At 36.8% G+C, this 119,876-nt stretch overlaps 2 protein-coding genes and 1 long non-coding RNA gene across 16 annotated transcripts; 2 read left to right on the forward strand and 1 right to left on the reverse strand.

Moving 5' to 3' along the window:
• Window positions 1-15,148: 15,148 nt before the first annotated feature.
• On the reverse strand, window positions 15,149-54,303 carry LOC134156630 (uncharacterized). Of its 2 annotated transcripts, XR_009961983.1 has the most exons (4): window positions 53,944-54,303; window positions 43,277-43,343; window positions 16,687-16,826; window positions 15,149-16,000 (listed from the first exon to the last, which is right to left on the reverse strand). It is a non-coding gene; the product is annotated as an uncharacterized LOC134156630 (long non-coding RNA). The 2 variants fall into 2 exon arrangements; XR_009961982.1 differs by lacking the exons at window positions 43,277-43,343; window positions 53,944-54,303 and adding an exon at window positions 21,441-21,617.
• On the forward strand, window positions 53,039-76,070 carry ZNF507 (zinc finger protein 507). 6 transcript variants are annotated; one of them, XM_062604868.1, is made up of 8 exons: window positions 53,039-53,132; window positions 56,705-58,836; window positions 59,971-60,076; window positions 66,637-66,751; window positions 69,074-69,178; window positions 72,172-72,306; window positions 72,434-72,799; window positions 74,058-76,070. In XM_062604868.1, exons 2-7 carry the CDS (start codon window positions 56,710-56,712, stop codon window positions 72,789-72,791), a joined length of 2,946 nt encoding a protein of 981 aa, XP_062460852.1. In that variant the 5' UTR covers window positions 53,039-53,132; window positions 56,705-56,709; the 3' UTR covers window positions 72,792-72,799; window positions 74,058-76,070. The 6 variants fall into 6 exon arrangements, 4 of the variants coding, with proteins under 4 accessions (XP_062460852.1, XP_062460850.1, XP_062460853.1 ...); XM_062604866.1 differs by having other exon boundaries at window positions 53,060-53,169; XM_062604867.1 differs by lacking the exon at window positions 53,039-53,132 and adding an exon at window positions 53,706-54,043.
• Window positions 76,071-78,727: 2,657 nt separating this feature from the next.
• DPY19L3 (dpy-19 like C-mannosyltransferase 3) lies at window positions 78,728-112,497 on the forward strand. 8 transcript variants are annotated; one of them, XM_062604871.1, is made up of 19 exons: window positions 78,728-78,854; window positions 80,270-80,478; window positions 81,985-82,118; window positions 87,610-87,700; window positions 88,551-88,672; window positions 88,873-89,018; window positions 90,666-90,789; window positions 92,191-92,325; window positions 94,011-94,142; window positions 94,655-94,756; window positions 95,574-95,647; window positions 95,864-96,022; window positions 97,546-97,668; window positions 98,009-98,120; window positions 98,685-98,741; window positions 101,704-101,786; window positions 107,530-107,662; window positions 108,407-108,565; window positions 109,166-112,497. In XM_062604871.1, exons 2-19 carry the CDS (start codon window positions 80,364-80,366, stop codon window positions 109,325-109,327), a joined length of 2,163 nt encoding a protein of 720 aa, XP_062460855.1. In that variant the 5' UTR covers window positions 78,728-78,854; window positions 80,270-80,363; the 3' UTR covers window positions 109,328-112,497. The 8 variants fall into 8 exon arrangements, 7 of the variants coding, with proteins under 7 accessions (XP_062460855.1, XP_062460856.1, XP_062460854.1 ...); XM_062604872.1 differs by lacking the exon at window positions 78,728-78,854 and adding an exon at window positions 79,307-79,415 and having other exon boundaries at window positions 80,336-80,478; XM_062604870.1 differs by lacking the exon at window positions 78,728-78,854 and adding an exon at window positions 79,413-79,537 and having other exon boundaries at window positions 80,336-80,478.
• The last annotated feature ends 7,379 nt before the right edge of the window (window positions 112,498-119,876 follow it).

Genomic DNA, 119,876 nt, shown 5'->3' on the forward strand with positions numbered 1-119,876 from the left:
AAACAAGGAAGAAGGCACCCCACCATTAGACTACACAATCTGTCTGCAGGCAATCAAAAATCCATGGTGTAAGTTTAGGATTCAGATATAGACTCATTTGAGTAGAATATTCTGCATCCTTGGGGCAATATTCTGTTCCAACAGCTACATTCAAAGTATAAACGGCTGTCTGCACAAGAAAACATGTATGGGATACATAAAAACCAAGCAAAATCCCCCACTCTCTACACCACCCTCCCAGTGGTCATTACATTTCTTTTCCATATGATGTAGAAAGTACTGGGGAGTGAAGCAGGATCCCCACTGTGGTTCAGGCATCTGATACATAGAGTATCGAGCAGGAAAACTGCATACTGTGCCCTCCTGCCACCTGCACCATGAGTAAATCACTCATTTACTTCTTGGTGTGCACGAACAGTCTTACAGCACAGTCCATTATCAGTTATTCTGTGATGTTTGCAGAGCTATGCCTATGACCTCCAGCTCAAATCATCCTTCATTAATTTTTGTGCTCTGTCAATGAACTTAGCTTTGCACTCCCGTCCTATTTGACAGGAGAAAACAAATACATCTGTTGCATTGCTCAGATATTTTTAAGTGTCTTTTCTAAAAGTTTTTCAAGCAACATACAATTTTCCAGTTACCACAAGAACAATGTAACTGACTGATTGTACAGTTTGGAGAAGTATTGAAGAGAAATCTCCCCCAAACAATTTTAAATAAAGTATGAGCTATTCTGTTGTGTTTGGGGTTTAAATCCATTTCCAATTCACAAAAAACAAACAAACAAAACAAAGAAAAAAAAGCACCAACACTTTTCAGTCATATTTTTTCAGTCAGCCTTTCTAAACAGCACAATGAGAAAGCCTGATCAATAAACATTGCCTGATGAGAACCTGTAAAAAGTTTTTCCAAATTCATACCTCACTGTCATGAACTCACATCTCTCGAAGTACACAGTACTCCACTGGGAAAAGAAACGCTGAGATGAAAAAATAAATCTCACCACTCCCCAAAAAAAAACACCCCAACTCCCCAATTTTATATTAGAAATCAATCATAGGTACGATTGCAAAAACCAATCAGTATCTGAAATATAGTAACACCAGCTTCCAGGTTAACGCCCTAATTCCATTTTGTCTACTCTGTTTTGATGTGACAAAAAATTCAGACTTAATGTGTCATTTATTCAGCTTCATACTATTTTTAAGTAGCCAATTTCTTTCTGCCGTTGTTTTTTTTTTCTGTTAATCCAGTCAGAGTTAGCATTCCAGGTAGCACCGTCTCTAAAGCTATATAAACCTTTACAAGCACAAAGAAATTGCAAAGCAGGAAAAAGTTTAAATTATTGCAGAAATAAACCTAGAATATAAATGGTTCTATAAAACCCTACTTGTTTCAGCACTTTTTTTCTTTTTGTAATGCATTGTCACTATCATGTGGCAATCACAAGAAACCTGTTCTTCAAAAATGAGCTCTTAGCCATTGCTCAAGAACTAAAAATGCTTTTTTTTTTTCTCCAGATGGCCTAATGATAATGGCTTTTCACAGATCAGCTGCAAAAGTTGGTTGTTTTGTTCTCACTTCAGTGAAGTAACATTCCAGTAAAGCTACATTCAAGTTAATCTCCAAGAAAACAGACACAATGAATACAGAACCAGGGAACTTGTCTAAACTGTGACTTTTGTAAAAATGCTGTATTCAGTTCTGCAACTACTAAACCTCATCCTATGAGGTATTATATAGCTACAACTTCCATCAAAGTCAGGACCTTTTAGGACTAGGGCCAAATCTAGACACACACAGACTCAGTGGTGGGAGCATTATCTTTTGTTAACTATCAGAGGGTCAGTGTCTTTCCTGAGATAGAGCTCTGCCCTGAAAAGGAGAACACTAGGAAGAGGAGCACCATGGGCCTCATTAGAGCTCAGTAATTCTGATACCACTCTCTGACAGTCCCAGCTTGAGCCTGAGCTGTGAGGGTATTTGCCTACAAAACACCAGTCACAGATGGTAGCTCTGGGAGTTTATGCCATTGAAGGACTGAGCTGTGTTGTGCTCTTAAGCTATTTTGCCCTTCCTCAGCAAGGTTTCTGAATGCCCGTGTCTTTAAACCTGAGTGCATTCTAGTAACCATTTCGCAAAAAAAAAAAAAAGGGTAATAGAACTAAAAAGGGCACGGGAGACAAGAAACAAGGATAATCAGAAGTATAAAAGTATAGGTCATAAATTGCCAGCTTCCAGAAACAGGGAGCACAAATTTGGGAAAATACAACCCTACTTTTCTCTGCTACTTCTACTCTTTCCCTCTAAATCCTTCATTGGCCAATGTCACAAAAAGGACAGTGTCCTAGAAGGCTTTTGGTCTGCTGTGGAATAGTTGTTCTTGTGATAGTAAATTTGAAGACAGGAGGAAGCACTAGGGTACTGATTCCCACTTCGGGAAATTTCAGCTGGCCATACACATCCCACATCAGACCATTCAAATTCCCTGAGCAATGAAATCACTTTAGAGAATTTAGATCAAGTATTTCTAGAGTTCCACAGATGTACAGATAATATACAGGACCTTTACTACTTCAAAATCAGCAAATTGAGGCCAGTGGTTTAGAACTGCAGCATCATACCGAGAAAGTAAGCTTTTAAAATAACCTCATAGTATGTTCCACATTGATAGACATTTTTAGACTCACATCTGTGTCTACAACAAAGGAGGAACAAAAAAAAGATTCAGAGAGCCTTTTGACTTCAATGGAAACAGGATCAGTTTGTCATATTAGCACTTTGATGAAAAATCTCATCAGATGAGAGTACAATAATAAATTATATTCAGAGAAAAAACTGATTCAGTTTTTTTTAACAGGAGCAACACCTACAGAAATAGGGAGAACTCCTCAGTATATCAGCATTTCAATGCCTTTAAAACACAAAACTAAAAATCCATTCTGTCAGCAAAAAGTAAAAGGTATTTTTCATATGTTTCAGAAAGCCTAAAACAAAAAAGCCCACCTCATTTTCAGTTCAGTTTTCACTGCTTATAACAAAACAGTATTTTTACTTGATTCTCATTCCATCAAATCACTATAGTTATCATAAAGAAATGTAATTAGATTTTTATCTTACTTAAAACACACTTGTAGCTTAAGTCCAATGTAGTCATTTAAACCAAGTATCAATTGCTTAAAAGTAATAATACTGACAGTAACTGCTTAGAATACCTAAAGAAAAAAAAATTGCTTGCCATTCTTATTAATTCCATCTATTCATACTGTGATACTTTCAGAATACTCTTTAAAAAACAAGCTATTAGATATACCCAATTAGTGAAATAAAAATTTTATTTAATCTTTTTTTGGAAATACTGCCTGTATATCGTTTCATGAGAACCAAGCCCATTCTCACAATATTAAAAAATAAAATAAAATTCCAAAACAGGAAACAACTTGTAGGTATAATGCTTTTCTTTTTTTCCTATCCAACTTGCTTATCTACATGGCTGTTTTCCTAAGTATGAAATCCTGATGAAACTGCATCACTTGTTTCTTATAATTACATCATTAAGTACATTCTAAATGCCTAGTACAAAGCACGGTCACACAGGAAAAAGCAGAAGTAGAAATGCATTTCAGCTGAAAGGTCCCTTCCCCAAAAAACAGTTTCTTCACAAAAAAAAAAAAAAGACCCCCACAAAAAAAAAAAAACACACAAAAAAGTATATAAATAGCTTCTTAATGTACTTGTAATACAACAATATTTCCTAAAACAAAACACTAAGAGAACATATTATACTAGAGCCTGATCATTGACAGATCAAAGCGGTAAAAATTTCCTAGCAAAATGAAGAGTGCATAAAAAGTGCTGAAAAATCTCATACTTTTGCATAAGCAAACATGAGCTTGGAGGTGCTTTGACCAAAGAAGTCTCTCCAGAACAGGAGTGTTGAAACATCTTTGCAGTCAGCCTGTGCAATCTACATGACTGCAGCAGTAGCTCTTCTCCATAGACAAAGCAGAAGCATCATTTTTAAATTCTGTTTCTTCCTTGCAGTGCATCACAACTTGTATGGGTTTGCTCTCTCTCCTCTTAGAAATGTTATTTTAACTTCTCATCATAAAAATATATGATTCTAATGTTTATACTACGAGCTACATTTATCTTTAAGCGCAAGTTGTTGAGTGTAGTTCTAATGATGAAAAGAGCCTTTAAAAAGGAAAACTCATCACAACTCATTATGTACTAAAAAGGCCACAGTTTAAGGATTCTGTAATTCCAATGATGACTATTTTAAAGCAGATTTATAGCAAAAAAATAGTTTGATTCTTGGACTTCAGTTATAATTTTCCATTTTGTAATTCAACACTCCTTTAGTTTATATTTGCACATTAAAAAAATAGCTTCAGAAGTCCATCATTAAATACTTTTAATAAGTGCAATAAATAAATTTTACAGAGTGCATAAATCTAAGAACAAAACACAGCTTAAATTGTTAATCTTACACTTTTTCTCATTAATTGCAATGCATAAACATATGTTTTATACAAAGATATTTGCTACAAAATAAATATAATAAATACAGTTTACCACATGTATTAATCTTAATAGTTACAAGCTGTTAATCTTATATATTAGGTAATAATTTGCAATAAATAATTGTTTATTATCTTGATGTTTGCTTGTCTTGGGTTTTAGCAATATGCAATAAAAAAATGCAATTTTGAATAATTTGATTTTAAGACTGCTGGGAAAATACTGTAAGTTATAATTAGCTGAGGGAGGATTTTGTTCACTAGATGAACTATAGAGATATAGTTCAATAACAAAAACATGCATTATTGCTATCATAAATAATTTAAAAAGTTAACTTCAGTTTCAAGCTATAAGAGATTTTTAAAACTTAAATGCAAATAGTAAAATATTTCATGTTCTTTAGTTCTTTTATCATTCTGTGTTTACTGAAAACAGGAACAAAAACAAAGAAGCATTTCAGCATCTTATAATTCTTTGCGCATGAATGTAACCCACATATACAGGTATACCTGTCTCCCACCATCAGTATTTGCCTGTTCAAAAATGTGTCATACATTTATTTCAGCAGTCTAGCTCTAGTATAATGTGTGTTTTATCATATTTACTAATCCAAATAGAAAATTTTTTGGTATATATAAAGGGTAGTCCTTTTTCACAAATATTCGTTCATTATTTTCTTAGTATTTTCTCACCTTGGAGCATGGCAACATGCAATAAAGAAATACAGTTTTGAACAATTCCACTGTAAGACTGATGTGAAAATGGGGTTAATTCTAATTAGCCAAGAGGATTCCATTCACCTCAGGAAGAGGCTGCTGCTTGCCTTCAGAAACTTTAAAAGTTTGCTTTTAAGATAGTGTTATCCCTCAAATCAAGCAAATAGATACAGTAAAAGCATTTAAAATGTATCACTTTACAGAAACAAAAGGGCAGCTACAAATAATAAATTCAATATAGGTCCTGAAGCCCTAAGGTGATTAGGCTGGGCATTAAAACCAGGATTAGCCTCAGCTAACATCTGGCTATGTAACATTTGACTGGTCAGCATACAGTGTGCATTTCCATGCAACAGCATCATTTTGAACAGGTTTCATTATTCCTTTTATTTTTTTTTTCCTCTTTTGACTCATACATTCCAATACTGGTGAATACAGAAACATGTAAGGAATGTATCAAAAACCAAGGTAAAGCTTTTTGTAACCTCTGCTGTCCACTGGCAAACTCAGGACTGCAACACCCTTTAACCATCATTATACCAAAGCAGAAAACACTTGTACGTTCTGTGCTATAGATGCAGGATACAAGTGGTGGGTATTCATGCCACACACACAGAGCAATGTCTTCTAAAGTGAAAAAAAGTTATTATGAAATCAGAATTTGCAGAACACAACCCTAAAATTATTTCAGAATTTCATTCAACTCTGCTTTCAATGCAGTTTCACTCTATTACCCTATTTGATTTCCCTGCAATCTGGCTCTGCTTCCAAACTGTAAACCATGCGAGTTAAATAAAGAGAAACTACATTACAAATGCCAGCAGTACAGTGGAAAAATAAAATCCATCAGTAAATCACAGTATTTCATAATTTGTTTATTGCCAAAGTTACTGTGCATATACCTATATTATCTCTGAAAATTATCTACGTTAAACATCACTATGTGTATCAGTATTTGTAAAGCAATGCCACTTACTATTAAGAATATTCATGCATTTATGAATTTTACAATATGTAAATTCCAAACACTGTAATACTTTATACCTATTCACCTTGTACTGTTATGCAAACAAATTACTTACATTTTGTATAAGCCTCATCTAAAAAATTATCAGACATCAAAATTTGCTGACATAAGAGATAATAAAACTTCTCCTTTACTGATCAGAACTTGGTGTGTACATATAATTCCTTTAATCTGTGAAGTTGTAAGAAGTAATTTACCTTTCCAGAAATTTTAACTGAATTAAATGATAGGGCATTCAATGTTGTAATGCAGATTAATAAAGCTGCCATTATCACACTGTAAAATAGTGGTGAAGAAAGAATCAATTTGTAGGTAGATTTATACAAGTGTACTGATATATACAGATTTTAAACTAACCCAAATCTAGAAAATGGTGCTAAAAGTCAGAAGGTATTACAAGCTTAATCATTACAGAAGTTGAAACACATCATGAAAAAAACTAAGTCACACTGCAAAAAAATATCACTCAAATTAAAACCTAACGCCCACTTGCCTTACTTACATGAATAATCCCATCGATTTTTAATGGGACTATTTCAATAAGTAAAGCATGGAAGAGAACCGGATGAACACAGTGTTAGACCTAGGATGAGAATGAATTCAGAAACCCTTTGCATAATATTCAGAAACGATTCCCATCTAGAACTCTGGAGCTGGAATAAGACTAGTTCACATACTCAAATAAATTTGTACCCAGCATATAACAGGAGAAATCAGAATCTTCCCGTTCACTAAGGACAAAAGAAAAATACCCTTAAAACAAAAGGGGGGGGGGGGGGTACATCAGATGGAAGGCGTTTGTTAAACAAAGAGCTGAATAAGTCTCCTATTCAAATGAAACACTGTACTACAAAAGCACAGCGAGACAAACATTATTAGAGACTTCACAACGTCTAATGGAGGAAAAAGCTACTTTGGATGTAGCCTAAAGACGTAAAAGCTACTTTGCTGTAGCCTAAAGATGTAAAATGCAATACCAGTCCCTCAGTGCACTGGTACAACCGTGGAAATCATACAGCCAGATGAAGCACATAAATTTCCCATATGAACAATTGTTTTCATTTTCCTCCCATGCCACTAGATATTATAAGTGGAAAGTAAAACACAAGTAAATATGTTCATTCCACTCTTGTGATCAGTGATAAATGAAAGGCTATTGAGCCTGGCAAAGGTCAACCACGGCCCCGCTGCCGCTGGCGGAGGCGCCAGGGAGCCGCAGGTGCGTGTGCCTATACTCCCACCAACGGGCCATTGCTGGGATCGCTCCCGGTGCTTCCACCCGGTACCGGCAGCAGTGGTCGGGTTAGACACAGATGATTTTTCGCGCTGTCGTGTGCAGAAAAAACGAGATACGGTCCATGGACAAAGATGAAAACCAGTGCAGCTCTATCGGCAGAAAGCAGCAACAGAGCGGGATCAAACAGATTTCCAAGGGTCACGCTCAGCTACAAACATACCCAAAAAAAAGTGGCAAGAGATTTTTGGAGTGTTATCTACGATTTCATAATACTTTAAGAAACACATTTTAAGAAAATTCAAAATATTAATGACAAAGTAAAAATAAACGTAAATTCGTATATATGTAATTATCACAAAAGTTCTATCTCTCTCACCTGGGAATTTACTCTGCTAAACATGATCCTGAAGTTCTTCGTGTCTGAGCAATAGCTGCCAGCTACAAACCTGTGGCCAAACACTGTTCTCTACAAACCTACACATACACCAGGGCTCAAAGGTAAAATTCTTAAAAATAATAAATTGATTAATTCTATAATCCTTGTAAAATATTACCATATCTACAGAAAATCCTTGATGAGTGATGTAAGCCAAATTTTAGACATATCCGGACATTTTTATTCCTATAACTAATTCCAGATCACTCAGTATTATTGTTAACTACAGCAGCAAGAGGAAGAGACATTGGAGAAAACTTGTAATAGTACTGGGTCAATGGGATGTTTCAGATGATTAACTTCATATTGTGAATCTAATGCTGTTCATCTTACAGTAACATATTTACTGCCGTGAAACCCCAAACAGTTGGTTTTTTTAAAAAAAAAAAAAAGTTCTCCATTCCTATTACAACTGTAAAAAAAAGGGGGGAAATGCTCTAACAAATTGCAAACTACACTGAGTGGAAAACAGAATATAAGCAGGAATTTTAGAGATCTGAACATGTCTCTTAGAATTATTAGGCTGTTTTAACATTATTCGTCCCTCCATTTAATTATATAATAAAATACCTTAAAATTCTCATTCATAATAAAGGTAGCACTCTCTAGTATTAAAAATAAAATAAAATAAAAACCACATACAAAACCACACAACAAACAAAAGGAAAGGAATTAAGATATTCCAGAAGCAGCTAAAACCTAAAAAAAAAAAAAAAAAAAAAACAACTACAAGTCAGAATAAAATTTTGGAAGTGGCTGAGAATAAGATACATTTGAATCATAAATGTGTTTTTTTTTTTAATCACTTATCATGCAATTTGTAAAATGGCTGCTCCTCTTTATTTACCAATCTCTACATCTGTCTTAAACTGGGATTGCTGTTACTTGGGCAGGAGTTTACATAGTCTTTATTTTCTAGTAAATAGCACAGGAAAAAAGAGTAGAGCAACAAACGATAGGAAATACCGTTATCTACACACTCTCTGGGAAGAGGGAGCAACACTGAAGACATTAAACCAAATTTTACTCACTCATTATAAACCCTGCAGCAGCAATGGAAGAGAATGAGAAGAATGAGTAGAGGCAATTCTGCAGTATAGCTGCATTTCATTGAGATGGCAAAACTGCAAAGCGCTAGCTCCAAAGGATGAGCATTTGGAGCAGACCACTTAAGAGCACTAGACCTCTGCTGCAGAAAACTCAGCAAAAAGTCATCAGACCTAGCAGAAGCATAGCTATGTCCACACAAAATGCACACCTTAGAGGCAGTTAAAAGCACAAACAACAGTGGGGTACCTTCAAGCAATTAACAGATGCATTTTAAAGTTCTCAACCCTGCTTCAGTGCCACTCTTAAACTTCAAGCCCACGGAATATATTGGGTTTTTCTGGCATGGTAACCAACAAAAGGTGCAAGCAATCTCATGCACTCAAAATTAAAACAGGAACACCTAGAAGAGGAAGGAATACATAGATCCTTGAAGAGTGAAAAGGAGCCCTTCAATTAAGGGTGATATTCCATGAAAAATGAATGACAACACTTTAAAGATGATGTACCACAAAAACCTCACTTCCTATTACAGCAGAATGAATGAGTGCCTATGTTCAAATGACTACTCCTCCTGGGTTTGATGAATTTAAACAAAGAAAATATCTGCAGAATTGCTGTCAGAACTCTTCCTTGATCACTTCATCAAGGAAGGACAAAGCAGAGACAGAATCATACTGCAATAGCTCCAAGAGTTGTGCTCTTTAATGCCAATGATCTGTTGGAGGCCAAGTATGAACTCTGTCCTTCCTACCATCTTGCTTCCAGATGTGCTGACTTTAGATCAGCTCCATGGCTGACTGAAGATGAGATAGAGAAGACAATCACTAGCAACCTTTGAAGGACTGTGTAGAAACAGGTCTTTTCTGATCATCCTCACAGCTCAGAAACAATGTACGTGCCAGCAGCCTCACCCTCCCTGCAAGACCTCCCTTTTCCCCAGCCACTCCACACCCAGCAGAGTGAATAGCTTTCACAGATTTTATCTAGGAATTGCAACCCACTACTGTACCTCCTCCCACCAGGTACAGCCTGCTCAGCTGCTGAGCTTCAGTGTACAGACTAGATGGGATTTCTTACAAGATTGGTTTAATTTTGTTTTGCTTACATGCTACCTAACAGCAAAAAATTAACAGGGCATACATATTCCAATGGTTACAGTAGAGACCTGTTCTATACCTAAAAGTTCCAAGAGGTGCATTTCAGGAAAATAACTGTTTTAGCTGAGAAATAATTCATACCAGGTCTCACGTTGTATGTTACATTGAATGAAATAGGTTCTTGGTCCCCAGTTTTCTTTTTGGAATGATCTTCACCTCCTCATGACCAGCCTCCTTCACCTCCTCACCACCTTCCCTTTCCTCCCTCCTATTAACCACATTGCTTCTTACTACTGCCTGATGCTGTCTTCTTGTCTTCTGTCCATTGTTCTTCTGACCCCTGCTGCTACCTCCCTCCTCCCACAGCTGCCCAATTTGGCAGTGTCAGCACAGGGCCCAGCCTCATAAACCCGAAAAAGCCTATTAATTTAGGCTTCATGCCATGCCTCAACACCACTGGTGCATCCTGGTAGCTGGGAACCAAAACATACAGTGAATCTCAAAACTCTAAAGTGAAACTCAAACATTTCAGAATTAAAAACTGAATTGACAATTTCTAAGATAAATTTTTCTTGCCTGCCAAATAACTGAGTACCAATCCATCTGTACTTCTCACAGGAAATTCATAGGAATTTCAATGCTTTATTATCATACTCATGTTCAAGATGTTTCATCTTCACTTTGTGGATTCTGTGTAGCTTAGTTCTCTAACTCCTGCCTATTTAAGGTGTACCTACAGATTTCAATACATGCGAAAAGCATCACAATTTCACTGCACAACAAAACTTTCAGGGAAGCCTTGTGATGCACAAAAAAGATTTTTCTAAAAAGAAAGGGAAAATAATTATATATTTAAATGTTGAATGGACATATTTTTTCTAGACCGTATGATAAAAGTGGAAACCATTAATAACTTGACACCAGATATTAAGCAACATATTAAATATCAGTTTGTACTGGCAAACCTGATACTGTTTATATATTTTATATACCTTATTTTACCAACATCATTTGCTCTTCATTAACACTTTATTAATTCTTAATATAATTTTGATAACATAAAATTCACCACTACTTTCTCTGCCAAACAGTACTACTAAATACAGTAACTAATATGATACAATGGAAAATTGCTAAACAAAAAGATAGATCTCTAAGAAAATTTGATATAGATTTCCTGTAGTTTCCCTGCACTATTTTCAACCCTTCTCACAAGGGATACAGCAAAATGGCAATGAAAAGTGAATTTCCTGCTGTTACAGCTACTTTGGATGCTCATGCTTCTGTTCCTGTGGAGCCAGCTTGGATCAATTTCAAGAAAATAGCCTTTATCTACACTTTTGCACAGAAAATACATTTCTATTTTGAGGAGATGCAGTATTTTTCTGCTGTCGGCATTTTAATCTGCAGCATAACAGTGTTGTAACTTGCACATAGTTAAAGCATAGCATACTAGCAAGAGAAAGATTTACAAAGCAATTGAAGAAAATTATTTTTGCATTTTATAAATACGGTAGAGAAGCATCTAGTTCAGAATTCTTAATATCATTTATGCACTGTACATACACTGTTACATGCACCTAGCGCAGTTTTATCTGTTGAAGCAGAAACATAAAATTAACTGAAAATTAGCATCATCACAATATTGGGTCTGAAGACACTTGCATTGTCATTTGGAGAACATCCATGTCTTCGGAGCTCATCAGGACTGAAAGATTCTGTAGCAGTTAATCCTAATCCAGTTACCAGGAGTGACCATTCATTAGCATTATATTGAAGTTCGTGGCCTGCTCCTATCACTAGGAAGACACTGAAAAAAACTTATTTATTTGCCTTAGGATACAGACACTCAAGCAAATTAATGCACAAACCAGATTTGCTACTACTTTCTCACTGAGAAGTCACTAGTAATTGCAAAAGATGGTAAAGACACATGTATGTATTCATGCCATAGTTAATCCCATCAAGCCTTGTACCTAAATATTTTTAAAAACAAACAAAAACAAACAAAAAAAAAATTACACTTCAAGGGTGCAAGACCACACACTTGGTCAATTTGAAAGAAAACTTGCAGGGTACCATTGACATTTCGATCAGATAGTTTTCATTCTATTTAGAGATAGTCAACGCATGCATTCTCTGGCTTTTACTACTTCAAATTTGTTGTATATACATGGAAACCATTTTATAATCTGTATACTCCAAATAGACAAATCTATTCTAGAATTAAACAAATCATAACATTTCTGCAAGAAGAAACAATGTCAAAGAATAATAAAATCAAAAATTGAGCTCAGAATCTAGAAGACTCAAGAGCTGCTCAACATTACCCCAGCTAGGCCCTTGTTTCAGTGCAAATAAGTGTAAGGTGAGTAGGATGTGATGATGCATGAAAACAAACAGTTAATTCCTAAATTATAAGCCAGCATTTCTTTACCTGTTGTACATAAACACACTCTGCCAAAAGCATTGCTCCCATTTTGAATGCCAGGTCTCTAGAAGAGCAAAAATCACTGAGGTAAGCGTCATTCTTGATTCTAGAGTATGTAGCACTAGTTGTAACACAAAACACAGCAAAACAAGCAAACTTCTTCAGCTCACTTCATACAGTTTCAAACTAATTTCCTGATATTTAAAAGGAAAAATTGTAGAAATTAATTACGTTGATTCTTGCTTAGATGGGTCTCTTAATAAAGAGTTCAAGTAAAAAGTATAGTAGGTATAGTTTCTTCTCTATACACTCCATAAATCTATTTCTTCGACATATAATTGAAAAAGCCCCAAATTGCTATTGCTATCACGATAAACATAGGAAAGTTCTGCTTGACCTTTTATTAACATTTTTCTATACCAATATGGTTCTTTTGCTACAAGCACCCTAAGGAATTATGAAAAATACTTTTTTCTGTAGTTCAGCCCATGTGCACTTAATAGGCTCACAAATATAATACCATTATAAAAAAGAAAAACTGCCAACACTGCTAAAAAAATTGTCATAACACTAAATTATTATATAAATATAAAAGGAGTATATCTGTAAAATATTCACTCAATGAACATCCCAAGGTGATGATTTTGCTATGTTGTTTTTATTCCTGGGAGATCCATAACACATTTGGATATGCCACATGTCACCACATGAATCAGGCAGTTAATGCATGTGCTTTTTAGAAGCAGAGATGTCTTCCCAATAGAATGTGCTATAAAAAAATGTTGAGATTCTGCTGCTTTGTCTGATAGGCATAATTTAATGTCTTGCTTATAATGCTGCATTCTTAAGGAAAAATGTGCACTGTCCTATGCAGTTATTTACAACATATTACTAAATCTATGCAAATATATTTCCCTGAGCTTGGTATTACATAACAAAGGTCAACAATGTTTGAAATATTTTGAAACCACATTCCCAATATATTTTATATACAGCACTAATATCCAATGTACATACATATATCTTAATATATTTTCAGATATTTCTGTTCTTTTGAACTTGCTGTAGATTATTACAATAAATATCTGGTGGTTTTTGCTTTAAGACTATAGAAATTGGCCTATCAAGCTATGGTTTTTCATTAAAAATGCTACTTACAGAGTTGTTAACAATGCATCATTTAAATTACCACATAATATGCTAGCACTATTTAACAAAATAAATTCTAATAGTCAATATTCAATAATACAGATACTTATATGAGAAAAATTAAGAGAAAAAGGTTTTAAAGTTCTTCTTATGTGATTTCATAATTTTTACCACTGCATTTGTTTCCACTAACATTTAAACAGAAGATCCCAAATACTATTTATCTGTCCCATTTAGGGATAAATATTTCTCTTTTGTGAAAACTAGACATTGGATTCATTCACATATCCTTTTGTCATTTTATGTCCACATTATTCTTAACAGCAATTTTTTTTTCCTACAAATGAAATTGTACAAACAATTAGAAAAAACTTGTGTATTCAGAAAGCAGGAGTAGTAGTTTTAAATGAAGCAAATTTTTTTCCATTTTTTCTTTAGATTTTTTTGCTTTTATTTAAATGCATGTTAGGGACAGTATACATTTTCTCTCCAGAAACACGGATGCTTTTTTGAAATCCAGGACATATAAGCTAATATATTAAGATGTTCCTATGTACATCCAAGATCACTGAAATGCTGAACAGTTTGTATGTTGCCCTGCCAAGTAACAGACATTTTTCCAAATTTTACACACATAGGTTTTGAAAATAAAAGTTCTGAAATGTTTATATGTTATTATATGTTTGGGAAGGTTTTGCTTTATATGTTAATGAAATTATTCACCTCTTTCTTAAGTGAAAGCTGTATCATGTCATTTTAACAAAGAACTGAACAAATTTTAGTATGCATTAATAGTGCTACAGATCCACGTCTGAAAAGGATCCATAAATTTTTTGAAGGCTAAAAGGAATCACATGTCCTACCTAGTCTGACTTACTTTTGCCACAACAGTTCACCAAGCAACACCCAGATCAAATCCAGCATGCTGGATTGCTATAAGCAGTGAATAAAAACAGGTTAAAAGTAGCCCATATTACTGCAGAATAGGAAGAGCAATCTTTTTCCCCACATGCTTCCACTGCTAACAAATTTCTGACAGTCATTTTTCTGGGTAACGCAGAACGATATCCTATGAAGCAGATTGTTGAGTGTGAAGTATATCCTGCGTCAGCATTTACTATAGAGTTTAGCATGTACCAGCAGCCTTACATACTCCTAACTTGCAGGACCATCTCTAAAGTACCCTTAAATACTAGACATAGCATGTAATAAGTACCAAGCAACATTTAGCTGACTATTCTTACATTAAACCAAGGGAACCCAGAAGCATTTTAAAGCTGTTTCTGTAGTTGTATACCAAGGCCATAACCCAACTTCACCCCAAAAACAGAGGCCAGATAGTGGTCAGGGTACTGGGGAATGTCATGGCATGCCCTTGCATGTCTGTTTAGGCACTTAACCTTTCCTCATGTGTCTGCAGATAGAAGGAGATGCCACTCACTCCTACTGCCAGTAGGCGCGGAAGTAAGGATTCTCCATCACTCACACACCATTCAGGGTGATGCACACTCAGACTCTAAAGCTCAAGTCACAGCAGCAGATCAACCGGAAATTTAATACAGTACTCTGTCACCAACACTGGGTGTAAGCAGAAGGTATGAAGAAAACAGGGCCAGAATAAGATATTTCCCCCTAATATGTTCACTGCCTTCAGCTATTCTCAGAATGTCCTGTATTTTTCATCTCCATTTCTACCTGAAGCCCTCTCCTGCCACTCTGTATCTTCTCAAAGTATCACTCAGCATCTTACAGAAGATTTTGGACATTTAATGTCATTACTCTGTTGACGTTTTCATTCTCTCTGGGTACTGCTGGTTATTATTAATGTTTTAATTTCTAACATGTTTCAGTCACCTCTGATGGGTTTTTACTCTATTAGAGCACATCAGTTCTTGCCCATTTCATTTATTTTAGTATTAACCACTTCAATATTACCTATTCTTGTTTTTCACATAGTGACAAATTCATTTCAAAGAAGTTAATTACATAGTTGAATTGTAACTCTTAATTCCACCAAACTGTAAGAACTGTCATTCCCGAATTCTATTTGGGGCCATATTTTCCATAGAACAGTCATTTATTTTGTACATGTGATACAGTTTGCGTTTGCAAATCAAACAGTATAGTATGCATGTAATTACTTAATGAAAACTACACACAAAACCACTGTGTCTGCCAGTAAAATGGAACTTAATCCCGTTTTCAGCATACCTACTTCTTACATTTTCTGCAAGTCTTCCCACTTTCCCATGCTCATGAGTACTTTCTACTTCTCTTTCCTTGCTCAGCACTATCTACATTGCCTGTGGATCTGCTACATTTTCATTCATCTGAATTAGAAAATAACAAAATTTGGAAGCAATAATATACACACAAGTCTCTGTTTAGATCTAGGATAATCCTGGTCAAACATTGCTATTAAGTCCCACTGCATTTTTAAATACACCAAAATTGCATAAAATGCTGATAAAGGAAGTTGATTGTTAATACCGTGGTCCTATTAAGCAGTATCAATCAAGCATACTAACAAAAGAAAGCTCTCAAAAGCTAACACAAACTCAAGGGAAAGAAAAAAAAAAGGCAAGATTACAAAGGCAAGAATATATGAATAATGCCTACAACTGGCAGAAATTTATTATTAAATTGTTTCTGGGAAAAATGTTGTTTGCCTAGAAGAATAGATCCTTATTCAAGTTTGGAGTTAGCTCCTTAGCATTATCCTTCTCTCCTGTGTACATCAACATCACTGCAAAGTTTCTCAAGGCTCACTGTCTCCACTTAACAAAGGGCAATACTTCTTTTGATGTCAGGGAGACCTGCTAACAACACTCTGCATCTCTTCACATTGTTCACCCAGTTCTAAGAAATATTGGCAGTTCTTTTCTTACACTTCACACATCTCCCCACATGAATACACAACACAAAGGAAGCAATACAGAAGTGTTCAATGCATTAAGATCACCTTTCATAAACATCTGTACCTGAAAAAGACTACACCCACAGTAAAGCTGCTCACCTTGAGGTTTCTCTTTGATGCTTACTATTTCAGAAGAGGTGCAAAGGCCACCCATCTTTGAAGTTTGGGACAACTGCTTCCTTTCTCCTTCAATAGCAAATCTACTCTACCTCTTTTGACATTTCCACACTGATTTATATCTTAAAAAAATGGAAAAGGAGTTATAAAATTAGCAGAGATTCCAAGTCCTTCCAAATAAAGATATCCAGCAAACCTAAATAGTAGATGTTTTTCTAGAGAGCTTTAACCAACATCATTGGAAGCAACAGACTGCCTTAAGATAGGAAACTATAACATCCAGATTCTCTAAGATTAAATCTGCCAAACATGAACTTTTCATATGTTCATATTGTTCATATGTTCAACATATTAGCAAACAGTTAACCTTGTTCATTTGCTGGTAAAGGTATAGTCACCATACTCTAGCAGTATATTTAAATAGTGAGTCACTTTCATATTATACTTCAATAGAAAACTAATTTAGCCAACTAATCTTGTTTATTTCCTAAATATTGTTAGTTTCTATCAATCAGATGATTTTTCCAGACACTTACATAACAAGCATTAAAAAGATACATTTAGCAGCTACAATTGTTAACATAACAAAGGCTAGAGAATCCAGAGGTTATTGCATTCCCCCAAAAGTACTTAAATAATAGCCTAAAATCTGAAGAATTACTTTAATACTTCAATAAAAATAACCCAATTCAAAACATTTTCAAGGAAACAGAGCTCCTTGCTCTAGGCTACCAAATAATGGCTGAAAGAAAGTATATAGCTTGTCACTTCTGATTAGAGAACTGTGCCTCTGTGCTTTGAATGAGAGGCATGTCTGGTAATAGGAAGTGCAGATATTAAATTTAATAAAATAACATGGAATACGATATATATGAAACTTGACCAAGTATAGCACAAAATGCAACATACATTACCCTGTTCAGTCAACTACTGTGGCCTAGCATCTAATGACAGACTTAATTTCTATTTTCCAAGGAGAATACCACAAAAATACAATTTTCAGATTATACAAATATTTTATCAGACCATACAAAAAATGTAACCAAAATTGCCTTACATATCTACATGAATACATAACAATATTAGAAACTAGCTAGACTACAAAATGCTCAGCCTTAAATTCCACAGGAAGACATTAGGCCTTGTAAATAATTAGCTGCAAAGACCCTGATGCTAATACATCACGGCATCATATGACCCACAGCATATTTCTTTCTTTCCAGGTTTAAGGATTCCTCCATTTGGGGAGGGGGGGGGGGTTGGGTTTGTTGTTTTTTTTTTTAAGCACAATCAGAACTCAGCATTTACATACTGTTTATGAAGAAGGAAGAGCCTTATCTCTGTTTATGCCTTACTTCTAGCATTCCAATGCAAATCATAACAGCTTTGTCCTTCAATACATTAACCCTCAGCATATATTTTCACAATTAAATAACAATCTCCGTATAGTACTTTCCATTCCCTCTCTAACACAGAACTATGCTACCTGTGATATGGCACATAAGGGATTTTAAAACAATTCCAAGAGCTAATCCCAGTAAACCCAGAATTAAAGTTCTTGTTTTCATATTTCACTTTCAAAATATTTAGAACTTTGACAGATATGACATTATGTTTTCATTAAAACAGCTGATTTCAAAATGCTGCACTGTGCAAAAACACCATAAACTGTTTATGATGAACTGCCACAGTCTTAATTAAAACAATAAATCCAGTGCACAATATTTGTGCAGCCTCTGGTTTGACCTTTGCCTCTTGCTATCCACTACCAAAGCTGCTGCCTCATTCTGTGCACCAGATGTAGAAGGTTTTAAACCACGATCTGAAAGGCAGTAAAGATAAAATAAGAGAAAATGTGCCATTACTCTTTGCAGTTATGATTAATTCAGTTCATATTTTACAATCTGGTTATGGAGTAAAACTGCAGACTTTACATCAAGTATTTGCCATTCAATATACCAAATGTATAAAAACGCCTGATACTTTAGAAAATGGAACAAAGCTAATTCACAACCACCACATGAAGGACAGAAATAGGAATAATAACAAAAGGACAGTAATTAGCTATCCATCTAAAATAATGAAGCTATCTCAGCCACTTGATGGTCAGTCTTCGCAACAAATTCATCTGTTAGAACAAAACAAGCTAATGCTTTCCCTTATCTCTCTACCAATTGATCTTAGATTAAAATATCCTTTAAAATTATCACGTCTCCTCCAGAAACAGAAACTAAAGGTTATTAATTACTATGGCATGCTGTAATGATCTCAGGTTTGTTGTGTTTTTCTGGAAACAAAGTCAAACACAGAAACAACTCAAAGACCTAAGTACAGTAAGTAAGCTAGGATCCTGAAGTACAAGCTGCTGTAGGCAGAAATAGTACAGAAAAGATGACGAATTGAGAACTCCTCATTCTGAAAATGTTTATACATTTATCAAATCACTTCTATAATCCACTAGCTTCATATACAGTAATGCCTACAAGAGCAAACATCATGGTCTGCTTTGTAGAGTCATATGTTCATTGTATACATAATATTTTCCATTTCTGTCAAAAGAAATCAGTTGAACAAATGAAGCTAATGTAGTTCATGAACACTTTTCAGGGAAATTGGCATAAAAAAAATATTTACTTCCTTAAAATGTAAAGGAAATACTTCCCTTTGGAAGGTATGTAGCCGAAAAAAAACAAATTTTGGATTCAAATGCAAGTCCACTCATGCTCTAAGAAGTTCAAGCTTCCTTTCACAGAGCTCTAGAGAATGAGAACCTTATTTTCCTAGTTCTTAGTTTTGCCCAGAGTCAGAAACAAAAACCGCTCCTCAAAGTTATTTGACACACATCATTCTTCAGTTGACAGGACACTAAGCGTTTGAGAAGGTAGGGGGTAACAGTAATTTGGCTTTGGGTGTTTTTTGTTGTTCTTCCCCATTTCAGTTACATATTAAGAAATGAAAAAAAAAGAAGGAACATAAACATGAAATTTTCTCCATGTTTGGTTCCTTACACAGTATTCATTAAGCACTAAAAAAATGTATTTAAAATGCATTCAAAATTCATTATGCATTCCTGTACAAAGCAGTGTATCACTTTTGATAATGTATCACTAATCTATACAGTGATACTAATCCATATAATGATATTATTAATCCATATATGATACTAATGTATCACTACATCATTCACAGACAACACGAAAGTTCAAAACCACAAAAGTTTAAATACAATTAATGCATTCTGCAGGGACACTGCAGGGTGTCAACAGGGAAAACCACACATGTATCTAGCTTCCTGCCTACTAGGAAATTGGAAAACACATTAAAGAAGGCAAGGCATAAAAAAAAAAAAAAAAAGCACATCATTAAGAACTCTATTCTCTTTGTTAATATTAGTACCTATTTCCCTGGGAAAAAAAAAAAAAAGAAAACCCCACGTAAAAAAATTTCAACGCCTCAAAAATATCTTCCAAACATTTCTTTAGAAGAAAACCAGGGAAAACGCAATTACTGAAGACTTCAATATTTCTGTCCTTCTGTGACTCTCCCCACTTACACTTAGGGAGAATACTATAAAAAAAAGTTCACAGAGAATAAGGGTTTTTTAAATTAGAAATGGATTATACTTAATGAAGGTGTATTTTACTACTAGAGCTTTACTTGCTTTGTTTGCATTATCACAGGTCCCACAGAAGTAAGTCTAAAAAAACCTGTGCAAAATGAATTACATGAATTATGAAAAGACCCAAGAATCTTTGAATTTTAGACCCCACTCAGGCAGATACTTCTTCCAGCAGCTTTTCCAGAGTCTAGGATTTTCCTGCTTTCCATATTTCTATCTAAAGATGCTGGGGAAAGCTACCATGCTTGTGCAACTTTTGAAATTGTTAACTAATTTCTGCAAAGCATGAAATATTCTTACAGATTAAGTATGCAACAGGAAAAGCTTACGCACTTTCATCTGTGATATACGCAGTACCACTGTTTTCAAAAACAGTAACCAAGGAGGGAAGTATTTGCACCTTTTACATTTACCTGAATCCTACTGTATAAATATGAAGTCTCTTTTAAGTGCTGCAAATTCCTCTTCATTTTCTTGTTGCTTCATATGAATGTATACCATGTTTTAATCAGGTGTCGCTATCCAAAAAATTAAGAATCTTGCTAGCTCATTCCTTTACAAATACACATACTCTGCATATTGCAGATGGTAGGAAGAAGCTTAACTGCTAAAATGTGTCCACCATGACATGCCACAATTTAAGTATAATAGATGATGAAATCCAGTCAGAAAACATTACACTTTTTTATGCTGCCAATCATAAAAGTTATATTTCCTTGAACGTTCAGCTCTTTACAAGAAATTATTACAGAAGGTCAAAGAAGGGGAGGGGGAAATTCCTAAGCTTCTTGACTATAAAAGAAATCTAAACACTGTAAGGAACCACAAAAAAAAAAACCCTGAATTCACAAAGGAAACAAAGAACAATTATTTTCTGCATTATAAAATCTCAAATGTTATGCCAGTCTCATGACAATAGTACACCCAATTTGTGACGTAAAATTGTTCAGTCTACCTACTGATCACTCTTCCATAGCTTTCGTATTCAAAGATGAGCAAAAGCCTAACCCATCACCAAATAGCCACTATTGTATCAAACAATCCTTTCTAAATCTTTCACACAAAAAAGCATGATTTGTATACCAGACATATATATTTATAAACTCTATGCACATACCTCTCCTGTCATAAAGGACTGAATGTTTTTCAAATGCAGGCAGGAAAACAAGAACACAGAAAATTCACTGGAATTGCTACAACTGCTGAACTGAGAAACACCCTTATAAATGATTTCCCCTAGGTGGTTTGTGATTGCAGCACCAGTTGCATTTACTTAGTTTAACAAGGTTCTGTAGCAAGTGTTAGGGAAGAGAGAAATGTTGGGGTAGAGGCAGTTGATGCAACTGAAGATTAAGACTTAAAAAAAAAAAAAAACACTAACAACAAAATCATCATGACATCTTTTTACTCCTTTAAGTAAGAAAGAAAGAAAGATTCTGTGAGTCAGGTTTGGAACTGGGTTACTGTTATTTCACCTGTAATTTTTCAAATGTCCTTTCTGTTACAGCAGGATCCCATCAATGATCTTGGTAACACATGTGAAACCCAAATCAGAGTGCCAAAACTCCTGCAATGATTTAGCCAATAATGAATATGCAAGAGAATACTACACAGGTGGTGGAACAACTTCCAGATCCCTAACTAATCCTTAATGCTTTCACAATACTGACATTATTCCTATCAGTGTGTCATAGAATCATAGAATAGTTAGGGTTGGAAAGGACCTTAAGATGATCAAGTTCCAACCCCCCTGCCATGGGCAGGGACACCTCACACTAAACCATATCACCCAAGGCCTCATCCAACCTGGTCTTGAACACTGCCAGGGATGGAGCATTCACAGCTTCCCTGGGCAACCTATTCCAGTGCCTCACCACCCTAACAGGAAAGAATTTCCTCCTTGGTCAACCATGGATGATTCATGAACAAACATTAAAATTGCAGGATAACACTTTCAAGATGTAATTTCATTCCAGCATAACTTTTTCCAAAACAGAAATCTTGACCTTGGCTGCAGCAAACATACTGACAAGTTAAACTTTCTACTAAACACACAGAAGTATGTCCAAGCGCTGACTTTTTTTTTCATATGACCACCAAAATGCCCAACTGGAACAAATGTGTCCTCCTGCCCCACATATATTGCAAAGAAAGTGAACATTGAAACTTCCAAAACACAGATGGAAGACTATTTCAATCTAGTTGTCAGAAACACTTAAAACATTTTAGCTGAAACACAAGAATTTCAGGAACATGCAAGTTTTAGCACATAAAAATGGGTAACAGTTTCAAGACACTGAAAACCTTTTTTTTTTTTTTGACTTGAAAAGGTTGAACAAACTTAAATTAAGGGTGATACATAAGTTGCTACAACAATATTTGCATGCCTACAGTGGAAGAGCTCATCCTTTTAGAAGAAAACATTATTCTACAGGGTACATCACACAGGACATAACATTTAAATCAACTTTAAATAAGAATTTTGCCTAAAGATCCATTCTATCTATATACAACATACAGATTAACATTGGAAAGTAAAAAAGCAGGCAGCAAAACCCTCCCCATTCCCCTTTTTAACCATGAAATATTAGCATAGTTATCTCCTACTGGATCACATTAACAGTGCATACATGTGCAAAGAAAAGTTATGCCCAGAAAGATAAAAAAGCCAAGACCAGCCATCAGCAGCCTGGCTGTATGACAAATCCAGAAGCAAACATGATCACTCTAAACTTAAAGCCACCACCACCTGAAGAGCTGAAGGAAGTCAGACAAAGGGATTAAAGTAACATCAGTAACTACAGAGAATTTCCATTAGGTCAACAGACAGTCAACCAGCTGAAAATGATAATTATAGATTCAGCATTATGGAGAACCACAAAACCACATTATTTTAAAACTTTTAATAATCCTTTAAAAGGAAGAATAAAATACATGGAGAAAAAAATACATTCCCATTCAAAATGCTTCTCTTACTTTTCTCCTTAGTATTATCTTTCCCATACTCCAACACTTCAATTAAGGGAAATTAAATTTCGTTTTACAGAGAAAGCTACCAAAAAAAAAAACCAAAAAATCCTCCACCACCACCCCCCAAAAAAAAAAAAAAAACAAAAACAAAGGAGCCAGTGAACTACACAAAAATTTTTAACTAAACATTGGATTTTCAGAGCTGCCCATCTCTTCAGGATTTCAACTCACTTCTATGGAACCTGCAGATGCTTAGTACCTTAAAACAAACAAGCCCTTTTCTCCATGTCATATTAGAATTACAGATGTAGTTTGGACTTTATAGTACCTGACTTTGCCTCTAAATCAAGAGGCCTTAAAAGCAATCTCTCATTGATTAGTAAATTTAAAATACTTGTAATTCCAAGTGATTGAAGTAAAAAGTTCACAAATGATATTTCAGTCCATAAGTTGGAAGGGACCTTAAAGATCTCCCAGTTTCAAACCCCTGCCATGGGTAGGAACACCTTCCTGCCCTGTTCAAACAGGCCTTGAAGACTGCCAGGGATGGGGCAGCTACAGCTCTGGACAACCTGTGCCAGGGAATCACCACCCGCATAGTGAAGAATTTCTTCCTAATAGCTAACCTAAACACATACAACATACTTTTAACACTGCCAGAGACAAATCTATAACAAGCGGTCTGTGTTTTCAGAGTTCTCCTGGAACTAAAAAGATTAAACTTTTTTCTTTAAAATAATAACTAATCTCTTAAAAAAAAAAAAAAGAACACATTAGCACTACACAAAAGCTGAGGACGGATATTAAATGTGCCCAATAGCATAAAATTTCTGAATTATATATTTTCAAAGTTATTTTGTGAGCTGAACCTTCATAGTTTCTTCTTTATCCTGACTTGAATAGCAAAGATTTAATGAATTGGAGAGGAGTGGATGAAGTAAAATAAAATATATGCCTTAGTCACAATATTCTTTAACCTTCTATCAGAGACCCTGCAAGAAAACTGAGCACGTGAAGATCAGCATGTGAAAGATAGCATCCATTAAGGTTTATGCTGCAACGGCTTTAGGTTTCATGAATAACAAAAAATGAGCTCAGTCAAGAAAATTGGTTGAATAAAATTGAGAAAAAATACAGTATCCACACAAGGCCTAAGTCCACCTCCCTATGAAGTCAGTTAACGCTGTTCTCCTATTATAAAAGTATGAAATGACTATTTGTTTATCTTTAAAGCAGATAAGAGAAGAAAAAATACTAAAAAGGCAGCTTGAGGAAAATCTATGTTTTCAAAATTATCATAGTCAGATAATGAGGCTTTTCTTACTGGGAAATGTATTTGAGACATAAAATGGAGGAAACAGAAATTAACTACTATCTTCAATGCATTCTAGCACAGTAACACACAAACAGCTGTAGAGGTAAGAAATTTGTAATGCAGCAAAAGAATAGGAAGGCAGAAAACCGAATTTTTTTACAGTCTATATAACCAATAATTTCTTTTACATTCAGTAGACGAACACCAATATCTAATATAAACAGCATAAATGTCCCCCTAAAAGCTGACAAGTGTTTCCAGTGATAAAAAGTTTATCTACTTTAACATCAGTAATCCAAAAGAGTAAGGCTCATATATGCACAATAGATAATATAACCCTCCTTGTCTCCCTGCTCTATTGTCAACTTTAAGAACACTCTTGGATCAACTAAAACATATGCTGGGTACATCTGCATACCCATGAAGTGTCTTCAATGGTCCCAAACATCAAATCTGTACTTGAACTCATAGAAGGTGGTAGGGGATTAATTGGAAGATGTAGGTGACCGATTTAAATAAATAAAAAAAAAAAAAAAAACAGCTCTGATGAGAGAATGAGAATTAACCTTGAATTACATAGAGTAACAATCACAAGTCTACAAAAGAAGAAGATACATCTGATTACATTATCCACTGATTGTCTACAACTGTAAATAATCTTCCTTTTTAAGACTAAGGAAAAGGACTCCTGTTTTCTAAAATGACTAAACAAATATTGTATTTATTATTTTTCCAGTGTTTTCATAACTTTTGTTTGAAAATATCCATTATAGACTGAAGCTACAGCAGTTATAAATAAGAAGACGATAATCTTGCAGTAAGGTTGTGACTAAAATTCTCACTTAATATTTTTATGATGCCAACCTAGGAAATTCCAAATATGCTTGGAACTACAGAAGACTATTAATAAATATATTAACTTTGTAGGTTAAAGGAAACAATTTCTCTATCTCATGTGAAAGAGATTAATCCTACTCAATATTTATATGTGAAACAAGTAAGTCATTACAGAGAAAGTAAACAACAAAGTAAATAAATTTCACACTGAATCCTGTTTTCTTCTTCTTTAACAACTCAATTTTTTTAATCTGATCTGAAATTCTTTTGCACCAATGTGGGAACTGGAAATGCCCAACTGTTACCCAAAAGAACCATACAGACACTTTAAAATAAACACAACTGCCTGAAGAAAGGAAACTTGAAGCACTCGATCATTTCAGTTGTGAGCCTTACTTTGTACTGCTGCACACATAAGCAGTGCAGAATGTGAACAATTCAACACAAGTCACACTCAACTTCTGAAAATTTAGAATTCTTGGTTTGAATCATGTGGGCATATTCAAGGAAAAAAAATAATAATAATCAAAATTTCATGAGGAATTCTTGAGTTATACCTGAAAAAACCTGTCTTTTTCTAGAATTAACAGAAGCTTTAAGACATCACTCCTAGACTTAAATATGATGAAAAATCAGTGCCACTACACTTGGAAAAAACATTACTTTAAAAAATCCCACAAATTGTATTTCATCTTTGTAAGTGTGCCCCTGGGACAGTGGAAAAAAGAATAGGGACACATCTCCATCTAATTTTTTTTATGTCTTTTTCAGTGCCATCATAGGACTAACATATTCTCCCTCTCAACCTTTTCTTTTTTTTTTTTTAATTGTGGTAGCACCACTGGGAGCAGGTGCCTTGAAGTGGGGGCACATACTGAGCCTGACCTCCCTATGAAGAGCTTTGAATACCCTGATCTTGTTATGAATATTTTTTCTTTAAATGCAAAGCTGCAAAATGCATGAAAACTAAAGTAATTCAATTAAGTATCTATTCTGAGCTGAAAAGACCATTTTGTTAGAACCAGTGGAGCACTAATTTAACCCCAGTGCTCAGAATTCCCAAGCAAGTCACCACATTAAGCCAGCTCTTCAACTTAAGAACAATTACTGTCATTTATCAGCCTGAATAGCAATAATGCACAAATCGACAGCTTTCAAGAGGCAAAGAGCAAGCTAGGTGTAATGATATGCAAAGCCACAGCACTCTACATTTTGAACTGTCTTCAGCCCATCAATACATCTCCAAGTACCTACAATTTATCAATATAAATGTGGTACCCAATGAAGGCAGGACCAAAAAGATAAATATGAACAGGGTGGAATAAAAGGTTCAAGAATGTTTGAATTTTATAATGATGAAGTACAGATCACATTCTTACAGCATTTTACATGGAGTGACCTGATCACATCACATTTGATTCAGCAATAGGAAACCAGGATAAGAGATAATCTTTCTTTCAGGTAGTTGTAAGCAGCCGCTGTGCTCTTTTTGTTGTTGTTTCTCCTTTCTTTTCTATCCTTATTTTTTCCCACCCTTCAATTTCAATCATGCATCTATGCAGTATTCACACAAATATGGCTACTTTTATTGAAATATAATTAATATATCATTATTTTCATCTCAGGAAAGCACAATATATCCAGAAGACAGCATCTGAGTCTCACTATCTTATAACCCCATTTTAATAGCAATTGAAGGATTAAAGGACTCCTTGAAATTAGCTAATAGCATACATACCAAAAGGCATTCTGCTGATGAAAGGCCCAGGAATACAGAACTTATTTCCTCTGCACCTGATCTAATTGTGTGGGGATTTTTCTTCTGGATTTTTTGTCTTTTTTAACATAAACAGCTTCTTTGTGAATGAAATGTTTCAGCAGCTGGAGCTATTGCAATAGTCAGGCATTCATATTCATTTTTTCATATAGGGAAATATGCAGGACAGCATGGGCGTTTGGATTGGCAGTTAACATATACAGAGAATAAAGACACTTCTGTGATTTACCATGAGAAAAAATCAAACAAACAAACAAGCCAAAAAAAAAAAGAACAAACCAAGGATTTTAATTATTTCACCTAGAAGTCTGGCAGTTCTGCCTGAAACAGTTAGTTTTATAATACCTTTTAATTTTCTGTTCTTTACTTTCCAATTATTACAGCATGTAAACCATCCTCTCAATTCAAGATTTCAAGATGTTTACTTGAGCTGAACATCTACTTTGAAATATATTTTGCACAGGTGCAAATGTATTTTGAAGTATATTTTTCCTAAACCACTTCCACCTTTAAAAACTTAACTATGTTACAGAGAGCACTACCATGTCCAGCCAGATGAAATGAGGTACGAGCACAGCTGAAAGAAGGCTTTGCCAAAGAGAAAATACAGCCTTGTACTTAAAGAACCAAGATCAAGAGCTCTGGTGTTTATTCCTAGCTCTGCTACAAACTTCTCATACTATCTTGAACACATCGCTAAAACCCGTGCTGCCTCAGTTTCCCCAGGGAGAGCTCTTTTTCTAAACACAGAAAATGGCTTCTTCAGGAGACAGATAACAGTTATTGATCAATGGAAAACAGAACATCATGATCCATGAACATCTGTTCGGTATTCCTCAGCAAAGGACCAGAAAATATTGTCCTCAGCCTTCAGCAGACAGAATTTGTACAGAGATACAATTCATCATATGATATAGCTGAGAATGGAGAGGATTTAACAGGAGCTTTCACATTACTTAAAAACAATTTTAAAAGAATAAAATTTCCTCCTGTTTTACTGTCTTTCTAGAATTTATTCACCTCCCTATAACTACTGGGGGCTGTGTGTATATTCCAATGGTCTGAGTGCATTTTTCACATCCTTTTTCATTCCCACTCACAAATTTTGCCAACTTTTAGCATCTTACTGAGTGGGCTCATTACACGTACCTAAACACAAGTATCTCTTTCAGACCCACTAGGTTGCCAGCTGCTGAAAAGGGCGCAGAGGTCAAGAGGATATCAACTCACTGAGAATGCCTTAGACCACCAAACTGTCTCAAATGGCAGAGTATGTCAAACTGTGGGACGAATTGGCTAAACACATTCTCTTGCTGTAGGCCTTTCTTCTACTGATGGTTACTTTTATTGACCAGTAGACTTATTCATAATAGATATTCAAATTTAGTCAGAACTCACTATTGAGAAGCCTAGTAAAGAGGCTACTAAAGAAATAATATGTAGAGTCATCTCTCATGTAGTCTCATCTCAAGAGAAAAGCAGAAGAGAAGCCCGCCACTGATTAAGACAGCGTAGGTTTGAGAACTTAAAAAACACTGTTTTGCAACAAATGACTTCTGTATTTGGCTAAGTGTTCCAATTTCAGCTCTGTTAGCAATGTGTATGGAAGAATCCACCATAATGGATAATTTTCCAGGAAGGTGAACAGGAAACTATTTAAACAGAACACAGTGGATGCTTACTTTGTTTTACATCTCTCTCTTTCTTGTTACTGTGTTGGCAATACTCATGATTTTTCATAAGTATCTTGTTATTTGGTATTCCTTCTCATAGAAACAGCCCACAATTGTTGTACTATATACATATATTAAAAAAAAAAACAACCTTTTTTATTGTTTCTAACATTCAGTAACAAGAAAACACTGCAAGCTCAAGCCCAAAAGTTTCATAATACTAAAGGAAACAGAGAGACTTGAAGCAAATTGTTTTTAAATCTGTTTTACACCAATGTCACTCTTTTATCTGAAATGCAGTGGTCATCAGTCCTGAGGGTTTCTGTAAGGCATGGCTTTACAGTGATAGCTGAAAACTTTCATCTCTGTAGCTTCTCCTTCTAACACATTTGTGTCAATCTCGCTACTATTATTGAGTTCTATTGCTCCTGTCTAATAGCAGCATCAGAAATGCAAATGTACTATGAAAATCCAAGGCATAAAACACTACATTGATAAAAGTTAAATATGTTATACAGAAGAAGTGGAGAAAACTCTCAAATAAACTTGAACAATCTAAATGACATGTTACTGTATCAAATCCTTTTATTCATTTCTTATGTCTAAGACTCACAAATTAACTAAGTTTTAACTTGCTTCCTCTGAATTCAAAATGAAACTTCCATCTTTTTCTTTGAAAAAGTAAAGAAAGATCTTCTAGAGTGAGACAGTATCTTCTGTTAAAAAAAAAAAAAATATTTATCTATTCTTTGGCTGAAGTAATAAGCAGAAATAAAATAGTATGAAACATTTCTAATAGTTTCAGTTTCAGACGTTAATTAACTTAAAGAAAAACTACTCTTTTCTACTACAGGTGTACTGTCTGGGTTCTACTTGGCCTTACAATAAAAGAGTTGAGTATCATATTTTAGCTCATTATCTAAACAAACTACAGATGACTCTCAGTTGCCAGAACTCAGGATGATTTTTGAAGGGACCTGGCAGTCTGGGAACTTTCAAGGCTCCTAATACCACTGTAGAAATAAGGAAAGGGGACAAGGATTTAACCATATCTACTGCCTTCCTCTTTTCACTGACACCTCTGGCAAAATTACCACTTGCACTCAGAGAGACAAACACAGGCTCCTTAACGAAGATTTTCATAGACATGGAGATGCAATTCCCAGTCCCATAGCTGTGAGGCACGCGTTATAATGTTACCAAATACAATGTGCCTCACACACTTGCAAGAAAATCTACACCCGTTTTACAGCAAAGTAATGACAGATCAGCAGCCACTTTGAAGCCTAAAATGATGAAAAGGATGTAGGTTAGCATCCAATTTGTAATAAAAAAAAAGGAATGAGCTCTGAGTACTATTTGAAGATTAGTGAGAAATACAGAAGTCTGTACTTCTAGAAGATGCCTATCCGCACCTTTATACGTAAACACATTATTACCAGTCTGGTTCCAGCTGTGATTTAGTAAACAGTGACTTAATTAAAATGTGGATTACAGTGAACAGTATCTACCAATTTTTTTGGAACATTAAATGGAACACTAATATTAGGTACTTTATACATGACAAAGATAGTAGTAAAGCTCTGGACATGACCAGGCCTGTGCTCTTCCTATTCGCACCACAGGTTTGAGAGTACTTAGGGTGACACAGAAGTGTTGTAGGAAGTCCTGAAAAGCACCTGGTTCTTTTCCCAGAGTTGGGGTTTCTTCTTTGCTTCAAGGTTTTTAAACATCAATAAATCTACAGAATGCTCAAGGAAACGGAGGAGGAACACCTCTAAGTACTGGTTCCAGCTCAACCACATTTTAGTTGCCTAGTGGAAAGCATGGAGTGAATCTGAACAGTATCATGGCTTCAGTTCTTAAAGATGGTTTAACTTGACAGCTAATTCTATCAGTAGCTAAATCCATCAGAGGGCGCATATATCATATGCCAGGATTATGGCAGAAATGAGAAATTTTGGTAGGAGCAATCCAGCCAATCTGCTCCTGAATAATAGCCACAAAGGGCACAGTCCGACACAGTTGGATCATCTTTGGAGTTACCATAATTTAAGCTAAAACAAAATTTATGACAGCCTATTGCAGAACTTATCAAAAGTAGATTGCTGCATCTACTGTTTCGAAGTGTCTTAAAGACTGATTTTATTTAATAAAAAAGAGTTCAGTTTACCATTGTCATTTCTAATGGACCTTCTAGCACAGAGCTCTTCATCAGAAATGGGGTATTCTTTTAAAAAGCAGTATCCTAAATACGGATATCTAATATAAAATCTCATACTGAAATCTGGAATTAAACTGGCACAAAAAATGTTACAGCCATTTTATCCTTGTTTCTATTAACTGTATAACAAGCATGAAATATGTACAGAAGATGACAGGGAAAAAAAAACAAACAATAAAACAGGAGTCAAACACTCTCAAACTGAAGAGAACGTCTTGACTCTTGTTACTGTTGTCTTTGAAGTATCCACGCAGTAATTTAGAAAAGAGTGCAGACTCACAAACTGAAAAGAATAGAGGGCAAATCAGGGCTATTTCAGGAATTCAGATCGAATGTTGATATATTTAAACACGCTATAACCCAAACAGGAGGGTTTTCTTCAATGTCATCTTATTACACTGCAAGGGAGGAAAACAGACAGTTCAATCACAAAATCATAATGCTTAAGCAGCATGAAATCATAAAGCTAGCAACAAAACAGGTGAAGCATGCTACATTTATGATTCATATGCTTCCTTTCACCCTGGCACAGTACTGGTTTACTGATAGCCCTAAATGGCCAGTCCCAGCTGGTCTCTCCAGCACAAGAGGAGTGAGCAGTATTATCCTTTTGGGGGTACTTACTGTACTGAACTCCATCATATAAAAATAATGCACATGAATAGTTAAACTGTTTATCCAACTGTACACATAGGTTACAAGCTACCATAAATAGGTTGTTGTTTAGGCATGTACATAAAGCTCAATATATACAAATAATCTTTACTGTCAGTTTCTACATCCTTTGAAATTGGTATACTGCTACAATATAATTTGGTAATTTTGCTTTGCTACATACATCCCAATTCTCTTAAAAATTGATGTGAACTAAAATAACAAATTATTTGTAGGATCATATCTATAAAAGAAAGTCTAAATGCAGATTTTCTTTAACCATTTATTTTTCTCTTTTTTTTTTTTTTTTCAAATCTTATATGATTCTGAGATTGCCAGTGTTGATAATATCAAGCACCTGGGGGGCAAGCACATCTTGAAAGAGGTGTCTCTTTAAGATTTAAATGAGTATACATCCAGAGTAAAAGCAATTTAGAGAAAACTCTCAACTTTATCTTTTATCTCCACAAGGTGAAATAGGCATTTCCAGCTACTAAACTGAAATTAGATCACAAAATAAACTGCGATGTTCCCTCTCTGCACTAAAGCTGGTCTCAACATGGAGATGAGTAGGGAATGGAAAGGCCAGCTTTGCTTCCCTCCTACAGGCTGAGGGTTTCACCAGTCTCTGCAGCAAATCATTTGGCTGAGTAAGGAATCGACTTGTAGAATTCAGCCTATCTTTTATTATCACAGATCTTCCTGATACAAGCCAATTCCTAACAAAAGGATAATAATTTCTGGAGTGACTAGCTATTCTTAAAAGAAATTAACTAGGCTCCTAAATGCCTTTTTACAAATGTTAACGATATATCTCATATACCGACATGCATTCATTATCAGGTAAATACACCTGCTTTACTGCATTCTCATGTCAAACAGTAATCCATAGTATTGACAAAATTCCTACATCATTTGCAAGATAATATCATTGTTCTCAAAAAATTATTTGAACCAACTTTTCCTATACAAAATGGATGTAACAAATTTTTTTGAGATGTACTTACAATATATTAATCCTAGCATATGAAAGTTGTTGCAGGAAAAATAATAATAATAAGGGAGGAACTAACATCATATCTATTTGCTACTGGTACTTGCATTTCATTTTCTGAATGCTAATTCTGAGAACACCTTTTAGTATTTTCCACCTTTATCCTCACTCAATTGAAATGCTTAAGTTTCTCTTTGCAGCCAGAAGATGGAGTCACTGATTCCTTGGAAAGATCTTCATTACTCTTACTGCTGTCCTGTCTTGTTCCTATAGCTGTGTGTCCTGGGTTCAGCAGTAGCAGCCATTTTTCTCCTTCTTAGTAGCTGATGCAGTGCTGTGGTTTTGACTTTCAGCTTGGGAACAGCGCTGATAACACCGATGGTTTTAGTTGCTGATCAGAATCTTTACTCTGACCAAGGACCTTCTGAGTCTCATGCTCTGCCAGGGAGGAGGGGAAGTCGGGAGAAAGCAGAGACAGGACACCTGACCCAAACTAGCCAAAGGGGTATTCCATACCACAGCACATCATGCCCAGTAAATAAACTGGGGGCAGCTACCGGGAAGGGCTAGATCGCTGCTTGGGTTGGGCTGGGTAATTGTCGGCAGGTGGTGATTGGTTGTATTCTCTTCCCTTGTTATTTCCCTTACCATTATTATTACTGGTGGCGGTAGTGGTTTGTGTTATACCTTAGTTACTGGACTGTTCTTATCTCAGTCCGTAGGAGTTACATTCTTTCGATTCTCTTCCCCATCCCTCCAGGAGTGGGGGAAGTGAGCAAGCAGCTGCGTGGTTCTGGGTTGCCTGCTGGGCTTAAACCACGACACTATGTTAGCTTCCACCAAGGTAAATATTAATAATCGTATTAAAAGCTATAAATTATTCAGTTTTGAGACAATTTATCCTGCACAGTACAATCCTGTTTACTCACTTGCAAGTCAACTTTATCAGCTTGTGGAAAATCTTTCTAGACTCTACAAGGGTTGTTGGGGAGGTGTGGTTTATGAATTACTTCTATTATTCTAGTTAACATATTTCCAGTCACAATCTTCACCTGAAGGTTTCTGACTGAATGTCCTGCCCTGGCTCAGTGAGATTGCTGCAGAAACCAAGACATTCTTCACATACCGTTTAAGGATCACTAATTGCACCATAGTTCATCAGAGAGCTGGCAATTTTGGAATAGGAACTCTCTTACTCATGTTATATCTACTGCAAATTAATATCAAAGAGCACATCACACGAAAAGCAGTGTTAAACCAAGCAGATAACCAGCCACAGAGAATTTATGGTTACATACACATACAGGTGTACCAAGGAAATGAGTGTACTAATACCAAGCAACTTCAAAATAAGATTACGAAATCGACACAAGAGCTCTGGTTATAAATAAGCTATCAATTAACAACATCATACTAGTACATCCTGAAATGACTGATCAGTAGTAAAAAGCTTGTTCATGAGCTACAGATACCACAAAAAGACAAACTGAAGACACAAATGCAATAAAGATTACAAGTAGGTGGCACTACAGGAGTTCAGCACATACCACAGTGATGGAAAACTTCTGTTTTAAAAGGATTAACATGAAAAGCAATTTATCAACCATACCACTAAGTTTGATTTTCACAGCATTGTAGGCAGATTACAGTATTCTAAAATTAATCACAGTTTTAATTCATAATCTCAAGAATTTCATCAGTCATATGTCATCTGACTGTATCTTTAGTGGATATAGCAGTATTCCCTAGCTAACTACTACTGAATTTGAGCCCTGACATCTTTAAAATAGAGAAACCTAAAAATAAAAATATATATCAGTTTTACCTTTGCCTTCTGGATTAGCTGCAAAGGTGGAATACATTTTTCTGCTTTAAAGCATAGAAAGCAAACCACCACTCAGAATTCAAACAAATGTGTCAGTGAGCACTAAGGGATGTATTACCAAAAATACCCAACCTGTCAATGTAAGAAAAATGTTTTATGATTCCTTCGTCAAGTTAGTCTAATCACTTGTAAGTTCCAAAAAGTAAATGTAAGGGGAAAACTATTGTTTTTCATTTCGTAATAGTCTTAATTTATACACCTCTGTAGAACATTTATCCATAATAATACACAAATTCCTATAATCGAGTACATTCAGTTCTCTCCATTTTTTCTTAAAAGTACAATACACTAAAGTCTTACATACATGACAAAATGTATTCATTTAGTTATCAGATATTTGTTTATAAAGCTTTCACAGTTATCTAACAGGTTCAACTTTAATTCACAAAAGATTAATAATTCAGCTTCTGAAACTTTGTGTTACTTCCCATAAAAGACATTCACCCACACCTACAGTTCAAAAGGTTTAATCTTTTACTGCAGCATTACCAAGGGTCATGGTGGCAACTCCATCCAAGTTAGCAAAATGGCGCTGCTATGAATTATTATTTACAGTATATAGTAGTAAATTAATGGGGCAATAAAAGGTATTCCTATGATTTATCAGAGTATTAAAAACTCATTCACTGGATTTCTTTTTCCTACCGAACTACTGCATTTAGTATTATAAAGCAAGCTTTTTACCTTTTTATTTTAATTAGGTGAGCTGGGTTTGGAGAATGTAAAATGGAATTCTTGTGATTGCTGGTGAGAAAGGAATAGATGTTACCATTAGAAAAACAAAAATTGAGGGAAAATATTCTAAGAGGATTTCCTTCACCTTACACCTATGCAACTGTAGCAAATCCACAAAAAACGTTGTTCAGGAAGTTCCAATATCTGGGAAACTTGAAGACAACCTGGATGAAAGACAGGAAATATGAAGTCTAGCTCTAACAAAAGGAAAACAAGAGGTAAGTCGTTAGGTTTTCCTAATCATTATTATTGATAATTTACAAAAAAAAGTATTAACTGACAATGACATTGAATTTAAGTGTCAAAAATCAAGTCTATTTCTGCTTCATCACCACTGTTCTAGAGAATTTTTGAAACATAAACCACTTCTACTAAAATGGAGAAATGTAACTAATATCGGGCAAACCTTTCAATAGTAACATGCTTATTATCATTATTGTACACAAAATGAATAAACTATTTTTCATTTCTTATTATTAATACTACATTTGGAACTATTACCTTTGTGCTAAAACTGCTAAAGCCGTTAAAATCCTACAGAGATGTAAAGATCTGAGTTACTGAGCTTAACACTTTTGCCTGAATGTACGATGCTCACAAATACATTATGTGTAAGAAAAAGAATGTATCATTGCATAGCATTCTCAATTGCATCTCTCCCTGCAGGACTGTGTCAAAACATGCCATGTTGTATCTTCATAAAATAGTATTTTGTATAAAAAATTTAGAAAATCAGAGAGCTAGTAAACAGCCATTGCACTGATAGTTAAAATGCGTTACATATTGAATAATCTAAATTTTTCAGTTGGCAGTGAAGATTTTTAGTAAAGCTAAATGGACATTCACTCCACGTGATTATATGTAGCAGTCCTTACCCACTTTTATAAAGAAGGTAAGCTATTAGTCCAAAAGATAGATACTGTTTCCGTGTTCACAAGTACTGTCTAAATATCCCTTCTGTTAAAGACATAGGTAGAGTTCACTTCTTTCAGATTGAAAGCTGAAGAAGAGGGAGGTTTTATGAACTCAACTTCCAGGGGAAGCGGGTGAGCTTGTTCTCTGAAAGCACATTATAAGCATGCTTTCTGGAGGAGAGGAACACCAGAACATGGTATTGTGAAGGCCATCTTCCCATACAACTTCCCAAGACTGCTGTGCGGACATCATCTCTCACTCACCAAAGGCCTATGCTATTTTGAACATGCATAGAAAGAGAAGAAAAAAAAATAATAATCTGACTTCAGCAGATAAAATGGATTTGGGGGATTTGTGTGCAAAACCACAGAGACAAACTTTTCTATAACATGGTATGTACCAGAAAAACTGCGATGGTTTCCTTTAATTTCCATGATAGCAACTAGGAACAAGCTCTTGTCCACCGCTTACAAGAGGATTACCTCGCAGTTTTCCTGTCACCACTTCTTTTGTTATCCTTGAAACAGGCATAGACAATACAGACAGCACATCTGCGGTGGTCAAAATGGGGTATTGCAAATCTGTGACTGCTGGGAAGCAGTTCCTTCAAATGTCACAGTCAGACACCTTTCAGGTTGGCTTGCCTTTGAAAATACTAGCTTGGGCAGAAGGCAAAGCAAAGGAGGTGGTGAAGAACAGAGTAGAACAGAGATGCTGGTTAGATGTGCATTGATCTTCCCAAGGTTTCTGCTGACATTCTGTGGAAGCCTTCTCACCATACTGTCTACTTACTCATCTGATGTAATAAGATCTACTTACAGTAGATCAGACAGATAGAGGTTGTAAAAGTATCTGATGTTACCTTAGCCAATGCAGAAAAAAGGCCTCACACTCACAGTGCTGATCTAGAAGGAAGTATGTCAGCCTTGTTAGGAATTCTATGGAATCTTAAAAAGCAGTCGTTGCATCTTCCTAGACCAAAAAAAACCAAACTCATTAATCAGTGGTAGTCTTGTATGAGTAAAGAAATTAAGCGACGATTAGTACAAAGCTAATTAGTAGACTCTGGGTGTCGCTATAGAGGTTTTACTGCGGGCGGCTGAACGCGGTCCCTGTTGAGGTGGTGTCAGGGCTGCCACCTGGTGGACAGGCTGCTTCTGCATCCACCCAGAGCAAGGAACAGCTGAGCCGTCAGAAAGGGTGAATCGCGCCTGGTGGTGAAGGGAAGAGGGAGGAGAAATGTGAGGAAAAGCCTTGCAAGGATCGAGGGCAGAGGGATGATGGCTGGAGGAGGTGCTCCAGGGTCTAGAGCAGGTATTCCAGACACAGGGCTTCCCTGCAGCCCATGGAGAAACCATGGCCAAACTGTAGTCTGTGGAGGGCCCCATGCCACAGAAGCAGGTATTTCCTAAAGGAACTACTGCCCTGGAAAAGACTCCCACTGAAGCAAGAGAAAAGTGTGAGGAGGAAAGCGCAGCAGAGAGGAACTGTTATAGACTGACCACAAGCAGCCATCCCCAAACCCCTGCACTGATTGGGGCAGGGGTGGGTAGCAGAATCGTGAAGGAAGGAGTAAAATTGAGCCTGGGAAAAAGAGGAGGGAAGCACAGGAAGCTGTTGTTTTGATTGTCATCTTTGTCTCTCACCATCTAAATCTATTTTATATGTCAATAAATTAAATTATTTTTCCCCCCAGTCTGTCTGGTCAAAGTCAAGTCTGATTTGCCCATGCTGGTAACTGATCTCAAGTTTTTATCTTGACCCATGAGCTTTTTCATCATGGAGAAGGGAGATAAGAGAGCAGCTGGATGTGCGGCTGGTGGCAGGACAAGGTCAACCCACCATACTCCCAGGCTGAAAAACACTACTGACTGCCAGCTGAGGGGTGAAGAAAATGTGGGAAAGCTGAAAGTGATAAACATAAGAAAGGAATAGTAGATTTACTTGAAATCTTATCCTTACCTGGATTCTTACTGACTTTAAGTTCTTTAGTCAGTCTCTGATATACCTGGATATTTTGATCACACATCCATACTGCCAATATTTAGTTCACATCTGGGCCTCTGTGCTTATTTAGTTCTATTCTCTGTACACAACTGGAATCCTAAATATAGTCCTTGTCTGTCTGTGGGTGTCATGCTCTGTAGCTACAAAAATCATGCTTTACCATAGTAACCCTTTCTTCTACTCCTGAATTGTGTAAGCACTTGGAAGGATCTACATATAAAAATGCCCAAATTTCATGTACTGTGTCAAAACATGTATATCTATTTGTAGAGAAAGATCTGAATGAAACTGTATGGGTATTTGGGAGGGGTACATAAAGAAACATGCTGCCTAATAACTAAATATTTAGATTATATGCATCCAACAAGTTATATACCAAACAAAATAATAAAGGAAAATAATACAATACTTTTAAATAAACACAGTATTTCCAAGATATATATGCTGAATACACATTATGACACCTCCAGCATGCCATACTTCTACATGTATCTTTGCCTGAGATGCATTTAGTATACCTGAAAGTTATTATTAATTAGCCTCCATTAGCACTAAATTTCTTCCAGTATCACACAGTAAATTCCTGTTACAAACTCCACTGATGTTACCTTTAATGACAGACCCACCATCTTCTCCAACATATTGAAAAGTTGCCTTTTTTTTTTCCAGTTTCTCCCCTCTCCCACCAATTTCACACTTCCATGTCTCCTTTCCTTAAATAACCATAAAATTTTCCTAAGAATGTTGACTAAACTTCTTGACACTCCTGACTGGCTACTGAAGAGCAGTAGTCTTGTTCCTACACACTCCACTTGTGTAGCAGTTGTGATATTGATCTAACAGTCCACCAAAACACAGCTTTCAACGCTTACAATAATTGAGCAAAACACATCCATTCTGAAATTATTAATACTATCACAGAGAGATTAATTTCCTTTTGATGTTCTTCTATCAGGAACTCTACTTTGATTCATTGATGTCACAGAACAAATTAGTGCCATACATAGTCAAGCAGTATGATATTAAAATCGGACATTATTCTGCTGCTGATATCAGACAATAAAGTAGCAGATGGTTTTTTGTTTTTTTTTTTTTTTTTTTTAGGAATGACTTTCATGTCAAAGTAAAAGGCTGCACAAACCAAAATTATCTTATTTTCTGGAAGTTGCTCTTGTTTGGTTGCATATCTGGTTCTAAATCTTCACTGCATGAAAAGACTACATTCTACAATAAAAGGTCAAACATTCAATGGAATACAGAAAACAGGAGACTTCATAACCTTTACATTTTGGCTCTTCGGCTTCCAACTGGCAACAAAACAAAATGGCAAAAAACAAATGACCAACACGTATCTAATTCTGGAGAAAACATTTGGCAAACATTCAATTTTAATAACATTGTATTTTTATTTACAAAATTTACTTATAACACATACAGAACTTGTTCTGAGAGGAATTACCCCTCCATAATTAAATAAAAGTAATGATTCTGGTGCTATCATCAAAATCGGGTGTCCTGGGTTCAGCAGTAGCAGTCATTTTTTCTCCTTCTTAGTAGCTGGGGCAGTGCTGTGTTTTTGACTTTCAGCCTGGGAACAGCGCTGATAACACCGATGGTTTTAGTTACTGGTCAGAATGTTTACTCTGACCAAGGACTTTCTGAGTCTCATGCTCTGCCAGTGAGGAGGGGAAGCCGGGAGGAAGCAGAGACAGGACACCTGACCCAAACTGACCAAAGAGGTATTCCATACCACAGCACGTCATGTCCAGGATGTAAACTGAGAATTACTCAGAAGGGCTAGTGCCCTGCTGGGTAGGGCTAGGTATCGGTCAGCGGGTGGTATTGTATTCTCTTCCTTTGTTATTTCCTTTATCATTATTATTATTGGTGGCAGCAGTAGTGGTTTTGTGTTATACCTCAGTTACTGGACTGTTCTTATCTCAACCCATGGGAGTTACATTCTTTCAATTCTCCTCCCCATCCCTCCAGGAGCAGGGGGAAGAAAGAGCAGGGGAGGGAGAAGACTGCATGGTTCTTATTTATTGGGCTTAAACCACGACATTGGGTTTGTAAGATCATAGAATGGTCAGGGTTTTGGAAAGAACCCTAAAGATCATCTAGCTCGAACCCTTGAAAATTAGTGTTCCAATGTTTTTGTTTTCTACACTAAAACCTGAATTTTATGATTTTGTCATGTGTTTCAATGGGAGGTAAATGCAACCCAGTGCCTTCCTTCAAATGTGTCTTCTTGTGATCCTACAAACATTGTGAGGACACAGGCTACATCTGTTCAGCACAGCTGCTCTTCAGATTAAGTCACAGTATAGAACACCCAGGTTTAGGGACAAGTATCTTTATTGAGGACAGGAGAACTCACAGCTGATGCATTTCCTCCTACCAACTGCTGGTAAGCATATATACTGTCAGAAGGAGTAAAAGATCGTTTAACATGACAGTGTTGTTTATGACTACTTTTAAATTAAAGAATTAAAACACAAAGCACAAAGGTTTGTTTCGTGAAAATGGGTAACCAAATGCAAGTTTGTGCAGCTATTCTTGCCCACCAGCAGACAGGCCAAATATTAGACACAGCAGAATCTTTGAATTTCAACTGCAGAGACGAGAACAGTATATGTAACATTTTCTATACATCAAGAAGATCAATTCTGTAGCTATGGCTTCATCTAATGCAGTTTCCAGGGGCTTAGGAAAACTAAAAAAAATAGGGCCACTTACTTTGATCTCAGCCAGTGGGAATGGGAAAGAAAGAAAGACAGACATTCTTACATATTTAGTAAAAACAAAAGAGTCAAAATGCTGAAACTAAAGAAGTCCATAGAATCTCTAGAAAGGAATATTTCATTACTTCCTAAAACAACATCTCAACAGAGAAACATGAGATACTGCTAAGTGGATTAGCTGCAATACCAATCCTATTGAACAGAACAGGCCCTCTAACAACTTGCAATTTGCATTTCTCCATGGAGGACTGGTGATTAGTTTTGCATTAATTGCAGCAACCTGTGAACACTAGCAACCAGAATCACTTTTAGCATTACAATTCTTATTAGTTGTGTATATTTAAGGTGAACATATCAGTCAGACTAAGTTTTCCTACTATATTCATTCATACAGGATCTTCTGAAAGCTTGGACTAGTTTATGAAAGAGATCTGGAGATTAGCTGTAGTTTGTATTATCTGTCTTTAAAAAAGTGTCTGTACTCAGGGTTTGTGAGTCTCATAAACTGTGCTATGATCTGACCTTTTAATGTTCCCACTAGTCAAAAAGGAGACACTTAAATTCATTTAGAAGAGTAAAAATATTAAGAGTAAAATATTACCAGTAAGTTAATCACACAAACCCCAGGTATTTTAGAAAGTTCTATATACCTAAGGATTTTCTTATTTGAGCAAAGAGATTAACACATTCATAAGTAACCTTAAAATTTTACCAAGACTGTTGACTAAACTTCTTGTCTCTTTTCATATATTCATCTCCAGTTTTAGCAATATCTTTTGTACAAATAAACATCCAGACATGCACAAACACAGGATAAATTTCCAAGTTATTTTTCTGAATTGGTGTCCCTTTCTCTTCCACCCCAAAAAAACACCCCAAAAATTGTATTCACCATCTTTGTTAACGTAAATTATGTTTAGAATATGTCACATTTAACATAAAGAAAGTTTTTAATAAAGCTAAACTAACAAAGATCTTCAGTTTTCAGAGTTGAAAGATCAGTTTATTTTCTATCAAATTAAATGAATGACCAGTAAGATTGTAGGTGCACAAAATGCATTCTGTATTCTCTGCAGTAGGGAAAAGCCTGGCTTTGCCAGCAAGAGACCAAGTACTCTATTTTATGTAGGAAAAGATGGGATTTGCTTAGTTAATTTGGAAATAAAGTCAGTCAAAGAGTGGAAGCTTTCAAAATACAGAGAAGTACAACTTAGTGCTGCTTTCTCATAAAGCTGCAGAATGCAGGTCCCTTTCAGCTGTTAAAAGATTGAAGAATGACTTGGAGTAGACCAATAATGTCAGAAGAACAGGGAAGTGCACACTAGACAGCCATAAGAACTTCATTTGACTTGTATTGGCAATTGATTTAAATGGAATTGCAACTACCCATCAAGGTCAAGAATGCTTGCTTGGCATTAGGGACCTCCGTGTCAACTGTAAATGTACAACAGTCATCTATTTTTTACAAACATGTTCAAATCATTATAAATCATGTTTTAGAATGATTGTTTTAATGTCCAAGGTAATGTGATTTAACCGAACAGTAGTATTGCTAACTGAACAGTCTGCAATATAATCCTTGCTATACAAATTACTGCACAAAATAATAAAATACCTTTTATCATATACTGCACAGCTTAACCAAAAGAGACAGATCACATCAGGTACCTTCCATTTCAGCATAGCAAGGTTACTTTTAAGACAGCATTTTGATTTCAGGACAACAAGGTCTTGAAGTCTTGCTAACATTAATGCCTGAGCATTTGACAAATGCTAAACTAACACTTGAATAAATTCTAAAAGACTGACTCCAGGTCAAAGGCTCTGGAATATTCTGCAACATCTATAGTAGATTCTTCTCCCACTGAAGTCGAGGGCAACCTGTTTATTTGAATTTTGTATCCTTACAAAGAGCCCCCACTGTGACAATTGCAATTTTTCTATTTCTCCAACAAAATGTGTGCTTATGGTTCTCTAAAGAGAAACAAAAGCAAATCTCAGCTTTTGAGATCCTGACAATCAAGGGTCTTGATCTACAGAAATTAAGGGTATCCTCTAAACCTCATTTCTATACATATGTCTTAAAAAAAAATTACTCGCTACTTTCCAAGTTAACTATGTTCAGCTCATATACAGTGTTGCTTTACTTTTATTTCTGAGATAAATACATTTTGATGATAAAGAGCCATAAGGTTAAAATCAGAAAGAAAGAAGAAAGAGACTCACAGTGAATTACATTCCTCACAGGAATACTGTTTCTTCGGTTATTCTGCCTCATCCATAACTTTGGACACTGTAAAATCATAGAAGTCAGCTTAAAAACCATCAGAGTGTGACAAAGAAAAAAATAAAGTACTAATCAGAAGAAGTAAAAGACCAACTCTATGTCTTAGTGAAGTAATACTATTTGTATTGGCTGTGATAACCACTGGCACAGCCCAAATGGTATTCATGTGTTGCAATCTCTGTTTGGCTTCTGGTTTGTAATTCTCCATCTGCTTTTTAAATCTACTAACACATCATTCTGGAACTATAATTCAACATATATTTATATTTTTGTTTCGACGTTGCTATACTAGTTTATATTTAATATTTGTATTTCATGAGGTATTGAAAAAGTTGTCAAGGAACAACTGGTCAACAAATAAAACAAGTGAAATGTGAATATAAGGGTAAACTGGTCTAAATGTTCTGTCTTAGAATAAACATAAACCCCTAAATATTGAATAAATGACAAGCTTAAATTATCAACACATAACCTTATTTTTTGTTAAATTATCACTGCATTATTTCAACTATTACATAAGCTACCTTTAGTCAGTAATTGGGACTCCTTTAGCAGCAGTCAAAGGGTTTCCTTCAAATCCATTTTTAACTGTTACATAAACACATCGGTAACATTATTTTACTGCATTAGTTATGATAACTAGTTTTGAATGTTGTTTTTCCAACATCACTAAATTGAGTAACAGATACCTCGTTTGACTTCCAGACCAAACTTGCGCTAGTCTTGCAGAACAGCGGCAACAAAACCCACGCCCCAGGATCATTGTGTATTACTACACACCAACCAGCTTCCCAGCCAGAAGCTGATTCAAAGTTTGTAAAAAACAAATGCTTTTAACCTTTTCTTCTAGTGTCTCCTATTTTGACTAATTAGCTAATAATAATTTTGTAACCTAATAGTAATTGACAACATAGAAATGCCCAACAACCATAACCTGAAAACTGACATGAGCAGTATTATATCACCCAATATACTGGCTTTCATACAACTATTTCATTACCTGTGAGCTTCTTGGTAATGAATATGCTATTAAAAGGTTTTTTTTAATTTTCGTGTTTCTCATGTTGTAATTCTCCAATAAATTTCTCTGACTTCCAACATAAATAAGTTTCATTATTCCTCATTATTAAAAGAAACAAACACATTCTCCTTCACTGAAAGGGTGTCATATAATTAGATGACCTTCCTACATAAAATCATTAATGAAAAAGGACCTGACAACTTGCAGGAAAATATTTAATCAGACATCAGTTAGTCAAGACCCAAGATGTTACTGGACGAACAAATGCTTTCAGAAACAGTCTTTTACAATACCAGAGATCAAAACAGACTTTAGTTTTACTACATCATTAGACAAGTCCCAGCTTTCCAACAATTTATCACTGATTTCTTCATTTGGTTGCTTTAAACATGCTTTTAAAACATACTTGATAACTAGTAAAAATTGTATACAATGCAAATGACATTTCAGATAAGTTTTATTGACTTAATGCTCTGGTAATAAAATTATAACAATCAGTATTATTTTGATTTATTGCAAATTTTACTTTCCCCTTTAATGGACTTTGTGTCTGGCAGAATTGAATGTAATGCTGCTGCCACCTCAAGGTCACTACAGAAAAGTGTGATGGTTCATTTTGGTCTAATATATAAACAGTAACAAGATTCAATAACTAAAAATGAAGAGACTCCTTTGTTTTCATGCAGTTCAATGCTCACTGTATGCAGATTCCACATGTATATCTGCAGTGAAAACACAATTTTACTTCCCTATGTTCATGGAAGTGAACACAGGCACCTGGAGACCTGCATGCACACACTGCGCTAAGGGTTACAGAAAATAATCTTTCAGTGTCAAGGAATATTCATAAAGTGAGCCAAACTATGAGCTCCTAATTTTACACAAACTCATGAACAAGAATTTGACTCAGAAAATTTGAAAAGGGAATTTAAAATTTACAGGGTTTTGTTTGTTTGCTTGCTGCTTTTTTAGACTTTCAGGCGAAAATCACAGTAGGATGGAGAACTCCAGTTCCTGTTATGATTTTAATACATATTTTGAGGGAACAAGTGCACAAGTTCTGTAGCACAGACAGGAAAGTTGCATAGATTTTCTTATTTAAGGTTTTGGAGGCCAAATAAATATTTTAATGATGAAAAGTGGAAAATATATTTATTGGGTACTATGAAATAGCCGCAGTGTTGTCTGCTTGTAATGTAAGGATGCTCAGAAATTGTATGTTTGTACTCCTAAAGGTTTTATGGGGGCATAACAGAAGTGTTACACCATCATACACATCACAAATAGGTCAAAGGCTATATAAATTTTGCAAACTTTATCAAGGTTAGGTTCAGGTGCCTTCTATGCTAAAGTTCTCTGAAAAATGTCACACCCTAAAACTTCAATCTACTGCTTAAAAGCCACCTCAAGCACATATGTGCTTGATTTAAAAAACCCTACATAATCCCATTTGGCAAAAAACAGATTGAACTTTAAGTAAGAAAATGTCTGCAGGAAGAGATCAATCTATGGAACATAAGGGAAGTTGCCAGGACTAGCCAGAACATTTGCTGAAGAACACAATCAGGTTTAATGATATGAGAAGTACTCAAAAGCACTTGTTATTTTTTGATTAAAGTTACTCACGCTGAGCAGGAAACCTTAATAACTTTATTCTGGCCTATATTAGTAATGGCTACTGAAATTAAGTTATATGTATATACCACAGTGTCACACATGGCTGGATTTACAAATTTTTGGTATTATTTTATCCTTTGGGAGCTAGCATGTAGTACATAAGCCAGAAATTCTCTTGCACCAGAAATGAGTGCATTTTAGTCTACAATAACAGATTTAACAAGGAGGAAAAAGTAATTCCTTTTAACTACAAGTATTAAAAAAAAAAAAAAAATGCAATTAAATCAATTACAGGAATATTGACTGTATTAGAACCCCAGAGAGTCAAATTCTTTTTAATAGATCTGCTTTTATTTGTGAAATACTGATTTATGTGATGTAGGGTCTGATTCCAATTCTACTGCAACTTGCCATTCACAAATGAATTCTCTTGTATACGTAAAACACACACCAAGGACAGTCACTGGGGGAAAATGTAACTGTGATCAGAATGGATCTGCTATAACGCAACATTTCCCGTACAGTTAATTTCTCTTAAGAATGCAAAGGACATGTATTTTCACCAACTGTAACAAGAAAAAGAGCGGTAGTTTGCTGTCATCATTGTAGGAGTCTTTGTGCATAAGATTCCCCTTGCTACAACTGCCAGTAACAAATCACATTCTACACTCCTTTAACTGAATTACATATCTAAGAAAGCACTGCTTGGAGTAAGAACTTGCAAAAATAGCACTATCTATGCAAAGTAATAAAAAGGGAAAATAATAATAGACATTAAAATATAGTACATCATGTGGCAAGTCTCTAGGAACTGCCTTGATGTTTTCTGTAGAGTTAAATCTGTCTTTATTCAAAGTGGAGTTTCCCCGTGGCAAATTCAGCAGTAAAAAACAACCCAAACTCTCATGATTCTCACTAATTTAAAACACATGAGTCCTTAGTACACAGACCACACCATCTTTACATTAATAAAGACACAGAAAAGTGCATATTACAAGGGCTAGGAGAAGCCCTGAGTCTTTGGAAGACAATGGTGAAACACCTTTTAAGAATGAAAGCTACTGATTTATCATTCACAAAAAAAGAAGAAAAAGATGGCAGTAAGGTCCAGTTGTCACCTAACAGAGGGCATATCATTCCTACAACCGTAGAGAACAGTAAACTGGTAAAGGGACAGGCTAGCCAGAAAGCTAGATCCCATTGACTCTCAGAGGCTTTCACTACCCTAGATCACTGCAGAATCCAGTCCAAAGAATCGACAAATTCTAGCTCATCCCCTAACAATTTTCCCTGAAGTGCCCTGGTTTCAGAGGATCCAGTGCTCTTGATTCCATATTTTGCCTCAATATATGAATGAGTATGTCATGGTTCAGCTATTTTTTAAATGTGTTTTTTCGAAGGCAGAAGAAAACTGGTGTTTGAAACATTTGAAGTCATAACGCATCCTACTACCTTCAGTCACTGCTGCAAACCCACTCCTTTGCAAAACAGAATCATAAAATGTCAGTGTTATACTGATATAGGCTAAAATAGACATTAAGAATCATTACTTATTTCTGAGAATGTTGTAAATTTTTCTTTCCTGTTTCTTCCTTCCTCCACTCCCATTCACATTCAGCTACCACTCAGATTTATCCTCAGCTGCTTTACACTCACTGCAGACCTTCCATTGAGAGGCAGATATGCCCACTGTGATACTTGGACCAAGTCCATAAAAATAATCTACTAACATACTAATAGGAGTTAGGGATGTAATCTTTTTACATTTTTGTGTAAGACTTAACACAGAATGTCATTATAACTATGTTTTGCCAGTATCACAGCCAGAAATAAGCTTTCACTTACTTCACAGATGAAACCAGCAAATACAGCAATTGTAAAAAGAATTGCTGTGCCAGTAGAATGTCTGCACGTTATCTATGTTCCCGTTGGCATAGTTGTATCAGCACACCTTTAGTTATTGTAGAGAACATTTCAGTACCTTAATTTGAGCCAAGGTGAAGCTTTCCTTAATGTCTCACTATTTTCAGCTCACCTGGTTGTAGTTTCTTTCTCTTACATACCTACCAGAAAAGGTATGAAGGAAGTTGGTTTACCCTCAATTCTACTCTTAGTGTATCATCAGCAATCTCATGTCAGGTGATTTCTCACATTCTCTTAAACTGAGTGCCTCCTAACAGCTGACTGACAGGTCCTATGAAAATACACCTCTAAGTTTTACATTTTACAAAACTTAACTTTAAGGTTTAATCTTACTGACTTGAGCAACACTCTCCCAAAACAACAAATATGACTCAAAAATTTTAAGGAACTATTAAGGAAAAAGATGAGCCTTTCCCTATTTCTTACAGTCAAGGGTTCCTTTTCAAGTCTCTTCTTCTCAATACCAATGAAATGTCAGCATGTTAAAAACAGCACCACATATTCCACAGAATGGCATGAGGGGAATTTTGCGGAAAAATTATATTCTCTTATTCCTGAGAAAAAGTTGTAACCATCAGTGAAGAAGCTGATGGGAAAGAAATATAGAAATTTTTTTTCTGTAAAAAGCAATTCCAAATAAGTGACTTACAGCCAAATAACTAAGATTCAAGGGAAAGAAAGTAATTTTACAAATAATAGGACAGACGCTGTTAAATCATCTCTAAATTGCAATTAGGCATTTTACGTATACACTTACATGCATGCATAAAATTGGATTTACGTATAGCTTAGAGGTGGCCCTGAATCACGGGGTTTAAATCTGGAGTGAAGCCTTTATCTACACACCCATAAAGCTGGCGGAAACAGGGGACTGAATATAGGGATTTTGTCTTATTTTTGTCTTATTTCCTGTACAAAACAAAGTAGATGTGATTTTAGGAGATGCAATAAGCCATATAAGAGAAGAGAGTCAAAGATATTTCCCTTTAATTCGTAGAATATGCGTCAAGCAGAGAGCGAAAAAAATCTCACAATTTGATAACGTATCATGGAAAAATACAAGCTCTAAAGCAGTAAGAGATTCACTATTTGCAGTGTTAGTGGTACTAAAATAACTAAAAGACAGATCAAGATAAAACAAAGCACAAAAAATAAGAATTTTTAAATAACATGGCTATTTTCTGAATATACACACTTCAGATTTCCAGCGTTTCAGCAAACAGTAATAATTTAGTAAACTTGCTAGTAACTACCTTAAAAAAAAAATGGAGATACATATCTAAGTTAAATTAATATAAATCAGCCCCTAGATGTCATTGTTGCAGCTGAAATATCACTTAATACAGAACTTTCCTAATTCTCTAGTAGAAGAGGCTGTGTAAAGCAAAATAAACTACCTTAAGTAATACAAATTTCGCTCAGTTTTAACACCTCAATACCAAACCACAAAGACCTCTCAGGCTATAACAAAAAAAGATAACTAACCAACTATACAACAGGGCTGTATACAAGATTCAGGTTCGGACAATCACTTCAAAGGCCACTGAAATCCAAACCTCATCACAGAAAAGACCATATACCACTTGCACAAGGGAAGGCTCTTTGTAACTCCTATCAGCGTTTGCCTCAATACTAGAACCACTGACATTTCATACAGCTAACATATCTCTAATTCTATCTGGAACAGCTCTACATGTTATATACATATATATACACAAGAATTACATTATTGTTTTTGAAAATCTCACAAAAATTTGTTTTCTACAAGATATTGTAGCAATGAGTTCCAGAGGTTAAATACAAACATATAAGAAAAAAAACTAAAATTTCTTGTAAATGCTTTGAAAGTGCGACCATTCAACTTCACTGAATATCTGATTAGTCTAACTGTAGGGGAAGCATATTCAAACACAATTCATTTTCTTTATACTATTTATTATCTTTCTGTATCTATCATGTTCTATCGTACTGGTTCTGTAAATGAAGCAATGCTGTGTTCATTCTTCCCTGCATAATTTTTCAGTACTTCTAATAATTCTTAAGTCATCTGCAATATTTTCTCGCAAAATATAACTTAGTCCTATTTAATAAACAAGTAACACAGTAGCATTTTTTCCTATATAGTGTTCTTCCCAGTCTTCTCTTACTTTCTGTATTTTCATAGACTACACACCATATTTACAAACTTCTATATTTAGAGGGTCAAAATGTCCCTGTGTAAAGCTCGTCTTCACAGTAAGGGCTCCCAAGATGCCAGCCTGACAAATAGAAGTAGCCAATACATATGCACCTATGTAAATATATGCAAATTCTTCCACCATTTTCTAACTGAGAAACCCAAAACTTTAATAACCATGTGATAATCAACTGTATTTTACACACTCTGCACATTTTTTTCCCCAGATACAGAACACCTATGAGCAGATAAACCCAGTATGCAAATAGACAATATGAAACAGATTCTGTCATCCAAAAAGAACGATAAAAAGAAGCCCAGGCTCATGTTTTGCAGTTAGTCTATAAAGACAGCAGAAAAATTCCTAGTTGCCAACATTGTTGCAACACTATTGCAAATTTCACTCTTTTTTAAGGTAGTTCTACCTCATGATAGATAAAGGCCACCTCCAGGCTGCCAAGACCTAAATCTTAAGCAAGATATGAAAGAAAAACCTACTTTTTTATGTGCCACTCAAAGTGCTCACACACTACTCTTGGTCACTGTTCACCTAGCCAAGGCCTCCATTCTAACCAGTGCTCCAGGCAAGATTCACTTCTGTTGTACATAGAGATACAAAGCAGTTCATTTAATCTCTGCTCAGGAGATTCAGGGACACCACTTATATAATGCATGGTAACAATTACAAAAATTATAAAGCTTTTGGGATGGTTTTGGAACAGCCAGGCACAAAAGTGTAGAAAACTCATGGGAGTTTGAGGGACTCCTCATTAGGGACTGTAGTGATAGGACAAGGGGTAATGGGTTAAAACTTAAACAGAGGAAGTTCAGATTGGATATAAGGAGCAAGTCCTTTACTGCAAGGGTGCTGAGGCACTGGAATGGGTGGCCCAAGGAAGTTGTGAATGCTCCATGCCTGGTGGTGTTCAAGGCCAGGTTGGACAGAGCCTTGGGTGATATAGTTTAGTGTGAGGTGTCCCTGCCCGTGGTAGGGGGGTTGGAACTTGATCATCTTAAGGTCCTTTCCAACCCTAACTATTCTATGATTCTGTGACAAATTGAATTTTTCATTAACAACTATAGAACTCATTGCTGGTACAAGTCATTAATGAAGATAATCCTAATCATTAATCTCAAAGACGAAACAGAGTTTGAAACTGAGGCCACAAAAATGAACAGACACCTTACAGACAAGTTGCTACATGTATTTTCCTCTTATTTTAAAAGTGTACACAAAAAAAAAAAGTGTGTATGCTTTGCAGGTATTTACTTCAAGATAGCATCTTTGCTGATGTGTTCCAAATTTACTTGGCATTTCTAGACTACGTACTTCTCACTTAAATTAGGCCTATAATGCTTACCAGAAAACTCATGCCACTGACATTTTGTACATATTTACAGTAATCACAAAGCAATCTTGTAAAACTTTTACAAAACAATCAACATTCTGAACATACTATGCTCAAAGCAAGAGTCTCATCTCTACCACTCAAGGATAGATGCCTTACCCAAATGTCATTCAGTTTCATGACTCCTTCAGCTTGAAAGCAATGAAAATGAAACATACGAACTTTGTAAATTAAGAAGCCTTCCAAATTAATGTAAAATTATAAAATCTAAATCTGTTTTTGTTGTACAATCATACTTAAACAGAGAATGAAATCTTTAAATTAGTCCATGTTTAAATACAACAAAGAACAGTAACAAAGCGTATATGGACCATTACTCACTATCAACCCAGTATTTTTAATCCAAACATCTCAGACCCTAGCATACTTTGACTGGGCAAAGGAGGGGGAGAGTTCTGTCTCTTGAGTGATTCAATTCAGATAACTGGTTAATTAAATGATGACAAATAGAGAAGTGGAAGCTAAGCTTTTAAAGGAATAAGGTCCATTTCTATGAAGAGGCTCTATTTAATACAGTAGCGCTATTATTATTACTACTACTACATTTGAAATTGTAAATGCTATGCAGTAGGTGTTCAGAAGAAGGGTTGCACCCTTGCATCTTCCCCAAAGCAATTTCTTTTTTAAAAAAATTATTACCAAATTTATCTTACGAAGTCACAGATAAAGTTTGAAAGGTCTTAGGACTAAACACAGTTAAACAGAGCTTCATAATTCAAGCAATCAAATTAACCAAGTAAATAACTCCTATCAAAAGGATGGCTAAATCCATCTCTTGAATAATACCTGATGTGCAAATATTTCAAACATATTCCCTATCAATATGAAACAATACACAATTGCAACCTGCTCTAGGTGGGGTTCGACTAGATGGTCTCCAGACATCACTGCCAACCCTAATGATTCTCTGATTCTGTAATCAGCAGAGTTCCCTTCTGTGGGAGGAAACGAACTTGCAAATATTTGCTACAACTTTACCAAGTCACCAACACACCCAACTGTATACACCTCAATACACCTCAAGCCTCTTTCTGGAAATGAACATTGGATGTTATTTGCTATGACCTGGCCATGAGCAACTTCCAAAGCCCATTATCGTTCCAATTTTTCGGTTTAAATGAAGCATCTCATAAATTCACTGCATTTCTGGTGTGCAGCTTCTCCAGGTGCCCCTAACATGCAGTGCACACTTTCACCCCCATATTTACAAAATCACAGACTGGTTTTGGTTGAAGAGACCTTAAAGCTCATCCAATTCCAACCCCCTGCCACTGGCAGGGACACCTTCCACTAGACCAGGCTGCTTATTCCTGATAAACTGCTAAACCTTCTTGGCAGCTCTCTGCACTTCACACTCTGAAACATTTGCATTGACTTGCCATTTTTAGACCCAAAATACGGGGTCTGTGTTGTTATGGGTTCTTTAACTGCAACTGTTTATCCTTCTAAAGTTGGGCTGGAAGGAAGCAGCTTTATGGGGACTCTACCATTTCTGAAGCACACGTTGACTATAGCGGCGCCCGCGCTCGTCTCCGTGGCAACGGCGCGGAGGCAGTGGCGCGGCGGCAGGCACCCGGAGGTCACCTGATCCGTGACCGCCGGTCACGTGATACGGGCTCCATCGTCGCCATCTTGAAGCTGTGGCCGGGGTAAGGGACAAGACCGCTTTTTACCGTCGTTACCCAGGTAAAAGCCCGGGCGGGCCCGCAGGACACCGGGGTGGGCAGCGGCTTGGCAGCCGGGCGGCAGGGAGGGTGCGAGGCTCGGCGGCGGGCAGGCCAGCCGGCCGGCCCCAGGGCGGTGCGCCGCGCCGCAGCCCATGTGCAGAGCCGCGGGCGGCTGCGGCTCCTGGCAGAGCCTTCCCCGGGCCAGGCGGCGCCGGCCGCGGCCGCCTGCCTTCCCTCCTCACCGCACTGCCTCCCCGGTGGGACAGATCCCCGCGATCGCTTCCCTTCGCTTCGCTCCTCACCGCACAGCATCGCCTCCTCTGCGGGCCCGCTCCCCGCGAGCGCTGCGCCTATCTCTCCCTGTGGCGCCGGGCCCGCTGCTTGAGGCGAGGTACAAAGCGGCGGCCGCGTGGGGGGTGGCGGCAGAGGCGGAGGCGTCACGCGGGAGCGTATCGCCGGTCCGCGATGAGTCCCGTCCCCGAGCCTCAGTCTTGGGGTAAGGGTTCTGCGGTCGGGGGCAGGCAGCTGGCCGCTCGGAGCTCCTGCTGATGAAGTTCCCGTGGCCTCGGGAGCCGCAACGTGACCAGACCCGCCTTTCCCAGTAAAGCGGTTGTGTAAAGTGGTGGTTGGCTTTTCCTAGACCTAGGGGCATCTCGCCCTGTTCCTGCCGTGCTACTTGAGTGGGTGGGTGGCAGGGGTGGAACGGACCCCTCCAGCACACAGGCGTTCTCCCCTAGTCTGGGCCTTCCCCTTTGGGCCCCTTCATTATCCCCAGACCCCGTATTTTAGTTACTGTGTAGTTCTGTAAAGGCTATGTGCTGGCAGATCCACTTCCCAGGCTGAAGTTTTCTGTCATGGGAGGCTGAATCATCTTTGTTCCTGGTGAAAGCAAGGTAGTTGCTAAAATCCAGATAACCTTTGTACAATTCTTGTCGTCCCTGTAAAAATGAAAGCCTGCAGCAATAAGTGTGAAGCTTACTGTAAACAAAGGATGACATAACACATATATACAATGTAGTTACCCATTTGATAACTACGTCTGCTACAGGCATTCCAGGTCAATACATCTGAGCGTACTCTGCTTTTGCAGTGTGCACAGGCACAAAAATCCGTTTTTGTCTATGCCCATGGCAGGGGGGTTTGAAACAGATGGTCTTTAAAGTCCCTTCCAAACCATTCTGTGATTCTACTCCGTCTGCATTTTTGACAGAGCAGTAGTGTATGTGGCAGCATATTTCTTTTATGATCTGTCTAGGATTTTTCCTCATAGTTTCTGTGCTGCTTTCAGATGAAAAAGGTAGAGGAAATATGTGCCTATTCAGCATTAGTTACAGAACTTTAAAACTACCAAGTACAATTGTAAGTAGCACCATGTGCTTAGAATTTTCCTTAAGTCATTCTCAAATTGAAAATATTTCAAGTAGACATTATTCCTTTGAGTGCTGCATGTAATGTTAAATCTGCTTTCAGGGGAAAAAAAACAGTTGTTTACTCTTCAGAATAGCTTTTAAACGTATTACAGCCAGTATGAAACAAACAGCAAAGTATTTTTGTGTAACTAAATAGGACAGTTTTCAAATAATGGCCTTAAACTTATTTTTAGTTAAAATATAGTTGGAGATACTGCAGGAAGGGATATAATTTTTCTTACCCACAAAGACGAGAGTTAGTCATTCAACATTCTGTGCCAAGCACATAATGGAAATAGGAGCAGACATGCACATTGAGATATCTGCTGGTTTATATTTTAAGAGTTAGATACTTGGATGTTTCAGTTTAACAGTAACTCTGTGGATACAGACATTGATTCCTATTAATAAAACAGTACTGAACTTGAATTAAATAAGCAGGCTATTTGGTATATTCTTGCATAAAATTATACTTTTTGGGTTTAAATTTTTTTTTTATTTTCTACCTCCTGCAATTGATCTGCTATCACAGTGCAGTATTGATCATTTTTAGTCTGCTTACACAGGTCCAGCTAAAGGTATAAGAGGTATAAGGTATAAGTAGCTTAGTTTTCTAGTTATCCAGCTGCCCTATGGTGCTATTTCTATTTTATTAATTTTTCATTTTTAATGCTGATCTTAGCCATTACCAAGTAAATAACTGTCAAACTAACACTGTAAAATAATAACTTCTTTAAAGATTCAGAATTGACAAATATCGCTGCATTTTAAACTTGAAATATTTTACATGAGTGTATGAGGTGTGAATGCTACTAACATTGGTTATAGTGGTACTTCTGATGATAACCTGAATTGTAAGTTGAATGGCAAAGGAAGGTAACATGAGTAGTTCTGCCAAGAATTTTTATGTAATGGGAAAAGGGCACCATAGAACCCACTCTCACGTGTCTGTTCATTACACTGCTACATCCAGAAGTCGGAAAAAGTGGATTTTATGGGTCTCTAGGATCAGTTCTGGAAGTTCTGGTTTGGCTTCTGTATCTCTCTTGGGGGAAAAAAAAAAAAAATCTGTATGAAAGAGCTTGAGATACATTTTCAAGGATGACTGATAAATATTTGTCATTCCTTTATGTTCTATATTTTATATACAGAATGTAAAAACATATGTTGTGTATAAGCTATGTGTGTATATATAGTGAAACTTGTCTAGGTTATTTTTAGACATTTTTTCAGAAGTAAATTTCACTGTAAGACTTTTTGTCCAGCTCCTGCACCCCTCACCCCACAGCTTTGCCCACATCACAAAGTATGTTTCATGGAAGTTTATCCATGTTGGTTTCTAATTTAACCTCCAGCAGTACCACATACTGCCTGTGGTTTATAGTTAGGTATTTTTAAAGGAAGTGTAAGTGGAAATAGCTATTTCCTGTAGCTTTCCCTCAAAACAGAAAAAAAAATTAGTCTTTGTAACATTCATGGCAATTGATTTTCCCTACAATTAAGGAATTGTAGAAAAAGCTAAAATTAGTAGCTTTTCTAGAAAATGACATTTATAATAAGAAGTATGATTTAACATTTGAATGATCTTTAATATAGTGAAATGACTAATACAAGCAATTACCAGAATTCCTTTCTTTTTCTAACATTTCAAGGAAAAATTGCTTATTTTTGTAAATTATGTTGTTGCAAATTGTCATTTGCTATAGGACACGTCAGTGCAAGTATGTTGGGAATACATTTTCATATCATCATGGCTTTTAAACATAAATATGCCAGTTACTATTGGTTGGTATATTTAAGCGTCTAGCATTCAAATGTGTAGTCTTTGTAAAGAAAAAGGCAATAGCTGTGACAGTACTAATCAGCCTAAACATGAAAAATATATATCTTGCCCCTGTACAACTTGGAGCCAGGCAGTTATAGGCTATCTTGGAATTACTCTGTCCAGCTGTATTGAACAGCATCCATGCTGTCCACTAAATGTTCTCAAAATCTTCGTCTGTATAGCCATTCTGAAAGTTTTTATAAAGGTAGTGGCATTAGGCTTCCATATTTAGTAGAGGATGAAATCTAAATAGTACTGGGTTGTATTTTTATTATTGTGCATGTATACATTTTAATTTTTTATAAACCACTTTCTTTTAGGTATTATGGAAGAAGGAAGCAGTGTTGCAGTATTGATGCCAAATATTGGGGAACAGGAAGCTGTGCTGATTTCTGAAGCAGTCATTGGCCCAACACTGCAGAACAGTGAAAATCAAAGAAAATGTAACACTGACCCACTAATCCATGTTATCCAGAAACTAAGCAAAATAGTTGAAAGTGAGAAGACACAAAGATGCCTTTTAATAGGGAAAAAACGTTCCCATACTAACGCTTCTGCGCAGTCCTTGGACGCAGATGATCTTTGTGAAATCCCAGCTAAAGCAATTGAGCTCTCTGTTTTCACAGCTAAAAAGACTGAAGAGCTACAAGCAGATTACTTTGTGACTGAATGTCTTCCACAAAGCAAAAAAAATGTGATGTGCTACCAATGTAGCCTGTGTAAGTTTCTATCACCCTCTCTCTTAACACTACAAGAACATATAAAACAACACGGGCAGAAAAATGAAGTGATATTCATGTGCTCAGAATGTCATTTTGCTTCCAAAAGCAAAGAAGATCTTGAATCCCACTTCCAAAGTTGCCATGAGAATGGTGGTAAAAATAACACCCAGACAAAAGTGCAGCAGTGTGTAAATGTCACAAGTTCATTTTTGAAAGGGACAGTGGAAGGAAGTGTCAAATCAGGGGCTGATCAAACAGGAAATCTGAAAGGTAAAGATACAACTCCATCTACTCAGAGGCCTGAAATGGGTAGGAGAAAATGGTATACTTACGAGCAGTATGGCATGTACCGGTGTTTAATTTGTCGGTATACATGTGGTCAGCAAAGAATGTTGAAAACACATGCTTGGAAACATGCGGGTGAGGTTGATTGCTCCTATCCTATCTTTGAGGAAGAAAATGAAACTACCAACTTGTCAGAGGTAGTTGTAACTCCCACACCTCACAGCATGGATGCAGTTGTTCTCTCCTTGGAAAATAATGAACTTGATATCCAGAGTGAACCTTCTCTTCAGCTTCAGATTTGCAATTCTGAGCAACTGTCATGTAAATCGCCAGTAGGAGCAAATGTAAAAGAGGAAGAGATGTTAAATCAGTCTGTAGTACATTCTCCTACTACAGAGGTTTTAGAGGAGACTGTGTCAGATACAGAACCAGATAGTATGATAACTGATAGTCTGCTTTCATCAGCACAGAAAATCATCAATTGTAGTCCAAATAAAAAGGGTCATGTTAATGTAATAGTGGAGCGTTTGCCAAGTGCTGAAGAAAGTATCTTACAGAAACCTTTCTTGATGAACACTGACATTGAAATAGAAAAAAAAATGATCTCAGAGGAGTCCCACATTGCCTGTGAAGAACCTGATGAAGTTTATCATTCAGATCCAATTCAAGAAGTAGTAATAGGATGGAATAATACCGAAAAGAAAGATAATGAATTAAGCTCTAATAAAACCATACCAGCTGATGAAAATGTGCCGCCTGCACGAAGAAGGACAAATTCAGAGTCTTTACGACTACACTCATTAGCTGCAGAAGCTCTTGTTACAATGCCTATCAGAGCTGCAGAACTAACAAGTTCTAGCTTCAGGACTCTGACTGGAGAAGATGCTGTGGATGCAGGTGCAGGACAGGGAGAAGCAGATGGCCCAGGCATGACTCATTCTAAAGTGGCATCCTCACTTCAAGATGATTCAGTGGAGTTTAGTGACTTTAGCCAAGGTGAATGTGCAATAGTTGAGATACAGAAAGAAAGGCCAGAGTTATCAGAAGCACCAACTAAAATGGGCATCAGTATGTCACTACTCACTGTCATTGAAAAATTGAAGGAGAGGACAGATCAGAATGCTTCTGATGATGACATTTTGAAAGAATTACAAGACAATGCACAATGCCAAAATGCAAATGAGGCAAATATTCCTGGCAGTAACCTCGTAGAATATATACCTAATGCAGATCGACCCTACCGCTGTCGCCTCTGTCATTATAGCAGTGGTAATAAAGGCTACATAAAACAACACTTGAGAGTCCATCGTCAGAGGCAGCCATATCAGTGTCCTATCTGTGAACATATTGCTGACAACAGTAAGGATTTAGAGAGCCACATGATCAACCACTGCAAAACAAGAATGTATCAGTGCAAGCAATGTGAAGAATCCTTTCATTATAAGGTAAAGTTCTTTCCTGTGACTGTCTGTAATAGCTAAATAACGTATTTTGCTACCTTTTTAATAACTTGTCATTCCTCTTTCTAACTTAATTCAGCCTGACTTGATTGTCATTGCAGTTGGGGATTATTGCCAGCAGCACTTTCCAAACGTACAGTTCAGCTATAATTATTCTGCCTTACCCACTGAAATAAACTTGCTTCCTCACATAAGTTACTTTCCTGAAAACCATCTTATGGACATATTAATATCGTTGTTTTTCTGCCCACACGTACCAACTGCTGGAGGAAATGTATCAGATAACTACAAGTTGAAACTTTAAAAGAATGCTCAAACACATCCACTAGTTTTGAGTGTGTGCAAAAGTAATCATGGCACTTGGGAGTAACATGAGACACTTTGAAGCAGAAATTCTTTTATTTTTTTCCTCTTTATTGGTCTGAATGTTCTGTAGAACTGGAAGGTTACACACCAGAGCAGAATAGTGTACTTCTGCCATTTTTATAATTGCTATTTTAAGCTTGGTGAGCGTGTTCCTATATACTCAGTTCAGTAGTCAGGAATAGAGAGAATAAATATCTAGATGTACAACTGAAACTCTTGTAGGCAATGGTAGCGCAAATTCTCCCATATTTATTGTTGTTTAATCCTATTTTTAAAAAAATTTACAAGTAGGGTGGCAAAAGGCTCTATTTCCTCTCTCCTCCCCAGGCAAGTAGAAATGGGAATAACATATTCCTAAATCGCTAGGCAATATGAGGGTTGAGTCAGTTTTCACACAAGCCGTCGTCTAACCTCTAATCTAGTACTGCTTCTGGAGTATAATAATTTTGGAGGAAGAACTGTTTGCTACTTTTCTATGTGAATGAGGGGAGAAGGAAATTTATTTTCTAACAAAACACAAATCATATAATCCTCTCGGTCACTGGCATCATTCCTTTATGTTATTAGTTAATATTATTTACTTTGTTTTGTTTCTAGTAAAATTATGGGAGGGATAATCTATATATATGTTAACATCTAATTTATAAGAGTTTTCCTGAAAATTTAAGTAACAATTCACAATTGTTTGCAATATTTGAAGTGACCAGTGTGTGTTTGTAGTTTATATTTAAATGTAGGATATTGCTTTTTCAGAGCCAGCTACGAAATCATGAAAGAGAACAACACAGTCTTCCAGATATCTTTTCAGCAGCCACATCTAACAAACTAATAGTTTCCAACGAAGTAGATGAAAGAGAAGGTACTGTTTATATTTACACTTGGAATTAAAAAAGTCACTCATAACGTGACTTCTGTTTGTTATATATGTATAAAACTGGCTTTAAGATCTCATTTATGCTGAAATGTTTTCATGCTTTCCATAACTTTAAATGTATATTCTTTGTAGTGTGCAAAGCTTAGCTATAGTCTGTTTTAAGGTATCTTCTTACTGACATTTATTGGTAGGCAAGACATTTTCAGGCCCTGTAACTGGACATTGTATTTCTTGTGAAAAACAACTGGTATGAAGTATTACTCTGAATTTTTAATTAAAAAAAAAAATTTGTTTCCTTCATTCCAAATCACCTACAGCAAACAAAGGCTTTTTTGAAACTCACTGTGATAATGTAGTTTATTGTCAGTGTATATATACAGTACCACCATTCTGTGTTTAGAAATTTTCATTTAAGTGTAGTAATGTCCAAAATGCATCGTTTTAGACCTGCAGAGGCAAACATAAGGCATTCTAAAAATTCAACCTATATCTGTAATAGTTGCCAGAGTAACAGTAGGTATGCATTTTCTAATTGTTTAACTGTGTATTTGCTTATCACTTAAAATTGTGTGTGATTTAAAAACAACACGAGAAAACCCAAAACCATACCCTTGATGTCTTAAGGTAGTGAAATAGGCGGAAAACCAGCCAGATTTGGAAGTTTAGGAGAACATGTTTAAAATCCTTTTGAATATCCTGAAGGCCCAATATTTGTTATTTCAACTTGAATGCGTCCTCTTCTCTGGTGAGCTGAAGTTATTGAAAATATATACAGCACTTTTATTCTAAAGGTGACACTGTAATTACTAGTATTGTGCAATTTTAGAACACTGTGGAAAAATACTAGTAATTATATCACCTCTGAACAACTGTGGGCTGAAGTATTTCCATTTTGTGCCCTTAGCTCTTTTCTGTCCTAACTGTGGTCCCTTGTTCGTTTAGATACCAATATGTGCACTATAACAGTACTTAGACCACAACTGAAATTTCTGAATTCTACTCTCACCGCTACAGCTGATCAGTGACTGCGAAAGCATTCACTGATACTGATGGAACTACTTATGAAAAAGGGACTAATCAGCATGAGCCAGGGTGGACAGTTCAAACCACTAATGATTTGTATGAAGCAACGCTGTATATGTTGGACTAGAATGAGATCCTTACACTTGGCTTCTGTTGTCTTAGCTCACACTGCCTCTCTTTCGTTACCTTATCAGCCTCAGGTAAAACGAACCTTCCCAACTCCTTTTCAGTCTCATCAATACAGAAAGGATTTAAATTCAGATCTGTAGTGCTTGTTACATCCCTGAGACCAAAGCCTGAGAGAGCTATCTGAAGTCAGGAGAAGACAGGAAGAAGGCAAGAGAGGGTCTGCTGGTAGTGGGAATGTTTCCCATGAAGTAGTAGGATTTTTGCCTTCTGAAGAAATAGAATAAATGTTTTAATGGAAGTGATAGGAAATAAAACATTGTTAGTTTAGCCGAGTACAAATATCTGTGAGCACAACTTGGACTATTACTTTTGACCATGTTTTGTTTGTTTTAAACCAGTATTTTTATAAATGTCATGATACAGGAATATTACCTTGAAGTGCCTGAAACATGTTATATTCGGGGGAATACTGTAACTTTTGAGCTAAAGTCCTGTTAAGGTGACTGAAAGTCACGGTGCCCTTTCACTTTTGAAAATAGCATGTTTTAATGAGGTTGTTTTAGAGTTTATATCCTGATCTTGCAATTTAGCTTTCATGAAAGAGGAGCCTTGCTTGAGAAAACTGCCTGCTTTCAATTTAATTACTGTTGAGATTTTTCTTTAGTATTTTTTGCTTATTATTATCTTACAAAAGTGTTGCAGCCATGCACTTTAATTGATTGTTTACCCCACATGAAATTCAGTAATGTGGCTTGAATGAAAACAGTTCTCCTTTGAAACTTTTATTAACTCATACTTTGGAATGCTTAAATTATTTCAGAACCAATTTATAATCAAATTGCAACACTACTGCAGTACAGCGATCTCTTGTCAAACAGATGTCATCCCTATAAAGCAACACAAAACAAAGAAGTTTATGGCATAGCATCTGGTTATGTGAAAAATGCCTGAGCTGAACAGTTTCATTTCTTGTTAATGAAATAGTTTGTCCTAAAAGTCTCTTTATTCACCATGGTGGTACAATAAATTAAAAGGGAGTATTATGACACTGGATATGATCGGATTGTAAATGTCTAATAATGAAGGAATAGGGCAATAAGCAGCATTACAGGAGCACCTGTTACTACTGCTAGAACAAAGATCTGTCATTTCCATGCTCCCTTTTAAGAGGCCTGATATCCTCCATCCAGAAAGCAAAAAAGGCCCGGAACCCACAAGAAATAAACCTGTGGAAGGAGTAGGAGGTGGGACACACGACTGCTATTTTTCAACAGTGAGAGGTTATATGATGTATTATAATTTATGTACATTTTGTTGAAGGAATAAATCTAAAGTAGTGATTGGTATAAATAATTGCTCCTAAGTGTGTGCTACTGGGTGGTTAGCCACGTACACTATGCAATAGATAATATGTTTGCATACTGCTTTAAAAATCTCATTAGACACTGTTTTTTTTAAGCTGCCTGCCCAATAAAATACCAAATTTGTAACAGAAAATACATTTGGAAGCAGTTTATTCTAAAGCTGCAGAATTTAAGATGGAAAACCCATTCAAGTTTAGCATGCAGTAGCTTGACCTTCAGACAACCCCTGCTCTCCCATAGATCTGCAGCCGCATAAGTATCTTTGTATTCATTTGTGGTCTTCTGCATACATATGCATTCACAAAAGAATAATTGTGGAAGCCTAAATTCCATAGTCTTCAACTATATATTAAGATAGTTTTGATAATTTACATTAAATAGAAAAAAATAACCCAATAAATTTTACTATATGAGCATATTGTAGGAAAAAAACTGATATATTTTGCTTTAAGGTTGACTTGCAAAGACTGTATGTTATCTATTACTTCCATATTACTTTTAAGAATGCTAGAAGAGTGAGCACTATGTCATGTTTTAAAGTAAAAAATATAAAATATTCTTTCTGTTATCTTGGTACACACAGAATTATTCAGATTTTATTTCAGACTGTCTTTGTATTCAGATTGCTGTTTTATATGACATACTATATATTCTTCAGAATAACCTTCTGGGATTATCAGTCCTCCCCTAAAGTGCTGAATTTTGGAGGAAAAGTTTAATTATTGATAATTTTCCCTTACTAAATTAGCTTAAACAGAATTATTATCCCTCAGAATAATATAACTAGAACTTTTTTGGACATAATTCAGTGCCCACCTATTGGTGGAGGCAAAAATCAAAGTGAAAAGTTGAGCTTCCATTTTGGATGACACTCTTTCCACTGTTTTTTTTCTGCAATGTCTCCTTAGAAGAGTTCTACCGTAAAGATTGCTAAGTGTTGCTTTGATAATAAAAAGATTAAAGATTCCAGGTGGAGTCCAGCATCATTAAAAGGGAACTTCAGAACAAAATTATCTTTACAAAAACTGTTTAGTATTTTGGACTCAGGAGATGAAACTTCTGTTTTCAAGATAAACTCTATAGTTCCTCCTAAGCTCAGTCTGCTTGTCTTATTCCTCCCTTCAGGAGGTGATAAAGGAGGGGGTGTCAGTAAGTTTTTCTTACTCCAAACTGAAAGGAAGCTCATGGTATTTGGACCTAAGATGAGATGTGTCTGAAAAGTCTACTTTCTGTGGTTTTCAACAGTCACTTATTTCATATTTCAAGCTTGTGTGTCTTTACAAGTTGGAACAGTGGCAGACAAACCCTCCCCTCAGTGTGACATGGACCTCTTGGCCTTGACAAGATCCCTTCAGGATTCAGAATGGAGGGATCTTACCTGGGAAATCAGAACTTGCTTTTCTAGGGAAGGGAAGTTATCCTTGGTTGGGGGAGGAACTGGGAGGCCTGGGAATTAGATCACCTGCTGGTATCACCAGAGTTCTTAAGGCAGTATCTACTAAAAAACATTCAGCTAATACAGCCTTTTCTGTTCGTCTAGGATCTTCTGATTTATCCTATTACTAGTAAACCTCTTCATAACACAAATTAATTTGTGCTGGATATGTACTTCACAGGAGCTTGAAGTTTCTGAAGTGTGTTTTTTGCAATATTTCAGCTTTACTTACTCCCACACATTATTTATTGAATTGTTTGTTTATTTTGGTTTGGGGCTGTACTTTAGTAATGATCTTTACCCACTGGAGATACTCTCTAAGGATTGATACCAGAGTTTCTTCAAAGCCCATGAAAGTAACTGAGAGTAATGGCTTGGCTGTTCAGGCAGATAGTTAAGAAATGGTGTAAAGATAAAATGAACTTAAGCACCTTACTTGTAGTTACTTCACTTTAGCTAGTGAAGAGGTTAGATGCAGGAAGAAAGCCCTGTGATTTTAGTTTGATGTTTCTTTTGGTGGTAGTCCTGACTTAAACAGCTCCAACCTTTGTGTTCCTCCATGTATCTGCTGTTCCTTCATTTGGGGAGTGTGTGAAGGCTGCATAATAGGTTGGAATGGAAAAGAAGCATAGAAAATACCATCCCTCTTCTCATATGTTTATATTTTAACCCATATCAGTTCCATTGTTCAGTAAGTGAGCAGGAATAAGGCTGTTTAAGTCTATACACTTACATCTCAAAAATATTCAGACTGTGCACTTGTGAGCATACATTTTCCTATGTTAGATTAGTCATTAGTCTTTGTCTCTGCAGCCATTAATTTTTCAAGAGTCTTTTTCATTCTGGAAAGAAAAAATGATTTTTGTTACAATTGCTTTTTAGTAATTTGGAGAAGTTCTGAATTATTTCTTCTCACATCTGATCAGAATCTTTTTTTTTCTTTCTTTTTTGATGTGCATATATGTGGGAGGGATAGAGAGGATTTAGATGCTTTGGGAAGACTTCTGCTTTTTTGCCAGTTTGAAAATTACAGAATCACAGAATCATAGAATAGTTAGGGTTGGAAAGGACCTTAAGATCATCAAGTTCCAGCCCCCCTGCCATGGGCAGGGACACCCCACACTAAACCATATCACCCAAGGCTTCGTCCAACCTGGCCTTGAACACTGCCAGGGATGGAGCATTCACAACTTCCCTGGGCAACCTATTCCAGTGCCTCACCACCCTTACAGTAAAGAACTTCTTCCTTATATCCAATTTAAACTTGTTCTTTCTTAATGCTCTTCTTTTCCTTTCCATTCTGGAAAGCAGTGAAACTCCTGGGGTCAGCAGTTCTCACATTTTAACACCTTTTGCTGGTTTTTAACCCAAAAAGAAGTGTCTGCATAGTGAGAAAGAATGTGTTTCCTAAAATTTTAGTAGTTCTAGTAAATGGTAGGGTAAATGCAGAACAGCATGCTAAATAAATGATGCCTTTATTATTTCTATGTCCATTGCCAGTTTGCTCCAGATACTTTAAAAGTATTTAATATTTGCAGATATTTAAAAGTATTGCTTTTAAATGTTAATTCATGTGAATGAGGTGGGCTGATGCTAACCTTATGAAGTTTAACCATGCCAAGTGCAAGGTCCTACACGTGGGTCGGAGCAATGCCAGGCACAGCTACAGGTTGGGCAGAGAAGAGATTCAGAGCAGCCCTGCGGAGAAGGACTTGGGGGTGTTGGTCAATGAGAAACTTAACATGAGCCGGGTTCAGTGTGCACTCACAGCCCAGAAAGCCAACTGTATCCTGGGCTGCATCAAAAGGAGCGTGACCAGCAGGTCAAAGGAGGTGATCCTGCCCTTCTACTCTCCTCTTGTGAGACCTCACCTGGAGTATTGTGTGCAGTTCTGGTGTCCTCAACATAAAAAGGACATGGAACTGTTGGAACAAGTCCAGAGGAGACCACGAGGATGATCAGGGGACTGGAGCACCTCTCTTACGAAGACAGGATGGGAAAGTTGGGGCTGTTCAGCCTGGAGAGGAGAAGGCTGCATGGAGACCTCATAGCAGCCTTCCAGTATCTGAAGGGGGCCTGTAGGGGTGCTGGGGAGCAACTTCATTAGGGACTGTAGTGATAGGACAAGGGGTAACGGGTTAAAACTTAAACAGGGGAAGTTTAGATTGGATATAAGGAGGAAATTCTTTCCTGTTAGGGTGGTGAAGCACTGGAATAGGTTGCCCAGGGAGGTTGTGAATGCTCCATCCTTGGCAGTGTTCAAGACCAGGTTGGACGAGGCCTTGGGTGATACGGTTTAGTGTGAGGTGTCCCTGCCCATGGCAGGGGGGTTGGAACTTGATCATCTTAAGGTCCTTTCCAAACCTAACTATTCTATGATTCTAGGCCAGGTTGGACAGAGCCTTAGGCAGCATAGTCTAGGGTGAGGCATCCCTGCCCATGGCAGGGGGTTGGAACTGCATGGTCTTAAGGTCCTTTGCAACCCAAATCATTCTATAATTCTGTGATGATTCAGTTGTGCTGAAATTATCATCTGACAACACCTTACAACACTGAATGTAACTCACTAAAATAATGGATTTTGTTTCACATAGGAAACAAGTCTTCAGTTCAGAAACTGTATAGATGTGATGTATGTGACTACACAAGCACAACTTACGTTGGTGTACGCAACCACAGACGAATTCATAACTCTGATAAGCCATACAGGTAACTGTCTTAATTATTGCTAATGCCACATGTCTGGTTTACTTGTTTTAATTAAAAAGGTTACTTAATTGCTCATGCAGTTTTGAAGATATTATTAAAAAATTCCGATTAACTTAATTTTACTGCATTTTGATGAATCTGCACTTGCTGGTTGACTCACACTTATGTTATTAAGGTTTGCTGAGTTTTCCAGGACACATCTGTGACCATAGCAGTCTACCTCTGGCTTTCAGTTTGAAGCACTCAGATGTGAAAAGGGAAGTTAATTACATTGTAATATTGAACTTTGGCCAATAGTAATAATATATTTGTCAAATTCCTTGCACACTTCAGTTCATTTTGTATTTGCTTTATTGCAAAGTGTTCCTTATTGTTATCTGGTTACTTTTTACATTGGCTACTACAGACTGTAGCAAAATTCTGCCCTTTGTCGTGTCACCAATCCTCTCTTCTTTTTCACAGGTTTCAAGCAATAGTAATACACTCATTTAGGCTCATATTTTATAACTTTTCTACAAGGATGTTATATGGATTTATATACAACTTTGATATCTAAAGTCACGTGCAATACTGTAGGTCATGTCCCCAGCAGAAAAATAAATCACGCATTTTTCTATTGGTTGCTGCATAAATTCCTGCAAATTCAATTTGTGCTACTTTAGTGTGGATCTCTGTCCCTCTCTAGTGGCTAGAAAATAGATCTGAATTAATAGAATTTTTGAGCTAATATACTTCTGTCTTTTTAAATACAAATGCTGGAAACTGAACACCTTGAAATGCTGAGCTCAGCCAGGGTCTTTCTCTTTTGGATAAACAAACCCAGAAGACACGTTGTATTTTGATTTGTACATTATAATGATATCCCATAATACTAACAAAAATTTGCAAGATATTTGCTCAGAGAGCAAACGTGGAATACAAATAAATTTCTTTTTTTTCTCCTCAGAAACATCCCTATTGCTGTTACTTGTTACTTAGAAGGGTTGGAACAGCAGATACTGTAGAGTGTCTTGTAAATGGTAGTTTTCTGAATTGGTGTTAGCCAGCTTGTTTGATTTAGGAACACTTGAAAATTTTCCACTGGTGGTATGAACTGCTGCATACTAAATTTAAATTTACTGATCTGGCTTGCTTTTCTTGTGATTTTTTCATAAACCCCATAGGCAAATCTACAGGCCTGGTAGGATACTTAAGCCACAGCCTAATAAACATAGAAATCCAGTATTATGGTATTTCTCCTTTTGAAACGTGTTCCTCAAGTCTTTCATAGTATGAAGTAGCAACCTATAACGCTGCTGCCATTTTTATACCTGCAAACATATTTTCTTATTATTCTGAGAAAAAATGTTGGAAATTAAACTGCAAAGCTTCCAATGATGCATTTTTGTAGATTTGAACCTTCTGGATTTTAATACTGCAAATTAAGACCTTTAAAAAATAAAGCGAGTAATCTCAAGTGAAGTATCCTGAAGTCTCAGGCAAGACTTAAAATTGGACAGATTACCATTTCAAAAGAAGAAACAACTGAAGAGCTAACAACTATGCAGAGTCTGAGCTGAGCATGATGGCTTCTGTATATTACACACAAGAAGCTTGTGTGGTAGTATACTGTTATTTATTAATATATACAGTATACTGTTTATTTATGAATAGCATGGTATTTTGTGTGATACTTTGGGATCTAAATCTACATCGACTGGTTTATGTATTGTTTTACACAAAGAAACTGTGACAGAAGTAAAATATTTAAGACAGCATGATGTGACACATTTCTCTTAGAGCATTTGAATCTAAATATGTTGGTCTTGTCCGTTTTAGGACAAGAAATGCTCTGAAACTTAGTCATTTCATTACTAAATAGTTTGGCTTTTAAAATGTCATGAGCAACATGGCTGTTGCATTAAGCATAACCTGTGTTCTTGAGGAACAAGACTGACTTTTGAATACACTATGTCCCCTATAGCTCCTATGGCCATATTCTGCCTTGGTATAACACAGCCAAGCAACTTGCATCAGGGCTGCACTGACTCCAGTGCATCCTGATACTTCATTACGCTTACCAGCTTCAGTAGAGGTGCACACGATAATATCAGGAAGGAACACAGACCATATGTCTCCTCAAAGGAGAAGGCTTTTTTGGCCTGTAAATGATTCTCATTGTCCAAAACCTGAAAGTTAATGCCATCACTTGAATTTCTGTGAATATTGTTATGTCTTTAACTATAGTCTTTCCAGATATCTTTGCTTTCTTACAGATTTTTATTTCTGGAATAGTGTTAGCAGTTAACTGTCAGATTAGTTTACTTCTTCTTGTCTCTTTAGATGTCGAGTGTGTGACTTCGCCACCACAAACATGAATAGCTTGAAATGCCATATGAGGCGCCACCCCCAGGAGCATCAGGCAGTGCAGCTAATGGAACAGTACAAGTATGTAACAGTTCTCTTTTGGCAAACAGCCGTGACAGTGATTTTGTTATGTTAAGATACAAAGCAGAGTTCAGATTCTGTTCTTTTCCCTCCTAGATTCATTATTTGTTCCAGTAACTTTTTTTCTTTTTTTGAGAGAGAGAGGGAGAGGGATTTGATGTGGCATTCCAAGGTGATCTTTATGCTTACTAATTAAACATATCCATGACCTCCCTCTGGACCAGCAGTCAGCTTTTTCTTCCAGAATAGGGTGGTTGCATATAAACTGCTTATTGCAAACGGTTTCTGGACTGTGTTAATTACCAAAGCATGCCTGGATTTGTTTGGGAGAATGTATGTGCCAAAATCATGCCAGAGCACTTCTAACGTTTAATGTTATACATTGTTAAATGCCAGTACCCAGGAATGTTCTCTGGCTTTGTTTAATATTCTAGTCTAGGCACAGCCTTTGCATGTACATATTAGTTAGAATCCAGATTGGCATCACACTGCCCTAGTTAAGAACTAGTATGAACAGTCATTATGTTTAAATGATGAGTGTCCTTTATATTCTGTCCATAGGTATGGATATATATAGATACAGATATATGAGAAAGTTGGCACAAATATGTATATTAATTTGCAAAAAAAAAAAAATAAAAACTAGGAAAGGAAAGTAAATCAGGAATATATTGAATATTCTGACAATTCTGAACATTTCTTAATGGAATATTTTAAAGACAATAGGAAGAATCCAAATAAGGCACATTCATCTAAGGGTTTCTTCTCAAGAAAATCCGCTCTTACAACTTCAGATTCCTTCCACTGCCTTTTTCCCCGAAACTATTACTAGTAGCACTAAATTCTATTTGCTCTGTTGCCATACTTCCTACTGTATTGCTGAATGCTGTTAGTATTACCAAAGATTACTGCAAACCTCCACACTTTGGTCCCTGCATCCCCAAGGAAATAGTCTATCCAAAGCTGCAAGGTAATTGTTTCCTCAGTAGATCAGTTTAGGATACTTGAACAGTTAAGTTCAATAATTCAACAGCAGGTCAACCTGTTGAGCAAGTCATAGTATAGAATTGAAAGGGTTCTACTATCAGACTCTTTGGTAAATAGTTTTGTTTCTCTGGGAATGTCTTGCATAGAGTGTAACTGTGTATTAAGTATGTGATCATAAAGTGTAATGCATCATGCTAAAAGCTGATGAGTTTCTGTGTTCTCAGCAAAGTAAATCTGATTAGTACATCACCTGAGCAAATTAATGTATTTTAAAAAATGAGACTAATAAAAGGGGATAAAAACAAACACTGAACTGTTGCTTAATTTCCTGTGTTACCAACCCACTGACCAGTGACTGGTGCAGAAAAATCATATATATAATAAGATTAGTAGAATACACATGCACATAGAGTGGAATTAAGATATTGATCTTTGTTTTGAAAAAAAAATATAATTTTATCTATAAATTAACTATAAGGTCTGCCTTTTATCTTACTTTTACGATGCCACTATTTTATAACAGCCTTATTAGAAATATTAAGACTCTCAACCTGAGAAGGAACATATAAGGCTTCAAATTATAAGGAAAAGAGGAAAATAGGATTGTACATTCCAAATCAGATAAAAGAGAAAAGTGAGCCAGAATGATATGCTTATTGTTCCCCAGCAGGACAGAATTATCTTGCTACATAAGCAAGGTAATGTACCATGCCTTCACCTAACTTGTGAGATTTGTGCTGTTCTCCACAATCTTCTGCTAAGCAGAAATAGTTTCCTGTATATGATTATTTGCAAGGCATTTAAGGACTATATCCTACCATCATTAAGAGAAGTCATAAAACCTCACTGAATTGTAGTGTATAACACAGTTTTACATAGGCCTTCTCATGTTTCCAGGTTATATTTCTGGAAAGGTCTTAAAAATATACAAAAACTGACTAGAATAGTAGTCATTTTAACAGACTGATCATAATGTAACATACTGGGATCACATTGCTTGAGCAGAAGACATCCTCTCATTGAGGAATGAGACAGACTGAGATGCATTCCTAGGTATAATTTATTAGAAGAAAGTCACCTTCAGATCTTTTCCATGTGATTTGAGAAACAGAAAACTTCCAAAGTAGCAGGTAGCTAAACGAAGTAGCTTCTTTATCCAAAAGACAAGGAGCTCCATCCTCTTTACCATGAATACTGTTCTGCTCTGGACTGTTCTGCTCTGGCGTGATGTCATGGAGTATCACTCATTCCTTTCATGCTGACATAACTATCATGAAACACTTGTGAAAAAAACGTGGATGTATGTTCATGTATGAAAAGGGTACCATGGGATTTGATCAGTCTTGGATTATTTGTATCCATAAATACACCACATCTGTATATAAATGAGACTTGTTCTTCAAGGTTTTGTCCTTTACTGCATAAGGCAGTGTTTTATAGTCTTGTGGTACCCAAGCTGATGGAAAACTCTATAGACAAAATTGACACCTGTCTGAATCTCGACCTGTGAATATATTCAAAATCTGACTGGATGCTGTCTTCAGGATCTCAAAAGGTCCCCATGCAACTTCAGCAAGTCTGTGATCCTTAAATAAACTAATATATGCTACTTAATTAGTTCAGTTTAAATTACCAGTTCTAATTACACAGCTGCTTGGTTCAGAGCAATAGCAAAGAGAGCTCATGACCTGCCTGACAGTGTACTCTCTGTTTCTGCAGTCACCAGAACTGTTGCATTTTTGCAGTATTTAAACAGGCCAAACAGATAAGATTTTCATTCAGCTGCTTAAGAAGTCAGAAAGAGCAAACTTAAAAATTCTCAGACTCTAAAAATAGTCTTAAATTTCAGGATGAAACTGCAAACTACCTCAACCTAATAATGAAACTGAAAGCGTGACCAAGATTTTTTTCTCATCCTTTTGGAAGAACTAATCCATTGCTAAGCTAATAAAATTTAACTTCTAAATGTTTCTCTTTCTCCTTCTCTACTTGATTTTTTTCCTCAGATGTTCTCTCTGTGGATATGTATGTAGCCATCCTCCATCCCTGAAGTCCCACATGTGGAAACATGCAAGTGACCAAAATTATAACTATGAACAAGTGAACAAGGCTATTAATGATGCAATTTCGCAAAGCAGCAGGTACGTCTGATTTACTTTCAAGCCCTATCATCTAGAGTTTTCACATGACCCAGCTCTGATCCAAAATAAAGTTCCTGTCAAAAGCAACAACTGTATGTTTGATATTTGTTTGGTTTTGTTATTTCAGGTTTCAAGGACAGCTTCCTGACAAAACATTATTAGAAGGCACAGATGAGAGTACAATATCTATACTAGGAAGTTCAGACAACTTGGTGTCTTTTACAGAGTCTGTTAACCAGACTACAAACGAAATTTCAGGTTCTGATGAAAAGCCTAACTTGATGAATACCTCATGCAGTTTAGAAAAGAGCTCCACTCTACCCCCCCTTGGCACAGAATACTGTGTTCTTCTCTTCTGCTGCTGCATTTGCGGTTTTGAGTCTACCAACAAAGAAAATCTGCTGGATCATATGAAAGAACATGAGGGTGAAATCATAAATATCATTCTAAATAAGGACCACAGCACATCCCAGAGCACAAACTAGGAGAAGCAGTAAGTTAAAAAGAGGGTTTCCTAGATTGAATATTTTCTTTGTTTGCTTAAGAAACTTGCTAAAGAGAATTGCAAGCAAAACTCGATTTCCCATCCTGAGTCCTTGTTTCAGTAGGAGTACAATATTTTAACGAGGGATTGATGAGTCAGTTAAGAGATAAATTTAGGGAGTGGGGAATAGAATGATTCATTTTAACCTGCTGTTTCTGTATATGGTGCCAAGAACATAAGATTCTTGAGGTTTTTTTCTCTTATTGTCAGGTACTAGTCAGTAATAAGGCATTAGCACAGTACGTTCAAACCCAAAGGTATGAAAGCTTTGTATTAACTGGAAAGCTTTTTCCTTCCTCCTTTGTTGTTTTCCAAGTATTTCAGCAAGCAACTTTTTTACCTCTTTTTTTTGTTTTTTTTTGTTGTTGTTGTTGTTTTTTTTAAACTACCAACAGACCAGATAAAAATTTTACCGTATGATCTCACAAACCCCCACTGCCTTGATTCTTGGCGGCAGGGAGAGTTTCGTTTCTTCCCATCTATTTTTAAGGCCTTACAAACTCCAAGGCATCCTTCAAAAAAGACTGCTATCCTTTCTATTGATTTAGAGCAGCAGGAGCTGAAGAGCCTGGAAGCATTTTGCTAATAACTATTTGATTGGATCCTAACTAAACAAAAATCCTATCTTTTGAATTGATAGTAGGTGAAAGATTCTTTATAATAATGACCTGCTGTTTCTTAATGGTTTTCTTGACACATTCAGCAAATTCTATGACAAAAAAAAAGCTCATCATATGTCATTTTTAATTTGTGGTGATTACTTTGCAGTCTGTATGAGCAATGTGCTTTAATGAGAACAAGATAGTAACAGTAATTGCCACAAGGGGATGTAGATTAAACCTATGTAGGTTACTAAAGATGTAGGTGAGCACAAAGTGCATTTTTAAGCAAAGCTTACATGCTTTTGGAGTTCTTTGAAATTCCACTGGCTGTCTAAATTGCCCATTTGTCTGGCAGAGCTGTAACTGTAGAAATAATTTGCTCAAAGATAGAGTAATCTTTCTGTAGAAAATAATATTTAAAAAAGCAAACAATATTTTAAGAAAAAACTGTATCCAGTCACTTGTAGAATAAATTTTACTAGTGCATATAATAAGGATTCATGAAGGGAAGTAGGGATTGTTTTCTAAGAAAAAAAAAAGAAAGCTTCTAAAATGACAGTGCCTTTCTTTTTTTCTTTTTTTCTTTTTTTTTTTTTTTTTTACAGTACAGCAGTTTGCAGTAGAAGACGTTCATCTCTCTATCAGTGGGGAATATTGTTATACTGGCTAATTACCTGGCAACTTTGTTGAGGTTATTTAAAAAGTTGGCTAGTTAAATTGTTGGAAATACATGCTTTGATAAAGTGAAGTAGTAGCATTTCCAAAGAGGCCCTTTAGGAGCCAGATTTAAACTTTCTAGTTCAGGCATGTATTTCTGCTTTTAATGACGGGCAGATGCACAGCAGCATGCCTAGTTCTTGACATGGGGATGTAGTTACCTGATTTTTAGTAGCTCGTTACTTAGAAAATTACTTACTCTTAGAAGAACAGTATTTCATGGTTACTTTATCTATAACTTTCTGCTAGCAGAAATAAGCTACAACTTTGAGGTGGCATATGTAGTGTACAGTCTATTGTGCTATTGCTGACTAGAAGTGGCATCCAAGAAGAAAACAATTCTTGTCACAACTTTATGAAGCAGCACAAAGGCACTAAGAGTCCAAGTACATTTGGTGATTTTTCTTTTGAAGTCATTTCCTCAATTTGACTTGTTCTTTTGGGTTAAATATCTATTATTTCATTAATAAATTGGATAGCAGAAAGTACACATTTTGCTTTAAAAATTGGTCAGGATATAATGTCAGAGCATTTTTTTGTCAGATATTTGAGATATTTTAAGTACATAAGTGATGTTGCTCAGCTAGTGAAAGATAAAAAGGTGAAAAACTTTTTAAACCAAGAAGGAGCTGGCAATGAAACAAGAGAGTACAAACAGTTCAAAACAGCACCCTTGAATCAAAATTATTTTCTGGTGTATATCAACCCACGCTTGCAGCAGTAAGTATAATGTGCCAGGAGTCTTTGTAGGGGGATTACAGAGCAGGATGCATGTATTCACAGTTGTTCTTTGCCATCCTGTTTCTTTTTTCTTTTTGACTATGTGTTCCTATAATGGTAGAAAGTTAGTTGATGCTAAAAACCATTATAAAACCCGTAACAAATGCCAACAAACAATTCCGTTCCACATGTACAGAGATTTATTTTTTTAAAAACTGTCTTCATGCTGCTTGCCATTAGCTACCCACTCACAATTCCCGTGGACTTTACCCGAAGTTCTGCATGTGAAGTAATTATAGACTTAGTTTTTCTGAAAGCAAACTTTTTTTGCTGTATTATTCCTCAGGTTATCTGCTTTGGAAAGCATATGGTTGGCTTGGTTGCATGTTCTGTAATGGGTTTTAGGCACATTTCAGTCACCAACACTGCAGTCTTCGCCTTTCTTTAAGCTTGTAAAATATTTTTGGACCTTCTGTCACAGTACTTTCAGATGATCAGCTATTCACTTGTCATTTGTTTCAATTAGATTTTATTCTGTGTTATAAACTGTAACTTGCAGCTTTAAATGCCTCTACTTCTACTAAAGAGAAAACTTACTTCATTCTACTCTGTACTGGTAAATAGGTGCTTATTTCATCTTTCTGATTGATACCTGGCCTGGAAAAATACAGTGGGGTTCAGTCAGTTACGGTATTTTCCTCTTCCAGAAGCACTTATTTAATCATTTTAAAAAAAATGTACAGTTGGTGCTCAAAGTAACATTTCTTAAGATATATTTAATAGAAATTTACATTTGCATTTGATATTCACGGACATGGGTACATGTATTTTTTTAAGAAAAGGTATTGTAACACTATGGCACTGCTTTTATAGCCAAAGTATAAAAAAATTAGAAAACTGACATGTAAAGACTGCAGTTCATTCTGATACTGTATGTTATTAAACAGGATGACTTTTCATTTTATGAGATTATCCAGCACATTAAGCTGCATGCCTTAAGCTCTCTCTAGGATTGTGTTCCTGATAGACGACTGTTTGGAACTATGAAGCAAAGTCTGTAGTACTACTTTAACTACCTTCTGAAATACTGTACAATGTTAGAATAATTTATTTTGCTTTACAGGAGTTTGTCACGTATTGACTTTAATATTGTATTTTGGTAATAAACTTCTTTTGTTAAACACTTTAGTCACTTTTATTTCACCTGTGTGAAATACAAATATGGAAAATTCAAACACTGAACCATGTTTAGAGACATGGGAACCTGTTTAAATCAAGACATATTTTAAATACTTGACTGCCATTTGTTGCTCATTGTTGTTATACTTTCAACACTGTTAACACAAGTTTTATAAAAGTAACTGTAGTGATGAAATATGATGCTATTAAGTCAAAAAGCCTGCACACAGTTATGATGGGACAAGGCTGAAGGACACATTTGCAAAGTTTCTTCATTATGAAGCTAGTGGGAATTTCTTCCCCAGTTTCAATGGAATGAAAGCTTTAGGCAGCTCTTTTCAGCGGTGAGTGAAGGTGTGGGTATTTCCAAACTGAGGCTGTAGTTGATGAGTTATTCTAATATGACTTAAGATTTACTCTTGGATACATTAACCACTATGTAAGGCAGTCTAATGCTTTTCTACTGCACAAACTTTGCTATGTTTAAGTAACACTATTTTACAGCGTGGCTTGCATTAGTAGTTCAGGAATGACAGAAGAATTTGTATTGCTGGTCCCCTGCAATCATTTCCACAAAATGGAAAACTTCAGTGACCCTAGCATTTTATCACATACAAATATATTACAAATATGCAGTGTTAAAAACTACAGTGTCAAAAAACACAGTAGAATTTAAATTACTAACTCCCCCTCTTCTCAGTACTACTACCTGTTGGCAACTGCACAACACAGCCTGTGACTTAGTTCAGAGTAACATCTATCCAAGTTTTGGTTCTGTAGAGAAAAAGCTTTTGGTGGTCCCAACTTTACTGACCATGTACAATTACTGGATTTCTAAAGCTCTTGAATGATTATGTTCTGTGTAGATTCTACTGTGCATTGGCCTCTTTACAGGTAGTGGATAAGCAAAATTTCTATTCTAGGAAACATCTTCCACAGCATTCCCCATCTCAGAAATTTAAGTCCATTATCAGATATGATATGAAGGAGGATATAAAGGCGGTCAGATATGACCTCCTTTACACAAAAAAGTACACATACTCAAGATAAGTCTTCTTCTTTATTTAGTGTAAAATCACTTGTATGATTTGCATACAATGTGTTCCTTTAATGAACCTTCATGATGTGGTATTGATGCCATTAGTGATAAAAACAAGATACAATTAATGCCCATTGTAAACCTGTTATTCTTCACTTTTCATATTAAGTATTCCCCAAAAATGTACCACCTGCTTTATTGCTCAAAAAAAATACTAGAAGTAAATTGATTTACAGTAGAAATTTTTCACTATTTGGAGAGTTTAGCAGAGGAAGTAAGAGAAAATTATTTGTTCTAAAATACACTTCTGTAACATCCAACATGTACCAAGACAGATACTGAAAAATTTCCTGGTTTCAAAGCTGAATTACTAGAGTGATAACTAGTTACTTGGCATCTCTGAGCATGTTTTCTATGGATTATATACCTCTGTGTTCAAAATAACTCTGCCAGTGAACCGTGGTTGTGGAAGTATTGCTGGACTGTAATGGTGATGGAAAATAAACTAATACTGTCCTGAAGAAATGAAATTGATCCCCACCTGTTCTACAGAATTTGTCTGGAAATCTGCTTTCTGGGATAGGATCAGGAAGTTGGTGTGCGGGTAAAGGCTTTATGGGGAACTTTTCTGTCTATGACTATCTTTAAAGACACTGCAAATAAAACTCACTGTAAGGGTAGGCTGTACCAGAAAAAAAAATGGTGCTGCTGTTTTCTGCTACAGAGGTAGGTAATAGTCACTTCCCCCTTGCATGTTTATGCTGCAACTGATAAAGAAATACACTGGAGCTTAGAATGAACTGAATACAAAATCATCATCATCATCATCATAGACTCATAAATCGTTTGGGTTGGAAGGGACCTTAAAGCTTATCCAGTTGGAACCCCCTGCTATGGCAGGGACACCTTCCACTGGACCAGGTTTCTCAAGGCCCGTCCAACCTGGCCTTGAACACTGCCAGGGATGGGGCAGCCACAGCTTCTCTGGGTAACCTGTGCCAGCACTTCAGCACCCTCACAGGGGAGAATTCGTTTATTTAAATTCGAATTATTAAATTTAAATTCAAATATCACTTCACACATATCTGGCACTACACATATTTGGTAAAAACATAAATAATAATAAAGTAAAAACTTCTATGTCAGTATTACAGAGAAGAGCCGTTCCAGCCCGCCGAAGGCCAGCGGACAGCCAGACCCGAAGCGGGGCCGCCTCGGGAACACGGCGCAGGAGGACCAGCCCCGCTCCTCGGCCCGCAGCCTTTCAGAATTCGGACTACCTAGAACCCTCTCGAGGTGAGCAGGGATGAGTCTGGGACCGGGCTGACCTCACCCGTTTCTACTCCGCAAATAGCCTTCTCCTCTACTTCCGAAAACCCCACGAGAAGCTGCGCGACCCAGGCCGCCGCAGGTCGCAGACAGGTTCCTCCACCGCGGCCCGTCCCCGGCTCTCAGCCCGCCCACTGCCCACCGCCGGCGGCTCCTCCCCGCTCGCGCTTCCTCGGTCCGGCGGCTGCCGCCTGCCCACCAGCGCGCCGCGGCCTTGCGAGCCGCCGAGCTCCAAATCACCGCTGCTGCGTCCGCTCCCCACTGTCTGACAGCGGCAAACAAAAGGCGCCGCGTCCGCCCCCACTCCCGCCCCTTTCCCTCCATCGCGGTGGGACCCGGGCGGTCCCGCGCAGGCAGCGCCGGCAGGAGAAGCCACCCCCCCGCTGGAGCCAACCCGCGGCCCTCGGATCGTCGGTAGGTATCGGCCCCGCCAGGGGAGATGCGGAGGGGTAGGGGAGGATGCGGGCGGGCAGAGGAGCTACCGCCAAATAGGCCGCGCCGCACAGCTCCGGGCCGCGCAGGCCGCAGCAAGTCGCGCCAGCGGCTGGGAAGAGGCGGCGCCCTCGGAAGCTTACCGCGCCCCGGCGGGGGTGCTTCGATCCCAGGCCCGGCCCTTTCGCCTCTCCCCTCCCGCCCTTGCCCAGCGTCAGGGGCCGCTTCGCTCTCCGGCGGCTCACCCGCCCTCTCGCCTGTCTGCCGAGCTGCCCGACAGCACCGACGGGATCGCCCCGTGCTCCCCACCGTGCCCCTGCTCCGGCATGCAGCCGTAGAGCCTGCCTCGGTGTCAGGGCTTCGTCTCACCTCTGGCGGCTGCTGAGACGAGGCGGGATGTTCTCCTCCCGGCGCCCTGCGAAGGGCAGACCCGTTCCCTTCGGTAGAAGGTGTCTAGGCAAGCTGCCTGAGACTGGCCCTGGAAAGAGAGGGCCTGGTTATGGTAAACATCTTGCTTGCGTTAGTTGTCAGGTTTTCTACGGACCAGGTACTTAAAATCAACTTGCCTACATGCTCACATAGTTCCTGCTATGTGTTTTCCGAGGCATGCAGAAGGGGATGAAGCTAACGGCTTGTAAAAGCTTTAAACAACGAATTTGTGCAGCTGAGGTGCATCTCTCGGAACGTTACTGTTACCAGTCAGTTACACCAGTGGTAACACAGTTACATTTGTTTATGCTCTGGGAATGGCATTCGGGATGGGGCATCATTGATTCTCAAATATGGAATGGCAGGTTGCAGCAGTTTTATGTATGGACCATGCTCACAGAGCAGAGAGCGCCTGGGAGTTGGTGGGAATGACTAGCTGCTCTGCTCTTTGTTCTTTTTGTAATGTTTTCAAATTTCATGGTGCTTTAATAGAACAGAATATCAAGGGGTTTGATTTTTTTTTTTAATGCCATCTCTTTAGTTTTTTATGACACGCTTCTCTGGTATCATTTTTGCATTTTATGGCCCCCTTCCTTGGTATTTCCTGAAAGCCAGGATTTAAATAATTGATTTTCTCTTTTAGGTGCCCAACCAAAATACCCTGAAAGGACTAATTTTAATTTGAAGGGCTTACACTTTTTCAAAGAAATGGTGCCTGGCATGTATTTTGAGTCAAGGGCTAAAAGGGAGGGCAGTCAAAATAAGGAACCATTCTGAAAACCTGCTCAAGACTATGTAAAATGGTAAACTTAAGTCTTTACATATTTAAGATCATGTTTTCTGTACTTTCATTTGCACTCTGAGTTGTACAGATTTTAAAAAATCTTGCATTTTTGTAAGATCCACTTCAACTGCAGTATAGTTTTGTAAGGCAAAGTCTCAGATGGCAGTAAAATATGCTTCTGTTTTCAGATCTTTCATACAGTATTAAGTGAGTGTTTGGGTAAGAAGATGCATTGCTTGTATATGTCCATTTAGGGGTCAGACTGAAGAATAATGAATTAAAATGGCTGGTATGATGACAACTGTAAGACAGAGAAGGGTTGGAAAATGCACAGAAGAAGCTGAAGAACAGCCTTCAGAGGAGAAGAGTATAAAGCCTGATGGAAAAATTCTGTCTGGTGCGTAATGAAAAGGATTGTAACATTCTGGCTTTTTAGTAGTGTTTAAGTTTTGGTACTTATCATAAGAACAAGATAGAACTAGGTATGCACCAAACACATTTGCATACTTGAATATCAACAAAATTAATTGCCTGAGACAGAGGGCATGCAAATTACTGCATGTCAATCTCATCTCTGTTTTAAAATCCTAATTTAAATTGATGAGAATATTTTTTGTCAATTTAGTATCAGTGAGACACTCAGATTTCATACAGCCATCATAGATTCTTAAACAAATCCAAGTTTATATCATTGGTAACATAAAAGGATTTGAAGACCTGAATGTGCTGCTTAAATATAAGCAGGTTGCGCATGAAATCAGAATTTAGCTGCAAACACTTGATTTTTGACTATAGGACAGACTAGCTAGGTAAATTTAAATGAAGTGTTAAATGTCTTAAGGATCTGTTTAAGTAATGAAATACTGAGCATTTTTCTATGGAATTGGAGCTTTAGAGTTGGCAGAGTTTCTTCAGTTTGTTTTTTTTAATTATTTTAAGGGAGACGTTTTTATATAAATTGCAAATGTTTCTGTATATCCAGTTTGGGTAGATATGGGGAAACAACAATGTCGCTCTCCTTTCAAGTACACTTAGGCTATGTACAAAACAGGAAAGTGATCATAGTTCTTATTCAGGCCACCCCTCAGTTCCCTTGAACTGCATATTTGGTACCCATTATGTAGATGTCACACACAATACAAAATAGCAATTTCACAGATACGATTCCAGATCACCAGCATCTGTATTAAGTCCTATATCAACATTAAAAAAAAAAAAAGAAAAAAAGGAAAAAAAAAGCCTATAAAAAACTCCAGGAATATAAGTGTACAATAAATTGATTGAGCTACTTAGAAACACAACCTTTCTTTCCCATCATTCTATCTATAATCTTATTCTGATGTCAACAGGAGATCATCTGCAATTCAAAGCATGACACCATTATCAAAGGCTGCTTTGGCTGCTGTTCAGTCTCTTAGTGAGACTTTTGAACCTTCAGTGTTGGGTTGTTTAGTTTGGTTTGGGTTTTCACAAAAAACAAGCAATCCCTCAAAACCAGGCAGCCACTTAAAGATGTCTAAAGAAGATTTTAATTTCTTACTTTGTGATCTAACAGTCATCCTGTATTTATTTAATTAAAAAGTTTCTCTGGAGGATACTTTCAACTTAGATGTAAAAATTAGATGTGGTATTGATCTAGATTTTTATAGGATCATGGTGCTCTTAAACTACAACTACATTTTACCAGTTAAGGCACACTTCATTTCACTTTGCATGCAAATAAAATACTCTTGAGTTTGCTATTAAAAAATGCCTCTCCGTAAAGACCTCTTAAAACTAAGTGTCCTGTTACCTATAGAATGCAAACTGTACTAGCACAGATAATCTATAAATGAGTTTCCAGAATTCCTTTAAATTGAGTTATGTGTTTCACAATTAGAGTATGAAATTTTTTTCTTCTAAGCTCATACAGGTGGAAAGCTGTGGAACATACTCTCCATAACTGTCGGTGGAATTGTTGCCATCTCTCTTGGATTTCTTACTTCTGTTTACATTGCTACACTGCATGAAAATGACCTGTGGTTTTCCAATATTAAGGTAACAGTCATTTTCATATTTTCATCAGTGCTTTCATGGACATTAATGAGTGTTAGTTGAAATTTCATTTATTTATGTATTTTTCTTGGAACTTGCTCAAAACCATAGAATATTTCATTAAAAAAAAAAAAGCTGTGCTTCCCACCACTTTTTAAATACTTGATCATTTCTACAAATATCTTTCCCTAATTTTTCTCTAGAAGTATTGCTACACAGCTCATGTCTGAGTTGTAGCTACAGTTCTTCCAACCACTGATCATTATCTAGAACAGAATTTCAACAATCTACTATATATTGCTGAATAATTGTCTTTCTTTTATGCAGATCAATCCAATGTCAAACAGAACTCAAACAATATGCAAAATCCTAGTACAGAGCTCTCTAATTGTATTTATACTGTGATACTGCACAGTTTCTTACTGTTCAGTACTAATGTTATATGATGTTATCCTAAATGTGCAAACCTCAAAGCATATTTCAGACATTCACCAATGTATACCCAGCTATTCCCAAGATCCAGGACTGACTAGTTTTTTTCTAGAATCATTGCATGGGAAAATAATGCAGCTGTACACATATCCAAATTTAACCAGAGAAAAGAAGCAGGTAAGTCATTTTCCTTTTAGATTCTAAAAATCACTCTGTTAGGTCTACATATAATGTAATTCAAAGAGTACATGTATTTAATTGGAATACTTGCATTGCAGTGTGTCTTTCCTACTATGCACCTTTTCTGTCCCAGGAAACATTTATATTCCTGTAATAAAAACAGTTGGCATTTACTGTAACAAGCGCTGTTGTGTATTATACATATAATACTCTTTTGTACCCACTCTCATCTTTCTTTGAATATATAGATAGATGGTATATATGTTGAAGGTACATCTTAGGTTTGCCTTTTCCTACTAAAACCCAATATTGGTTAATATCACAGGTGTTATATAACTTGAAGTACAAACAGGCATGGACTTGTGGCTATGTATGAACATAATAAATACCATTTATGTACAAAAGGTGGAGGTTTCACTCTGAAGACCCCACTGATACATGAACATCATGATTGCATAGTTACGAAATTGTGCAGTTTGCCAATTAAATTCAACCCTAAAAATGGAAAGTAAAGAGAGTTCATTATGCAAAGTCATGATTCTTAACTTTTGAGTAATTTAAGTCACAACTCTTATGCCCTAAAGTAGTGGTTGCCTTTCTGTAATTTCAGTTGCAGTTCACAGAAAGCCAGCTCAGTTTTGGACGTCTTCCAGTAATGGCTTACCCAACTAGAAAACCTGTTCTGTGGTTGTTCTACTGTTTTATTTCATTTTTTGAATATGGCTTTCAACAGGGTATTCGTTTCAGCTGCTGCAGTATGTGTGAATCTTGTTCTTACTTGTTAATAAATATACCTGCTATTATAAATTTGCCATGGTCATTGAAGAAAGATACAAAATTATTTTCTTATCAGAAAAACTGAAAATGCAGACCTTGAGGAGTGTTTTATGCTGTGAAAGAGCTGCATGATTGGTACTCCCTTTTTTATTCCAAAACTTCCTAAAAGAACAATTTAAAAAAAAAAAAAAAAAGAAAAATACCAGAATACCATGTTACATAGTCAGAAGCTGTGTTTGTGTACATTTCTAGCAGAGATCACAGGAGGTTATAATCACTTACCTTGACCAAACGATTTGAAAGGAAAAGTTTGACTGTCCTCTCAAGTACATTAAAACAACAAAGATTTCTGTTTATGATGGTGAAAGCCAAAACAGATTTCTTATCCAAAAATATTTTCTCAGTTTTCTGAAAACTTTCTGGCACAACACATAAAATGGCTAGTCTTTTTTCTGTTATTTTTCAATAGCAGTTTAGTGCCTGCTGCTCAAATATAGTATCTTCCAGGAACAGGATCTGCAGGGGGAGAATGGCATCACCTCTCCTCTCAGCTGTTGCATTGCTTGTTCAGATGCAAACTCTAAAGAAACTTCAAATGAGCCAAGGCCACGCAGCAAAGGAATACTATAACATGAATAGATAAACTTCTAGTTTTCATTGAATCTTCATCCCTTCTGAGTAACCCTTTAAACTATTACTATTGAATTTTACTTTAATAAAACTACTGCTTGCAAGAAGTCAGGAATAAAACTATCAAGTTTTAAATCTTTCCAAGATGCAGGATAAGAATCTTGGGATTCTTTCTCTGAAGTGCTATTTTCTCTTTATACATTTTGAATATAAAAGAAAGATGAAAAAAGGTGGGGAAGTGGGTAGCCTGCTAATTAGTACTCTAGAAAACGAATGCATAAGCCACAAAGAGAAGCAGTGTAGTCCAGTACTTTTTCAAAGAAGTTGTGTAGTTATGGGTACTTTTACCCTGGGTCAAAAGTCTGATTTGAGTAGGAACCATGCCATTCTAACAGATGGGCATGAGGTTAACCAGCCAAGAGACAACGTACAAGCATTAAATCTGTTTTCTGAAGGCATGATTCTCAACTGGGAACACTGTTAGCAGCTGTACATGCGTGTATAATATACATTTCTGCTTGTGTGGTTGAGACTACTTCCAAATCTTTCTGACCTTAAACTGTACAACTAAAAATATTTTCAATTACACAAATTGTGTTTCAGCCTTGTCAGAAAAGTACTTGGAGCTTCACTTACGCTCTTTATAGAAAACTTCAACTCAGACCTTCGCTACTTGCTCAGTATTCTGAATGACTTGGTTAAAGAGTTTGAGGAAACCTAAGGGTTTTTTAGAGTTTTGCATTTGAGAGGAAGTCCATTGTATTTTGATTTTAATTCTTAATGTTAAGATACAGTTACGTAAATTGAAATTGTATGCAACTCTATATGTATCCTGGAGGATAGTTTTGGGGTTCTTTTAACTTGGAACACTGGTAACTTCTTTGTTAAAGACTCACTAATTGAATATACAGAAAGATAAGCATGTGCTCTTACAATGCTTACCCATAAGTCCTTATGTTTGTATTGACGTGGAATACTAGGAAAAGTATAAATTGCAGTAGAACTGGAAAAGTATTGTTAGTAAAACAGATGTTATCTTAGCATGGAACAGATGTAAAACTCACCAGTGTTTGTCTCATAAACTATAGCATTTGGTTGAATACAGCTGGTGCCAGGATTACAAATTAATCATGTTTGAATGTGGTTTTGCTAATTAGATCCCCCTCTGTGACTACTCTCTCCCCCTTAATAAATTCCAAATGTTAACATTCCTTCTTTTTTTGTTCCTTCTTCTTTTTTTTCTTTTCTTTTTTTTTCTTTTTTTTTTCTTTTTTTTTTTTTTTTTGTAACGAGCACTTGGAATCTTGGAATCAGCTACATTTTGGTAGTAGAAAACTTTTCAGTAGTGATGAATGTGAAACTAGATCTCTTTTGAGCTCCAGCATTCTCACTTTGCTAAGTGTATGGCTTTTAGTATTTAGTGCCAGTGTCAGTTTCTTCTGCTGGTATTACAGTGATTTGTATGTCACAGAGCAGCTGGAGAGTTTAACTGTGAGCTTGCATTGAATCAGATGCATTTTTATCTGTTGATTTTTCTCAGACCAGAACTAATATTGATTTAGTTTGTCAACAGTTTACTTCAATAAAGCAGATGATTTGAGATAAAATTCTGTAGTGAGCAGCAGAGGGGGAAGGAGTATGCTCTTTTATCTACCTTTATGTTAGCTTTGAAATAGTATTGATCCTGTTCAGCAAAAGAGACAGGGCGGTATAAGAAAGGTGAAAGTGGAGATTCTATGTAAGGTTGCATTAACCAGAATGGCATTCATAAAAATCACAGAAAACTGTAACATTCTGTTATTTCAGTAATGTACTTCTGTAAAGAAAGCTGAATTAGTAAGTTTATTTTTAGACATCTCAGTTAAGTTTAATGACTTGCATACATGCATGGTTTAAACCCGGCCAGCAGCTAAGTACCATGCAGCTGCTTGCTCACACCCCTTCTACCCTGGATGGGATAGGAGGAGAACTGGGAAAAAGTAAAACCTGTGGGTTGAGATAACAGTTTCATAATTTAAGTATAGTAAAAAATAATAGCTATGATTATGATAATAATGATGTAAAGGAAAATGAGAGAGAGGAGTGAAACCCAAAACAGACAAGTGGTGCATAATACAATTGCTTACCACCTGCTGACAAGCACCCAGCCCATCTGCGAGCAGCTTTCTCCCTTTCCAATTCGCCAGGCACAATTCTATACTGAACATGACATTCTGTGGTACAGAATATCTCTTTGGCTAGTTCAGATCAGCTGTCCTGGCTGTGCTCCCTTCTGGCTTCTTTTGCCCCTCTTCACTGGCAGAGCATGAGAGACTGAAAAGTCCTTGATTTAACTTAGGCACTACTTAGCAACTCCTAAAACATCATCATCATTCTCAGATTAAAGCCAAAACACGGAACTGCAGCAGCACTGGGAAGAAAATTAACTCTTATCCCAGCCAAAACCAGGACATACACAACGTACAGGAATCTCATTTGATTTTCAAGTCTCACTGTAAATCTTTTCTAACTCACTGCTTATGAGAGATACTTGCTGAGATGTTTCTGTATCAACTACTAAAAAGATCACTAACAATAAAACAATTTTGTATATGATGCCTATTAATTCTCTTCATGTTGGTTGTTCATGCAGTTGTATTTTGTTTAAATGTGGTTGCTCAAGACTCTGAATTTGTTAAATTACATTAGATCTTCATAACTAATGAGTCCTTAACAAAAGGAAGTGAATTTGAAAGCAAATATCCTGCTCTGAGACCACTTTTCTCTGGGACAGCTTTCATATCTCACTGGGGTCCATCTACTGCAATATTAGCCAAGAAAGAGACACAGCTTGAAGTGTACCTAGTTTAAATAATTTGAATTTTTTAAGATTAAAAAATAACAGCTTTACTTACACCTGAAAACAAGTAATGAATTGTTTTTCCTTTGATCTGTAATTTAAGTATGAGAGTGATGAATAGCTGTCTAACTGCCAGAAACAGCACTTACCAAGTGGGAAACAGCATACCCTGCCAGCTGAAATACCAGAGTAGCATTATGGTGCAGTTCCATGTAAAGCATACTGAATTAGTCGAGCCTTAAGGTGGCACAGCCATGGAACATTATGGAACATCTGTATCTGAAAGAAAAGGTTAAATGCATGGAGCAAACATCTGCAGCTCAAAAGTCCAGCTGTTGGCCAGTGTGCCTATCTAAATATTGAATATTACAGAAGAATAGTAAAATATCCAAAATGTTTCTGAACAGCATTCTGAGCAGAATCACAAAATGGATATTCATTTTCCCAGGTACCAGAGGCATTGACACCTCAGCCCATTGTCTCACACCCTTTATTTGAGCTGATTCGCATAGAGTGCACTGACAAGCCACTGTATAGCTCAGTTTCCCTGGTGCAGCAAGAATTTGAGTTGAAAGCAGCTTCATATGATTGTGAAAAGCAAACAGAAAGTGAAATAATATAAACTTTTACTTTCAGGAAGTGGAAAGAGAGATTTCATTCAGGACAGAATGTGGACTTTATTACTCCTACTACAAACAGATGATTCAGGCTGCTTCCATCCAGCAAGGTATTGTAAACTGTAAAGTAAGTTTTACTTCATGTTGCCAGCTGACTATTTTTAATTTTTTTCAAAAAATTTAGTTGAGAACAAGGAATACTATAACTGTGAAAGAACAGTGTAACAGTTGTACTTTAGACAGATTTATTCTGTTCCTGTGCCAGGCAGCCACTAAGTTATGGACATAATAAATTTCACAATGATATAGGGGTTTCTGTGTAACTCCTTCACATTCTGAGGAAGGCAATCACTTTGAGGGATAACTTCCATATCTGTTAAGTTTCAGCCTTGCTGGTTTATTCAGTATATTACTTTCATTTTTATTCTTCTCTTGTTTAATTTGAATTAGCAGCTACTTGTGGGAAAGGGCCATTTTTTTGCTGTATGCCTGGACAGTAAGTGACACAATAAGCAGCTTCCAAGGAAATCCTATACAATGATGGGACTTTCTGTGACATTCTCATGTTTCCTAGATGCTTAATTATTGCTCCCTAGCAATTTTTGCTTATACTATACATTTTGTCAGTATTAACATCACCTGTATTTAATGTAACGACAAGAATGGTTCTCAATATCCAGTATGTACCACAGATTCTATGCTAGGAATGCAAGTGTAAAAAGAAATGTTACATGTTATTAAATATATAGTGCTTGTATTAACACTCTGAGTCAGATTCGAAGCAGGGAAAGTGAAGACCTCACAAGGTCATGTTTATTCAGAGGTAATGTGATCTGAATCCTTGATTCAAAGTTTGCCATTTTTGATGACAGATCCTAGAATACCTTTGAAAAAGTTATTCACTGTTCAGATGAAGATGGAGGAGGAAAATGATAATCTCAATTTCTCTTTATCGTTAAGGTTTACATGGTTTAGTATATGACAATAAAACTGAATCTGTGAGGACAATTAACATACTTGAAAGAATGAATGTTTACCAGGAGGTGTTTCTCAGCATTCTGTATAGGATTCTTCCAATTCAGGTAGGCATTTATTTATGGCTTTAGATTGTAAGTGCATTATGAAGATTGTGCAGTGAATCATAGCTCCCCTTTTTATAGTTATTTTCTAATTAGAAATATTCTTGATACCTTTTAAATTTGTAAAAGCAAAACCTAATTCATACTAACTATAAGCCCCCATCAGTGGTTTATGTCAACATCAGTATTCTTGTGTTTTACAGCAATACCTAGAACCTGTTTATTTTTATATCTACACTTTGTTTGGACTTCAGGCAGTTTATGTCATTGCTCTGTATGTAACAAGCTGGCTTCTTAGTGGAACGTGGCTTTCAGGGTTGTTGGCAGCTTGCTGGTATATTACAAACAGGTAAGTGAGATTAAACCCTCTATCTTTCTAAAATTGTACCTCATTTCAAAGGTAAAGCGGTAAGGCATTAAACCTTCAAGTGCTGATTAACTGGCCAAAAATTGAAACTGTAAAGCCTCTTCCAGATTAGGCAGAAAATAAAAATAAATAAATAAATAAATAAATACTACAGAATAATCAAAAACCAATCAGACTGAGACTAGGATTTTAAAGTTTCAAGAAGTTTGAGTAGAAAATTTTGTCTTAAATTGGCCTCTGAAACTGGATTACATCTTTCAGATGTGTCTGGATGTCCAGATGATGTAAGATGATGTTCTGTGATCTCCAGCCTAGGATCTTCTAGGTGTTAAAGACACCTGTATATATGCCCTTCAGATCTCTCCTGACTGACCCACACCCAATCTCCAGGGTGAGACAACCAAAAACTGTCAGAATTTCAGCTTCTCAGTTTCCCTCTTGCACTAAAATTCAGAGAAAAAAGGCAGCAGTTCATCTGTTCTGGTGCTTTATCATTTTGAGAATTCTCAGTTTGGGGAGAAAAACTGAAGAACTGGCTTTATGCTAGTAGTGAGCAGCTGGCATGAAGCTAAGACTGGTGACATATAGGCTGTTATCTGTGAATTAACGTGGAAAATGAAAAGTACAGTGTCAGTTCTATCAAAACTGTTTGATATGTTAATCAGCAGCTCTAAAGGTGTTTATCTGCAAGCATGTCCATTACAGAATAAATAAGTATATAGAGGTAAAATGTTTCTTTCTCCAAAGATGAAAGTAATTAAAAAGTACATGCAGTGTGCAGTAGTTCACATTTATTTCATGAACTCATCTTTTCCATTTACAGAGTATTTGGAGCAGATCTGTTTCGTCCATCTTTCTCATAATGGAAGCTTTATACATTATCCTTTATACAAATAGAATGGCATTGATTTGGATAAAGACTTTCTGTCCAGATGAAGCTACCAAGTTACTACATTTTAGACATCTTTTTCATCCCTATTAGCATGTCTCAGATGTGTTACTTACTTGAGTTTTTAGCAAACATTTTCTCTACACAAGAAAAAAGGCAATTATTTTTTTGTTTTAACCCTCCGGTTTTGTAAATGAATGCCCTTTTGGGACCATTTACTCACTACCATTCCATACTTTTTGTGCTAGAGTATTCAAAAAATGCCTGGAAGTTCCTAACCAGTTTAGTGGTATTCACATCTATGGCACTGGGGTCACTGTGAAGAAATTGATACCTGTTTATTCTTATACATGCTTTTTACAAACTAAAAAATGAAGTAGAATTACCTGTGACATGAAAACTCAACATTTTGAGAATGGTTTTGTTTTGGCTTTTGTTTGTTCATTTTTAAACTACCCAAGCTATGCTTTGTAAGTAAGATTTACCATAGTGTAAGTTTTTTAACAGTAAGTGAAGCTGAAGTACAACATTTTAGATACAGATAAAATGGATGACTTGCAGAAATTTTATAATGATTTGTTTCAGAGCCAGGCATGTTGAAGGAGCTAGAGTGTCGAGACACTATTTGTATCCATAAGAAGTTAAAGTACCACAAAGATGCCTGTCATTACAACCTCTCTGTCACCAAGTTGGTATTTTAATTTTTTTTAAATTTATGAAACTCTGTTTGTTTTGTACAGAATAGATACTACAAGAGTAGAATTCACCATTCCTTTAAGAGAGAACTGGGCACTACCATTCTTTGCTGTTCAGATAGCAGCCATCACATACCTACTCAGAACTAATTTACAGCCTGCTCGACAAGTGAGTATTTCTAACATGTATGACACAGTATAATTAGTATCAGAAAACTGTCTAGAAAACCTATGACAAAGTGCTTAATAAGCATTTACAGCAGAGAATACACACACACAAATCACTTATAATATTAAAAACATTAATCAGATACTCCTTCTGTTAATTTAAATGTAATTGAAATACAAAGAACTTGAATATGAGCTGGCTTCAGTGTATGCTCACTGCCCAGAAGGCCAGCCATATCCTGGGCTGCATCAATAGGAGCACAATCAGCAGGTTGAAGAAGGTCATCCTGCCCCTCTATTCTGCTCTCGTGAAACCCCACTTGGAGTACTGTGTGTAGTTCTGGTCCCCTTAACATAAGAGAGACATGGAGCTGTTGGAACAAGTCCAGAGGAGGCCATAAGGATGATCAGGGGACTGGAGCACCTCCCCTATAAAGACAGGCTGAGAAAGTTGGGGCTGTTCAGCCTGAAGAAGAAAAGTTGTTTGGAGACCTCATGGCAGCCTTCCGGTGTCTGAATTGGGCCTATAAGGGTGCTGGGGAGGGACTCTTCATCAGGGACTGTAGCAATAGGACAAGGGGAAATGGATTTAAATTTAAACAGGGGAAGTTCAGGTCAGGTGTAAGAAAGGTCTTTATTGTGAGGGTGGTGAGGCACTGAATAGGTTGCCCAAAGAAATGGTGAATGCTCCATCCCTGGCAGTGTTCAGGGCCAGGTTAGACAGAGCCTTGGGCAACATGGTCTAGTGTGAGGTGTCCCCATGGCAGAGGGGTTGTAACTAGATTGTTTTAAGGTTCTGTCCAGCTGTAACCATTCCATGATTATATGATTCTACGCTCAGCAGTGAAAAAATACAAAGGTAAGCTCTGAAGAGTACAAGAGTCCTGTGTTTTTATGAACTCATTAGAGTAACACAAAGCAGGCAGGAAATAAGCTTGTAAAGCACAAGGATTAAAGAATTTCTTTGATTTAATTTGTTTCCAAATTTAAGATGTGGTCCTGATCTGTAAGAATAAAAGCCAATAGGTGATACAGTTTCTTTGACAAACAGTTCTGAAGTTATAACTCCTCAATTTGATAAAATAATTGCTATTTATAGTATAGGAAAACACATATTGCATATTAATCTATGGGCTGAAACTGAGATCTCACCGCTGTTTTGCAAGTGTTACTACAGTGATAAAATACAGGCATAAATACAAGAATCTGTAACTGTCAAAAATATCCGTTATCCTCCAAGCACTTATTGCAGCTAGAAAACTCATGTAAATGGTTTTTAAAATGGACAAATTAAGGTGGGGTTTTTGGTTGGTTTTGTTGGGGGGTTGTTTAGGGGTTTTGGTGTTTTTTTTTTAATGAAGGAAACTATAAAGTTAAATAAAACCTTGTTCCCTCCTTCCAGAAATTGACATTTATGGCTGTATTTATAGCAACATTTCTCTTTAGCCTGACTTGGCAATTTAATCAGTTTATGATGCTGATACAAGCATTGGCATTATTTGTACTAGACTGCTTTGACTTGCTTCCCACAGCAAAGGTAAGATTATGTTTGGAAATATCCATTTTTTTTTTATATTTTTTTTCCTATGATAAAGCTAACAGTTTTGGAGGTATTTTACTAACCAGTGGCTCAGATGCCAAAAGTAATACAGATAAGACACTGTGCTGCTTTGTGCTTTTAACTAATCACAGCGTATATACTGCAAGTGTAAAAATGAATCATCAAAGCAACATCATCTCTGGGTTTTTTTCAGCTGATTTTATTTCACTTTACTTAATTCACTTCTGCTGTTTTAATTTTTGGCTGCTTAGACACAGCTGTGGTTTTGCACTATTTGACACCTTTAAACACCATCCTAGCAGCTGATCCAGTACCACAGCCTGAGCATGTCCTCTGAAAGTGTCCATGGGGAAAAAAAATCTATGCCTAAACTGAAGTAATAACAGTGTATGAATTTGGCCTCAAGTATTGTGCATCCCTGTTTGAAAGTTAGGTTTAGGCACTGTGCCACAAACAGAAGGAAGAAGATAGATCAGATTGCTCAAGAGAAGCAGTTAGCTTTCATACACTGAAATTCACCATAGGATAACATCCTCACTGCTGTGTTGCTGAATTGCATGAAACAAAAAGCAAAACAAGTGTAATTAGATTAAGGGATCATTTGCAGTCAATCTTAGGAAATAAAATACACTGAGGAAGATGAAAACAGTGTCTTTGAATTTAATGTCCCTGTGAAATTGTACCAAGATTATTTTAGCACTTGTAGAAGCTTACATTAGGTTCTAACCTTGCTAAGGTTCTAACTTTACTTTAAGGAAGGTTACAGTGGGAGGAAGCATTGCTCATGTTTGTTTCATTTTAAATTCGAAACAGACTTGAGTATTAGTGTTTGTAGTAATTTAACTGAAAATTATTATGGTGGCTGTATATCAAGATATCTATGGTTTATTTAACAGTTTCTAAACTCTTCATTATATTTGCAAATGTAAGCTGGAGTTAGCAATTAGTGTGACTAATCAGCAACCTTGAAAGTTTGCAAATTACCAGCCTCATCCTGAATTATACCAAAACGGACTTACTGCACAACTCCTATTGCATATTAATTTTCCAAAAAGTGCTACTTAAACCTCTTGGAGCTTGTTGGGACTTTAGATACTGACTTAAACTACTGCTGTAATATAAGACTGAACTCAGGATCTTTGCATCAGATAAAATTGACATTTTGTCACCACTGTATCAGAAAATCATCTGGGTTTTAGTGTCTGCATTCAGCTGAATTAGCATAGCTCGAACAGAGCTATTCTAAACTGTTAGAAAAAAAGTCAGAGAAATCATCTGTTGTTTTTGCTGAACTCCACTGAACTGTAACTCTTTAGTCATAAAGTCATTAGAGACTGCTACAGAAACACTTATTTGACTAAAGAAAATACAAAACGTCTTCCAAATACTAAGTTATTAGTATTTCCGTCATTCTGCAATTGTTTAACTTACCTGCTTTATTATAGAATCAGACTTTCGTAGGTATAAAATATTAACCTAACTCGTTCAGGACATAAAAACAGAAAGGATATAGTAATGGCTTTAAGTGTAATGATTCAGTACAAGATGATACTTTTTTTTTGTAAAAATAATTAATGTTGAAATAAATTATAAAAACATTCAAAGAAAATCAGGTATGACTGTAAAGTTTTTTAGGCATAAAAATCTTACTATTGTTACAGGTTACATGGCTTTATATCATTCAGATTTCTGGATTGCTGCTAGTCTGTGTCTTACAGTTCTTTAATTCTATGATTCTTGGATCATTACTTATAAGTTTTAATGCTTCTGTCTTGATAGCAAGAACAATCCAGGTAGGTACTGAAATATTTTTGTAGTACTAAAGAGTGACGTAAATGAGTAGTTTATCTACATTATAATTGTAAATTACTAATTAGAGGAATTACTATAGCGTAAAGCCACAGAAATGTTGCATGATCAAATAATGAATTCAATTACACTAACTGCAGTAAAACCAAGCACATCAGACACCGTAATTCTGTGATTGCTATTAACTTTTATGATAGTGTAAGCTGCAGTTTGGATCCTACAAAAAAAAAAAAATTGCATAAACAGACTTTACTCCTGTCTCAGCAGGACTTGTCTTGGATTTACGGATCTGCCTCCCACAAAATATTCTGGATACTTGGCTCTGTGTACATTTGTGCTTACGTGAACCTAATATAATCTGGCCTAGCATACAATCTATTTCAAGTAGTCTGTGTTGCTTTTGTTCCAAATACATATAAATTTACTGAAATACTAATATTTTGTTCCACATACATACCAACATAGTACTGAAATACTGATATTTTCTTCTTTCTAGAAAAACCTAAAAAAGGGTCCCTTGCTTAATAGGCTTGGGAAACTTATCCTCCATGTACTATTAGTCTTGTGCTTGACTCTCGTAATAAATAAATTCATCAAGGTAAGCAAATATTCCTTAATATAGAAACTTTAAAAATTTATTATGGTAAAAGCTATTTGTTAACTATCTACAGTAATATTATTAAATAAAAATCGCAGTGACATTTCACTGCATTTCAGAGACTGTGTTTTGGAAATGAAAGATTGTTTTGCTAATCTTTTTTGATTTATAGGTTTTTAAACATACTCTTAAAACTTCACGAATTAACACCAAATAACGGAATACATATTTGTAACTTGAAGCTCACCAGTAATTTTGTAGTAGTTGTAGGTTATACTGCATGTTGATACTGCTAAGCATTTGCAAAGTTTTTCACTGAATTTACTTTTCAAAGAATGCACTTAAAAATGAATACTTGTTATAAATATTTTGTAGACCTTGCCATACTTTTGAGTTACTTCTTGTGCACAGAGCTGTCTGCAGACATTTGTGATTGTAACACTTCTTCTACCTTAGAGTTTTAGTCTTTTCAAGAGATCTCTTTCAACAGATTAAAAGTTACTACATGTGGAAATTAAAAGTTAAGATAAATCATAGAAATAAAAAGCACAGCAAAAAACAACCTGTGCTGGAAATTCTTTATCTGTAAATAAGAAGCTAACCCTAGCAGATACTCTAAAAAGTAAGTAACTTGCCCTTTGGACCACAGGACCATAATTACAAACTCAATGCTTGTTTGACTGCAAAACACCGTCTCTCAGTAAGCCTATATTGCCACACAGTTTCATTTAAATGATGAAAAAGAAGTTTATTGTGTAAAGTTTCATTTTTTTGATACTTAAAATACAATTTCCTTTCTTTTTCCCATCCTTTGTAGAAAATTCTTAATCTTGAGTCAGATGAGCATATATTCAAATTTCTGAAAGCAAAATTTGGATTTGGGGCAACAAGGTATGAATCAGCTTCAATTCTGCTTTCTTGTATGGCTCACTAAGTGATCTTGGTGATAAAGCATGCATTTTTACTGCATGATTATATCGTGTATTTTCCTTTGTAATAATCTGAATAACTCTGGCTTTCTAATTTCTTGGAAAAAAGGAAACTTTGGTCCTTTTTGACGTCAAGTTATGAAATATATGATGACAAGGATTATTCTTTTTTCTTTAGAGATTTTGATGCTAACCTGTATCTTTGTGAAGAAGCTTTTGGTTTACTGCCATTAAATACTTTTTCAAGACTCTCGGATACATTACTTTTTTACATCTACATATTTGTTCTCTTATTTATGACAGTAGCAGCTGTAATTGTTGCCTTTCGGAACCTCAGGTAAAATATATTCTTAAAATAATTCACAGTTTCTGTCAGTTTTCAACAGGCTAAGGAAGTCACAGTTTTATACAGCAGAATAGAGTGTTACTTTCCACAGGTACTAGGGAACAGTAGAGCATGTAATAGATCATGCAAAATAAGTATTAAAGCTAAAAATGTAAAGGATGTAATGAGGCTGAACAAGGAAACATTCTTCCTTAGATTCCTTTTATTTGCTGTTCAAGTTTTGCAGTATGTGTAGAATTGGCTGGATTTTGGTGGTGAGAGGGGAAACAGGGATAGGGTGTCTTTATAGAAAACAGCGTTAGCTTATTTTGTTCATCCCATTTTCCCTGAGCAAAACACTCCCAATGAAGGATTTCCCTGGTGGTACCCTCAGAGTGCCCAGAAATAAACTAGGATGGTCTGTACTGAATTTGCATCATCTGTGTGAAGAAGCAGGAGTGGTAAACTGCAACCATGCATCGCTGCTGCCAGTTCCCCTGGCTGATCTGTAGGTCTTAGAGGTATTTACAGAACACCAGAAGAAAATTAGTACTGAACTGCGATTTTAAAAAAAAAAAAAAAAAAAAAAAAGTGGTTCATTACAGACCTTTCAGTTTTGCATTTACAACCTGGGCAAAAGCTAGGATGGATGATAGGCAACTTGATTAATTCAAGGAGTTTCAAGGAGTATCATGTAACTAATGCCACTCATCATAGATTTTATGGAGAACAGGATAAAAGGGGAAGAGAGACAGGGGAGGGGAGTGGGAGAAGATCCAAGACATGCTGAAACTATGTTATGTTAGTTATGAAGTCACAGTTATCTGTAAGGCATTTTGATACTATTCAATGAGCCCTTTAAAAAAAACTTAGCGCATCAATCAGTTTTAAAACCAAAATGCTCTGCAGCTCTTATTTTCTGTAATTCTAGATATAATCCAAAACATTACCCTGATTTTTAATATTGCCCAGTTATTTCAGTTGTTTCCCACGTGATAAAAGCAAAAAACACACACTTTTGAGCAGTTTTTGGTTTTTAATCAGCCCTTTACATACATTCACAAGACTGGCCACCTCAAGCCAGTCCTTTCAGCAATTTTGTTTTTCTGTAAATTTACTTCCAATTTATGGCTGTAATAGCAGCCAGATATACCAGCACAACCCCACAAAACAGTTAAGTTCTTCCCTCTCATCAAAAGCCCTGTGAAGCCCATGGGCGTAACTGCTTCAAGCAGTAAACCAACTGTACCTTTCTGTAAACAATTTTATCTCATTCTAAACCAGCTCATTTACATCCACTGCATTTCCAGAAAACTAGGCATGAAAATAAATACCTGATGCTCCATCAAATTGATGCTATCGGGCTTAATTGCATAACTGATACAATAGAACATTTTATCTTCCATATGTAAACTGGTATCAGTACTATTGCTTATTAGCATCAGAAGGATTAAATGCATTTTAAAATTCAGGCAACTCTATGAAATAGACTACAGAACTTAATATAACATTTCTTATATCTTCTGTTTAATTAGTTGTTCAAATCAAGTCCAGTTGATGGAAAAAATGGGCGAATGCACGATAATATTGAAGCCTGATGCTGCTTACAACTTGATTCACACAGTTCTTTTTGGATGTCTGGCATTAAGCACAATGAGGTATAGTTTTGGGGATTTTTTAATTCTACTGAAGGCCTTTTAGATGATTGAGTATATTTTTAGAAAAGTCTAAAGTATGCTGACCACAAACTGATCATGATTCTTTCTTTCCCTGGTGTGTTTCTACTTGTAGACTGAGGCATTTCCCAAAATTTGTTTTGAAGTTTGGGAGCAGAGATGTTCACAAAAGCACATAACAAAGTGCAAAAGTCTTTCACTCAGTTATTTCAGAGTCCTGAAAGTCCAAGACAACTGTGTTCAGAATTTCTCTTAACTGTTCTCATCAGCATAGCTTAGCAGAGCTCCAGATGATCAGCAAAACTTGTCTGTCTCCTTCCAGAATGAAGTACCTCTGGACATCCCACATGTGTGTATTTGCATCTTTTGGCTTGTGCAGTACGGAAGTATGGAAACTTGTCCTGAAATGTGTTCATCTCTACACATCACAGAGGGTTAGCGCTATACTTACAGCATTTCATGAAATGTGGGTTTGCTCCATATCTAAACCAGATCACGACTCAGAATTCTAAGACATCTGAAATGAGTTTTGTTTGTAGTCCTCCTAAACTGGATATCTCTGAAGTACATTTCTATAAATTTAGTAAGTGAAATGTATTTTCTGGTGGTTTATATATTAAACAATTTATGTATTAAACAATTCCATTTGAATACACTAGATGGCAATGTAGATGTGGCAATGAAAAATAACCACAATTTTACTACAAAAGTCTTAGTCACCATATTAAGAAATCATCAGCAGTTTGGTAAGACATTTACAGCCCGTTGTACTGAATGATACAGTGTTTTCCACTTTGTAGAAGATAGTATATAGATATAAATCCATCATTTGTGATGGGTCTGTGATAAGGGTTTTACTTGAAAACAAAATCAGAACATGGTCTTAAAACTGTAAATTCCACCACGTGATAAATATGTCAGGTATCAATACATTAAAAATCAAGTCTATCCAAATAAATGTATCATCAAAATAACCAATTTTTTTTTCAATTTCTTAGATGCAAGTGATGAAATATTCCATACCAATAATTACATTACTATACATTTCATATAAGGTAAGACCATTTTTTGCCTGCCTGTTCTGGCTTTTTTTACTTATGTGGAATTTTCCTTTTCTCACAAAGGGATGTTGTTTTATAAATAATTACATACAAGATTTTTGGCTGAATTTTAACAATTGGTATAATCTACCTGAAGTGGAAGTACCTTTATGTATATGAAATTGTATGTAAAGGATCAGTTGGGCTCATTTGATCTAAAGTAGTTGTTCATAGATACAAATGTTTGTCCAATTGTGTGTGTAAGTTACCAGGTGTTATTTAAATACACAGTTTTATGGAAATGTAAATTGTCTGTTTGGGTTTTCACCCTGCAGATAAGATGCAGATTGTTAAATTGTGTGATGATTCATTGTAGGAGCAGAAATAATCATAACATACTATATGTTATGGGCTGTGCCTCATCCCATGTATTTTAAAGTACACAATTGTTAAACTTGTCAAGTACTTTTGTTGTCTTCATGTCTCAGAAACAACTTATAAGGTCAAGTGTTTAAATGTACATACATAAAATATATTTAAAATAATAACATATACAAGATTATTAGTCTTTCAGTCTGTCATAGCAGTGAGATTTAGAACATTAACTTAGTGGGCATACTATTCTTTTAATCTGTATTTACAAAGGTTGAAAATTCAGATTCCACTTCACTGGAGAACTTATTTCTGCAATACCTACTGTGAGATGAGAATACTTCTGTTAAATAATTGTCTTCAGGGAAAACCCAAGGTGAATTTCATTATCAAAATTAAAAAGACAGTAATAAAGCAGTTAAGAAAGCTGATAGTAGAGTTTATTCTGAATGTCTGTTTCCCCCTATAAGACAGTGAAATGAAAATTCAAGAAAGACTGGAAGAGTTTGTTCAGTGAAGTTACAGTGAGGTGGTCCACTTAAATTTTCTTGTTACTCTGTTTTTAGAGGAGTTTTTAGTTTGTTTGGGGTGGTTTTTTTCCATTAGTATGCTGGTTAGGGAAGTCATTTATGTTTTTTATCATCTCTGAAAATAATAGAAATAATGCCATTTCTTTTGACATGGCTAATGCCAAGAGCATGACATTCTAATAGATAGTCTCATGTGAGAGATCAACTAGGAAGAATTTTCATCCCACTCTTCATGAGCAGATAGGAAGTTCCTAAATCAGATTTAATTTTGAAGTCAACTGAAGTCACTGATTTTCAAAGGCTTTAGATCAGGCATTAGTTGTGCTTAGTCTGCCTCAAAAGCGTCATTTTTGTGTTTTTTCTAAATATAAGAAATCATTTTTATTGGCATTAAAAGTATCATTTTTCAAAGTGCTCAGTGGGAATAAAGAAATATTTCCCCATTCAGCATTTTTTATTGTCTTAAGTCATTTTTTGCAGTTCATCTGCCAAGGCAGTGAATATCTTTGTGTACCTTTGTCTCTTCTCAAAAGCTGCAGAGTCAGTGAGCCTTTTGATTCATTCTGAGACTTTACAGTCTCGTTTCACAACTGCTTAATTTATTTACTTATCTCTCAAGTGTTCTGAGAAGCAGAAATGTCTATTATAGTACTACTGCCTCAAACTGTAAGGTTGTGACATTGCCATGACTATATTTTAGGTGTTTCTCAGTCTATCAACTAGTATTACTTTAACGAATGTATCAAGTAAACAGAAAAACTAATAAGTTTTGGCCCAATTATATCCCTCAGCTCCCCCGACCTACTACCTGATACAGTTTTAGGGAAAGAATGCATGTTTTTGCTAAGCAGCTCAGCAGCATCACATTCAAATTCCTTCTGATCTCTTGGATGAATATTATCTAAATTGGATGAGTTTAGATTATCAGGTGTGTTTTCTCACACTTTTCTGTGACATTTCACTTTGCAAGCCAGCAATCTTATCTAAAGAAAGTAGGTTTGGAATAGGTTCACCATAACATCCTCTGTAATAAATACTGATACAAAGCAATTGGCCATTAATATTGTCATTATTTCTCTTAATTACTCCTTCTTTGCCCTTGACTATTCACTAGTTTAAACAATAAGAAACCCTTAAATAAATCTTTGTTCTGTTAGCTGGGGGGGGGGGGGGGGGGGGGGGTTAGGACTAAGCTTTTCAGAAATCAGTTTCAATCATCCAGATATGATTTATGTATTCTTGGTCTTCAGTAAATTTTGAAATGCTTTCCGTCCACCCCCCTTTTTTCCCCCAATAGCCTGTTGGATGTTGACATTCAGTTGCACTTTTATTTTTATCTTTAGTGGTTCTTTTAATTCAAAGTTCTTAAATGCCATTCATAGCACCCACAGCACATTTGATGATTTTAACTTCTGATACGGATTTCCTAGTGGTTTAGGGTTTGGTTTGGATTTTTTTTTTTTTTTTTGTTTATTACTACATAGTTGTATGTTGCCTCTCCAAACTTAATTCCTGTGGTGTTTCCTTTTCCTGTAATTACAGGCATTACTTAATGGCTTGGCTCATACATATTGAACTGCTACATGATGCCTCTTTATCTTGTTCCTTAAAGCTTGGTCTGTCAAGAAAAGACTTAAAACATTTGCATTCACCCTGTAGTCCAGGAGACTGAAATGGTTCACTTGTATAGTAGATATAATGCACAGCAGTCATATTCGGTGGCAACTTTTAGTTTCCCATTGATTTTTAAGGAACACATTGATCTTTATTAATAGAGTTCTGGAAACCTCCCGTGAGAAGTGCATCTGAGAAAAGCTGTTCTTCTCGGGTTCCCCACAGCAGGTACCTCTGTACAGGAGCTGCCAGATGACCAGATCTCAAATGCTAAACTTGTGTATTCATACTGCAGTGACAGCCACTAAACCTTCATAAGAAGGGTAGATACACTTATCTTTTGCAGCTTATCCATGAGCTGGACAAGATTAGCTACCAGCTAAGAGAAAATAATGTTTCATCATCCAGGACTTGGTTTTGATCATTCGGTCTTCAGTTGCTTTGTTTTGTTTTCATTATAGTTCTGGCCAGGAATAATGGATGAACTGTCAGAGCTGAGAGAATTCTATGACCCAGACACTGTGGAGCTGATGAACTGGATTAAGTAAGAGGATTTTTTCTCTATTTAAGTTAAAGTCTATTTGTGTAGATCTAATGTTCTTAGTTACAGTGTTCTCCTTATTTGTCACAGCTCATCAGTGAACTCTGGTGACCCATGCAGATAGTTAAGAACAGATGGGCTATCAAGAGGTTAGCTATTAATGGCTGTGGAGAACAGCTACATGCAAAGGCCCCCAGTCTGCTCTGTTCTAATTCAGTATCATGCTGCTGTATTGCATGTGTATCAGGGAATCAGTTGACTGCGTTTTCTCCCGTAAGTACACATAGGTTTTCCACCTGAAAGAGGACAATTTCGAGGTGTCAAGCTTCTTATATTATAGCTACCTCTTTGTATTAATAGACCTTGGCAGTGAAATAATTTAATTTTTACCCCCCACCCCCATGTGTGGTTGTAGGGCTGGAAAATCTGTACTCTATAGTCTGTTCCTTGAAGTTTAAAAAATCTCTATTATTTATATTTACCAGAATTAATCCCAACATATGTTCTAAACTGTAAACAAAATATTTGTAATTGAACTTGAACTTGCCATGTCTAAGCATAGGTGCAAAGTCCCTTTCAGGAGTATGAGTTAATCATTCCAAGCCTACCTCATCGCTTCTGCTTTCTCACAGAACATAGAAAGGTATTTTTAGGTGGAAACAGTTTGGAATACTGCATTTAGAGGATATCCTGAGAAAAAGGGACAGGTAGGTTTTTCTCTGAAGGATTTTGAATTTAAGGGACATGTTCTCTATTAAGATACAGTAACCACTAAAACCTTTCAGATTAAGTTCTGAATAGAGATATCCCTGGAATGTGTATTTATTTGGAAGCCTGACAAAGTTTCATGTTCTGGAAGAAAACATTCTGAAAGTAAATCTGGATTTACTACATTTAACGTTCAACTAGTCGGAGTATTTCCTTGGAGCCCTATATTCTGCTTTCATATGTAATGAGCTACAGGGAGTCCAGTCACCCAGCCTATTCTACCTATAACAATATATTTACAGTCCATAATGTTGTATTTCTTTAATCCATAAACTAGAAAGAGTAGTTTAGAAGTAAAATATATTACAAATTTTCAATGACTTATTTTGACAGCAAGCCATGTTTTTTCCCATAATTTAAAATTTTTGCAGCCATATTGACACCTTTTTTGTGACTAATGTTTACCAGCCATTTCCATTTATCACTACTGTTTTATTAAAAGATGGTAAATGCCTGATAGTTCATGTCTCCTGTGTACAATATGTAGAGTTATATATAGATTTATACATAAAATATCCATGTGGAATTATTCCCAGCCATGAACTGAGTTTGACTTGATCCAATGAGAATATTTTTTCATATGTTCTTAGTGCTGAGAATGCTAAACTGGTGCTTAATGCTAAACTGGTGCTTGTCCTCTTTTCATTTTAAGTCATGACAGGTCATTACAGAAGGAAATTTTCTGCTTAGAATTTATTGTGTTTAGAAATATTATTTGTATAAAGAAGAGTTAATTATCTGTGCTTTAAATCAAGTCAACAAAATTTGTGGTAAGTTTCTCGAAGTGGGACAGATTTTCTTAAGTTTTGACATGCAAGAGAAATATTTTACTATTCTAACACTTGATATTTACACTGCAGTTAATGATCTGTCAAGGTTGGTGTCAGGAACTAATAATTCGTTATTAAAACTCAGTATGAGAAGCTCTAATTTGTCATGTATAGCAGTGAATTAGGAATAACTCATCTGTCTTGCAATCTCTCCTCAAGAAGAAAACCTTTCTATCTGCTTAGATCTAAATGCATATTAACTTGTCCAAATATACAATCTGAATAAAAGCCAACTATTAGTCTGTCCACTGGGAAGTAGCTGCAGATGTATTTTTCACTCTTCCCCCTTACTAGAATCACCAGAGCATTTTCAGGAAGATATACTGGTTTAGATCTCTACAATAAAGTTACTGCATAGTACAGGACTGCAGCTATTGCAGAGTGCATTTTTTTACCTAATGGTCCTGTATGTCCCAGTCTCTTGCTTTTTCCTACCCAACACCTCATTTTCTTAGCTTTTTTTTTTTTTAAGGAAAAAAAAAAGTCAAGAAGGTCCTGCAGTGACCCAGGGATAGTTCATAGCTGTGTTCCCAGATGGGAGGTACATTAAAATTCTTAGTTTTGGTCTTTCTCCCTAAGACAACAGGAACAACATGCTCATTTGTGAGATGGGGAAGAATATCAGTAGAGTGAGCAAATCAATAGCGTGAACTTCCCTACTCTCTTTACTTCTGGTAAGTGTTTAAGAAGCAATGTCTTCTGCCTTTAAAGGGGAAACCTGTCTAGAATTGTGGAATATTTCATTAGCAGTTACCAAAAATCGTAGAACTTCTTGGAAATCTCAGACAAAAGCCAAAACAGTGGGAAAGTTAACTGAGACTGAGATTTGTCAGAGCAATTGTCTGTGGGGTAAAGAAGGCAAATTTTTATATTAGTGGAAACCCCACAAATTTCCAAAAAGCTCTTAAAGTTACCAAAATGGAATACCCATGTTTCAATGGCAGTTCTTTCATTTAGTAATTTATATTAATGGCTGTGTTTTAATTTCAAGACAGCTATAAATTTTAACTCTTCACTCTTACTTATATGCCTGATTTTCAAGGATAATCACCCTGAAATCAACCCATTCCAGACTTTAAAGGCAATACTACATTTTTGTAATTCTTGTTCTTAAATTTTTTGGCTTATCCTTTGTCATTGACTGATCTGTCAGTAAGATTCAGGCATGAACTCGATAGTGCCCGAGACCTAGGCTTATACCAACTGTGTAGGTGCACTCCGTTATGTGAACAAAATATGCATGCATAGAATTGAGGCTGGGACTAACAAAAATGCATCTTGTTGCTCTTTCTTTGTGGCTGTTGTTTTCCATTTTTGCAATTTTCAGTCATTCCAAACCAGAGGGAAAAAAAAGAACCATGACAGTTTGACTGAATATGCTTTACTGCCTGTCATTTGCAGCTAAACCTATAATACTTTAATACAGTATTCTGCAAATAAAAAGACTTTCTTTTAACGAAGAAAGAAAGTCTAACATGGCATATTTGAGAACTCCTTTTCAGTATCTCCTTTTCCCAAACCCCTTTGCTTTGTAAAATCCCTATCACAAACAGGCACTAGTGAAGGAATAATCTGAGATCTGTCAGAATTTATGGCCCTGAAAGCAACTACAGAGTTCAAATTTGCAGGACTTTGAAAAGGAATAGCCATTTTATTTCTAACAACATAACCTGTAATAGCAACATCGTAAGGCTTACTTAAAACCAACTCAAAATAATTCTTTACCAACTTAAGAGAAAGACTTACTACCACTTTTAGAGTCTGTGCAAGTAGTTCCTGTAAAACCCTTTTAATTTTAATGAGTTATTCTTTAGTATTCATATAATTCTCTAGATTTTTAAGTGTAGGTGAAGAAAAGCTTCATACAACATATTATAGTGCTTAGTTTACCCATTAGTTCAAATGTAATTAACTTGTTGAAAGCTTAGAGCTCCAAAAATAAATGAGATTATTTGTTCAAAATGCCATCAGGTCTGCTTGGAATGGCATTTAAATTATATAATGTAAATCAGTTTGACCTGTAAGTCCTTGTCATTATTTAGTGACATTTCATACAGAATAAATTGCTTGCAGGTTGGGCAGTGTGGTATGGAGCTTGGCAGAAAGCTATAAAAACAAATTATCCTTTCATTTTATACATCATTTGTTCAGACATTTGTAAAAATTGCTTTGTTTTTCTATAATAGAGAGGTGTCATTCAGTGGTTTTGAAGCACATTAACTGCCTTGGATACAGACCACAGCAGCTAGGGGCTGATTTGGTTAGGATGACTGGAGAAAGATGCTTGTATGAGCTGTAGAGATCATCACATACCAGAAAAATATTACTTAAATTGTCACACCTTCTGGTGGCTGTTGCAGAAGGTAAAGGCTCAGTAACAGCCACCAGTTGAAGATCTTTAGGATGTAACTAAGGAGGGCAGACTTTGCATGAAGCTCAGTGTCACTACCCAGCTTCCAAGCAGTGAAATCCAGCGCCAGGTTTGTGTCTTTGGCTGCTGGTGGTAGCGCACATTGGTCTGGGAACCATCGGAGCTGGGCTCTGCATTTCTGAGAAGCACTTTTACAGCAAGTTATGGAAAAACGGCGCTGTCACCATTTCCTCTAGCGTTCCTTTGTAAGAAAAGAAGCTTCGGGCTGTTTTCTTGGGAATGTTTTGTCTTTGTTTTCTTGTGGTTTTCACTTTGGTACTTACAGTTTTGTTTTTTTTAAGAAAATTTGATTCTGCACAGTGGCATTTCATTGGGTTCTTCAGGAGCCAGAGGTGCAGGACGGCCTTGGTAAGGCCAGGTCAGGAGATAAGTACTGCGGAGCATGGCAGAATTTAAGCTAATCTTGACCAAACACAGAAACAGACTTTTCACACTATGACTTCTATAAATTGCTGAAAAACTAGTCTATCGGTCAAGTTAAACTGGCCTATTAAAAATATTCTCCCTGTCTTTCCTAGATGAGATTAATGTACCAGTGCAAGGAAGGGTTTGTAATTATTAATTCATTTGCTAAGCATAATCTCTTGCAAGGCAATAGTAAAATGTAATATTTGTCTCTGAACATTTTCAAGCCAATCATGGAGCATAAAGAAGACTGAATATGCAGCTACAGTTTCAAAAGGCTTCCTAAAGCATACCCCAGGGTGTCTCAGTTCTTTGACCACTGAGATAGGGGCCATATGGGCACATCTGTGGATGTCAGCTATTCACAGTCCTTTCTAATTTCATTTTACTTGATTTAATGTATGCTTTCTATTCTTTTAGTCTTCATAGAACACTTCATGATGATATGCCTATTAAGTGCTGGAAAACACTCAAGCATACTATGAGCATTTTAATTAACCTAATTATAGTAGTCTCTGATGCCTATCATTTTTACTTTATCTTTTTGCTATGCCCTCCTATCGTGTCTTTACATATATTTTAGATTGGAAAATTGCTGGGGAGAAGGTGAGCAAAAAAATTATTTTTTCCTTGTGGGTATTTAAACAATCCTGAGATACCAAAACACTTACTTAGATAATAATTCTAGACACTGGCTTTGCAACTCAGATGAGATCACAGGACAATTAATTGACAGCAGTTCTACCTAGCACCTCATTCACTTCCTACCCTGCTTTTTGCAGCTGGCATGACTTTTGTTTCATAATTTCCCTCCCCCAGTTGTCACAATAAGAGGATTAATGTCTCACATAGCAAAGTTTTTATTCCAAGTGAATGGTGAATGCCAGAACAGTCACATGAAGTTTTAGCATTCAGATTAAATAATCCATTTTATACAGAATGCCTAATATATCTGACAGAAATCAAAGTCACAGTAAGTTTCTTGAAACGTGACAAGAACTAGGATATAGACATTCACAAAGACTCAGAGGCTATATAAACCCTAGAAGTATATAAAATATGGAAGTAGTTTGAAATTCTGAGGATGATGTTTCCTGATGGTGCACAGTAAATTTTTTATTTGCAGTTAGAGTACTACCATGATTTATCCACTTCATATTTGAAGAAAACACAGTTGCTTGAACAGTTTGCTCCCTGAATAGAGGAGAAGCAGAAAACTATTTTTTCAGTCTTTTTTTTCCTTCTGATCTGTAACAAGCAATGCAAAAATGCCCCTGCAGAGACTTCCTCAGCCTTATCACCATTTGTTTAGGTCAAACACTCCAAACACAGCAGTGTTTGCTGGGAGCATGCAGCTATTAGCAGGAGTCAAACTGTGCACTGGACGGACCCTAACTAATCACCCCCATTATGAGGATAAGAATCTGAGAGAGAGAACAAAACAGGTAAGAGTATTCTGATTGTTTAAGCTAATTCTTACCCAGAGCAGTGGCTCCATTCTAGAAAACACATGCAATCTCTAAGGGCAGGTTGCAAATGAGATGACACCATGTGCGTTACTCACTGAACTTATTTTCAGATACAGTTCCAGAATTTAACTTCTATGAAACTTGTACTTCGCACATCTGCTAACTTGCTTCAGGCAGCTGGTGTATGTCAGAATAACTGTAACAAGGTACTCAGGCTAAGTAGGCTGTTTCAGGTGCTGTTGGCGTTAATAGATCCTGCTGCCCAGATTTCTCCTGCTGCCCAGAAGGAACACAGCATTTCCTCATTTCCCTGATACTCCCTTCAGTTCCCACACCAGGACATAACATTTTATATAGAAACCACCTTGAGAAACTCCACACCAAGAAGAGGAGATGGTTCTGAACTATCCTTTCCTCTAATTTAGACATTCTGAATGTTTTACTGGCATCTACCAGTGCCTTCTGCAGACAGCACCACTATTCAGTGCTTTTGTAGTCAGCAGGACTACTGTTGTGCATCACAGTAGCAATAAAATAGAAACTCCTGGTGGCTGCTGAATGAAGCATTTAGTTGTTACTATTTTAAAATATTTAATTCAAATCACGTGGATTGGCAATCTCAGTTCGTCCTCTAGTTCAAGATAAAGGAATCATGAAAGAGCAGGCAAAGAAATAGTGGTGATATTATGTATTTTACAGCTTAGTTTTCTTCTTCTATAGATTTACCAGATCTATGCCAAGAGATCCCCTGAAGATGTTTACAGAATACTGCACTCCTTTGGCACAGACTACGTCATCCTAGAGGACAGCATTTGCTATGAAAGACGACACAGTAGAGGCTGTCGGTTACGTGACTTACTTGACATAGCTAATGGCCATGTAAGTATAATGTACAAAAGTAATAAAAAAAGTACATTTCATTTCTGTCTGAAATACACTTACAATTTGAAGTAGCTTACGTGATTTCCACTTCATGAGTGTAGGAAGTAAAATCTAATGCAGCCTTTAGACATTCTCAAAAACGGCCAAATTGAACACTGCTTGCTTTGGTGATAATTGATAACAAAAGAAGGAATTCAGGCTAGGCAAAGTAAATCATCACTTCCTCATGTGCTCCCGGTCAGCAGTACACAAATAGTGTTCCCTTTCAGAATGTGAATCACTTCAGAGCTTCAACTCCCTCAGGACACTTGTCTGGGGATTTTTCAAGCATGTCTGGGACTAATATGGACCCACAAAAGACAACATAACCCAAAGCAGATAGGCACATCTGACAATTATTATCTGTAATAGAAAAGACACTGTATATATCTTAATATATAATGTTATTTTCTTCCTCCCACTTGTTTTATACAGTTGCTGGTAACAACTCTGGCCACCCTGACCAAAGTATTGTTGAGGTTGTTTTTAGCTTCCTGTTATTGCCTGTAATTATAAATTGACTAAAGGCATTTCACCAACACTTCAATTTCATTACAGATCATGGATGGTTTGGGGGAGAATGAACCTGATTTGAAACCTTCGACGTATCCTCGCTTCTGTGAGGAAATTAAAAAAAACCTGCCTTCTTACACCACACACTTCATTAGAGTGTTTCAAAACAAAACATTCCATGTTTACAAGCTTGCTAAGCATAAATAACATTCCCAACCCTTTAAGCTCAGTATTTTAATGCTAGGACCCACATTAGAAGATGCAGAAGTTTACAAACACATTACATTTGTAAGACATTTTACACTGATGGTTTCTTGCTTAATTACTGTGATTCTTTTTTTTTTTTTTTTTGGACAGTTTAGTTTTGATAACATTCTCAAATGCCAAAAGTTTCATAGATTCATAAATAAATGCTAGTAAGGACCATTTTAATAATAGAAAGTTTTCCAGTTTTAACTGACCAATTAAACACACTGAGCAGCCTGCTGTGTAGCTGACCAACAAGTTCTACTCAGCAGTTTGGATTTTTATTCTCAATTCAATAGGAGCAGGCCATGCTACTCTGATCGTGAGGATGCATTATCTTTGTGAATCCTAAAAATAGTCACAGAAATTAAGTTTTTTTCCTTACAATCTGATCCTTTTTTGACAGATCGTTGTCCTCTTTCAGTGCCTCTTTTTTGAATTTTTGGGGAATGTTTGTGGATATGAGTTTCTGAGTGCAAGTGTAGTAATGTTAAGCATTTCATGGTGGAATGTTATGTATTTCTAATGAGAATGAAGGTTGGAGCATGCTTGATACATGTTGCATGTTTGTATCCTCATAAAATGCTCAGAGCAAACAAAACTCCAGATTTCTCAGCGTGGATTCTCACAATGCTATTTTCTGTATCTGCTTTATGAACTACAGGGGATCCTTTTTCTGTGTCTGAATTCCAGTAGGCTACCAAAACTGAACACTGCCAACCTCAGAAAAGAAAAACTCATCTCTAAAATCAGCAGGGAACTAGGCTTTGCTTTATGTTATTTCAGACACAAAGCTATATATTTTAGCACAAAATCACTGTGTCCTTGCTCTTTAGCCTAGAAGAGGCTACACTTATTTTAAATTGACTTAGAAGATTCAGTGAAGACAGGCTCAATCCTGACAACTTTGTGATTTGTTTGTACCCTTTGTCTTTTTACCAGCTGGAACTTTGTGAATTGTATTGACTTTCTAAACGCTCTGTAGATTACACATGACTTTTGCTGTGGTTTAGCACTGCTTTGGTTTTATACTGAAATTAGACATTAAATCTGATTGAAAGCCTAACAGTACTTTCCAACTTTAATTACACATCCACTAGGACCATTTGTTTCTTAAGAAAAACAGAATTGTAATAATCAAGTGCCTCTAGGCCAATGTTGAATTAACATTTGAACACCTATAAGAGTGTTTGTGGCCTGTGCAAATAACTCAGTTATAATCATTACCACTGCAATTAATTTCTAATGATGGGAAACTTAAAGTGCTACTGATAGCAAACCCCACATTTAATTTAATCAGGATGTGTAATGAGATTAGCTTTCACAACTGAGCTGTGTTCCAGTTCCAAATGATTTAAGTGTTTTCCCTTTTCAGCTGTGCTGAGGTAAATTACTGAAGCAATGGAGATGGTTATGTCACATGCTCAAACAATTTTATATTCAGTAAATACCCATTAAACAATGTTCAACATCTTTCTGCACTTCATGGTAACAGAGGAGGGAAGTGTGCTTTAATCACACTGTATTTAAATCAAACAGTGAAAGTAGTGAGGTTGTTAAACTGAGCAGCTGAAACTCCTGAGTAATTTCTAGCTTGTGTCCCTTATTGAGGTTGGAGACCACTGCAGTTTAACATAATGCAATAATAAAACATTTTAATCAGTATTAAAACTTTAATTAGGCCTGTAATGATGCATGCCTGCTCTTGCTGAAAGCATGGGTCAGTGAATTCCTCGATGAGTGCCTTACAGTAATTGAAAACAAGCACACGTAAGGTAAAGTATCTCCAGCCTGTATTGTCTCACTTTAAAATGTGGTTGCATCTTTCTTTAAAGGTGCAGTAGCTCTCTTCTGAGTGAAATGACAGATTCCAAGATCCAGTGGTACCCCTATTGCTGTCAGTTTACTTGTGGGTAACACCTGAGAGACTAAGTCTTGACTGTAACAGTAATTATTTTTAAGTAGATTTTTTTTCCCAAAATACAGTCTCTAATGTTGCCAAAGGAGAAATGTAACCCTTTTGTTGAAACTACCAAGTGCAAATTGTTTTGGTTTAAAACAAAACAGTCCCCGAGCTCCCACTGCCCTTGGGTAAGCATAAAAACCATTGGCCATTACAATCCAGAACCACCACAGTAACGTCATTTCTTCTTGCAACACAAACATCCCCCCAGGTAGCACACCAGAATTTTGAAGGATAATACATAAAGTATTAAGGAGATAGCCTAACTCTTGCAGTTCACAGTCCTTAAAGCCTCGTGTCATAGCTGGTGGCACTTCTAAACAACCTCAGCAGTTCCTGAACCAGAAAGATGCAAAACTGAAGGGAAGGGTGTATTTCAGTGACTGCATAGTGCAGCGCTCAGACCAGGCTCCTTACAACAGTAGAATAGAAAATAAGAAGGAGGAGAACCATTCACCAGCTCAGAGGAGAACAACCCAGGCATCAAGACAGCACTGGAGGAGAGGGAGCAGCTGTTTCTCTGGCCTTCATTTAGGGGCTCTCCAGGTAGAGGAGCTAACTTACTTCTGATGGATCTGTGGTGCCTGCTATAGATGTGGCTGTGAGAGTCTCAGGCTTCTTAGGAAGTAGGTGGTAGTTGTCTAGTAACTATTTCCTCTATTTCTCATGTCTTGCTGGGATCTCTGTTCACTGCATTAAAAATGTGCCAGGTTTTGAAGAGTAACTTCAGCTATTCTTGAACTTCCCCCTGAGCACCTTATTTCCAAGCAGTTACTGCAGTGTTCCTGTTCCTTTGTATTACCTACCATCCACACTGAGGAACATCCCTCGTGGCAGCGTGTTTGCCAAAGTCTTACACGTGACTAGCAATGGGAATGGCACCACTGTGACTCCTGGTGTGTTTCCCTGTTGTCTGTGAGAACTTTGAAGCTGTGCACTGTTGGTGGAAGTGTAGTATTAATTACTCTTTGTAGGTCACAGAGACAAATGTTATCAAGTAGCCGGAATATTTTTAGGGAAAAAATGCCTTTGAGATCCATGAGTGTATTTTCATTTCTTGTTTCAGTGTTCTGCTGTTGAGATCTAACATAGTTATTTTATAATATGTTATTGTAAAGAGATGTAATGACTATTGTATACTAAATAAATTGTGCAATTTGAAAAATCACTTTTTTGGTTGGTTTTATGTTGGGATGGACTGGGAAAGGTGCTCTGAGGGCATCACCTTCACTTCTGTCTGCGTGGAGGAAAGTAAGGTATTTTTCAGGAGGAAGTTTTGACTTTTCTCAGGCATGTTACATTGCATATTCACTGACTTTTTGAATCCCCTTTGTGTTTAAAGGGCTTGCTGGGATTCCTTTCCCTGTTACAAGTTAAAGGTGTATCAGGTATGATTTTTATCAGTCACCATGTGTCCTGGGTTCAGCAGTAGCAGTCATTTTTCTCCTCCTTGGTAGCTGGTGCAGTGCAGTGTTTTGACTTTCAGCTCAGGAACAGAGCTGATAACAAGGATGTTTTGGTTTGGCCAAGGACTTTGTGAGCCTCATGCTCTGCCAGGGAGGAAGGGAAGCCAGGAGGAAGCAGAGACAGGACACCTGACCCAAACTGACCAAAGAGGTATTCCATACCACAGCACGTCATGCCCAGGATGTAACTGGGAGTGAGCCGGAAGGGCTGGGAGACTGCGGGGTTGGAGGAGGTATCGGTCGGTGCTTGGTCGGGCCTGGGGGGAGAGTTATCGGTTGGCTGGTGCTGAGGTGCTGTATTCTCTTCCCTTGTTATTTCCTTTATCATTGTTATTATTGGTGGTAGCAGTGGTGATTTGTGTTATACCTTAGTTACTAAACTGTTTTTATCTCAACCCGTGGGAGTTGCGTTCTTTTCGATTCTCCTCTCTGTCCCTCCGGGAGTAAGGGGAGGGAAAGAAGTGGGGGGAAGTGAGTGAATGAGTTTCCTGACTGGGTTTAAACCACGACACCATGTTAACTTCAGTAAGGTCAGTGGGCTGAGGTAGTTATGCCCTTTAAGTAAATATAATTTGCTTTGACCAATAGTCTGTGCTTATTTCCACATTGTAGCTCAAGCTTTAGCATTCTTCTCAGTAAACGAAATGCATTCTTTGGGAGAAACAAATTGAGCATACTAAGGGCATAATTTGAAGCAGGATGTGCTGATCCATGTAAGCTTTTACAAGTCCAGGTGTTCCTGCCACAGGGAGGAGCCGGGTTTGTAGAGCAGCAGGTACCTGACTGAAGTCACAGCATTGCAGGTTAGAACCACTCTCAAAGGCAGTTATGGAGGAGCTTGCTTACTGAAATTAATTAGATGCAGATAGGGCTCCTGCAAGATTCATTAAAGAAATGGAATGTAATCGGTACATGTGCTTGCAGAGGGGGTTCTGGGTTCTAGAGAACCAGTTTTCTAAAAACCTCGTTGCCATTAGCATGGTACAAGGGAGTGGGTCAGAGCTAAGGGCAATCGGCTTTTGTACAGCTTAGCTACATCTTACATACTTACAATGTTATTTTAAAGGGGGAAAACTACAAAGATTAATGTAGTTGACAGGCAGACAGATTAAATACTAATAGATATCCATAGGGTTTAAATTTCAGACCTTTGCAAATATTTTATACTCAATAAAATGTTCTTCCTACATGGCTAAAGTCTGTAAAGAATGTAGATTAATGAAAGCACCAGATTACTGAAAATCCCACTACCTAGGGACCCAAGAATAGTTTTTATTCAATGTTTTTTCTTCCCTCACCCACTGCAGGGCTTTCTGCTGTGAAGCAGCTGTTCCTGTTCTTGAGTGACAGCTTACTTTGCAGTAAGCTCTTTTGTCGAAGTACTGAAATACCTGTATGTGTTGGTGTAAATGTGGAGCCAGTGAATATATCATTTCAGAAACTGCACAGTAATTAAAAAAGCAGCATGCAAATTAGAATAGATAAATTAAGCGAACTAGTAATCCCTAGAAAGAGGTTTTAATAGGGCATGACAGCTGCAAATGAGTATGTCCTGTTACTGTGATTACTACAAACTACACACGTTTCTTGAGCAGTTTTAAAATGGTTTCTGACCTTTTGGGTTACACTGTAAGGCCAACTGCAGTTAGCAGCTGTGAGCTTGGGGCAGGGGTTATTATACATGTTTACTTACAAATCAGTGCCATAGCTTAGCAGGAGCACTAGTATGCTAGTACTGCAGCAACTCCAGGTTAGCTTCAGCAAATGGGACCAAGACTTTGATATCACAGAATTCTTAGACTAATTGCTACAGAATCCACCACCATACTGTGTGCAAAAAGCACCTGGGCAATGGTACCATGCCTTCTGAGTGTGTAACTGAAGCGGGAGTCCACACATCCATTAGAAATAGCTGCTGCTTCCCTTGGCTTCAGACAGAGCAGCATGCATGACTTATGTCTGTGGAAGTATCTGATCACAGCTGAGGGAGAAATAATTCAATAGAGTCCAAGCTTTAATCAACCTTAAATATATTCAAGGAGGAGACACCACATAGAGGTTTATCTGTTACTTATATGGTGCCTTAGATACATACACCACTTCATGGGAGAATACAGTCTTTGCCCCAAGGAGCTTACAAGCTAAAATTGATTAAAACCAGCCAAAACAACAGCATATCCATAGGTATGGACAGAGCATAAGGTGTGCAAAGTTACTCCTGTTTGGGGAAGGAAGAGAGTTTTGTGTGTAACATATTTGCTTCATTTTCCAGATCCTGTTTGTGACTTCTATGTTCACAAAATATGTTCACATGTGAACACTGAGAGGTATTTTAGCCTGTGTTTCCTCACAGGTAGGAGTATTGGTAACATTTCAACATCACAGACTATGTACAGCCTGTGAATCAAAGCTATCAGGATGGGGGAAAATGGCATTTAGCTTTTCCAGAAGGAAACACCACATCATCTGCAGTGTAACCACTGGTTAACGGTGTGCTCAAGGTTTTCCAACATGTCATAAACGCACACAGGAACAAGGTTACCATGTGAATGTCTCCCATCTGGGAAGGGTGCAAATTAAGCCAGCCACAGACTCACCCACCTGTTTGTTCATGGGGTTTTAATATAAAAACAACAGCCAGACCTCCCAAAACAAGCTACTCTGCAACTTTAATCAAGGCAGTTTTAATTGCTTTTACAATACAGTTTGATGCTTTAAACAAATTATCTTAATGTATGATATATTCGTTTTATCAGCTTGTAAGTCACATATTCTATGCTGCTTCTTGTGTTTGTGTCCTAAGATGGTGTTCCTGCTGTACTTTACTCCATTCATATATGCAAGAGGTCTCAATTTAAAAGGAAAAAAAAAATTAGTCTTATGGGGCCTTTTCCAACTATTGTCAAATTTAAAAAATGAACTACAGAATGTCAGCTGGCCATTAAACTGTCTGAAAAAGGGACTGATAACTTAGAGCATAATATTGCAGCCCCTGCAAACACTGTTAGTTTTTCCCTGCGTTTCTCTGTCCCGAGTTGATGATGATTTTCTACTAACCTGTATCCGAGGGAGGCCTGTGTTACTCTGTGCTGTCAGTAACAGCCTTTGGAAAGTTACCATCTTTGGATTATTAGACTTTTGGCAGGGTTTTATCACAGGATTTTAATTTTAGAAGTGCTAGCACCAGGTGAAGTTCTTTTCTGGATACAGGACTTCAGTCATCCCAAAGACACTGGGTATTCTGACACATCCAAGGGATGTTGTGTTTTAATTCACTGAAAATGCCTCTGGATCCCCAGTCAGCTCTCCCTGCCAAGGCAGTACTTGGCTACAGCTGTAGTGGGTCAGTGCTTCTATTTGGGCAGTTAGTCTGCAGCCTCTCAGCCCTAATTCTTGCAATGTTTCTGTTAAAGGAAGTTTAGCAGAATCAAGGGACAGGAATGTACATGCAAATGACGAGGTTCAGGCTGCTCCTTAGTTTAGGCTCAGTTTAATAGCTCATTAGGAATGAGAGATTACAGTGAACTGTGGTGTCTGCTACTAACTAGACAGCTTTGGGGCTGGTATCTTAGAAATCCTGGCCTTTTAATTCAGACCAATATTTAGCTGCAAGGAGTGGATTGATGTGTTGCGCCTAAATTCAGATTCTGCATTTAAACAACAGCGTGAAGGAATTTCACTAAGGTAACTGAAGCTGAAGATGACCATCCATGCTGCTTCGTTCCTTTACCTGGATCCACAGACCCTGGTCTGCAGTGGGTTCAGTAAGCAAGTGCTGCAGCTGAGGCTTAGTCAGGAAAACAGGTATGGCTGTAACACAACATGGAGCTGATTTCCATGAGAAGATGACAACATGCTTTTTTAACTCCAACTGATAAAGCTCCTACTGAAAACTGGACACACAGTGTACTTTCTTCATGCTTTGAGCACCGTCTTAGTGTACATACATAGTACCTCGCAAAGAGTCCTTTATTACCTTAAGTGACAAGTCTATTTGTTAAACCCTGTAGGTAAATAAGTATTGCCTTCCAGTAATTTTATATCCCTGAACACAAATGCCCACAATATCCCACAATTAGCTCCTGCTACTATATTGTTCAATCAGATGCAAAGTGTGGCTGGCTAATGGGAATCTGACCACCTCCCACAACAGGGGAAGAAAAGGGAAGAGGCTGGGGTAGGACATAACAGGAGCATGAAAAACTGTCCACCCTTGCTTTGAAAACAGTTGACTTGGCAAACTACAGCTCTTCTGCATCTGTGTGCGAGAACAGTTCACTCGGTTTGAGACGCTTCAGTCCCCACTCTTTAATGTCATCATACACAAGGTCCTCCTCCAGTCCAGAGGAGCTCAGGGAGCTCAGGCTGCTGCCCACCAAGCCTGCTCCTTCCATGCAGAACACCCTCAGCGTGTGGGTGTGGTACCGCCTGCGGACGACAGTCGGCATCTCGGACAGCATCTGACAAGCACTGACTGAAGTCTGCGCTAGTCCAGGACGCTCCTACAGTCACAGGGGGCCCGGTCTGCTCCTGTGTGCCTGGGGACGTCACTGAGGAGACGGCCCAGCCTTGTTGGTTGTTCTTTCTTCTTGCAGAGGGAATAGGCAGCACTGCTTTGAACAGACACCTGCAGCTCTGCCACGTTGTATGCAGCCTGGAGTGAGAAACCACTCATGTTAAATCAATATTCTCTGTAGGTCTCAAAATTTCATGTTCTAGTGGAAACAAAGAAGGAACAAATCCCAAGGCAGTCCATTTGGGGTGAATACATGGCTTTGTTCATTCAACTGCCACCTACAACAAGCCTAAACCAAAAGGCATGAGGAACACCCATGCAGCTATACTACAACAGTAAAGAAATTAAACATGATTTTGAACCTATTAGAAGTGAAACAAAAATGACAAAAATGCTCCAATTTTTATTCTCAAATTCAGATCTTAATATTTTATCATCATTAAAAACTGATACCAAGTCTGGCAACAAAAGTGAGAAAGGATATTCACAAACCACATGTTGAAAGAAATCCTTCATCAGTAGTTCAACCATCTACAGTGATTTCTGTTAAAATGTTATCAATCTGTGGAATAATGGCTGGTTTTGTCACACAAAAGTGGCATGACTGTAAAATATGAGCAACTACCTATTACAAAAATAAACTATTCCCTTCTAGTGCAGAAGCAGTGAATGCTGTTAATGCTGCCTGGTAACTGTGCCGCAGTTCCTGAGGTGCAGCTTCTGGCAGTGAAGGCACCAATACCATGTGTGTCAGTTGCAAAGACTGGAATCTTTATGCCAGATGGAAGGAAGAAAAGAAGCATTGTCCTACAACCAAAGGTTGTGCCTCTGGATGTATTTACAGGCCAAAGAACCCTGACAGACTATGAGAGAGAGAACTCATTTGAGCAAACACGTAATTATCTGTACTGCTCACATGTTTTATCTGACTAGTAGGCATCAATGACAGAGCTGTCAAATCAGCACTTTCCAAAAACTTACATTTATTCTCTCACAAATTAAACTCCACATATCCATTTTATAAGAGATGATCCTAGGTAATCTTGGTGAGCTTTGCTGAATTTCAATAGGAGACAGAGAACTGCTCCAAGATAAAAACAAACAAAATCCTACCTGCAACCAGGAACTGTTTATACTGCCAGTATAAACACAGCTTGTGTTCACTGGTGTGCTTCACTCCAGAACAGAAAAAATGCAGAAAGGTTCTTCCACAACCACCATGTGCTCTAGGGCTGAAGAGGAATCGGTGTCACACCTTGCTTCCTTAACATGTCAAGTCTGAGCAACTGCTGTCAAGAACAGCTCCCCTTTCTCTGCCAAGAGCGAGCCTGTCCATGAAGAACATCTCATGCCAGGCTCTTCCAAGCCCCCAGTGCTGCAGCAGTAACTGCCACCAAGAACCTGCGTGTTCTGAGCCACAAAACCAATGCCATCAGCTGTGAGCTCTTTACTAGCTCACTAAACTCACTCTACAAGGATTTTTAAATATGCACATAGGATCATTTGCTTTAAGACAGAATTTGATAGGCACTTATCTCTGCTTAAGAAACGTGCACCCTTGTGTACTCAACCTTGCCAATAATTCATCACCAATTGTAGTAATGAGTTGGCAGAGCAAAGCCTAAGGTCTTCAGTTATAAGAGAAAAGCATAAACACATTTTCATTAGCACTGTGTCCCCTCATAACACAATGACCCTCACCTCATCTTGCTCCCCACCCCCTTCTTCATTGTAATTGAGGATATTTTCTCTGATGTCCTCCAAACCTTCATGCTGGGCAGATACATGGTAAACTCCTCCCTTCACACCTTTGCGAGTCTTCCAGTGAGCCCACAAGAATCCAGCACCAAGAAGAGCTGTGTGAACACACAGGAGCAGAAGAGAACATCATTCAGAAACGGATAAAACCTGTACATGCACAAGAGCTGCAGCCTGGCCTAGAGTATGAGTGCTGCAGCACTGCCTGTGGTCCAGTCACAGCAAGGTCTGGTTTTGTGTTTCTTATCAAATGCTTTATTCTTGTACTCTTCAATGTAGTTACAAGTGAACATCAAAGATAGAACAGGCCTTGAAAAAGAACCTTAAAATACCTTAAATACTCTTAAGCTGTTAAATAACTGAATGAACCCAAGTGGTGTTCAGAGACCTATTTACTGCCTTGAGTTAAGCTTTGTAAGTGGTAGCACTTCAGTTAACAATGTGTGGTCAATAACAGATACAATTACACAGAAATGAAGCACAAGATGACATGAGACAAAAGAGAAAATTACTTTGATACATTTTGTGTACCACTGTATTACCAACCCTATAAATACTGATAAAAGCTCATAGTAAGACTTCAAACCATTGGACATCATAAACAAGGATGCAGTGAATTAACAACACTAGCAGCTCTTACAGAATACCTACATGGCAGTCAAGTGCATTCTGTGGAGCAGCATCTGGATGACCTTGAAACTGAGGCAAGTGTACACAGAGGGCTGTACCCTGCACTGTGCTGTGTGGCTACAACCTTCAAGCCAAATCAGTGCATTTGAGATGTGTATTTACCTGTTCCTCCCTGCC

Source organism: Pezoporus occidentalis, unplaced genomic scaffold (assembly GCF_034315485.1).
Source record: "Pezoporus occidentalis ecotype Australia unplaced genomic scaffold, CSIRO_AGI_Poc_V1 ctg89, whole genome shotgun sequence".
Taxonomy (NCBI): domain Eukaryota; kingdom Metazoa; phylum Chordata; class Aves; order Psittaciformes; family Psittacidae; genus Pezoporus; species Pezoporus occidentalis.

Excerpts from the sequence above, each read along its gene's own strand:
- DPY19L3 (XM_062604871.1), top strand. The coding sequence starts at position 80,364 with ATGGCTGGTATGATGACAACTGTAAGACAGAGAAGGGTTGGAAAATGC. Across the intron at positions 80,479-81,984 it reads TGATGGAAAAATTCTGTCTG|CTCATACAGGTGGAAAGCTG; the intron begins GTGCGTAATGAA and ends TTTTCTTCTAAG. Across the intron at positions 87,701-88,550 it reads GGCTGCTTCCATCCAGCAAG|GTTTACATGGTTTAGTATAT; the intron begins GTATTGTAAACT and ends TTTATCGTTAAG.
- ZNF507 (XM_062604868.1), top strand. The coding sequence starts at position 56,710 with ATGGAAGAAGGAAGCAGTGTTGCAGTATTGATGCCAAATATTGGGGAA. Across the intron at positions 66,752-69,073 it reads AACTCTGATAAGCCATACAG|ATGTCGAGTGTGTGACTTCG; the intron begins GTAACTGTCTTA and ends TTGTCTCTTTAG. Across the intron at positions 69,179-72,171 it reads CAGCTAATGGAACAGTACAA|ATGTTCTCTCTGTGGATATG; the intron begins GTATGTAACAGT and ends TTTTTTCCTCAG.